This window comes from Zalophus californianus, chromosome 3 (assembly GCF_009762305.2).
Source record: "Zalophus californianus isolate mZalCal1 chromosome 3, mZalCal1.pri.v2, whole genome shotgun sequence".
NCBI classification, from domain to species: domain Eukaryota; kingdom Metazoa; phylum Chordata; class Mammalia; order Carnivora; family Otariidae; genus Zalophus; species Zalophus californianus.
The window spans coordinates 53537571-53681749 of NC_045597.1; the positions used below are offsets into that span (position 1 = coordinate 53537571).

At 39.7% G+C, this 144179-nt stretch overlaps 1 protein-coding gene, 1 long non-coding RNA gene and 1 pseudogene across 2 annotated transcripts; 1 reads left to right on the forward strand and 2 right to left on the reverse strand.

Annotated features, from left to right (window-relative positions):
• Positions 1-3129: 3129 nt before the first annotated feature.
• On the reverse strand, positions 3130-9026 carry LOC113919333. Its single transcript, XR_003518954.1, has 3 exons — positions 8954-9026; positions 5191-5430; positions 3130-3254 (listed from the first exon to the last, which is right to left on the reverse strand). It is a non-coding gene; the product is annotated as an uncharacterized LOC113919333 (long non-coding RNA).
• Positions 9027-15405: 6379 nt separating this feature from the next.
• On the forward strand, positions 15406-94452 carry DNAJC15 (DnaJ heat shock protein family (Hsp40) member C15). Its single transcript, XM_027590938.2, has 6 exons — positions 15406-15611; positions 43031-43082; positions 46066-46139; positions 55077-55153; positions 64899-64969; positions 94220-94452. Exons 1-6 carry the CDS (start codon positions 15507-15509, stop codon positions 94288-94290), a joined length of 450 nt encoding a protein of 149 aa, XP_027446739.1. The 5' UTR covers positions 15406-15506; the 3' UTR covers positions 94291-94452.
• On the reverse strand, positions 28164-28664 carry LOC113920670 (annotated as a pseudogene).
• Positions 94453-144179: the final 49727 nt, after the last annotated feature.

A 144179-nucleotide genomic window follows, 5' to 3' on the forward strand; every position in this document is an offset into this window, starting at 1 on the left:
TCTGGCTAATCTGTGTTCTAAAGAGATGACTGACAGCAGTATTTTAGGAATTTTAAATAAGGAAGTTACCCATGTTGTCTCTTCTTAAAAGCTACATAACCTTGAGTGAATTACATGACTCCTCTGAACCTGTTTCCCTCTGTAAAACCTCTCCTACCCATTGGCTTTATATGATGTCAGGGCCAAATGTGATCATGCCACACTGAAATTATAAAGGTGTTTTTTTTTTCCTAGTTGTTATTTAACAAGTTAACAATGGCAAACCTGATCATCTGGATCTGCAAATAGTAATTGTAAACATGTATTGGTGTGATAGTAACATTTTTACAGATAATGTAAATGTTCTCTGCAGGAGGGTTTAGAGGTTAAAAAGAAATTTTACATTTATTATCTCATTATTTATGCTGACATAACCTGTGAAGAATGTTAGTTTCTCGATCTTAAATTTAAAGCAAGCTACTCAGAATTATTGCATAATAATCCTCACGCACACACACACACACACACACATTTATATATACATTTACTGGATGTATGCTACTGTGTGTCAGACATTGTTAGGCATTTTTACCTGTGTCAGGTCAGTTCCAAAAGCAGGCTTCAGATCTAATTCATCTAATTCTCTACCACTCTCTCCACTGCCTCACTCTGCTTTATCATATTGGCCATTTTAAAGGAGACACTATCCAATAAGGAAATAAAAATTAAAAGATAGTATCATAGTCCATTTGAGCTGCTATAACAAAACACCATAGACTGGGTGGCTTATAAACAGAAATGTGTTGCTCACAGTTCTAGAGGTTGGAAGTCCAAGATCAGGGTGCCAGCATGGTCAAGTGAGGACCCTCTTGGGGGTGACAGACTTCTTGTTTTGTATCCTCACATGGCAAAAGGAGCTAAGGAAATTCTACCTACCTCTTTTATAAAAGCACTAATCCCATTCATGAGGATTACACCTACATGACCTAACTGCCTGTCAAAGGCCCCTACCTAATAATACCATCACTTTGGGGTGATGGTTTCGAGCCTAATGCATATATTCTGACCATGGCAGACACAGTGACATCATATGCAAGACTCCCATAGGTATGTGAATGAAAGCTATGTGCATAGAAAAATAACAAATATTTTTTATGTGTACATAGAAATACATTACTATACATTACTATATTGCTCTTTCAGTTGCTCTTTTAAAATATTCAGAAAATCATATGCATAAGATGCTGGTGTTAATAACAAGCAAGCCATTTGGTTTGTCTTAGTTTCCTAGGGCTGTCATAACAAAGTACCACAAACTGGGTGGCTTGAAGCAACAGAAAATTAATGTCTTACAGTTCTGGAGGCTGGAAGCTCAAAATCAAGGTGTCGACCAGAGTTGGTTCCTTCTGGAGGCTCTGAGGGAGAATCTGTTCCAAGCTTGTCTCCTAGCTTCTGGTGTTTGTTTGAAATCCTTAGTTTACAGCTGCATCACTCCAACCGCTGCCTCCACTATCACATGGCCTTTTTTCTTGTATCCCTGGGCCTCCCAATCTCTCTCTCCTTATAAGGTCATCAGTCATTGTATTTAGGGCCTACCCTAATCTAGTATACCCTTATTTTAACCTTGATTCCATCTGCAAAAGTCCCACTTCCAAATGAGGACACATTCACAGGGATGAGGTTAAATCTTCAACATTATCTTTTGGGGGGGCACAATTCAACATTCAACAGGGTTTTTAAAACTTATTTTTGCTGAAATATTTGAGTGTAAGTTATAGACACATAGCCCCTTTACTCCTAAATACTAAGGTGTGCATTTCCTAAAAATAGAGACACTCTTCTACATAACCATAGTATCCACATAAAAATCAAGAAATTAACATTGATACGTGCTGCCATCTAGGCCACAAATTCCATTCACATTTTGCCAATTGTGTCAAAAATTCCTTCATAACAAAAACAAACAAAGAGCAAACTTCTTCCCATTTCCCCCTTTCTTCTTGATCCAGGATCCAATCTAGAACCATTTAGTTGTCGTACCTCTGATCTCTTTCAAGCTGGAACTGTTCCCAATTTTTCCTCGTCTCTAGTGACCTTGGCATTTTTTGAAGAGTACAGCCTAGTGATTCTTCAGTATTCTTTGCAAAGGTTTGTCTGTTGTTTCCTCAAGATTCAAATAAAGCTATGCATTTCAGCAGAAATACCACCACAGGGATAGTCTGTTTTCCTCAGTACATCATATTGGGTAACATACAGTGGCAGGTTGTCCCATTATTGCTCATGCTATTATCACTTGGTGAAGATAGTACATGCTTGATTTCTCCACTGTGTGGTTAATGAATAATTAATAAACAATTGGTATGTAATTTGTGGGAAGATACTTTGAGGCTATGTAAATATCCCATTCCTCATCAGACTTTTACACACTGGCTTTAGCATCCACTGATATTTTTTGCCTGAATCATTTGTGATTGCAAGACAGTAATTTCTAACTCCATCATCTCTTCAACCTTTATTAGATGACATTCTGCTTTAAGGAAGAGCTTTCCTCTTTTCCCTTATGTATCCATTTATACAAATAAGGACTCATGGATATCTATTTGATTCGATAGGTTATAATCCTTACTATCATTATTTAAATTGTCACATTTGGCCAATGAGAATCCCTTCATGCTGGCCCCTGATCTTTTTGACATGACCTATCATTTTTTGAGCACTCCTTACTTTCTGTTACAACAAGGGCTTTCATGCTTTCCCTGCTTCAACCATAGGATTATCCAAGAAACCCTATTTCCATTTAGTGGGGAATGGTATTTAGAAACCATTTGAGTGCAAGGTGTATTCATTTTTACTGGGGTATCATTATTTCTAGGCTCTTTCCAAAGACATGTATAGGAAACACACACACACACATGCAAATATTTCTATATCTTTCTGTACAAATATTTATTAATCCATTGATAACATGGGAAAAAGAATTTAAAGATAGCTTCCCTAAGATTCTTGCCTCTCATTTATTCAATCAAACACTAACGTGGATACTGCTATGAAGAGATTTTGCAGATATAATTAAAGTTCCAAATCACTGGACCTAGAAATGAGATGGCTCAGGTAGGTGACTCCTTTAAAAGCAGAGAGTTTTCTCCAGCTGGAAGCAGAAGGGAAGTCAGAGATGGGAAGCACAAGAAGGTTTGACATGCTGTTGCTGGCTTGAAGATGAAGGGACAATATGTTGAAGAATGCAGGTGGCCCCAAGTGGCTGAGGATGACCCTGTCTGACAGTCAGAAGGAAACAGGGTCCTCAGTCTTACAACTGCAAGGAACATAACTATCAACAACCTGACTAAAACAGATTCTTTCCCAGAGCCTCCAGATAAAAGCCTAGCCTAACCCCCACCTTGATTTTGGTTTTGTCAGACCTTGAGCATAGAACCCAACTGAGCCCCCTTGGATTTCTGACCTACAGAACTCTGAGCTAATAACTGAGTATTGTTTTAAGCCACTAAATTTGTGGTAACTTTATAGCAGCAATAGAAAACTTAAACAGATGGGCAATGATATAAATATAAAACTGAATTTACACTGATTCTAACTGAACACTGCAGGGGTTTTTTCTAATTTTCCCTTTTTCATATCTGAACCTTTAAAAATTAATAACCAATTTCCCTTATCTTCAAGGTATTTACTTATTTGCCTAATAACCTTAGATATAACCAATTGCTTCACCTGTGGGCCAACCATTTCACGGGTGGGTCATCTACTCAGCCTTGACCCCACAGCACAGGGGTTGTACTGGTCGAATTCTCACCACCCGTGACCCCATTATACACACTAAACCCAGACCTTACCATCCATGGGGGCCATGCCAGCCAAGTTACGACTCTTGGCCTATGCTCAGCTCCTCCACTCTAGAGGATTTTTGTTTAAGTATATTTTATTTTTTTTAGCATCATTTTAGAGACAGTTCTTCTCTTTTAAAAAATGGTGGTTATGGTGCACCTGGGTGGTTCAGTGGATTAAGAGTCTGACTTTGGCTCAGGTCATGATCTCAGGGTCCTGGATCGAGCCCCACATAGGGTTCCCCGCTCAGCAGGAAGTCTTCTTGTCCCTCTGCCCCTCCCCCCGCTTGTGCGTTCTCTCTCTCTTTCTCAAATAAATAGATAAAAATCTTTAAAAAAAAATGGTGGTTATGTACCACTTCCTATTCTAACAACTTTATTGCTGCCATCAACATAAACAGCCTTGACTGAGTACCATAGTACTCACTGCTGTGTTAGATGTTCTGAAGCACTTCTAAACGAGGAATATGATGCCTGCTTTCAGACTACCATTTTATAATATAACTATGGAAGAATTACAACCCTGAATTGATAGCTGAACTTTTACTTTGCCTAATATTTTTTTTCCAAAAGATAGACTCTGTCATCTAATTTTGAGATTTTTTTTAAAAACAGTCCATGTGTTTATTAGTATAAAGGAAAAAACATGCCTGTGTTTCTCCTTTACTACTCACACTGAACACTTCAGACACTCCTGGTCCCCAAATGTATGTGTGTGTGTGGGTTGGGGGGGTGTTCTTCCCCTACACCAGGCAATTCTGCAACACCAGCTGGGTGTTCTATAATTCAATTTTGACGTTGCCTGGAGATAGCATTAGATCTCAGAGGTTAAGGGCTCAGACCCACAGGACTACAACCTCAGTCTCACCTCAGATGTCAATTGCAAGTCCAGGTTGTTACCCGTGCTTCTGACTGGCTAGAAATGGGGGGTTTCCAAGACTGCCTCCTTAGGTTTGATGAATTTACTAGAACAACTTACAGAACTCAAAGAAACATCTACTTAATTTATTTTTTTAAAGATTTTTGAAATTTATTTATTTGACAGAGAGAGACGCAGCAAGAGAGGGAACACAAGCAGGAGGAGTGGGAGACGGAGAAGCAGGCTTCCCGCTGAGCAGGAAGCCCGACGCCGGGCTCAATCCCGGGACCCTGGGATCCTGACCTGAGCTGAAGGCAGACGCTCAACAACTGAGCCACCCAAGCACCCAAGAAACATCTACTTTTGTTTACCACTTGACATAAAGGATATTATAGAGGATACAGGTGAACCTCTAGATAAAAATGTACATAGCATGGTGTCCAGAAGAGTGCCAAACACAGGAGTTTCTATCACCTTAGAACTGGGGTGCACCACCCTCCCGAGTTCACCAACCTGGAAGCTCATCAAATCTCATAGTTCCAGAGTTTATTTTATGGAGTTTAATGCGCAGCCCCCAGCCCCTTTCTCCTTTCCAGAAGTTGGTGGGTGGGGTTGAAAGTTCCAACTTTCTAATTACTTGGTTTTTGTGACGGGCCCCATCCTGAGGCTGTCCAGGGACCCCACCTTAAGCCACTCATCAGCGTAAACGCAGGCTGCTCCAAAGAAGCTCCGTACGAATAATAAGAGACACTCCTATTAATCAAGAAATTGCAAGGTTTTTAGGAGATTTGTGTCAGTAACCAGGGACAAAGATCAACTATATTTCTCATTATACCACAATTAGGAACGCATCTTCCACACATTTCTTCTCTTTTGGAACAGAGCGAAAAGGGATGGGCTAGATTTGGGAAAATGTACATCATAAATTTTAATTATAATAGGCAGGTAATACAAAGAACTTGTTTTGCTATCCGGTAGAAAAAGCCCTCCTCTCTCAACTCGAAATCTGGCTGAGAGACAAGGACAAAATAATTATATATTCACCTCAGTCTTTCAATAAAGGCAGAAAGAGCTTTCCATTTCAAATTTGTTTTGTTTTGTACCACATGTGGGTTAATTAGATAAAACCATGTCATGTGCCAGATTCAATCAGCCTGAAAATAATCAGAAAACCGGGTTTGGCATTGTTTATGCTGTTCTGGCTCAGAAAGACAAAAGCACAAAATGTAAATTGGCTCCAGAAAATAACATATGTGTGCTGGTGCCAGGTTTTGTTTCATGGGATTATCTCGAGCAGGCACCCGCACAGCAGACGTCACTCTGAGTTACCAGTAGACAAACCGACACGATGTAGATCCCCATTTTCCACGAGTGGACACCTCCATGAAGGGCACTTGTTTTACTGCCTTTGACATAGGCCAAAACCAGCTTTCCAGCCATTGGCAGCGAGTCAACTGAAAATGCATGTTGAAGTTAAAAAATGAAAATGCATTTTTGTGTGGCTTATTCCCTCATGACTTCCTTTAGGCTTATTTCTTTGTTTTTAAAAATCTCCTGTAAGATTAGAACTACAGTCCTGACACCACTCCTCAGCTGTATTTCTTTGCTGTAGATAGTTCAGTGAATATTAGGAAGGGGAAGAAGGCAGAACATCTCACTGTTTTCCTACTTGAGTTCCAAGGGATGAACATTTTAGCAATTATCCAATCATGGAATTGATGTGGTTTTGGAATATAGGTGAGGTTCAGTGGAGTGAGGTCCGGAGCCGACGGCCAAGAAAGAATTCTTGAGACGTCTTTGGTGCAAAATGGTGGTTTATTAAAGTACAGAGACAAGACCCCGGGGCAGAAGGAGCAGCGGCAGGGTCTTGAGGAATGATTATATACTCCGGAGGGAGTTGGGGGAAGTAAGGAAAAGGGAGATTTCAAAAGAACTTTCATATGCTAAAGAGGACCGACCTACAAGATAACCTACAAGATACCAGAGGCCTTGCCATTGTCAAGTTAAGGCTGTTTTCCCCTCTAGCAAGGTATTAACATTAAGACAGTTGGGAGATTCCTGGAAGAATATCACACAGATCCCACCCAGGAGTGGGGTGTAGGGGGAGTTTACAGGGTGTCAGTTTATGCTCTGTCTTCAGCTAGCCTTCTGCTCCCTCATCAGAATGACAGTCATTTTAAAAAACTAATCATCTGATGGATGATAGAATCCAAATTAGCTAGTTTTTCCTTCTCTTTGTGCTGTATAAACTATCTGATATCAATGCACAAGGGAATAGGATTCCACATTGCTCTCCTTATACTTTTTTTTTAAAGGATATTTTTTAGAATATTCTAGAATGTGTGATGGGTGGCGATCACTTCTCCCAGTATGGATGAAACTACATTACTCAGGTCACCAGTGAGTACCTGAGGCAGGGAAACTAAAGGGACTCCATGAAGAATTGCTTTCTTGCTCCTTTTCCTGCTTCTGTTTTTGCTAGGACCTGTGCCCCTGCCCTACACATGCCTTATATAATATATCCTCTTTGTAAGAATCAGGGAGTTAATGATTTCTTTGGAATCTTCAAGCACAGTAGGTAACATCTAAGGAGTGACCATGTGAGATTATCATGTATGTTTTCCAGATCACTGACTCCAGACACCTTGATACCAAGACAGACCCCTAGCTCCAGGGCATAAATGACTTATGGAGGAAACCTGGACACTTGTCTTTGTTTAAACCAGTTCCTGGATGCCTGAGAGGACGTGTACACCAGACCAGAATCCTCAATACAAACCCAGACCCCAAGCAAAGGAGAGACTCACCCTCCCCTCAGAGTCTTCCAGACGCCCGATCTGAATCTGCACTCTCTGTATCTTCAGTAAACTCTGCTCTCACTTCTTCTGGCTCATGTTTGTTTCTATCCTGCGTGAAGCCAAGAACTCTCTTGGCTGGTCCTGCGGGACCGCTTCTGGGTCCTCAAATCTGGCCTGCGTATGTCATACCTACTTGTTAAATTCAATGAGCACATTTTATCCTCATCTTACTTGGTTTATCTGCAGGTATCCGGCATTTTTCACTATTTCATCCTTTTTGAAATTTCCTTGTTTTCCATGACCCCATCTCTCCTGACTTCTACCTCTTTTACTTCTCTGGCTTCTTATTTGTAGTTCCCTTTTCTTCCCCCTTTCCTCCATCCACTTCTTGAGTCTCAGTGTGCACAGAGTCTAATCTTTTTGTTTGTTTGTTCTATGTGTTTTTTCCTAGTTCTGTAGTTGCCAATGGTAGAAATCTAAGCTTTCTTGGATTCTTCCCTTTCCCTTATCCCTTCTATCTGCTCAACCCCATGTCTTCTTCATCCCTTAGATTTCTCCTCTTGGATTAGTAACACTACTTTGGTTGCAAATACAGAAAATCCCACTAAATCTGGTTTAAAAATAGGGTGACGGTCTCTTCAACAAGTCACTGGGTGATGGACATTAAGGAGGGCTCATGATGTTGATGAGTGAGCAGAAGACAAAGCATAAGCTGACACTCTGTAACTTCCTTTTACCCCCCACTCCTGGGTGGGACATGTGTGACATTCTTCCAGGAATCTCCCAACTGTCTTAACTGCTAGAGGGGAAAACAACCTTAACTTCACAATGGCAAGGCCTCTGGTATCTTGTAGGTTATCTTGTAGGTATCTTGTAGGTCGGTCCTCTTTAGCATATGAAAGTTCTTTTGAAACCTCCCTTTTCCTTACTTCACCAACTCCGGAGTATATAATCACCACTCCTCAAGACCCTGGGGCAGCAGCTCTTTCTGCCCCCGGGGTTCTGTCCCCATACTTTAATAAACCACCATTTTGCACCAAAGATGTCTCAAGAATTCTTTCTTGGTCTGGACCTCACCCCACCAAACCTCACCAATATTCTAAAACCACGTCAATGTAATGAGCACTGGGTATTATATAAGACTGATGAGACCCTGAACTCTTCCTCTGAAACTAATAATACATTATATGTTAATTAACTGAATTTAAATTTTAAAAAAAGAGAAAAAAAGGTTTTTTGTAACAGAGAAATTTGGGTAAGAACTGGATATTAGATGACACTGTAGGGGACAAGGGCGGAGTGCCCCAAGATGGACCACATTGGCATGAACATTATTTTGAGTTAAAAGTAATCAAAACCCAGCAAATGCAGGAAAATCTCTCTTCCTGGTCCTCAATTGCCTAAATTTTTATTGGAAAGGAGAGCCTATACCAGGAAGAGAGCTATTAACAGAGACTTCCCTTTGCCTAAGTACTTACCTGCATAATAGGGCAAACTTTGTGCTTCAAAACATCTCCTTTCATCTTCCTGCTAATGGTCTTCTTCCCCTTTGTATCCTCAGACTGTATCCCTCTTATTAGCTCATATAAGCTTTCTGTTGCCTCATTGTCTTTGGAATTTTATGTCTCTGTGGACTTCCCATATCTAGGCCTATTAAATTTGATTTTCTCCTGTTAATCTGTCTCATGTCAATTTGATTCTAAGTCCAGCTAGAAGGACCTTGAAAGGCAGAGGATGGTCTTCCCCCTGACAACATATAAAAGCTTATCAATAATTTTTGTTAGGTTCACAATGGTGTGATGTTAGAAAATGCCTATACTGAAACACATGCTGAAATAATCAGAGTGAAATGACATGATAACTTGATTTGCTTGAAAATACTTCATCAAAAAAGGAAAATAGATGAAGAATTGTGGCAGAATCTTGACAATTGTTGAATCTGGATTTTGGAATGTGAGGGTTCATTATACCACCTTTATACTTTTTAAATACTTAAAGAGAAATTAAAACAAAGGGAATTTTTAATTCATAATGAAGTTCAGAGAGAAGGTAAACTTTAAGTGAAGCTTGATATACTAGTTAATATTATTAAGGATTCAGTTTCTTTTTAATCTCTTTGTGGCTTTCAGTGGTGTTTGCTTCATCCTAAAGTTAACATAATTATTTATAGTACTGACTTTCTTTTTTTTTAAGATATTTATTTATTTATTTATTTATTTATTTATTTATTTATTTGAGAGAGAGAGAGAGAGAGAGAGAGAAACAGCATGAGAGGGGAGAGGGTCAGAGGGAGAAGCAGGCTCCCTGCTGAGCCGGGAGCCCGATGTGGGACTCGATCCCAGGATTCTGGGACCATGACCTGAGCTGAAAGCAGTCGCTTAACCAACTGAGCCACCCAGGCACCCGATATAGCACTGACTTTCCTTTAACTGTGACCTAGTTTGAGATAAGTTAAATGGTCACCCTAGCCCATGATTGTCAAATGATTGCCAACCACAATGAGGGCTTCATGCTTCTCTATTGTCCAGCTGCCTAGAGAAAAAGCTCCTTCCCCAGAAGCACCCAGCAAACATTTTCTGTAACCCAATGTCCAAGAAGGGCTATGTGCCCATCCATGAAATGAATCACCATGGTTAGAATGATGGGATACCTTGGTTGGCTTAGTTTAACAGAGCCCATCCTGAGAGTAGGGGGCAGAGTCAATCCTTAGGTCCTTGTTGGGTGGGGCCAAGAGGGATTGAATGTGGGGAGTAAATCCATAAATGTCACTACACCCATCCTTGCCATGTCCCTGCCACTGTCCTGGTTTAGCACCCAACATTTCTTACTCAGACTATTGAAATAACTTTCTTGCTGATTTCCCTCCTTTAGTTTTGGCCCAACAGTCCCACATTACTAGCAGAATGATCTTCTTAGCATGTAGATCTGATCATGTCACTACCACATTCAACATTTTTTTGATGTCTTGGCTATAAGATCAATTCCAAATGCCTTTTCTTATTAAGTAAAGCTGTTTAATATCCAGCCCTTTTCTGGTTATCTGTCCACTTTCATCTATCTGTATTCTCTTCTCTATACTTTAAAGTTTAGCAAAGCTGAATTACTTGAAGTACTGTTCATATGCAATGTTTTCTCATACCTTGTTCCCCCAAGTCTGCCTCAACCTTATCAACCCAGCCAATCTGTATTCATCCTTCCACAGTTAGCTTGAATGCTATCTTCTCTAATTCCTTTCCTTTCTTTTCAGACCCATCCTTCTTTATGCCCACTGCACTTGCCACACAGGAGAGTCCTCTTTTCTGATCAGACCGGGATAGTGGTTGATGGGTTAACTGAAAAACTACTTAAATTGGGGATTATAACAATAATGATATATACTTTAAACATTATATTTTTAAGATTTTATTTATTTATTTGAGAGAGAGAGAGAGTGTGTGGGGATGGGCAGAGGTGAAGGGAGAAAGAATCTGAAGCAGACTCTGCACTGAATGTGAGCCCAATGCAGGGCTCAATCCTACGACTGAGATCATGACCTGAGCTGAAACCAAGAGTCAGATGCTTAACCAACTGAGACACCCAGGTGCCCCTAAACATTTTTTTTTAAACATCACTTACAAATCACTGTTTCTTAGTAAGGAGTGTTGTTTTGTTATTTATTTATTTATTTATTTATTTATTTATTTATTTATTTATTTATTTATTTATTTATTTTAAAGCAAGCTCTATAACCAATGCAAGGCTTGAACTCACAAGTCTGAGATCAAGAGTCACATGCTCTACCAATTGAGCCAGCCAAGCACCTATTACTATGCAGCTCTTTTAGACTTTTTCTAGTAACACCCTTCCTCCCATTCCCTATGAAGTTTTTTTTTTTAAAGATTTTATTTATTTATTTGAGAGAGAGAGAATGAGAGATAGAAAGCACGAGAGGGAAGAGGGTCAGAGGGAGAAGCAGACTCCCTGCTGAGCAGGGAGCCCGATGTGGGATTCGATCCCAGGACTCCAGGATCATGACCTGAGCCGAAGGCAGTCGCTTAACCAACTGAGCCACCCAGGCATCCTCTCTATGAAGTTTTAATACCACAACAGACACACACTATATCTATTCATGTTCTCTATGTATGTCTATAGGGTCAAGGCCTTGTATTTGGATGTGGGTCCTCTGCCTCAGATTTCTTCTACGTTGATAATCTATCCTATATGATTCCTAATTTAGGTTTGTTTAAAATGAAGGGGAACAAAACATTCTAAAAACAAACTGAAGGTAGAATCACACTCAATTGTTATGATTTTATTCCCATGCCTACCATTTGACAACTTTTTTTTTTAAAGATTATTTATTTATTTGACAGAGAGAGAGAGCACAGGTGGGCAGAGCAGCGGGCAGAGGGAGAGGGAGGAGCAGGCTTCCTGCGGAGCCGGGAGCCCGATGCAGGATTCGATCCCAGGACCCTGGGATCATGACCTGAGCAGAAGGCAGACGCTTAACGACTGAGCCACGCAGGCGCCCCCCCCCCCATTTGACAACTTCTTAAACTGTGTGTGTGTGTGTGTATAAAACTTGCTTTTATCAAGTCTTTCCAAAGCATTTAATTGAGTTTTCATAAAAATAACTTGTTCTCTCCCCGCAATTACACTTTGTCACTATATAATGTCTAATCGCATTTTATTATTTCAAAAAAACAAGACAACCACTTGGGGATCCAACACACCGTTGGCAGGGGGCAGCAATAAGAAAATACACAGGAAACAAATAGGTGAAAGAAGTAATATACAGAAAATAATAACAAATGTTTTCAGAGAACTTACAAGGTATCCAGCACTGTTTTAAGAGCTTTACAAAAGTCTGGGCGCCTGGGTGGCTCAGTAGTTAAGCGTCTGCCTTTGGCTCAGGTCACGATCCCAGGGTCCTGGGATGGAGCCCTGCATCGGGCTCCCTGCTCAGCGGGAAGCCTGCTTCTCCCTCTCCCACTCCCCCTGTTTGTATTCCCTCTCTTGCTATCTCTCTGTCAAATAAATAAATAAAATCTTAAAAGAAAAAGAGCTTTACAAAAGTCAACTCATTTAATCCTCACAACTAAGGTTCCATTATTATCCCCCATTTTCCTGATGAGGAGACTGAGGTACATAGAGGTCAATTATTTTTTTGACCAAAAGTCTTTTTAAACAACAAATGTTTAAAACATCTTTTACTGAGATGTTTCTGAGATATATTACCAACATCTGCCTTTCTTTCATAAAGTCTATTGAACCTAATGTAACCTCTCTAAAATGGTGTAACTAATAAAAATAGGCTAATGAAAATTTAATGTGGCTTCCCTCTTGGTTTCACAAAAGCATTCCTCTTCATTCTCAGGGAAACCAGAGAAGTGAGTTTAGCTAAATCAGAATGAGATCTGTGTGAGGAGAAAGAAGACTTAATTGCTCTTGTTTCCATCCTTTCTTAGGAGGGGAGGGTGCCTTAGCAAAGAACCAAAAGCTGAGAACTGATAGTCTTTATGGAAGGTTTTTCTTTAAAACTGGCTACTGCTGTAGGAGCAGAGGCTCCAGTCAGCAGTGGGACTGGGGCAAGGCTGCAAGCAGTCAGCAATCTGCTTTCACTAGGTTGGGGTTTGAGCTGAGGCACAATCCTGCTGAGCTCACCTTCCTGTAAGCTACCATTCTCTCCTTTGCCCCATTCTCCTTTCTCTCCTTTCCTGACTTCTGCTCTGGAAACTTTCCTCTAGTTCTGGAGCAGGGGCAGCAGCTTCCCTGAGGGGAGCTGGGGCTGACTTGGGTCTTGCTCTAATTGCTTGTTTGCTCTAGGCTAGTAGCCTGTGGTAGACTGTGAGGACCCAGCTGCTAGGGGACACCAGAACCCTCCCATTGTGTGGAATGCAAGGAATCAGTAATCTTATTTGCTTACTTGACACTGTAGGTCCAATGCTTAGAATAGTGTGTAAGACCTAAGAGATGCTCAGTACTTACTGAAGAAATAAATGGATGAATGAATGAATAACCTGTGGACCCCAATCTAATTCATTTGCTTAGTTCACCAGTGTCCTTGATAGTTGTGGATCAGTCTAATGAAATTAATTTTTGTAATAAGATTGAAGTGGGAGAGCTAGGTTCTTGTCTCACGGAGTTGAAGAATGAATTTCATGGACAAAGGAGAATGAGTAGAGTGATAGAGTTTTATTAAGCAAGGATACAGGACAAAAAGCTTTCAGGAGTGAGAGGCATCCCGACAGGGTTGCCACTGAGGGCTTTTAGGGTTGGTCTTTTATAAAAAGCTTACCATAGGAACTTAAATCTTTTTGACTTCTCTATTGGCAGCACCACGGATTAAGGACTAGTGATAACATCTTTAACGGCTATTTCTTTCTAGGGTCTGGTTTTCTGTTGACCACAGGAGACTGTCATAAATAAGACTTCCCCCTCGGACACCTAGGGCAGGGTGGTCTGGGGTGTTCCCTTATCTCTGGTTTCCTTACACCTCTCCATTTTTGGGATTTCCATGAGTCTGATCCCAGAGCCCCTTATCTATCTCTCCTCACCTAGCCCGGCCTGTCCTTTATTCAAGTTCATGTCTCTGAAGAGTCTTGGCATGCTTGTTGGGTTTTTGTTTGTTTGTTTTTTAACCCAGTTTTACATGCCACCTTCATCATTTCTTTGCATTTGTTTCCAGCTGAAATGTTCAGCCCTCCTCCTCTTCCATCTAAAAATGTCTTACCCATCCTTTACTGACCATCTCAGTGGCTAAGCCTCCACCACCCTTCTCTGAAGACTCTGATTAAAAGTGATTGGTCTCTCCCATAAATGCCAACAGCACTGTGGTGGTAACTGTACCGTGTATAGTAAGTGCATTGTACAAACTGCTTCCGTATCCTTCTCCCCTCCCCTTTTGTTCATTTTATCCTTGCAACTTGCCTGAGTCAGAATGTTAGACAAATGGTCTTCTCCTTCCACAGATAAGGAGATTGGAGAGGTAAATGGGCATTTCAGGGACACAAGCCTAGAAAATGATAGAACACACAGTATAACTCACGTCTCTTACAATAGATATAAAGGGCAAAAGAGCTGCCAAGTCAGCTCAGCAGTTGGAAAACACTTCACTGGCTTCATTTGTTGGTTAATTTTTGCTCCAAAAGTCTTTATTAAAAAAAAATAATAATAATAAAATGGGTCTTGGGGTGCCTGGGTGGCTCGGTCCTTATGCATGCCTTCAGCTCAGGTCATGATCCCAGAGTCCTGGGATGGAGCCCCGAATCGGCTCCCTGCTTGGTGGGAAGCCCGCTTCTCTCTCTCCCACTCCCCCTGCTTGTGTTCCGTCTCTTGCTGTGGCGCTCTCTGTCAAATAAATAAATAAAATCCTTAAAAAATAAAATAAAATAAAATGGGTCTTTCTACATCCAAGTCAGCACAAAACCATTTGTGGGAAGTGAGGTTTATTTACTTCCTTCTAAGTTTCTTCTTTGTAATTTCATCTTAAGTATAGCCATTCATGTGGAGAGAAGGGGTAGAATAAGCAAACTGCCACTTCTATTGCTTTCATGGGTGGGAGATTGCGGCATTAAAGAGATGTATGATCAGTAATTGGGGTGGGAAGAATTGTCTGGTGTGGGTCAGGGACCTTCAGGAACTGCAGTTGGAGTCTCTGGGTCTCCCCTTGATAGCCATTTGATGAGACCAAAATCTGCCCATAGGGCTTAAATCCTGGCCCTTGGTTCGGAAGAGGGCTGCGGAGGAGCCAGGCTCCACCGCACAAGGCCCAGGAGACCCAACATTGGCTTTGGGCCTGCGAATCTAAAACAAACAAACAAAAACCCTACACGTGCCAGGGGCCTCACCTCCGAGTCTGACCCTTGGCTTCGCGGGGACAAAGTGGCCCGAGACTGGGTGAGAACGAGATCTCCTGGAGACCTGTCTTCCCCTCGCGAGGCAGGGGCGGCGCCAGCTAAAGCCGCGAGTGAACCGCCCTAACTAGTTTGTCCCTGCGGCCGTCTCGTAGACGACGCCGCGGCGCCCCGAGTCTCCCCGCGTCGCATTGCCATGGCTGCCCGTGGTGGCGTCGCCGCTGCCGGCGAGGGTCTGCGCTACGCCGAGTACTCGCCGCCGGCGACCAAACGGCCGGACGCGGACGTGGACCAGGGACTGGTGAGTCCCGCCGGCTGCTCCCGCCCCTCTGCGGGCCGGCCTGCTAGCATCCCCGGATTCCCGTAGGCCGGACCCTCTCACCGCTGAACCGGGGTAGTCCTGGTAGTCACATGTTTGTCCCATCTCCTCCGGCGTCCCGCGGAGTCGGGCTCCGCGCCACGCGTTGACGAGTGGACGGGTGCAGAGTCTCTTTTCCCTCGAGGAGCTTACGGTCTTGTCGGGGAGACGGACCGGGAGACAGGCAGTTGCAGCTACTGTGTGTTAAGTACTACAGGTGGGATTCTCAGAGGAGGAGACCCCGGTCCACTCTTGCAGGGTAGGGAATGAGGTCAGGGGAGGCTTCTTGGAGAAACGGATGATTAAAAACGGAACTCTGGAGAATGAGTGGCAGTGAACTCGGCGAAAGGAAGAGGAAAAAGTGTTTCAGGCATCAGTGGTAGTGTTTACAAAGTCGTAGGCCGGAGGAACAGGGCCCGGTTGGAAATCGCAGGTGGTTTATTCGGGCTGAAATGCAGAGTTGGGAGAAGTTAAGTGTTCAATAGAAACATAATGCGAACCTCACATATATCTTTTAAGTTTTCTGTAGCGATAGTTAAAATGTGAAAAACGTGAATTTAATTTTAAGTGTATTTTTATTTAACCCGGTGTATCCACAATAATATTTTGACATGTAATCAGTATAAAATTACTGAGATACTTTACATTCTTTTTTTTTTTCTTTTTTATACCAAATCTCTGAAATCCAGTGCGTGTTTTACACTAACAGCCCAGCTCACTTGGGACTAGCCACATTTCAGGTGCTCAGCCACATGTAGCTAGTGGCTACATTATAAATCATTGCAGTTCCCAAAGATTAATGGGGACTAGAACATATGAAGCATCTGGTAAAGCACCTGAAGGAGTTGGGATATCCTGAGGTCAGTGGTACTATTTTGATGAGTTTTAAGCTGAGAAGTGACAGATTGGGCTGTTACCAAGCTCTCTCAGGCTTTGTGTAAGAGGAATGGATTAGTTGGAGAAGGTCTAGAAATGTGGCTGTTTTCGTTCTTTTTCACACGGCATTCCATGCTGTGCCAGCCCGCAGTGATAATATACCTGTCTTTAAATGCATAGCACTTATTGTCCATTCCAGTTGTTGACTACTCATACACTGTATTGTGACATCTTTTATGTTGACCTGTCATTTTCCAGCATTGTTCTAAGTTTCCTAAGAGCAGGGACTGAGGATTTACTTCTAGTAAGCACCCAGTTTATGAGCACTCAATTATCATTACTTGATTAACGGGTAAATTTCTGCAGCAGTCAGATGGGCTTGCCTGGGAAGGTTTCAGAAAGCAATATGCTTTCATTCAACAGACATTTCTTGAATATTGCCAGGTGCCAGGTATTATCCTAAGACCTTGGAATAGATAAGTAAACAAAACAGATAAAAGTCTGAAGTAGCAAGCTCTGAGCTCCTACTTGTCTGATTCATTCCTTACCACAACCCTGTGAGGCAAGTCCTTTTTAATTCTCACTTAAGAAATGAGGAGACTCAGGGATGCCTGAGTGGCTCAGTCAGTTAAGCATCATCTGCCTTCGGCTCAGGTCATGATCCCAGGGCCTGCTTCTCCCTCTCCTCCCCACTTGTGCTGTCTGTTGCTATCTCTGTCTCTTTCAAATAAATAAATAAAATCTTAAAAAAAGAAATGAGACTCAAAGTGGTAAGTAACTTACTCAGGATCACTCTCCTAATAAAGTGACAGACCTAGGATTCCAAATCCTATATACCCTTTCCACCAGGACTTGCTCACTTCGTAGAAATAAGGCTTTCTGAGTGGAGTGTTCAGTCTGTGATGTCGGCTGGATAAATTATTAGGTTAGGCAGAAGGAATCTCTTTATGGAGAGTTGTAAAAATCTCCATACTGGACTGATTTGCAAGGCAGTTGGGAGCTCTGTGGTAGTTTGAAGATAGAAGTAATACTGGCGATCTTTTACATCTGTAGGTACTTCATTTGGAAGAAGATAGGTGTAGAATTTAAGATCTCAGTCAGGAGACATCTTTAGTAGTCCAGTCACATGAAGGCTAAGGTGTAGGCCAGTGATTCTGAAGTGATTCCTGCCCAGCCTAGTGCCTCCTTTTTATAACTAATATTCTGTAAAGTCTCCTGTAATATCCTAAAATGATATTCATAGGCAATGAAATCTATTCATAAAAATAACTTAAAAATCAATGTAATGGTCTAATTTGAAACATAAAGGTGAAGTATTTTATTAGAAAATAACATATTTACTATTTAAGTACGTAAATGTTCAGACATAATTACATGGGAAGACATAATGAAGTAATCAGTTGCTGGCATATTGCACCAATGCAAAGAATCCCTATGAGTATAACAGCTATAAATGCAGACCTATTTCAAATGTATTATACTTATACTGGCATTTCAGATACTGTAAGGGCCATTGTCATTGACAAACTGATTTTTCCCAAATTGCTAACAATTTTTGGTAAAATTTTGAATAAAACAAAATGGAATCTTCCCTCAATTTATATAAGATTTGCGCTTCTGAAAAATTCAGTCTTCTTTAAAACAGTGGGAAAATGATACATTTTATATATACTGTATTATATAAAGTTCTAGACTAAGATGATCACAGATAGGCTTTTTACCTACTTTAATGTCCAGTAGAATCTTTTAAAACTCTGAGGGATACAGGTAGTTCTTTGTTGTACAAGGTTGTTTCATACCTTTTAGGATGTATAGTCCCCCATCCACCAAATACTTTCCCTCCTATCCAAATTATTACTGCAACCAAAGGGTCCTCACAAATTTTCAAAATGTCCCTAAGGGCCTATTCTGCTTCTGTTGGAATCATTGGTCCAGGTAATGATGAGTTAGAAGATAAGAGAACTGATGATAATAATTTTGGAGGAGCTTGGAAGTACTGAAAATGATGGAAAGCTGACAAAGGGTAAGTGTTAGGAAAAAATAAATGACCCAGGAGTGGGACATATTGGCAGTCTTACTGAAAATAGTAGAAAATAAAATGTCAAGGACTTGAAGAAAAGATTTTTCTCATTTTTTTTAAAAGATGCAATTTATTTTGAAGTTTTTGAAATATAGCATCTGCAGTTGTAGATGTTAAATAACTCTCAGGTAAACTTCCCCTTAGGAAATAAGAATTCATGTGCATTAACCAGTTTAGGAGATTAAAAAGATAAAAATGTAGGTCAAAATACTTGGGTAGTACCTTGAATAAAATAGTATCTTGCAATTAATTGTGTAATAGTCAGAGGTCATGGTCAGATTTTGCTTTAGCAAATCTGATTCTCATGAAAAGTAGAGAAGAAACTTTAATGTTAGGAAGAGAATATTATCAAATTTTAAAGCATTTTGAAAAAAACCTAGTTTGTATGAAATGATAGCCTTTAGTTTTCAGTACTTGCCCAAAAAGTGTAACTCCTAGTGTTAGTAGGATAGTGTGACATATAAGAAAATTAGTTACACATACATTTCAGTTATAGGCCAACTTGATAACATGAAAACTAAAACCTATCAAACATGTAAATTATTAAGTACTTATTTATTACCAAAACAAAAGAAAGCACTTCTATTTTTCATTTAAAATGTTTACCTTGAAGCTTCCTTTGAAGAAATCACATGGATTGCAGATTGTATATCCTTTTTTTTTTTTTTTTTTTTGAGAGCCACAGCAAACATGAGCTGGGGGGAAGAGGGGCAGGGGAGAGAATCTTAAGCAGGCCTCAAGCCCAAGGTGGGGCCATCTCATGGACCTGGAATCATGACCAGCCAAAATAGAGTTGGATGCTCAACTGACTGAGCCACCCAGGTGCCCCTGGGCAAGAACTCTTATATGCTTCTGTGATTGGCACTGTATTTGACACATGGTAGTCACTTAATTGTTCATTAAATGAACAGCTATTAACTTCTGTTACTATTGAGTGACTTAAACATGAATGTTTGATTCCAACATATTGATGAAGGTATTTTTTTCTGTAGGATTTCTCCTTTAGGTTAGCCTCTAAAGGAGAACAAGAGTCTGTGTCTTTCTTACTCATTATTCTTTCCCCAGAACTTAGCACAAGGCCTGCTGCATGCTGAATAAATATTTGTATATGTATATGGTAAATGCTAAATAAATATTAGTGGTATGAGTGAATAGTCTCCATCTTTCCTCTATTACAACTATCTTTTTGAGGCAGAATAATTTTTTTCCTTCTTAATTTCCAACTGGTACAACTATTGTCTATCTTGAACTTAAATATTACAGTCTTGAGATAGAAGTTTTGGCATTTTTATAATTCTTTCAGCCAATTTATATTTATCAGGAAGGTTATTTACTGCTTATTTACTGTTTTGGAAGAATAAAATGCCTTAGGGAATTTGTAAACAACTTTGATCCCCCGCTCCACCAAGCAGTAGCAGCTGTGATGGAGTGGGCTGTTTTCCCAGTTTTCAGAAATTCCTTGATTTGTAGTAGTGGAACATTTAATTTTTCCGTTTTTTGTTTGTTTGTTTCTTTCTTGTGGGTATTTTTTTTAAAGATTTTATTTTCTTATTTGTAGAGAGGGAGAGAGATAAGAGAGTGTACAAGGGGTGGGGAGGAACAAAGGGAGAAGGAGAAGCAGACTCCCCACTGAGCAGGGAGCCCGATGCAGGGCTGAATCCCAAGACCCTGGGATCATGACCTGAGCCGAAGGCAGGTGCTTAACTGACTGAGCCACCCAGGGGCCCTGTTTTTTTCTGGTGGATATTTGAAACTAGGTGGCAGTAACAGATGCCAGACTTGGCCCATTTGTTGATTTGCTGGTATTATTTAAATAGTGCTTCTCCTTTTTGAAATATGTCTTTTATTTATTTTTAAAGATTTATTTATTGTAGAGAGAGAGAGAGCATGAGCAGGAGGAGCAAAGGGAGAGGGAGAGAGAACCCAAAGCAGACTCTGTGCTGAATGCAGTGCCCAATGTGGGGCTCAGTCTCACAACCCTGAGATCACAACCTGAGGTGGATGCTTAAACCTTCTGCCACCCAGGTACCCCTAAAATATGTCTTTTAAACTAAAATTAGATACTCTTTATAGGCAGGGACCATGTTTTAAGGATCCTCATTCTCTCAGCTCTCAACATAGTACCAGTCACATGATTACTGCTCCATAAATTTTTGTTAAATCGTTAAATTAGCAGTTGAATGAAACAACTGGATAGGGAAAAAATAGAGGATTCGAGAAATGTTTTATGGAATTATGAACTGATAGCCCTAAGGAATAAAAAGAGTAAGATAAATGAGACTGTCTCTCTTTTTTGACTTTTTTAATGGTAAAGGCTAAAATATAAGCACCTAATACATTTTATATGCTGTCACAGTACACATCTGACTTTTGATGTGCTTTTCCAGGTTTTGGTCATTTTATTGCTTATTACCGCCAATAACACAGTCTCCAAATCTCTTTCTAAAGTTTGTCAATGCATTCAGTTTAATAAAAGAAATTTTTTTTTGAATACCAAATACGTGGAGGCTATATACTAAGTGTCTGTGGGTCAGATATGGATAAATCAGGATTGCCACCCTCAAGGACAGAGGTCAACAAATTTATTTTGTAGAGGACTAAATAGTATTTTAGGCTTTGCAGGCCATATGATCTCTGCTACACTACTGAACTCTGCCCCTGTAAAGCAAAAGCAGCCATAGATAACGCATAAATGTGGCTGTGTTCCAATAAAACTTTATTTACAAAAGTAGTTGGAGTGCCAGATTTGGCGTGTGGGGCTGTACATTTGCCAGCCACTGCTCTAGAAGGTAAATTGGATCAAATTTAAAAACCTAATTCAAGACCGCCTCTGTTAAGCACTGTCATTTATCTGTTCATTCATTCATTCAACACTTATTTATTGAGTCTCACTTTAAAACTCCTAGAAAAAACATGGGCACTAATTTCTTTGATATTGGCCTTAGCCACATTTTTTAAGATATGTCCCCTCAGGCAAAGGAAACAAAAACAAAACTTCCTAAATGTGAGATCTGGAGTCCCACTTTATTAGGTAAGGTACTGAGGCTAACTGCTGTCGTTAAAAGATGAATCAAACATAGGTTTTGTCCTCAAGGGGCTTGAAAAATACTTGATTTTTCAAGAGAAGCTAGAAAGAGAGAAAAACAAATGTAACTTATTATCAAGGGGAAAAATATGTTGGGATAAGGTTGTGGATATACCTGAATGGCAAGTTAAGGAGTGAGGACCATGTCTATAGGCAGTTGAAGTTTTGTAGGGGCTATGTGATCGATGGTGGGCTTCGTGAATATTAAGCCTAGAGAAGTGTTTAAGAAGGGTAGAGGATAGAGAAGCAGAGAGGGCAGGACCGGTTAAGATTGTATTAGAGTGGGCAGTCCTCTGAAGTCTAGAGGCTGCAATGGCAGCAGTAAAAGCAGTGATAGCCAAATGTTTTATACCAGGCATTAGGCTAATTCTTTAAATGCGTGAACTCATTTAGTCCACGTAATAACCCTGTGAGGTGTAGATACTATTATAATCCCCCACTTACAGATGACTAAATTGAGGCTTAAAGCAATGAAATAATTTGCCCAACGTCACACAGTTGATGTGTGAACCCCAAAGGTATTCTGCTTTCTTGCCTCTGCTTTTACTCAAAATATATTCTATCTTCTTTCCCCTTCAACCTTCCTAACTGTGTCTGGTCTAACCAGGAAAACAGATACATCTAAATTATGTAAAACAAAGGAAATGTAGCACAGAGAGTTGGTTTTATAGGTGAAGGAGTTGTGAAGCCAGGCCAGATTGTGAGGCAGTGAAGAGGTTGGGAAGAGTAAAAAGCCGCTGGCCTTCTCACGGCCGCGGGGTCACAGGGAAGAGGTGGTGTTTTCATAACCACTCCGTGGTAACTGGACCATGGGGGTGTGTCCAGTGGGGAGCTGCAGCCACGGAGACACAGAGAGGAAAGGGGAGAAGTACCCTGGCCTTTCCCCTTTTACCACCCTCCTGTCTCCCACTATTGCATCCCATTGATCAGACTCAGCTGGAGCCACGTGACACAGGAGCCTGCAGGACTTAGCTGTCCTCCCAACAGAGCGGAGGAGGGAGAAGCCGGGGAATGGATCAGTGAATACAAACAGGTCTGGGACCAGCACACTCACTTTGGCTGTTTTCAGCTGTGAGGTGATTTGAATTCCACAGATGTTGAGAAATTTGAAAGCATAGTCTCCTAAAAACACTGTTACAAAACACTATTTTATAAATGGTGTGTATTCCTTTAGCCTACCGAAGTCTATTTCACTCACAGTGTAAGGCACAGTATTCTTTCAGGAACTCCATTTTCACCGTCTTGTGCTCTCTGAATATTACTTAAATGCTATTAGGGATTAAATAAGCATTATTAGCTCTCATGAAAATCTAATCACCATGTGTAACATTTTTTTTCGTTTTAAAATTAAATAGATTATTTTTCAACTATAGACTTAGATTTATAGAAAAGCGAAAAGATAGCACACAGAATCCCCATGTACCTCACTCAGTTTCCCCTGTTAACATCTTGTGTTAGTTTGGTATGTTGGTTATCATTAACAAACCAGTATTGCTTGATACATTATTAACCGAAGTCCGTACTTTTCTCAGATTCTTCAGATTGTTTGGTTTTTATGTACGGTCCTTTTAATGTTCCAGGATCCCATCCAGGATACCACGTTACATTGAGTTTTCGTGTTTCTTTTGGCTCCTCTTGGCTGTGACAGTTTCTCAGACTCACCTTGTTTTTGATGACCCTGACAGATTTGAGGAATGCTGGTCAGATGTTTTGCAGAAGGTGCCTCCCCTGGAATTTGTCCATATGAAAGGCACATGCTATAAACATGATCTCTCACTATATGGGTTAACCTTGATCTAATCTGATGAAATAGTATTTGTCTGATTTCTCCACTGTAAAGCCAATTTTTCCCCCTTTCTATACTGTACTTTTTGAAAGGAAGTCACTATGTGTGGCCCACATTTAAGGAGTGGGGAGTTATGCTTCTCCTCCTTGAGGGTGGAGTTCTTTATGAAATTCTTCAGAATTTTTCTGCACAGGAGATCTGTCTCCTCTCCCCCATTTATTTATTTTCTCAATCATTTATTTGTATCGGTCAGGCTTTGAGGATATTTATACTTTGGGTTATAACTTGTTGCTCAAATTGTTCCACCTTTGGCTTTGGTATCTCTTTCAGTTGGCTCCTGTACACCTTTGACATACCCCATTGCTGTAGGGTTTTTTTTTTAACACTTCCTTACTTTTGGCACTATAAGGTGCTCTAGGCTCATTTTCTATGTTTTTTGTCCTTGTCCTAGAATCAACCATTTCAGCCATTTCAACCAACCAATCAATCAATCAATCAGCAACCAAAATTGTTGTCATAGAAGTTAATGCACAAGAAGCCTTGTGTGTAGAACATTTTATCTCAGGGGAAACTTCACTCTGGGTCACAACTCTGGACCCTAATGGTTTCGTTTTCATCCTCTTGGCCAGCTTGTCCGCGTCTCCCCGTCTTCCCCTTGTGTAGCTGCTGGTGTCTGCCAGTCAGAGACTTCCTGGTCTGGGGCGAGTGGCTGCGCTGTTAGTCTGCGAGAAAATGTAGCATTTCTCCTACAGCTTCCGCCATGCTCTTCTTTGTTTTTTTGGTTTGGCTTTATTTTTATTTTTCAATGTCTGCTGTTAGGGACTGCTAATAGCGGATGCCAGGGGACTGTGAAATCAGAGAGACGGAGAGAGAGATTCATCGGTCTTTCTGTATTTATCGTTATAGTTCAGGTTTGTTAAAGAATCTTCCTAAGTGAAGAGAAGTGCCTGTCTCCAGGTATAAAGTAAAATATTCCTCTAAATGATTTATTATGATCTTCCAGGGAATAATTTTCACTTCCTTTTGGCAGACCTGGAATTCAGCAACAACCATCACTACCACCACAACTGAAAACATAATTTTGTATAGCAGGTATATAGAACTGAAGGGTTAAGAACTAAAGCAGCCTTGAAATCCGTTGCAGATGGTACTATAAACAGCACTTTTTCCCCTTACTTTCTTTCTGCAGTGATGTTAAAGTTTTACTCACCAAGAACCTCATAACTATATAATACTTAATAACATTTCTAAGTATATTATATGGCTTTTGTGAAGAGTTTTAAATAGAAGTTTTAAAAAGTGCCATGAATTGATACCTAATTTGTATATTTCCTTTAAGTGATTTGGGGTAACCCATTGCAGCCTTTCCTTCCATTCTAGAAAACTTGTGCTATTCTACTATTTAAAAACAGAATATCATGTAGTTTAGAACAGTTAGAATATCAGGTAGGACTGTCATGATTCATTCATTCTCATTTCTAATTATCAATAGATCTGTTTCTGACACTAATGTTATTGTCTGCATGGGTATCCTAGGGCGTTTTGACTCTGAGATTTTGTAGAGTATTGCTTTAGGTCCTTGTACTATAAATTCACCTTTGGCCAGTACAAGTTCTTTCCAAGTTTTTTTGCCCTAAAACACTGCTTCTTAATCTTTTCAAATATTTTATAGAGTGAAAAATTTCATACCTGTCTCCTGCTTCCATAATATTAGTAATATTTTCTGTTTTTATTTGTTGAATATATAAAAATAAAACAGAATGATAGGCATGAATGTACTGAGTTCATGATGTGCATGCAAATAATTGAGGAAGTAAACTAGCACTTAGTCAATGTCTGCTAATTACCAGACGCTGTGATTACATTTTTCCATTTCTCATAATAACTCTGAAAAGTTAGATACTACTTTTCACCATTTCACATATAAGAAAACTGAGGACCAAAGTGGTCAAGGTCATACAGCTAGTAAGTGGCAGGACTAAGATATGAAAAGTCCTTGACTTTTCACTGAATGATATTGCTGGTCCATCATTTAGATATTGGAAACTGATGAAATCCAACTCCGAGAAATGATTTATAGTCCTGGTATTTTTGCTAATTTTCAGAGTCTTTAGATACTTGAAGATATGTTTAAAAATTCTTAAACCTTGAAGCAGAGTTAATTTTATTTCACCTTAACTCAGAAAGGAAGAAAAGAATACTGTGTAATGAAATTTAAGCTGAAGCATTACCACTCTAAGAAATTGTTGCCTAAAGTGAAATAGGTTATTGAAAGGGAGTAAAAGTAGTTTTCAGAAAATGGCATGACTTCCCAAGCAAGAAGAATAAGCAAAGCTACAGTGTTGTTGCAGGTAAGGTATACATCAGATGTAAGCCAAAAGAGTTTAGGGAGTACTTGCCGGGGACTCTAAAGTCAGCGTAATAAAAGCTTGTAGGAGTACATGATAGAGAAGAGGCTAGCTAGAGATGCAACAAGATCATTTTTATGATCAGGGTGCAAAATTAAGTGTAGCGATAAAAAGGGAGATGCCAAAGATCAGTGCATTTGTTTTTATTGAAGAGTGCCAGGAGGAATTTGTTTTCAAAGTTTATTGGAAAGTAGATAGGGCAGAGGGTTTCTGGCTTAAGAAATTAAGTTTTTAAGCCCTTCTGACCAAGTAGGATTTTTGCAAGATTTTTCTTTCTTAATAACCTTTATTTTTTCCTATGACTCTGAAAGAAACAACTGTGTAATAATGTGATACAGTAATTGCAATAGCTACCATTTATTGAATGTTTATCACATCTAAAATACTAAGTGATGTATGTGAATTTTCTAATTTATAAAAATTCATATTGACCTATAAGTATTATCCTTATTTTGCAGATGAGGAGGTTAAGTAATTTGTCAGAGGTCATGGAGCTGACAAGTAGAGATCCAAAAGTCAAACCATATTTCTTTGATTTCAAAATCTGTGATTCTAGGACTTTCTTTAAATGATAAAATTTAGGTACTAAGAATATATAACTACAGTTAAATTTTGGTTTATCTCATTCTGTTTCCTTTTTCTTCTGTGTATATGCTGTACATTCTGGTTTATAATTATTTATTATATCATCTATAACCATTCCTCAGTATATTATTTGTCAGTGCATATTTCAGACATGCCCTAATTTATTTAATTATCCCCCTATTGCTGGGTATTCAAATTGTTCCCAGTTTTTTATCTTATGAATAGTGCAGTGATGAATATTCTCGTATGTAACTTTTTATGCACCTCTCTGATTATTTTCTTAGGATAATTTTTTTAAATTATACTTACTGAGCCTAATGACTTGAATATATTTAAGGCTATTGATTCCAATGATGAAATTGCCCTCAAGACCGATTGTCCCAATTTGAATTCTCAGCATCAGTTCATGAGATTGTTCACTGAATCACTCCCTCAACAACTTGTAAGACTTGGAGTTGCTAGCTAAAATGTATGCTCTCATTAGTAATGGCCTTCATACCTGAAGACTGAGAAGATTGCCACATGTCCCTATCCAGAAGAAAAGTTGAAGGAAATATGAGTAATTCCACTTACATACTTATTAAAATGGTCAATTTAATCTACTTCTATACTTAACAAACTGAATGATTTTATATTAAATGTAGGAATATTGAAAATACAACTTCTTGGGGATGGGTGAGGGAAGATAAAATTTTGTGAAAAAGGGAATTACAAGGAGCAAGGGCATCAAGGACTGGTGCTAGGATCTAGTTTGGCATTAGATAATTAAATGATACTATGTTTTCTAGGTAATTAAAAAACAAATAGGATAAGACATGATAAGGTTTTTGTGAATGGGCATTAAAGTCAGATAGGGATGTTTCATTGAATATGAGCTCACACTGGAAAGATTGACAGATTTTTATAATTTGAAGAGTATGGGAATAATTTTAAATTGTTCCTTGAAGACATAGGGTCCAGTCTGGAATTAAAATACCTGTATTTTAGTTCAAGTGAGGACAATGATAACCACTGCTATAACTTGGATAAGGAATGTCACTTTTCAGGACTTCAGTGTCTTCCTCTGTAAAATGTGGGTTTTTCTATGCTAGTTATTTTCTGTCATTTCTTTCACCTCTATGATTATGACTTTGACTTACTGTATTGCAGTCAGAAATGCCAACAAAACATTGGACACCCTAAGGAAGCTGTTGAAAATAAAACAGAAATATATCTTTTTGTGTAAAAGTATAGTGTCTCTGTATCTAGAATAATGTGTGTATTTCTGCTTGCATCTTTTAAAACAGTCAGTAGAAACTTTCCAGAAAGACAACAAATAAATGTATTGAGGGGAGAAGTAGGTGTTAAGTGTGGAGGTGCGGGGAGGGGAAAGCTCATTTGAAGAAAGGCTAAAAGTTTAGAACTTAATTCAGGGATAGTTGAGAATTCTTAATTCAGGAAGTCACTGGACAAAGAAATAATTTAATAAAAGTACAGTAATAAAATGGTAAAGGATATCCATTGGGTAAAAAAGTCCCTTTCTTCCAAATTTTAGAAACAGAACTAAGCATACTCCTTAAACTTGAAAGAGAGAAATTTAGGGCAGTGATGAAAGTTAAAGAAACTAATTCTTAGACCTAAATGAACCTTGAAGTGCCTAAAAGAGCCAGCTTTTTTTTTTTTTTGGGTGAAAAAATTTATATTTAGATTTAGCCAGCTGGACTCAGTTTAGATGATTCCAATTTTGTTGGCAACATCCAAAGCATCATAGTCAGGAGCCAGTCGAACATATGCCTTCTTCTCTCCATCAGGCCTGATCAGGATGTTGACCTTGGCCACGTCAGTGTCGTAGAGCTTCTTCACAGCCTGTTTGACCTGGTGCTTATTGGCCTTGACATCCACAGTGAACACAAGTGTGTTGTTGTCTTGTGTTTTCTTCATGGCTGACTCAGTAGTCAGGGGGAACTTGATGATGGCGTAGTGATCAAGCTTGTTTCCCTTGGGGGCGCTCTTTCGAGGATATTTGGGCTGCCTCCGCAGACGCGGTGTCTTGGGTCGTGGGAATGTAGGTGACACGCGGATCTTTTTTTTTGTGACTGTGGACGCCTTTCAGCACCCATTTCTTGGCCTTCAAAGCCTTTGCTTTGGCTTCAGCTTTGGGAGGGGCAGGGGCTTCCTTGTTAGCCTTTGGCGCCATCTTCGTAAAAGGGATTTCCCTAAAAGAGCCAGCTTTTAAGAGCAGGTGTAGCTGAAGCTTCAGACCAAAGGACAAGTCTCAAAAGGTACGTTTATAGATTTGACATGTTTAGCATTGGAAAACACAAAGCAAAGATGCAGAGCCCACACTAGTTCTTACTTCCTAACAAATATTTTCCAAATGCGATAGTTGTTTTTCAGTATCATTCTGAGTTAATTTTCTGATTAGAAATTTGCTTTGAAGGTCTTGTCTGTTTCTGGCCTGGTTGCTTGATCTTGAGATGATTCCATATTGTTAAGTAGATGGAAGTTGACTTTATATAAGTTGTCTGGTTGAATCTGTTTAAAATATTCCACAGGTAACTAGTCTAATCTATATTTAACATTTTATAGATATTTAACATAGTCTATAGGTGATCCCTGCCCTCCTATTCACTTGTGGTGACCTAAGGTCACAATGAATTAAGGGCAACCTTAATCAGAATTCACGTTTCCCATCTTCTAACCTTTATTTGGTCCCAGTACCGTCCCATTTTCCTCCTTGACCTAACCTTGACTCTGTCCTTCAGCTTTATCTGGACTTTTCTCAGAAGCCATCTACTGCCCAGAAGCAGAGTACTCAGCCAGCTGGCCATCTGTCTGTCTAACCATCTATCCCCATATGCATCCATCCTGTCAATTAACCACTAACTTTTATTTAGCCCATACTATATTTTGGGACTACAAAGATTAATAAAAGCCTACTTCTTGCTCTCTAGAGGCTCACAGTTGAGCAGGGGAGACAAATTTTGAAGTTGTAGCCTGGGATCACAGCAGTGAAGTAAACTGGGAGGTAGAGAGGTGGTGATATTGGAATAGGAGAGATTCCAGTGGCATTGATTTCTTTCATGTTTGGGAGTTTACTTGATCTTGCTGCCTGTCTAGAGTAGTTCCATTTTTCTTCTTTGCTGTTCAGTAGTTGAAAAGCCATATATCAAACACTCTTCTGTGTTAGGGATAGGTATTGATCATGTCTTTTCACGAAGGGTGGTGGAAACAGAAGGGCAGGGACTAATAGAGTCAGTGAGGGTTGTGGGGATATGACTCAGGTACTTCCGCTCCCTTCCTCACAGCCAGAAGCTTCAGAGGAGGGAGAGTTTATTTTGAGAAAAAATGCCATGGTCCAGATACAGGGTTGGGACCGGCTCCCCGGGAAAATGTGTAAGAGTAGGTACAGGTGTCTTATTGACGGCTCCTGGCCAAGTATCTGCTGAAGTCATCTTTCAGCCTCTCAATTCCACTGCTCCCTACTACATTGACTAAACTGTAATAAAGATATAAAAGTGAAGTCTTCCCCTCTCAGGTGAAAGTGAAAGTTTTTAGAAATTTTTAAATAATTCCAATTACTATGTTATAATTTTATGTACTTAGAGTTTTTAGTTAGTGCATCCTTGTTCCAGAATTGACTGATGAACCATGTTAACACTAGCAAAGTCTGCACACTAGGTTATTCTCTGCACAGTTATCTCAGTATAATTGTATAAAGCAGTGGATCTTAACTTCAATGTTCCTGCACAGTAATATAGCAAGATGAGAAAAGGATGGCATTTACAACTATGTGCCTTTGCAGATAACCTAGAGTATGTTTTATCTGGTTTAAAATCTGAAGCCTAAGAATGGAAATGTCCTATGTGTCAACTTTTGAGAATCATTGACAAATAGTATTAGCATACTTTTATTATTCCAAGAAGTATTTCTAGCTGAAAATCTAAGTTCTAAAAGGAATTAGATACATTTATAGATAATATAAAATAATTAAAGCAAGCTAGCAAAATTTGAAGACATACGTGTTTTCTTTTAAGATTTTGAATCGGTTTATAACCTTTATGAGGTCATCTTACTGATCTCTTTCTTTACCCCTAGTGCAGTGCCTGGTCTGTAGTAGGCACCCAGATTAAATGTTTAAATGTTGGATTAATTAGTGAATAATGAATGAATCAAGGGGATATGACTGAAGGCTTTATTTTCTGGTACTGAAACACAGCAGAAGTCTGTATCAGTCAGGGTTTTTCAGAAAACAGAACCAAGTAGTATGTACTATTTATATATTTATTTTGCTGATTTGGCTTACATAATTATGTAGATTGGCAAGTCTAAAATTTGTAGGGCAGCAGCACCTGGGTGGCTCAGTGGGTTAAGCACCTGCCTTTGGCTCAGGTCATGATCCCGGGGTTCTGGGATTGAGCCCCACATCCCATCCAGCTCCCTGCTCAGCAGGAAGTTTGCTTCTCCCTCTGCCTCTGCCCTCCCTCCCATGCTCATCCCCTCTCTCTTTCTCTCTCAAATAAATAAATAAAATCTTAAAATTGTAGGGCAAGGCTGAAGGCTGGAAACTTTTTTAGACAGTAGCTTATTCTTGAGGTTGAATTTCTACTTCCTCAGGGAAACCTCAATTTTGTTCTTAGGGCCTTTCAACTGATTGTATGAGGCCCACGATATTATCAAAGATAAACTCCTTTAAAAACAACTGATAGTAGACACTAACCACATGTACAAAATAATCCACACAACAACACCTCGATCAGTGTTTCATTGACCCAACCAAATGGACATAGAAAATGAACCATCACAGTATCTTTGGGTTTAAGGACTTGGAACCAAATGTATGGCCTGGTTCGGCAAAGCTATGATGAACCCAGGAGGAATTTGTGCTGTCTGAGGCATCCAGGGCTGAGTTGATATGGGGGCAGGACTTTGACCAGCCACATTTAATGTGAACAAAGAAAGCTGCTTATTTTATTAGGAGAAAGTGGAGACAAGGTTTACATCAGTGGGTCACTGAAGAAATGCAAACAGTACTTAAAAGATTATTCTTAAGAAATCATTATGTAGGAAAAAAAAATCATTATGTAGGGGTGCTTGGGTGACTCAGTCTGTTAAGCATCTGCCTTCAGCTCTGGTCATGGTCGCAGGGTCCTAGGATTGAGCCCTGCATCGGGCTCCCCACTTGGTGGGGAGTCTGCTTCTCCCTCTCTCTCTGACCTTCCCCCCCCCCCCCCGCTTGTGCTCTCTCTCTCTCTCTCTCAAATGACTAAATTTAAAAAAAGAAAAAAAAAATTATGTATAACAAGGATTTAAGTTTGGGAAATTTTGTTAATTATTTATTAGAAGTTAGAGAAATACTCAATTGGGCTAAGCTTAAGAGTTTTGTTTTTTATTATGTTTGGCTTTTGGTTTTATTCTTTTGCTTTGTTTTTGTTTTGCCCTTTTATTTACTCTCTAGTCTTGCTGTAGAAATTAATGCTTGCCTGCAGTTAAGAATAAATCAAGTGACTTTAAAGTGGAGCAAATACAGATGTAGTTAGCTTTGCCTTTCCTTTTTACTTAATTTAAGGTTTTCAGGGGACTTAGTGTTTTGAGAGAGTTTCAAATATATTTGTTTTTGGCAATGGATGGTAAAGGCCAGGTAGATTAATGCGGATTAGTCCAATTTAGATATGAAAATCTGTGAAATTCATGCCAGCTTGAAGACTTTAGGGAAGGATAATTGTAAAAATTGTCTTCCTAGTGTCATTTTATCATGTCTGACACTTTTCCTTGAATATAAATTCTCTTCCTCTTTTTCTTTTGATCTGAATGTGCAATACCTTTCTTTCCCAAATTCTGCTGATGTGCCAACAGTCTTTCTTGTTTCCTCTCTTTTTCCTTTTCCACTTACGTTGTTTAAATTCAAAGAGCTTTCTTTGTAGAAATTGAACCAAATAATAAGGCAGCATAAAACAGTGAGCTCAGCAGAAAGTGATTTGCTTGTGATTAACCCTTGAGAATTGAGTCACTGCAAGATAACAAAGAAAGAATGTTTTTTGAGACAACCTGCTCATTCTTCTTTTCCATTCTTAGATGAGACCTTTTTTCTCCCCAGGTGTTACGAATTCACGTACTGCTTTGCTTGGGCTTTATTTATCATTTTCATGATAGCATGTTTTTAGAAAAACAAGTCCAGAAGAGAGCTGATGACCTCCCTTTCTTCTGACCCCAGTCCTCTCACAGATTTTTCTCTTAGGCAACACCATTCTTCAGCTGTTTAAGGCAATAACCTTGACATCCCTTTTTATACCCCAGCTTTATTGAGTTATAATTGACAAATAAAAATTGTATATATTGAAGGTATACAATGTAACTTGATATACATATACATTGTGAAATAATTACCACAGTCAAGCTAAATAACACATCCATCACCTCACATTGTGTGTGTGTGTGTGGTGAGAACACTTAAGACATACTCTTAGCAAATTCAAGTGTAAAACTTACTCATCTTATACTGCATGTTTGACCAACATCACCCCATTTCTCCTACCCCCAGGCCCTGGCAACCACCTTTCTACTCTCTGCTTCAATGAGTTCAGCTTTTTTAGATTCCACATAAATGTGAGATTCTATACAGTATTTGTCTTGCTGTGTCTGGGTTATTTCACTTTGCATAATGTGCTCCAGGTTCATACATGTCACAAATGCCAGAATTTGCTTCGTTTTTATGGGTGAATAGTATTCATTTTCTTTATCCATTCATCTGTCAGTGGACACTGTTTCTCCTTTCTCTCATACTTCACTTCCAATCTCTCAACAAATCTTAATGTCTTTATCTTCAGAATGTATCCAGAAGCAGACTACTTTTCCCCATCTTCATCACCAGTCCCTTTGGGCCAAGCTACTGTTATTTCTCGGATTGTTTTAATAGACTCCTAAGTCATCTCCATGCCTCTGGCTTTGACATGTCTATTTTTTTTTTTAATTTTATTTATTTATTTGACAGAGAGAGAGAGAGAGCACAAGCAGGGGGCAGGGCAGAGGCAGAGGGAGAAGCAGACTCCCCACCGAGCAGGGAGCCCGATGTAGGACTTGATCCCAGGGCCCTGGGATCATGACCTGAGCTGAAGGCAGATGCTTAACTGACTGGGCCACCCAGGCGTCCCAACATGTCTGTTCTTAACATGACATCTAGTGATCATTTTAGAATTCTGAATAAGATAATGTTAGGCTTCTTCACAAAACAGTCATGTCTCATATCAAAGTTTAAGTCCTTATGTTGACCCCTAAGGCTTGACATGATCTGTTCCCATGTTACCTTCTGACCTCATTCCATATTCCTTTCCCACTCTTTCACTTTCTGCTCTGTGCACACTGGCATTCTGGGTATACCTTAAACACACTAGGCATACCCCTGCCTTGGGGCCTTCATACTTAATCTGCCTGCCACATTTCCTTAGACATTGGCATGGCTTCTCCAGTTTCTTCAGTTTTTTTCCCCCAAAAGTCACCTTTTCAGTGAAGCTTTCCCTGCTTACTCTATCTAAATTTGACACTCTCGGTATGCAAATACACACCCACTTCTTTACCTGCTTACTATTCTCCACAGCACATAACACTTTCTATTGTATATTTTCCTGATTTATATTGTTTAATGTCTGTTTCTTGTGCTAAAATGTAGCTTCAGAAGGATAAGGATTTTGTCTGATAAATCCTCAGAACTTAGAATTGTGACTGGCATATAATATAGTAGGCGCTCACGGAGTATTTATTGAAATCAGTCAACCAGTCAAAGATGAGAGATAGCCTCCAAATAGCTACTTGAAAAATACCTAACTCTTTTATTGGAAGTTTCTGTAATTTTCTTTTTAGAACAATTCAATCTTTTCTTCATGTTTTCCTACATGGACTTGTGGATTATCTTCATTTTTGTGATGAAGTTTACCCGACACATGGCTCTTTATTTCATTTTCTTGGTCATCTGTGAGATTCTTGGATATATTTACCTGGTCTAGGATGTTTAGAGACATGATTATGTGTTAGTGTCTTGGTTAAATTTGACGACCACTGTCTGTTACATTTTCCCATTTCAAATATTCCATTCACTAGCAGACACACAGTACAATACACAAGTCATACAAACTCTAAAAGCCATCTGGATAGTGGGGAAGCTTCTTAAGGTCATTTCTATCTCATTATACAAATTTTTGAAAAGCTACTATGTACTGAGTACTTAGTTAGATTTTGGAAATCCAAAGAGATAAACAGTCCCTACTTCCAGAAAACTCACATTTTAGAAGTTTGAAATAGGTAAAACCATTATTAAATTATGTATCATGTATTATAATAGATCTGTTAAATACTGTGGGGGCACTAAAGAGGTTTGCTTGGGTGAGGAGATGGATGGGGAAAGCTTCACTGGGAGATGACCTTGAAGCTATTGGTTGAAGAATAAGTAGGAATTTTCCAGAAGGACTGAGCAGAGAGGAATAGAATGGAGTAAGAGTAAAGATGTGGGGGGTCAAGACGGACTGGCAGAGATACTCACATTTCCATTTTATAGATGAAGAAACGGGCCCAGACAAATCAGCTTAGGATAACAGAACCGGCAAATGTTGATTTGGATTTTGAGCCTGATTAACTTTGAAGCCCATACATCCAGGGGTCAAATGTGTGGATACTCAGGGTGGAAGATTGAGGGAGTTCATGCTTGCCACATGGATGAAAAACATGAAGTATTATATAAAAAAAAAAAGTACAGATTTAGAATACTAAAGGCAAAGAGGAATGGGGAATGGTAAGAATTAAGGATGAGGAGGAGGATGATATTGAGCAGATTTGAAGGCCAGCAGACATCAGAAGCCATAATTTTCTTCTGCTGCCATTTAGTGTGGACATAAGACTTTTCTTCAGCCAGACTTAGCGGTGTAAGAAAAGGAATCTCTGTGGTAACTCTCCAGCCATTTTGAAGCCAATCAATAATTTCATTGAGATTTTATCATTCATTGGTTTCTGCAGTGCTATTATGCATATGCATGGATATTTTAATATCCAAAATATTCATGCTTTGTGTATGGTCAAAGGTAATACAGTGAAAACTATGCTTTTTTGGCATTTTTCACAGATAAAACCTAAAATTGTCATGAATTTTTAAGAATTAAATACCATTGGCCAATATCACATAAATTTGTTACGTGTATACATACTGTCTTTGTTTTTCATGGTGACCATAATGAAACTGTTAAAAACTGAATTTCCAAATTTGGGGCAAATAGAATGTTTTCTGTTTTTCTTATATAGACCACTGTTCCCAAACAGCAGTCTGGACTAGTTGTGAAAGAATTAGTTGGTAGAATTTCTAACTGATGTGTAACTGATTTAGTTCTTAGCACTCTCTCCCCCGCCCCCCCCCTCTCTCTCTCTATATATATATGCACATTTTTCTCCAAGTTTTTATTATAACCAATTTCCAGTTGGTTAACATATAGTGTAATATTACTTTGAGGTGTAGAATGTAGTGATTCATCACTTAACATACAACACCAGGTGCTCATCACAAGTGCCCTCCTGAATCCCCATCACCTATTTCACCCATCCCCCACCCCCACCCCTCCAGTAACGATCAGTTTGTTCTCTGTAGTTAAGAGTCTGTTTCTTTTTTCCCCCATGTTCATTTGTTTTGTTTCTTAAATTCCTCACATGACTAAAATCATATGGTATTTGTCATTCTTCTATGTGCACATTTTTATAGAAAGATCAGCTTCTTTAAGTATGTGCTAGCCTAATGTACAGAGAAGAAAAATGTATCTAAGAATTTATTTAGATCTTCTGCAGGCCTAGATAATGTTAGCGACTTTCCAAACCCATATACATCTGAGTCTTCAAAGAAAATGTTTCAAAACTAAAACTTGCCGAAGGCAGCTTTGTGGATATTTTTAAAAACAACAATAACAAAAACCGTTGTGTGGCGCCCACATTTACCATCTTCCCTTTCCTGTGTTCGTATGACACCTGTGTCAGTTTTAGCTGGGCCACAGTACAGGTATATACCCATCTTTCTTGTTACATACCACTGCCTGATTGCTTTTATTTTCAGCACATACTGTAGTTTTCCTAAGTCAAAGAAATAACATTTCTCTAGTTTCTGTAAAATCACAGATGTACCATGGTGCTAATCCAGTTGCATGAGCAATTTTAGACATTTAACCTGCTTATTGCCTCATTGTTCGAAAATGACTTTCCCTGTGGTTACTAACACTATGCCTGATTCACCATTTTGCTTTTAAATTGTCTTTTCAGTGTCGTTTTTGTCATTCTGTTACCGGCAATTTAGTTTTAAAGAATCGTTATTTAAAAAAACATTCAAAATAAAAATTGAAGTATACCATGTGCTTGACACTGGATCAGATATGATGTTGCATATATAAAAGAAGTAAATGAGATCTGGTTAGCCTGAGGATATAGTACTGAAGTTTAAGTAAATGTGAAATAGCATAGTAATAAAGCATATGTGAAATTTTTTTCAACACTGGTAAATTAGAGAAGATGTTGATGGAATTCTCTGATATTTACACAGTTATGCTAAATGAACCATGGGCAATTTAAAAGCCCCAGTATGTTTTAGAAGTTATTTTACTTTTAAAAATTAAAGCCAAACAAAGGTATGGTTAAGAGTTTTGTGTGAACGACTTGCTGAGATTTCAGATTCGCTCTCCTGTACTTCCTGTTTTCTATATTTGCAAGTAGACAGTTTCTTTTCCCCGTTGGGGTCATTCACATATGTGGAGGGCTGGGGGAATTTATTGTTGTTTTAGAGCTCTCAATTTGTGTCTGAAAGAAAAATACCAATGAATTTTTAGTGAATGGAAAACTGTTAGGCAGTAGATAAATATGTTTTTCTGGGAAATTGATCATATTCTTATTCTGGACCAGTTAAGGTTAAAGTTTTAAAACTTAATTGCTTATATCTAATAGTTTTAGTATTTCCATTGAAAACTTTATGAGAAAGACCTTTGTTCTTATTTCAGAGTACAAAATCTGATTGTGTAAGATACATGGTATTTTTTGAAAATCTCAAGTTGAGTTCAGCTTCCAAATAATATATTTTTGTTTGTTATCAATTGTCTATGCTTAAAAAGTATAAATTATTTTAATATCAAATTAATTGCAAATACTGTTGAAGAGGTAAATAAGATATAACTCCTTCCAGTAAGGAATTTTAATTCCAATAAGGAAAATGAGTTTTTGATGAGCTGTGCTATACTTTGTCCATTCACTGTGGATAAATAAGATTTGATTGCACAGTTTTTGGTCATATATTGAATACTTTTATTTGCTCCAGTGATCTATCTAATTTGGGTTTGGTTTTGTTGTTGTTTTTAAAGGTTGCAAGGCTTTTCGTGTTTATCTTTCTGTAAAGTTAGTCTTTAGAAATAGAGGTTAACTCTGGCATCAACATTATTTTTCCCGTATTATTATTATTTTGTTATATTATTAATATTTTTCTTGTTGAATGAAAAATGAAATATATATGGCAGGTTCCTGATGTGCTCTAGGAGCACAAAGGTAACTGATATACCCTTTTTTAGTTTAGTGAGCTTCTTTATTTTTTTACAGAGATTCTCATGTTGGGACTTGTAAACTGAAGGGCTTCAGAGAAACCCTTGGATCCCTTCAAACTATATAAAAATTTTGCTGTGTGTATATATTTATGGTTTTCTGGGGAGATCCATAGATTTCATTAGATTTTTTTTTTTAAGATTGATTTATTTGACAGAGAGAGAGAGAGACAGCGAGAGAGGGAACACAAGCAGGGGGAGTGGGAGAGGGAGAAGCAGGTTCCCCACTGAGCAGGAAGCCCGATGCTGGGCTCAATCCCAGGATCCTGGGATCTTGACCCGAGCCGAAGGCAGACGCTTAACTGACTGAGCCACCCAGGCGCCCCTAGATTTTTTTTTAAGATTTTATTTATTTATTTGACAGAGAGAGACAGCGAGAGCAGGAACACAAGCAGGGGGAGTGGGAGAGGGAGAAGCAGGCTTTCCACCGAGCGGGGAACCTGACGTGGGGCTCGATCCCAGGACTCTGGGATCATGACCCAAGCAGAAGGCAGATGCTTAACGACTGAGCCACCCAGGCACCCTGATTTCATTAGATTTTTTAAAAGACACTTGGTATCTAGAAAAGCTAAAGGAAACACATTTAACTATAAATTAGTGTAATAAATGTTGTAATAAGGATAAAAATAAAGGTCTTTGGGAGATTAATGTAAACATTGGAGGCCCACCATGTTCAGTGTCCTACATAGGACTCATTTGATATAGGCCTTTGCCCTGTGCATAGTATAGTGACTGGTGTATGTAATGTTTGTATTAGTGAGGGTCAGGTAGTAATGGGTGGGTTTTTTTTGAAGATAGTTTAATGAAGGGATTATTGGCAGAGGTGGGCATGCTTTAAGGTAACCAGAAATGAATGGTGAATCACCCAGGGCCTGGCAATGGTTGGAAATTTATCCACCCAGGGAAACGGGCAAGAGGATGGGAGTTATGTTCCAGAACCCAGTAACAGTTGTAGGCATGGAAGAGGAGCCCTTTAACAGGAGCTGTGGCCAAAGAGGAAACATAGCAGGGAGTAAATTGTACCATTACTTCTATCTCTTTACACCTTTTGCTTTTCTGCTGTTGCTTCCTGTTGGGAAGGACTGTCTCTTATGCACAGTATTTCAATCCCACTTGGCCATATAAAAGTGGGGCTTGGGCTCAGAATACTTCCCTACCAAGAGAAGTGGAGCTCACATAGCCTGTGCTGGGTTTACCGCCTTTGTGGCATTATCTTTCCTGGTTTCATGCTTATTGGGTGTTTCTTTGTTCTGCTTAAGCATAGTCAATGGCTCTCACATGTGCCCTCAGATATTTCAGTATTTCAGACTCCAGGGACAGTGTGGGGCAGAGAGGGGGAAGGTCCTTCTATTGCACCACCAGCGGGGTGGGTGCTTGTAGCTCCATTTCCGTTAGTCAGCTAGCTGCTGGGGGCACCCACTAGCCATAAGGGACTGACGCATACAACTGGAACTGATCTTTATCTTCTCTAATGTGAGTAAAGCATTATCCAGTGCTTGACTTTTACAGTCTTTTCCTTCGCAAATTTGATACGAAGATGCAACAGGCAGACGTGTCTGGAGTCCTCACCTGTGATTGGTAACCTATGCTTGGTGTTCTTTTTGACACTTCCTCTCCTTGGCAAAATCCGCCCAGAAACTAAAGGGCAAGTGAGGACTTGGATAATGTGGTCTTTAGAGATAAGGGAAGGCAGAAGCACAGAGCAAGTCCTAAAGGTGAAGAATGAATCTGGAGGGACAAATGGAGAATAATCAGCAGAGTGCTTAATACTTATTTGTTGAATTAAATTGAATTTTTATTGTTAAACATAGTTTAGGTTTATGTATTAAAGTGAAAAATGATCAAATGCCTAATGCTTTAATGTTTCTGATATAAATACCTTTAAATTAAAATCTCTTTGGAATTGTAGAAGCAGCTATTTGTCTTTTGAGTAGTTGAAGTAGTAAAATGACAATAATTATTACTCTATAAAAATGTGAAATTTTGTATAGACTAACTCAATTTTTCAAGACTTTATATTTTTTAAATATGCATTTTTCGAAATGTGAAAATTTTGATTATTTAATCTAGAGAAGACCAATTCATTTTCTAGGGCCTACCTCAAAAATTACTTCTATGAATCTTCCTTTAGACAAATTTCAGGGTTTACAGAACACTGTTCATACTTCTGTCATACCTTATATTCAATAATGGCTAGTTATTTTTATTGATAATATTAAAAGCAGTTCACATTTACTGACTGTTCACTATGTGCCAAGCCACTATATTGAGTCCTTTATATACATTATTATATTTTATCCTCACAATAACCCTAGGAAGTACAGATACGATTGCTTGGTGCTTGGGATGCCTCAATGGACAGAACAAGTTCCACAAAGGCTAGTGATCTTTATATGCTGGTATTAATATTTCTGCACCATTTTGTTGTTGTTGTTAGTATCCCCTAGTTACTCTTTTCGTTGAGTACTTGTTATGTGTTTTAACCATTTAGATTTTTTTCTATGAAGCCCGTGACCTTTTGCCCATTTTTCTTTCTTTCTTTCTTTTTTAAAGATTTTATTTATTTATTAGAGAGAGAGAGAGAGGGAATACAAGCAGGGGGAGTGGGAGAGGGAGAAGCAGGCTTCCTGCTGAGCAGGGAGCCCGATGTGGGGCTGGATCCCAGGACCCTGGGATCATGACCTGAGCCGAAGGCAGACGCTTGATGACTGAGCCACCCAGGCACCCCATTGCCCATTTTTCTATTGAATTGTCCCTCTTCTTATTATTGATGTGAGGGAATTCTGTATGTGTCTTTGGATATGTGCTCATTGTCTGTTACGTGTTGCTAATGACTTCTCCCGTTCTGTGGCAGATTTAGGCTGAAGAGTTAAGAACAACTATCTGGGTAGGCAAAGGCAAATATTTCTAGTCAGATAGAAGAATAAACAAGGTTATAAGGAAGGGAAATAAATGCACACATGAAACAGTTGAGTAGTTTGTTTGGACTGAGGTTCATTAAAGTGAACCAGTGGAAGATAAGACTGGAAATTTCAAACTACATAGCCTCAGGGAAGCTCTAGAAAATGGCAAAAAAAATACTTCAACAGAATATCTTATTTTAAATCAGTACTCACTTCCCTTCTGTTCAGGACAACCTGTCTAGACGACCTGAAAGGAACTTGGGAAACTGTTTTGCCTCTCTGGATAGGTAGCTCTAGGCTTCCTCTCCTCTGCCAGGGAAAGAATCTTCTTTCCTAAAGTGCACCAGTGTTACTGCCTGGTGAAAAGGTATATCTTAGAACTAGAACTGAGAACTATAGATAAACTTCATCTTGTCCATGAACAGCTCTAGATTTCTAAGAGAAAGCTAACTGTATATTAAAGTTAAAGCACCTCATACAGGTGCTCTTTGTTTCCTGGTTTTTCTCATGATAGAGTCTTCCCTTGAAGATTTGGGGCTTTGATTTCCTAAGACTTGTATTCTTTTACGGAACTTGTAGACTGATGTCTGTAGGGCTTTTTGGTTTTATCATCCCTCTAGTCTCAGCCTCCATCTAACTACTTCTGCACCAATGTGAAATGAATCCATTCTGTTTCCTACTGAGATTATTCTAGATTTTTTTTTTTAATGGTCTTTCCTGAGTCTAGTGGATTTACCTCTTTCACCACTAATCAGACAAAAACATTTCTGTGATGTCTCTTCTTAATTTCTGTATCCATCAAAATTTGATTTGGTTACAAGTGCCTGGAAATTATAGTGGCTTATGAAGATAGAATTCTATTTTTATCTCATATAAATAAAAGCAGTCCAGGGGTGCTATGGCAGCTCCATGATCATTAAGGACACAGTCTCCTTTCACCCCATTGTTTTTCCTTCTTTATCCAAAATGGCTGCTCTAGGTAGAATGTCTACATTTCCAGCAAGCAGGAATGGAAAAGGAGAAGGACATTTCCTTCATCCCTGAAGGACTTCTCAGAAGTTGCACATACCACCACCCTGCTTATTACCTTAAAAGCCAACACTTAGTTAACATAGCCATAGTCTAAGGGAGGCTTGGAAATATGTCTGGTTAAAAATAGGAACTCTTGATCCTAGAGAAGAAAGGGAGAATAGATGTTGGGGGGAAACCATTGATCTCTGCTACATAAACCTTTTCTGTTATGATTTAAATATTTTTCTGAAATGGTAAAGGAGAAAAGCATAGAATAATATGGAATATATAACCAATTTAAAATAGATTTTTATCATAATGAGCTCATAATTTTAGATTCTGAATTCTTGGCTCTTACTTAAAAAATTTTTACATTGGTCTAGAGAGGTAGAAGTAAATTAACTTTTAAATTATTCATAATTTTTACTAATTTTTGGCAGTTTGACTTCTTTACTAAACATAGATCTAATGTTTTATCAAAATTTTAAATATAGCAAATGCCATTGAGCATTGTAAATATAAAGGGAATATGTGCTTTTTATCTTTGTAGAAGATAATTATATTTAACCCACTATTAAGAATAATTTACAGGGGCGCCTGGGTGGCTCAGTCAGTTGAGCATCCTACTCTTGGTTTCCGCTCAGGTCATGATCTTGGGGTCGTGGGATTGGGTCCCATGTTGGGTTCCGCACTCAGTGTGGAGTCTACTTGTCACTCTCCCTCTGTTCCCGCACCCCCCCCAAAAAATAAATAAAATCTCAAGAAATTTTAGTAATAGGTAACATACAAGCTCTTGGGTAGAATGAATTCAAATATATGGAAATTAAATGATACCTAGAATAATTTTGGTTTACTGAAAATTAGCTGATATAGTACGCAATAGGTAGAATCCCATAGACACTGCAGATTAAAAAAAAATTCTATCCTTCACAGCAGAGCTTAAGGGAAATGTATTTAACGTAATTATTTTCATTATTTAAAATGGCTTACTTTAAAAAAGCTAGTGTGTAAGACTGTGTAAGTGATAATCATTTTTTCCTTCATAGGCAAGAAGTTTGATAGCTGTAGGACTGGGTGTTGCAGCTCTTGCATTTGCAGGTAAGATAAATAAAGGATAAATGTTGCAGAAGAAATATTTTCAAATAGTTTCTATAGTGATTCATGAGGAGACCCTCTGTATTCTGAGGTTTGGGTTTTAAGACATACATTTTCATTTTTTTCCTCCCATTTATAGTCACTGAACATTTGTCAATGTAGCAAAAACTAGATGAACTGTGTAGTGAAGAAAATTAACAATGTATGAAGCTACTGGGGCACCTGGGTGGCTCAATTGTTAAGCGTCTGCCTTCGGCTCAGGTCATGGTCCCAGGGTCCTGGGATCGAGCCCCACATCGGGCTCCCTGCTCGGCGGGAAGCCTGCTTCTCCCTCTCCCACTCCCCCAGCTGTGTTCCCTCTCTCATTGTGTCTCTCTCTGTCAAATAAATAAATAAAAATCTTAAAAAAAAAAAAGCAAAAAACAAAAAACAATGTATGAAGCTAGGAAAACTAGCCCCAATAATAGTTGACCTTCCTGGCATTTTTTTAGTTTGAGCTATATAGTATACTTTAAAAAAATTCTTTAATATGAAGCAATGTAAGTGATATGGGGTTCCTTTATTCTACCATGTTGGATGTTTTTTCTTGCAGGGTTAGATTACACATTTCCTGAGCTGTAGCTTTTTCTGATGAGCATAGTTGTTCCCTGCAATGTATTAGTTACTTCATTTTTAACACATTGGTGTAATTTTTTTGATAAACTCAGGAGAATTTCTTTTACTGCCCAAATCACCAAAGAATAGTTATAAAAATTTAAAGCAAAATTGCTCTCTTCCAGTCATTAACTTATAGTTTTAAATTACCTAGCTATTTCCTAATCATATGTTAATCTGAGAGCATCTCCTTGTTGATAAAGCTTTACATTTTTTGTTTTAGCATTTGTATCTCAAGTTCCATGGGTTTGATTTTGTTTCTTGGATCTTCTTTTTTAAGTGAAGTTACATTCCATTGTGGTTATATGGAGTTAGTAAAATCCAGTAAAAAAATGAGACATAAAAATTTTTTGTTTTGTTTTATAAGTATGGTACTTAATTTCACACAACTCTCTTTTAAAGCACCTTAACAATAAACACTTTAAAATCAAGAAGATCAGTGGTTCAGATTCTCTTGGTCTTTGTGCCATCAGGGTCTTGTATCTTGATATTATAACTGTACTGAGGTTTCATGAAAAGACTATCACGTCCACAAAGGAATTCTGACAAACTGGCCCATAAACATGGAACAATTTTAGTGTTAACTGTTACAGTATTAACTATAATTGGCATAGTTATTTTAAAATTCAAACGTAAGATTTTTATTTGAAATTAAAGAAAGATGCTGTAGTTTTTTGCCAGGTTCTTCTTTCTCAAATGAGAAGAATTGGCGTACATGTTGTGTATATACCATGCTGTTGCCAAGTTCTTATCTTTTTTTTTTTTTAAGATTTTATTTATTTATTTGACAGAGAGACAGTGAGAGAGAGAGAGCACACAAGCCGGAGGAGTGGGAGAGGGAGAAGCAGGCTTCCTGCTGAGCAGGGAGCCCAATGTGGGGCTGGGGCTGTATGTGGGGCTCGATCCCAGGACCCTGGGACCATGACCTGAGCCGAAGGCAGATGCTTAACAACTGAGCCACCCAGGCGCCCTACCAAGTTCTTATTACTAACTAGAATATTAAATAGCAGGAACATCTCTTCCAGAGCCAAATATAACTGAACAATAGAATTTAGGAGAACGTATACTTACACTTGTTGGAACTAGGTCTTCTGGTTTATGATTCAAGTAAACCTCCAGATGTCACTTGTTGAAGGCTTTGCTTGCTGTTTTCATTGAGACTGCCTGATTATATGTGCTTTTAAAGGAATTTTGTGGTAATTTAAAAGCTATACTTTGTACCATTGTAGAATCAAATGGACGTTGACATCTCTAGGGTAAGAGATTTGGATGAATTAGGCTTTCACTTATTTAATTTCACTTATTTAATTTATTTAATTTACCTTTATTTAATGTTCTTGATCTCAAGAATTTTTTATCTTCTACTTGGATTGACTACTTCCCATTTTCCATTTCTAGCATCCTATTTTTCACTTTCACATGTTGTTTGCACAGGAATAACAGTATGTTTAGATAGTAACTTTTTCTAAAAGATGTTTGTAATTGAACTTCCCCAGTGGAAATCTTCATTTGCGAAGAAGGTTATGGCTGGAAATTGAATAAAGTCCAGAGTGTCATAATGGGTTTTCTAGCAAGACTTTTCGGGAAGAAAGACACTACAGTTGGTAGATACATATGCTGATTAGGGTACAAAAGGTAAATTGGCCAGGTAATATTTTATTCTTGTTCCATACCCTCAAAACAATTTGGAACCTGTTTTGCTATTGAAGACTCAGAGGAGTTTTAATTAGTAGGATACCTAAGAAAAGAAAACACCAAAATAAAATATGTTTTTAGAAGAATAGTCATCCTCAGTGAGAAATTGACAGTAAACATCTTTGGTGAATATTTCTTACATAACTGCTTTTTTACTTTAGAGGTAACTCCATTAAAATTATTCCTATGTTGTACAGATCATAAGTAGTTTTTGTTTTCCATATATTTCAAAGTGATTATCACTGAGAAAACCAGTACAAATAACCAGATATGTGAATATACATATGTGAGAGAACTTTATCTATAGTTTGTGGTGGAAGGAGTACTAGGATATTATTTTTTTGTTACCTAGCATATTGTATAAATGTAAGAAACATAAACATTGACATTTTCTAATTTTATAATCATGAATTAGAACTTGATAAATTTAGTAACTCTTTTAATGATGTTAAAATGAAATGCTTCCTTTTTAATAAATTAGAAATTTGAAAAAAATAGGACTTTCTGGTAAATTTTGAAATGGTTTTTGAAATAACGTATATAGAAGCAGCTATCAGTAAATATTGTGGTTAGTACCTTGTGGGTATTGTATTTGATTATAGAAAATATATTTGCTTTTATTCCTGTTATTATTTAGGTCGCTATGCATTTCAAATCTGGAAGCCTCTAGAACAAGTAATCACAGAAACAGCAAAGAAGATTTCCACTCCTGTGAGTTAAAGATGGCTTTAGTAAGAAGGCTCATTTTGACTTTTGTTTATAGGCCGTATTTGATAGTAATTCAGAAAATGTCTTGGATTTTCCAACATTTATAGTTTACTTTCTTGATTATATCCTTGGATGGTTTGTTTAATTTATTGATTTGTTTTAGTTTCTTGGCCACATTATTTTTATTTCTAACCTCATTCCTGCTTTTGACATCTAATTACTATATTCTTTTTTAAGATTTTTAATTTATTTATTTGAGAGAGAGAGAGTGAGAGAGAAAGAGAGAGGATGAGAGGGAGGAGGGTCAGAGGGAGAAGCAGGCTCCCTGCTTAGCAGGGAGCCTGATGCGGGACTCGATCCTGGGACTCCAGGATCATGACCTGAGCCGAAGGCAGACACTTAACGACTGAGCCACCCAGGTGCCCCCTAATTACTATATCCTTTTTAGTAGTATCACACCAACTTTGAGGTAATTTATCCTTTTTGTTTAGTTAATATTATTTATTCTTGCAGTGATTTTCTGTAGTAATCCCTGTGGTAGAAGCTGGGTATAGTTGATGAACAAAACAGACATGGTCCCTGCCCTGATGGAGCTTACCCAAGAATTTATTTCATCCTAAAATTTGAAACTGGTCCCCTTGTACCACCACCTGGTCATCTCAAACATAAAATGATAAGATTCCAATCCTGAAATCTGTAGGGCTTATACATTCATCTACAGGCATTGTAGTTACTCTCCTGAGCTGAATATAAGTGAAGAATGAATGATAGTAGGTATCTAAAAGACTACAGTGTAGTGAACTGGTTTGTAACCACTGGACACAATGCAGAGAAAACTCACTGAAGCATTACAGCATAAACATTGACTTCTGGGAAATAGAAACAGCTATGGGATAGATCAGCTTGGCTTGCAGCAGTTTGAGAATGAATGGCTTGTTTTAGCAAAGGCATTACAGGCTTGTGAGGCTTAGTTAGTCATGAACAATGACCACACTTTCAAAGGAGGACATACTGACAAATAATTAAACTCAGGTTCAAAAGAAGTGCAGGTGATATTGCAGACCTATAAATGTATGTCTGTGATTAGAGGGAACATTTTTTTGGAGGGTTATTTTTTCCTTCTCTTTTCCTACTTATATTTTATTTGGCTGCAGTATGAATAGGTATTTAGCATTCATTCAGTAAGTATTCATTAAACTCCTACTACATGCCAGACACTATTGTGGGGAGTGGGCTGTGGTCAGGGAACCATAAAAAGACATTGCCCTTAGGAGCGTACGTTTTAGTGGACACAGGCAATTAACAAGTAAATAAGTAAAATACATAATATGTAGAAGTGTTGGCTGCTTTCAAGAAAACTAAATCAGTGTAAGAGGTTAAAGAATAAAAGCAGTGAGGAATCTATATTAGATGGGTCAGGAAAGGCTTCTCTGAGATGAGGGAGAAGGCCAGGTAAATCTCTGAAGAAAGAGCTTTCCAGGCAGTGAGAACACTGCAAAGGTCCTGAGGTGGAAATGAGCTTTGCAGTGAGAATTAACTCCAGAGGAGTATGCACAGAGAATAGTGGTAAAGTAGGGCCTAGATCATTTCAAGCCCAATACACTGCAAATTTTACTTCCAGTATAATGGAAAGCTTTCGGAAGGTTTTTGAGCATGGGGGCAATGTGATTTGCATTTTAGATCATCACTCTGCTCACTGCATGGAGTGTCGACGGGAATGAGGCAGAGTAAAAGCTATCAATCCAGTTAAGAGGGTATTGAGATAGTGCAGGTAACAGATAATAGTGGCTTGAAATATAGGAATGGAAATAGTGATGTAGTTCTTTAATGGATTGTTATTTATGTCTTTCCATATGTTTATAAATAACGAATGGAGCAAATTTCAGAAATTATTTCTCTTCTGTTAAGGTGATCTTTGGTAGATATATTTATATTGTAAACAAAAGACAAGGTTTGTAGAACTACGTTATTTAACATTGTAAAGGAAGAGAGAGCAAGAAAATGAGAAAATTTTCACTGCTCTGTGGAGGCTCACGGATAAGGTAGAATAATTTAAGAGATTGTCACGGGTATACTGAACTTGGCACCTGCATTTCTTAAGGAGAGAAATGATGTATCCTTCTTTCCTTCTCCTTTGTGGGCCTGAGGTAAGGTACACTTTTATATAAATCTGGCCCTTTTTTCCCCCACGAAGTACTACTGCAATTTGCAGTGAAAATATTTCTTAGAACATCTTTATTATCATCATCGTCATCATAATTATACCTCTCTGAAGATTAGAATGTCTTAAAAAATTCTTTAAATATTAATAATTCTAGGGAAACTGAGAAATAAATATATACATACTTTCTCTTGGCAAACTAATGATTTCAAAGTGTCAAACTTCACAAAATAACGGCATTTACAGTATTTTGATGTTGTAAATATGATTCATTATGAAACTAAATAGAGTTGCTAAAAAATGGGAATTGTAATCATGTGCCACTAAATCTCTGTGACTCAAAAGAAGGCCTGCAAGGTTCAAGTTCCTGTGGGTTCTTTTTAAATTTTTTCTTCAAGTTTGCTTTCTCTGTGCTTTAACATCATCTTGTTCTTAAATCTCATCTTTGTTTTTTCATACCTTTTTTCCCTCCATTTTTCTGGAATACTGCCTGGAGTAATTTTTTCATATGGAATGCATGGATGGTAAATGTCTTAAGTTCTTCTCTGCCAACAGTTTGTTTCTTTTGCTCTCACTGTTAATCATCAGTTAGCTGCTGGCTCTTTGGAATGTGGTGGAGCCAGTATGAGAGGAGTACAGAAATCTCTGCTCAGGGGGCTCCTGGCTGGCTCAGTCAGTGGAGTCTGCTGCAGCTCTTGATCTTGGCGTCATGAGTTCAAGCCCCACGATGGGGGTAGAGAGTACTTTAAAAAAAAAAAAAATCTCTGCTCAGACTGAATGAACCTCAATGCCCACATACATGGTTTCTTGCATATTCATAGCCACATTTTCTGGTACACTCAGACTCTCAGCCAGAATTTCTGATGTTCCTATATTTACTCCTTTGTAAGCAGCCTGTTTTGGTTTTCTTTTGTTGTTTGTGTCTAAAACACAAACTTTAGTTTTTTGGTGATTTTTGTTTGTTTTTTAACTCTGGAAGTTTTGGGGGTTTTCTCTTTATTATTGATGTTCTGAGATTTCACAGGTATTCTTAGTGAGACTTAAGTGAAAATTGTCTATCTTTTGTCTTAGAAGATTCTCTTATACTGTTCTTTAATTATTTTTTCCTTCCACTGTCTCTCTTCTCTGTTCCTGGAACTCTTATTAGAGACACATTGGACCTCTAAGTGTATCCTTTATGTCTCTAAACATTTTCTTTCTTATTTTCCATCTTCTTATCTTTTTGTTTTACATTCCACAGTATTTCCACAGCTTATTTTCCAGATCACCAGGTTGGTTTTTAGCAGTGGCCATTCTGTTATTTAGTCCATCTGCTAAATTTTTTACATCAGTAATATTTTAATATCTGAAAATTTTCTTCTTTTTCATAGCAGCTTACCCTTTATGGTTATAAGATACTAATTCAAATTTTGTCAAATCCTCTTCTGTTTCCTGATTTATCTCCTTCTTCCAAAAGCCAGTTGTTATTTGTTCATCTTTGTTCTGCTTTTCCCCCATGATACTGGATTTGTTCAAATGTCTGATAATCCTTGGTTATTGGTTTATGTTTGTGGGAACTAAGTTGATTAATATAAGTGGACTTCCTCAGCAGTTTGGTAGACTCACTTCAATAATTTAATTGAATGAGAGGGTTGATAATGGGCTGTGAATACATAGATGGGTTATGTCAACAGCATGTCTTCCAAAGCAAGGAGTCCAGAGGCAGGCTTGGGACCTCCAGAGAGAGCTTGAGGAGAGATTGAGTACCATGTATATTTTATTCCTTGGCATAACTGTGTCCCTCCCTGACCTTCTGGGTTCTGAAATGTGATCTGCTGGTACTCTCCTTGGCTTCTCTTGGGACCTACCCCCAACAATGAGATACATCCCAGGCATGCAGTTGTCTTTCTTAGCCTGAGGGCAAAATGACAGGCAGTAGGCACCTTATGCTCTGTATTACTGGAGTTAGAAATGGTCATCTCTGCTGTTCTGGTTTAATTAATTATCCTGATGTTTTTACTGTATTTGTTGACTCGAAAGGTAGGGTTTTCTTCTTAATTTCCTGAGAAGGGTTTTCTTCTTTCCTCTGGTGTTTGAGGCTGCAGTTATTTTTCTGTATGTGCAGTCTTATCTATTTTCAAGCTTTCAGAATTTCTTTAAAGTTATTTGTATCATCTCTTGTTTTCTAGGCCTATAATGGACTTTTCCTTTTAAAAACATCTCTTCTCATTTCAAAGGCACTTTAGAAAGCAAAAGACCTTTTTTTATGCAATCTTCTGTTTTGAACCAGTACTTTTTTGCTTGATTTTTAGTATATTAACATGTTATTAACTCAGCTAATGTTTAACTGCCCCTAATTTTTTTCCTGGGGGGAAAAAACCCAAGTCGTTCATCTTCTTTTAAGGTTTTATTTTTCTGTTTATGAAAATGTCCTTTTATTTGAATATAATTTTTAAAAATTGGACTTCTGGGGCGCATGGGTGGCTCAGTCGTTAAGCGTCTGCCTTTGGCTCAGGTCATGATCCCAGCGTCCTGGGATTGAGCCCTGCGTCAGGCTCCCTGCTCAGCAGGAAGCCTGCTTCTTCCTCTCCCACTCCCCCTGCTTGTGTTCCCTCTCGCTGTATGTCTGTCAAATAAACAAAATCTTTAAAAAATAAAAAAATAAAAATTGGACTTCCTTTGTCTTATGGTTAAGTGAAATTCATGGAAAAGCACAAAATAAAATCATCCCTCTGTGGCTCTCTAAATGAAATAGATTATTGTAAATAATAGGAATTTATAGTTTATGGTAAATGTATTTCTTAAGATTATGGAATGATATAGTTCTTCTTTGGTTGTCTGGAGGGCTTTTGTATTTCCAGCTCTTGGTTGAGTAAATTTTCTAATGAAGATTTTAACTTGGTTCATTTCATATTTCCTTTGGTAATATATGGCACTATAGCATTTAAAGCTAATTTTATTTTATTTTATTCATTTATTTTTTAAAGATTTTATTTATTTATTTGAGAGAGAGAGAGAGAGAGAGCAAGTGATAGAGCAAGAGAGCATGAGCCAGGGGAGGGGTAGAGGCAGAGGGAGAAACAGACTCCCCGCTGAGCAGGGAGTCTGATGTGGGACTTGATCCCAGGACCCTGAGATCATGACCTGAGCTGAAGGCAGACGCTTAACCGACTGAGCCACCCAGGAGCCCTTAATGCTAATTTTAGATGGAAAATGATTTTGAGGTATGTTGTTTATATATATACTTTATGAATAGAATAATACAAAATAATAATTTGTAAGGTTCAGGGTATATTTCAAATAGCAGCATTAAAGTAGTGGAATCATACTCTTTCTGTTCTTAGAAATTCCATTAGAAAAGTATAACCAAAAAAAAAAAAAGAAGTTTAACCATCTACTCTATTTGATGTAGTTGTTCTATCGTTGCTCCTTATAGATATGCACAGATTCACTCACTCATAAGCAGGTCAGTGTTTCAGGATGTGAGCCTCATCCAAATGCTAGCTTTTAAGTTCTGGGTCTCCTTTTACACCTGGGCAAAACTAAAAGTAAACAATTGCTCCAGTACAATATCTGCCATTAGGGTTAATGAGCTTTGTGACTAGTGGGAGTGACACTTCATGAAACATCAATTTATCATGTTTCTTATGTTGAAATTTTGGAGCTCCCTAAGGTAAATAAATACTTAAAGAAATGTCAGGGAGAAAGGTATGCATCTAGTAAAAATTTTAGTCTGCTGAGAGAGAACTTAAAACCAGCTGTTATTCCTCTGTTAAATCCCCTAGTCCTTCATATATTCCCCTCCGTGTGTGTGTGTGTGTGTGTGTGTGTGTGTGTGTGTGTGTACATGTACATGTGTGCATGTGTATAATTTGTCCAGGTTACTATGTGTACTTAAATAATTTGATTCTCTTCCTCCACTCAGACCTTGGAGAAGGGTATTATTTTTAGTTTTCTTTCCAGATTGTTAATTACTTGAAACTTGAAATCGTCTATCATATTCCTCACAATACTGGTACATTGATAGATTAGCATCTGTGTGATGAAGGACAAAACTTGACCTGTCTCATTTGAAATGTTCCTGGCATGTACTAGGTGCTGAAGTGCTTGTTAAATGAATTAATTGCCAGGGAATTATTGCCACGTAGAAATTTATAACAAGCTGTTCAAAGACAACAGCTTATATAAATAACCAGATATGGTTCATTTTTTAAGTTCTAATAATTTCCTTGGTCTTTTATTTAGTTCTCTTTTTTAAAAATTGTACAGGTAGCCTGTGTTCATCATTGAAAATTTAGAAAGTAAAAATAAACATAAAGAAAAAAATTATTCATGATGTCACCAACCAAAAATAACATTTTAGTGTATATACTTTCTGATGTTGTTTTATGTAAACATACACTTACTTATTTTTCCTTACAAAAATAGGGGTTCATGTTTTAAAAACTTACAAGCAGTACAATCATTGATGTATTTTTTCCTTCTAAAAGTTGAGTTCATACATCCTGTTTCTCTGTTAAGAACTCCTAAAGCATTGTCTGTACTTGCTGTCTCCCATTCCTTCCCTCCTGTTCTCTCAAACCCACTCTAATCAGACTCTCGCTCCCGCTCCCTGCAGCTCTAAAAAAGAGCTTTTTTTGTTAAAGATTTTATTTATTTATTTGGCAGAGACACAGCGAGAGAGGGAACACAAGCAGGGGGAATGGGAGAGGGAGAAGCAGGCTTCCCACCGCGCAGGGAGCCCGATGCGGGGGCTTGATCCCAGGACTCTGGGATCATGACCTGAGCTGAAGGCAGCCAGCCGCTTAATGACTGAGCCACCCAGGTGCCCCTCCCTGCAGCTCTTGTCAAAGATTTTGACCTCTTTGATAAATCCAGCAGTCAGGTCTCAGCTCACATCTGACTTAACCTATCAGAAGTGTTTGAAACTGTTTTTCCCTTCCTTACTTTTGCTATCTGCTTTTCCTTCTGCCTCACTGCTGGGCCTCCTGTCTGCTTACTGATTCATCTCCATTTCTCTGCCCCTCAGACTTGCAATCTCTAGTGCTCAGTCTTTTCTCTCACTCCTCCTTAGGTGATCTCATTCAGTCTCATGGCTTTACATACTGTAAATATACTCATGACTCCCAAATGTTACCTCGAAGTCAGACTTCTCCATTTAGATATGGATATCTCCATTTAACCCAAAAGACCACCAGCATGTGAATAATAACCCAGTAGGGAGGCGGATGTGTGATCAAAGCCCTGATTGGCATGCCTTAGCAGCCAATCCACAGGCGGCCCACACTCAGGATCCTTAAGATAGTTCCACAAAAGAGCTCATAAGAACCCCTAGATTTAAATGTCAAAACGGCAACCCTCTTGGGCCCCCTCCGTCTCTGGGAGCTCTGTACTATCGCTCAATAAACTTCGCCTTGCTGCCTACCACTCTTCGTCTGGTCTCCCTCTTCATTCTTCGAAGCGGTGTGACCATGAACTGTGGGCACTAAAGGAAGAGAAATCCTACAACAGTAGTTCATTAGGGAGTGCTCTTATGATCGACAGTTCCAGAGGGAAGAGAAGGAAGAAGGACAAAGGGGCAATTTAGGCTGCAGTACAGTCGTAACAAAGGCCTCAACCAACCCCATGCCAAGCTCTGAAGCCCAGATGGCTCATGGTGGTTGTCCCAGGTTGGGGCAAGGAGCCATGAGACTAAATGATGTCACCTGATAAGTGAATTATAGATATGAAGTCTAAGGACTGAGCTCTAGAGAACTATAATGTTTATACCCCCATATCAACCAGTCATTAGAGACATCTCTGGGAAGGGGACCTGAACTTGACTTTCTTCAGCCAAGGCAATTCCTAAAGAGTCTGACGGCTCACTGCCGTCTGCGAGCAACAGCCCCAGCGCCCAAAGTGTAAGTCCCTCACTTGTGAAGGGGAAGCTGCACAGTGTCTGGTAGTGTTTACTATATCATCTTTAATCCCTCTCTTTCTCATATCCCTTATTTAATCTACCAAGAAAATGTTAGTGTTGCTTTCAGAATACATCTAGAATCTGATCACTTTTAAACTAGCTCTGCTATTACCACGTTGGCCCATACCACCATCATCTCTTGCCTAGATTATTGTTATGTCCTCTTAACGGGTCTCCTGCTTCCCTCTTGTACCACTCTTTCTAGTCTCCACATAGCATTTAGAGTAATCCTTTCAAAAGAAAGTCAAATGACATTACTCCAGTGCTCTGAGAATTGAATCCTAAATTATTTCTATTGCTTACGGCCTCTCCCCACCCCCCGGCCAGTCTGGCCCCATAGCCTCTCTAACACTGCTCTCTTCCTTGCTCCTGCCTTTCCAGCCACGTTTCAGGGACCTTGCAGTTGTTTTCTGGTCTCTCTTGGCCTGCCTTTCTGCTATCCTGATGTCCTCCCCACTTTGTCAGTTCCTCCTCTTCCTTCTCTCTCAGCCAGTCCAGGAGGTAAAAAAGATGTGTGTCATATCAACATTAATGACTTATCAAGGTTATCCAATGAGAAAATTACTGCAGAGTTTAGGAAAAGTTCAAGCCTTTTGCTTCTACTGATTTCTTTTATTCTTTTATATCTTAGTATAGAAAAATTAATGTATTTGAAGGTGAAATTTTAAGTTCATCTTGGTCATGGTTTCTTGTAAAGGATCATTATTTAGTGCTCCCCCCCTCACAGTTTCGAGTTGACTTCTAGTAAAATGCATTGCTCTTACTGCAGCTGTGATGGGCTTGAGGTCATGCCACCTCATGCATGGAACTAATTATATCATGCTCTTTCTTTCCTGTACAGAGCTTTTCATCCTACTATAAAGGAGGATTTGAACAGAAAATGAGTAGGCGAGAAGCTAGTCTTATTTTGGGTATAAGGTAGGTGTGCTGAATAAGTATTATTTTGTTTGTGGCCAAGCTCGTTTTGGAAAAAGGAGAAAATGTTACAGTAAAGTTATCCTTATATTTTAAGTTATGAATAGGAGGCAGAGGAAGAAAATACAAAATTTTTACCTTTTAAAACTTCACATCTAAGAGAATATCCTACTCCCCCTAAAAATATCAGGCATGATGTGATGTGTCTTTATTCCTTAACAAGGAACTCTTAATACTAGTTTCACAGCAATTATCAAAATATCCCTTATTGTGACACTGAATTGTTTCTGGATTTAGTTTTATAATATGCTATCTAATCATTTTTCTGTTATAATATGGGATCTGTTTCACAATTATTTTCTATTTCCATAATTTGATCTAGCATATTTTATTATAATTGTTTCACCTTAGTATCTATTGTGTGACTTTGGACAGCATAGGAGAAAGTTAATGTTGTTGTGTGATTGCTCTGTGATATTTTCCTAACTTTAGTGTTAAGTGATGTCCCCTGCTATAGATTTGCTAGTCGATATATTCATTTGTTTACCTTATGTTCCTTTAAAACTCACTCAAATTTTTGTGGGGGCTGGTTATAGTATGTCATCTACAACAGATCTTCTGATGAATCAGTCAACACAAGCAATATAGGTCATAAAGCCCTATGTTGATATAGTCTTTTAAATCTCTTGTAGATTAGCAGATTTTTAAGGCCAAAACATCTAATTACTTCTTTTGCCTTAGCAAGAAAAACAAAGGGGTGAAGAAGCAAGGGAAACAGCTCAGTTCAGCTTGGTGCTTTATTAAATAAAAGATGAAATATCTCACTGAGAATAGGTTTTAGGTAGAGGAACCAAATTAGGAAGTTGGCTATATTGCTGATTATTATTTGCTTTAATCTTATTCAGGATGGCATTGTTATTTTTCTTGAAGTTTTATTGGGTCCCCACACCATCCCATTCATAGTCTTAAAATATGAATATACAAAGGTTCTTGAGAATATCATTTAACATCATGCAAGGCACTCCTGTTATTGAGACAGATAATTAGAACTTAAGATTTATGGTTATAAATGTTTATCCTGTTGAACTAGAAACTGTAGAAAATTTCACAAGGATAATTTGCTGGTTAAGAGTGTATTCTCTAATAACAGGTGAGTCTGAGTATGAATACTGGTTTTACCATTTACTAGCTGTGTGACCTCAGTGTCATCATTTGTAAAATAAACATAATGTCAGTTTCTATTGCCTCCTAGGATTGTTGCGAAGACTAATACATAGATAATTCTTAATATAAACATGGCACTTAGTAACTACTCAACAAATACCAGCTGAGCAAAACAGATCCTTGTCCCAGTTCTATCACTAAAGCACCGCATTGTACAAGCCCGGTCAAGTAATTATTATTATTTTTTTAAAGATTTTATTTATTTGGCGGAGAGAGCACAAGCAGAGGGAGTGGCAGGCAGAGGGAGAAGGAGAAGCAGGCTCCTGCTGAGCAGGGAGCCCGATGTGGGACTCGATCCCAGGATCCTGGGATCATGACCTGAGCTGAAGGCAGATGCTTAACCAACTAAGCCACCCAGGTGCCCCCCGGTTAACTTATTTTTAGCTCTTCTGCTCTTCAGTTTCTTCAGTTTTGAATTGAATTAATACTATTTAGCCTTGTTGAAATAATATAAAATGATAGGAGGATACCTTTTTATAAAAGTACCTACCAAATAACAGGTGCTAAATAAATGTTGGCTCCTCTTTCTTCCTATCTGTATCACAAATGCAGAAACTAGATATTTGCCCTTAACACATTAAATAGAAAGGTAAGCCTTATTTGCTTTCCTCTAGCCCTTTCTTTCAATCAGGTAGTGTAGATTTTGAAAAGATTCTTTAAGAGGTGAATATATTGCCGTGGCTCCATTCTCTATGATCAGTGAATCTAAACTATATAGACTATATAACAAGTAGGTAAAGGCAAAATGGAGCTGACTGTATTGATCTATTAAAAAATATTCTGTGTGCTACTAGATGATTCTGTACATTCTTACATATTTCATGAAGCCTAATATATTTTACCGAGCTGCCCAGAAAAACTACTATTTTACTTTCTGAAATGATGCACATGTGTGATTTTCATACTTTCTGAAAACTTCTGTGGAACTGTGTTAAGCTAAATGTTATTCAAAAGACCAATAATAAAAACGATGAAACCAAAACTGCTCCATTTGCCACAGGATTAGAGAACACCACTCAGTTCCATGCACCCCACTTCCCAGTCCCAGTCAAATGGGGTACACATCCCAGGGAACACAGTGTGTATGCTTTGATCTAGGAAATTTAATATTTAAAGTTATACTTTAAATTTCATGGTGAAATTGTTTGTCCTGGAGATCCATTGCTCTTTATTTAATTTTTATACTATGTTTAAGAACTACAATTCTCCCATCTTGTTTAATCTTTAGAACAACAAATAAATTTATTAAAATGTATTAAGTTCCTAGAGACTTAATATAGCAACAAGTAAAAGGGAATAAACTCTGTAGGCACACAAGAATACTTCCCTCATCCCCAAAGTTCACCACTAAGAGTCTGATAATTATTACCTTTTTTTTTTAAGATTTTGTTTATTTATTTGAGAGAGAGAGAGAATGGGAGAGAGAGAGAGAGAGAGCATGAGAAGGGGGAGAGTCAGAGGGAGAAGCAGACTCCCTGCTGAGCAGGGAACCTAATGCGGGACTCCCATCCCGGCACTCCAGGGTCATAACCTGAGCCGAAGGCAGTCGCTTAACCAACCGAGCCACCCAGGTGCCCTGATAATTATTATCTTAAAGGCAGAATGTTTTGAATGGCCATACTTATACATATAAACTCTCCTTGCATTTCTTACTTCCTCCAATCTATCTAGTTTGGTGGTTGGCAGATCTCATTGTACATAATGCTTTATGGACTTTTATGTACAAAACCATGTGTACTGTTTTTTTATAGGCAATGTAAGTGATTATCAAGGATAATCTATCAGGTATAATTATCAAGGATAATATTCAGATTTTGCCCTGTGTGCCAAATTAAAGTTTAATATCCAGAATAAGATGCAACCTACCGTATAAACTCCCCCCAAAAACACATAGAATGGAAATTTGGATTTTACTGAACTTATATCTTCATTATGTAGTGGTCCACATTTGATTTGCTTTCTGAAATGTTTCTTAAAGCTCCTCTTTTTCTACTTTAAAATTTTCTGTAATACAGCCCTTATAGTGTTAGTATTTACTAATAGAGAGCCATTATTCTTTGAAGGAGTTTACCTTTTTATAGCCATTTTCTTTTGGAGGGCTGTATAAAATGCATTAAGCACCTATTGCATATTTAATACTAGATACTATTTTAAGATACAAATCATAGCTTCTGCTCTTTAGTATCTACCTAAGGAGACATGTCAAATATCTACAGAAGAGCTAGGAAACATAACTAATAAAGGAAAGCAGTGCTACAGAGCACCACAAAAGAGAATGAGAAATGTAGACTTACTACAGGAAACTAAACATACTGGAATTTAAAAAAAAAAAATAATGTGTTCTTCATTTCTTAATAGGCAGTTAAAGTGTTCATAGCCCTGGTGCAGAGTTTAATGACTTCTTTTTCAAAACTTAGTAGTCTTTAGAATCAGACAGTGTCTTGATTGGCTATCTGGGAAGTATCTACAAAACAAAAAGTAAGTTTGAAATGGTCCCCCAGAGGACTTTCACAAAACAGCGAAAAGGAATACCCTAATAGTCCTTACACTAAAAGACTTTTTTATTTTTAATTTTTTTATTTTAAAAATTCTCCTTTAGTTTTATTGACATATAATTGACAAAAAACATTGTATATGTAGAATGTAAAACATACTGATTTGCTATATGTATAGATTGCAAAATGACTACCACAGAAATTTTAATTAACGTCCTTCACCTCACGTAGTTACAGATTTATTTTTTCTTGTGATGAGAACTTTTAAGATCTACTCTTTTAACAACTTCCAAATATAAAACACAGCATTGTTAACTGTAGTTACCATGCTGTACATTTCACCCCCGGACTTACTTATCTTATAACTGTAAGTTGTACCCTTTGACTACCTTCACCTATTTCCCCCAACCTCCTACTCTTGCCTCTGGCAACCACCAATCTGTTCTCTGTTTCTGTGAGTTTGGCTTTTTCAGATTCCACATGTAAATGTGATCATACAGTATTTGTCTTTCTCTCTCTCTCTGACTTATTTCACTTAGCATAATGCTCTCAAGGCCCATTCATGTTGTCAACAAATAGCAAGATTCTCTTCTTTTTTATGACCTAAACGTATTCTGGGGTGTGTGTGTGTGTGTGTGTGTGTGTGTGTGTGTGTGTATCACATCTTTTGATCCATTCATCTGTTGATGGACACAGGTTGTTTCCATGTCTTGGCTATTGTGTGTGTGTGTGTGTGTGTGTGTGTGTGTGTGTATCACATCTTTTGATCCATTCATCTGTTGATGGACATAGGTTGTTTCCATGTCTTGGCTATTGTAAATAATGCTGCAGTGAACATGAGGGTACAGATATCTCTTTGAGACAGTGATTTTATTTCCTTCAGATATATATCCAGAAGTGGAATTGCTAGATCATATGGTAGTTCTATTTTTTAATTTTTTCAGAACCTACATGGTATTCCGTAGTAGCTCTACCAGTTTACATTTCCACGAACAGTTCCCTTTGCATCTTTCTAACACTTGTTTATTTCTTGTCTTTTTGATGACAGTCATTCTACAAGCTGTGAGGTGATGTCTCATTGTGGTTTTGATTTGCATTTCCCTGATGATTAGTGATGCTGGTCACCCTACGTACCTGTTTGCCATTTTATGTTTTTGGAAAAAGGTCTAGTCAGATCCTCCACTCATTTTGAAATCAGATCTACCTATCTATCAGCTATGCTATATTATTAAATTGTATGAGTTCTTTTTTTTTTTTTTTTTAATCCTGTTTATTTATTTGACAGAGAGAGACATAGCGAGAGCAGGAACACAAGCAGGGGGAGTGGGAGAGGGAGAAGCAGGCTTCCCGCAGAGCAGAGAGCCCGACGTGGGACTCCATCCCAGGACCCTGGGATCATGACCTGAGCTGAAGGCAGATGCTTAACTACTGAGCCACCCAGGTGCCCGAATTGTATGAGTTCTTTATTTTGGAAAAGACCTCTTATTAGATATATGATTTGTAAATATTTTCTCCCTATTCCATAGGTGACGTTTTTCATCTTGTTGATGGTTTTCCTTACTGTGTAGAAACTTTTTAAAGTTTGATGTAGTCCCACTTGTTTAATTTTGTTTTGTTGCCTTTGCTTTTGATTTCAAATTTAAAAAATTACTGCAAAGACTGATGTCAAGGAGCTTACCCCTTGTATTTCCTTCTAGGAGTTTTATGGTTTCAGGTCTTTAGTTCAAGGCTTTAATCCATTTTGAGTTGATTTTCATGTGTGGTGTAAGATAAGGGTCCGGTTTCATTCCTTTGCATGTGGCTGTCCAGATTTCCCAATACCATTTATTGAGGAAACTATCGTTTGTTTTCTGTTTTTGGTTCCTTTGTCATAAGTTAATTGACCATATATATATGGATTTATTTCTGGGTTCTCTATTCTGTTCCATTGATGTATGTGTCTGTTTTTAACCTTACTATACTGTTTTGATTATTATAGTTTTGTAATATAGTTTGAATTTAGGAAGTGTGATGCCTCCAGCTTTGTTCTTTCCCAAGATTGCTTTGGCTATTTGGAGTCTTTGTGGTTCCATACAAATTTTAGGATTGTTCCACTTTTGTGAAAAATGCCTTAGGAATTTTGATAGGGATTTCATTGTATCTGTAGATTGCTTTGAATAGTATGGACATTTTAACAAAATGAATTCTTCCAATCCATGAGTGTGGGATATCCTTCTATTTATTGGTGTTTTTAATTTCTTTCACCAATGTCTTAGAGTTTTCAGTGTATAGGTCTTTAACCTCCTTGGTTAAACTTATTTCTAGGTATTTTATTCTTTTTGACGCAATTTCTCTTTCTGATAGTTTGTTATTAGTGTATATAGAGGGGCAACAGATTTTTGTATATTGATTTTGTAACCCAGAACTTTACCGAATTGGTTGGTTAGTTCTAACAGTTTCAGGGTTTTCTTTATGTAATATCATGTCATCTGCAGTTTTACTTCTTTGTTTCCGATTTGGATGCCCTTCATTTCTTCTTCTTGCCTAATTGCTCTGGCCATGACTTCCAGTACTATGTTGGATAAAAGTGGTGAGAGCAGACAGCCTTGTGTTGTATCTGATCTAAGAGAAAAAACTCTGAGCTTTTCACCATTGAGTATGATAGTTGCTACGCATTTGTCGTATGGCCTTTATCATGTTGAGGTATGTTCCCTCTATACTAACTTTGTTGAGAGTTTTTGTCATGAATGGGTGTTGAATTTTGTCAAATGTTTTTCTGCATCTTTGGAAATGTCATATGATTTTTATCCTTTATTTTGTTTCACATTTATGGTGTTTCACATTGATTGATTTGTGGATATTGCACCATCCTTTCATCCCTGGAATAAGTCCTATTTGTTCATGATGTATGATCCTTTTAATGTTTTGTTGAATTTGGTTTGCTAATATTTTGCTGAAGACTGGCATCAATGTTCATCGGGCATATTGGTCTGTAATTTTCTTTTCTTCTAGTGTCCTTGTCTGCTTGTGGTATCAGGATAATGCTTCCCTCATAAAATGAGTTTGGAAAGCTTTTCCTCTTCTATTTTTTGGAAAAGTTTGAGGAGAATTGGTATTCTTTAGATGTTTGGTAGATTTCAGTGAAGGTGTCTCATCCTGGGGTTTTCTTTGTTGGGAGGTTTTTGATTAGTGATTCAATCCATAGTTAATAATTGGTCTGTTCAGATTTTCTATTTCTTCCTCATTCAGTCTTGGTAGTTTATATGTTTGTAGGATTTCTCTCTTCTACATTGTCCATTTTGTTGGTGTATAATAGTTGATAATAGTCTCTTATGATCCTTTGTATTTCTTCAGTTGTAATGTCTTCTCTTTCATTTCTGATTTTATTTGAGTTCTCTCTGCTTTTTTCTTGTGAGTCTAGCTAATGGTTTATCTTTTCAAAAACACAGCTCTTAGTTTCATTAAGACAATAAAAGACAACCTTTTATTGTCTTTTTAATCTCTGTTTCATTTATTTTTACTCTGGATCTTTGTTATTTCCTTCCTTCAACTATGGCTTTAGTTTATCCTTCTTTTTTCTACTTCCCTGAGGCATAAATAAAGTTGTTTATTTGAGCTCTTTCTTTTTTCTTAATATAGGCGTTTATTACTATAAACTGACTATAAACTTCCATCTTAGAACTGCTTTTGCTGCATCCCATAAATTTGTTATATTTCCGTTTTCATTTGCATTTGTCTCAAGATGTTTTTTTCTCTTTTGATTTTATCTTTGACTCAAGACATTTTTTTATTCATAGGAGAATATTTTATATTTAGCAATTGATAGTGTGTTTTAACATGCTTGGTGATCTGTTATTTAACCTCAAAAGATTAGAAGTATAAGTAACTGTCAAGGAATAGCTAGACTGGAACAATGGCAGAATCAAGGGTTCACAGCTGATATCAAGGGAGGCAGTGCTAAAAACAGACAGAAGAACTTAAATGGAAAGCATTCTAGGACTCTTTTAAGACAAGGGTGAACAAATCTCTGTGGATATTAAGAATTTCTTTGCACTTAATTTATACTCAGGTTAATACTTTTGAGTCATTCAAGAAACATTAAATTAGGTTACTTATATTACATTTTTAGAAGTGGGAAATATGCAATATATTTTCATAAGCATGTTTTATCTTTATAATAATAACTAAAGGCTAGTTATTTCTGAACACTTTGAACACTCACTCTGTGCTAGGTTATGCTGATCCTTTTACTTGCATTATCTAATTTATTCTTAAAATAATCCTGGGAGGTAGTTTATTTTATTTATTTATTTTTTTAATTTTATTTATTTATTTGACAGAGAGGGAGAGACAGCGAGAGAGGGAACACAAGCAGGGGGAGTGGGAGAGGGAGAAGCAGGCTTTCAGCAGAGCAGGGAGCCCAATGCGGGGCTCGATCCCAGGACCCTGGGATCATGACCTGAGCCAAAGGCAGACACTTAATGACTGAGCCACCCAGGCGCCCCGTGGGAGGTAGTTTAGTATGTCCATTTTACTTAGAGAGAATTTTCACTCAGAGTTTAAGTGAGCAAGACAGAGTTTTTCAGCTAATGAATGGTAGAATCAGGATGTTGAACCTATGTTTGAATATCTCTAAAAGTACCTGCTTTTATCCAGTACAGTGTGGTTCATCCATACAAATTAAATTGCTTTGAGCTTTACAACAACCACTCTGTACTTTAAGTCAGCTGCCATTATCCCGATTTGAGACCCAGAAGAGTTGAATAACTTAGATAAGATAGTATAGCTATTAATTAGCAATACTAGAATTTTGTTGTTGTTAACTGTTAATTTTGTTTTCTTTTTTTTTTTTTTTAAAGATTTTATTTATTTATTTGGTAGAGAGATACAGAGAGAGAGCAAGTAGGCAGAGAGGCAGGCAGAGGGAGAGGGAGCAGCAGGTTCCCCATGGAACAGGGAGCCCGATGTGGGGCTCGATCCCAGGACCCTGGGATTATGACCTGAGCCGAAGGCAGCTGCTTAACCAACTGAGCCACCCAGGCGCCCCTAATTTTGTTTTCTTGCTTGGAAAATGTGCTAGTCAGAAACTTTTCCAATACTGGATAAATTAGTTTTTACTGAAATAATTTTAAGTTTATTTAACTTTCTCAATTGTTGTTACAGCTTTTCCCATAGGTTTCTCACAAGTTAAATAAATTATGAGCTATGAAGAGTTTTGAGATGCTCTGTTGAAACATAATAATAATAATAATAAAAGCTAACTGTTTTGGAGCACTTGCTACATGCCAGGCACTGTTCTAGCACTTTGTTGGCTTTAACTAATTTAATCCCTACAGTCGCTCTATGAGGAATATGTTGTTCTTAGCCCTGTTTTACAATGAGGAAACTGAAGTACAGAGAGGTTAAAAGTTTTGACCAAGTTTACCCCATCCTAAATAGCAATGGAAATGAAATCTGGCAGTCTAGTAGCTCCGGAGTCCAGATACCTGTCTGTTACATTATGTAAACTGCCTTCTCCCCAAATTACTTGAGGCATATATTTTCAATCTCAGTATAGTCTATAGACTATGACTCTCCTACCCTGTATGTTGTGTTTTATTTATTTATTTTTTAAAGATGTATTTATTTTAGAGAGAGAGCATGAACGGGAGGGCCAGAGGGAGAGGGAGAGAGAATCTCAAGCAGATTCCACGATGAGCCTGGAGACCAACTTGGGGCTCAGTCTCACCACCCTGAGATCACAACCTGAGGTGAAACCAAGAGTGGGTTGCTTAACTGACTGTGCCACCCAGGTGCCCCTATTGTGTTTTATTTTTTAAATTGATTGAAAATAGAGACTGGCATTACAAAGGAAGAAAAATACATGCAACATTGAATCAACAGTTTATTTTGATGGTTAGTAGACTTAAGTGACAAGCTGTAATTTCATATTTATCCACAAGATGGTGAAATTCTCATTAGTTTTTAATTCCTTGAAACCCATATAAACTGTCAATTTATAATCTGCATTCGACACTATTTATTATAAGCACTTTAATTTCTTTTTACAGCCCATCTGCTGGCAAGGCCAAGATTAGAACAGCTCATAGGAGAATCATGATTTTGAATCACCCAGATAAAGGTAGGTAAAATTCCTATTTTTCATAATATGTGGATCTGAATCTGCTCTGAATTCCTTTCAGTTTACTTAAACTCATTATAAGTGATATATGTAGGTGATACTTATATATATATTGTTGAAATAGAAGTTTATGTGCCACATGTATTGTGATTTTTCTTACAAATAAATAAGCTTTTGGATTGGAGTTCAATAACCCACAGAGGTGGTGGATTCATATTATCAGCTTTCAAGAACTTAGTTACTGATTTTTATATATGTGTACCTAGCCCCTGTTTGAGGCTCCTAGCATTTTGACTGGGAAAGAGAAAACATGAGTTGTGGACTCTGTGTGAATTGATATGGGCATCATGAATTATGTTTGTTTAACCTTAAACATAAAAGCATAAGATTTAGAGGGTATCTTCTAAATCTCTGTACTATGTCATAGATAATTCTGAATTTCTTAATTTTATTCTGGATTGCTCTGAGGCTGAGCCATTTGTTTTTAACTGGCCAGGTTTTTAATGTAAATTTATCTTACAGAAAGACAATTATTATTACTTTACTACACTACAGCTGCTTGAGAGAGAAAGCCCATATGTTCATTACTGTTTCTTCTCTAAAATAACAGATGGTAGAAAGTTGCACTGTATTTCAGAAGTCAAGGGTGCGGTGGGGGAGGAGAGTGAAGGGTTTTTTGGATTCTTATTTACAGACTTTCAGTTTTCCAATTTTTTTGAAAAAATTTAAAAACAAATTTTGGATTTCTACACATCCTGACACCAAAGTAGGGCATTCTTTTTCAGTTTTCTCACTTAATTGTGTACTATAAAAATTCTTTTCACTAAACATCATCTTTGGCTTTTTTATTTGCTCTTCTTTAGTATGAATAAATAAGAGAATAAACTTTGAAAAGAGATTTTGCTTAAAATTTCTAAATAGCTTCAACAGTTACTAAAAGATCCACTCATCTAATTTACTTTGCATTGTGGGCTTTCAGAGTAATTGACTCAGAAAGAAATGTGTTTAAAGTGCCTCCTTGAAGCCCTCTGTCTCCTACTAAACATCCTTTGTCCCTTCCAGGTCAAGTGTATGCCCTTCTCTGATTGATTGCAGTAGGATCAGGCACTCATGTCTTTCAGATGATTGACAAGTTGTTGATTGTGCCTACTGGCAAAGGAAACAAGTTCTAAAATGTATCTAAGAGAAAATGCATTTTTAGATACATTTAGTAAAAAAAGAAAATGTGTGTCCTATGAGCCATAGTATTTACAGAATTACTTGATTTACTCTGAGGTCATATATTTATCAGAGGTGGGATTGTTGACTGCCTATAGTATGCTTACTGATATCCTGTCTGGCCCTGTGTAGGTAGCAGGATGTGAGGGAATGGACCTGGAAGCTGGAGGCTGGTGTTTTTCTCTGGCTTCTGCCTTCTAACTAGCAGTATGACCTTGAACACTCCCTTTACCTCTCGAAATGTCAATTTTATCTTCTACAAAATGAAGGGGTTTATTTCTAAAGTCCCTTTTGTTAAGTAATATAATATCTTTATATGCCTATTCAATTAATGAAGAAGCTGTACCCTATATTTCTATTCAGATCACATTTTTAACTCAAGAAAGATGCTTTTAATCATTTTGGATTATTGTACCCTCTAAGAATGTATTGACAACTGTGGACATTTTGTTCATATAATTGCTCAGTCACCCACAATTTTAAAAACATTTGGAGTTTCAGAGAGTTCATAGATTTCCCAACACCCATGTGTACGCTCACAGTTAAGAACTCCTGCTCTAATAAAAGTAGGGTGAATTAAGGAATATTGCCATCACTGGAGGGAAAGTATTCATGGATGATGGAGTTGGGAGATGATAACTCATAAATCCTGAAATGGTCTCTTGAGAAGGAAGGTCGTTTTTTCTTTTTAATGAGAAGAAGGTAACAGATTTTCAACAAAAATGTCTCATTGTCTTCGGAGAGAGAAAGCTAGAAGTATTTGGGGAAATATGAGAATGGGGAACTCTTAATTTTGTCTCTCTTTTTTTTTTTTAATATTTTATTTATTTATTTGACAGAGACACAGCCAGAGAGAGAACACAAGCAAGGGGAGTGGGGGAGCAGGGAGCGTGATGCAGGGCTCGATCCCAGGACTCTGGGATCATGACCCAAGCCAAAGGCAGACGCTTAACGACTGAGCCACCCAGGCGCCCCAGTTTTGTTTCCTTTTTTTCTAATTCCTTATCATATTTGCTTTGGCCAGGTCAGCACTGACCGAGTGTTATATAGGTAGTTGCAAAAACTTAAATCCTCTACTCCATGCTTCTGAAATTCATGAATGTACCCCCGCTTCATCCCCAAGTCACATTTCTGCTGGTTTTGCTGCCAGCCAGTAAAACAAAGGTAGAACTTCAAATGTGTGATCAACTATAATTTGTCACACATTTCATTATCAACTTATGCAAAGAAAGTGACACGAAAAAATCAGGTGTGGGGATGGCTGAAAATAAATTTTTTGTAACCAGTTTTAAAGGAGCATTCAGATGTGTTTTGGTACAAAGTAAATTTTGGTATTCAATTTAGTGAGATAAAAATCTCAGTTGCTCTAATACTTTCAGATTAATATCTTTTAGATTATGCTTTTTTAAATTGCTGAAGAGAGGTTAGTTGTTAGGAAATAAGCAGTTGATATTATGCTTAATGAATATAAAAAGGAAGACAGACTAGGTAAATTTGAAAAGCTGTAGAACCTCAGCAATCTCTTATAAACTCTCTAATTCAGTGCTACTCAAAAATATAGTTTGCTTGTTCATGTGGACCAGTTTGTTACCTGTATGCAATGAATTAAGAACAGAAATCGAAAGTAAGCATTTAGAAACCCTTATAGCAGTTTGACATTGTGGTAACATCCAAATGTGTGATTACAAAATTACTTTTGTAATTTGTAAATATGTTGGTCCACCAGGAACTGGAAATTTTTTTAGAAGTACTTCTTCACCGTAGTGAAGACACTAATCTGATCAATGCTGCCTGCTAAATCAAGACTGTTTCTGCTCTATCCTGGGGAAAATGTCCTGTTAGCTCTCCTTAAAGATTTTTTTTTTTTTTTTTTTTTACTGATGGAGAGCTTCCTGCTTGACAAGAAGCCCACTTGTAGGCAGCTCTAACTACTAGAAAATTCTTCCTTATATTTAACTGAAATCTGCCTGCCTGCAGCAGAGATTCTCATTCTTTTTTCATTTATGCCCCCTTTCAATAAACATTCAGTACTCTCACTCTTTTTTAATAGTATTTAAGTAGGGCTCCTGGCTGGCTCAGTCGGTTAAGCCTCTGCCTTTGGCTCAGGTCATGATCCCAGGGTCCTGGGATTGAGTCCCACGTTGGGCTCCCTGCCCAGTGGGGAGTCTGCTTCTCCCTCCCCCTGCTTATGTTCTCGCTTGCTCTCTCTCAAGTAAATACATAAAAATCTTTAAAAAATAGAATTTAAATAAAAAGTATTGGGACTAGAAACAAACTAAAGTATACCATTGAATGGATTTTCCCTAATTGCTCTCATTGTAAAAGAAGCTAAATTTGACAAAAAGTCCTGGTAATAATATATTACAATTTATTATGATATATTACACTTAAAAGATGTATTGTAAACATTACAAAAAGAAAGACATGACCACCGAGAGCCAAAATGAATTCACTAAGAAAGAGTTACGCCTAATTAGCTTGATTTCCTTTTTTGATAGATGTAACTACACTATTACTTGTTTCAAAGGTCTCATCTTTTCTTTCCCTTATTTCAACATTTTAATTAGATTTAAGGCTTTGTATTTGAGTTAATAACTTTTTTGGTAAAAGTATAATTTAGTTTTATCCACATTGATTTTCCTTGATAAATGGTGTGATCTCTGAAAGGTAAAGAACATGGCCTATTCATCTTTATAATCTCTATGGCTGACATTTAAACTCTTAATTTTTTTTCATGAGTGAATGAATAAGCAAATGGATAAAATGAAGGCATACAAGTAAAATGTATGGGTAAAATAGAATTGGGATTGATAACTAATACATAATGATCATATGAAAAATTTTAAAGATTCATTACGCTGATATGAAACTACCTATAACTAGCCTTTCATTCATTCAGAAAGTATTTATTCAACTTCTCTAAGGTGCCAGATGTGGTAAATCTTGGGGCTTTAACTGTAAAAGAGGACAACTAGAGCCTTGTCTTCGTAGAGCATGCATGCTGATGGAGGGCCAGACAAAAAATTAAGTAAACCTATTTCACGTTGTAGTAAGTGTAGAGAAGGGTGCAGCAGGCAGAGATATAGAATATGAGAAAGAGGCAGCTTTACATAAAGTGACTGGGAAGACCTCTGTGAGGAGAAACCTAAAGGTTGGAAAGAAGGTATTGTGTGAAGAATGGTTTGAAGGTCGGAGAACTAGCATATGCAAAGGCTCTAAGGGAGGAAAGAATATAATATGCTTAAGGACTTGAAAGAAAACTAGCTTGATAGGGGTGTAATATGCAAGGGGAGAGATACCCTGAAATGAGGTGGTGTTCACAGTTTGAAAACTGCAGGTATGCTTTCTGATAATGAAACACTATATGTGCTATGTAATACTTGAACTTGATTCTAAAGACTGGGAAGTTTCTGTCAGCTTTTAAGCAGTAGAGTGATGTAATTTAATTTACTTTTAAGAAACCGCTTTTCTCCTCAATCTCTCCTTATTCTTTTTATTTTTAAATATACTTCGTATTGAAGTATACAGGCAGAAAAGTGGACAAAGCATTAAGTATATATCTACATAAATTTTTACAAACACCCATGTAACCAGCCTCCAGGTCAAGAACTAGAACATCATCACATCTCTGAATCCCCTTCATGAGCCCTCCCAGTCTACTTCATCCCTAAAAGGAACCACTATCTTGATTTATAATATCATAAGTTAGTTTTGCCTCTTTTGAATGTGTGTAGTCATTTGCATCTGGTTGCTTTCAGTCAATATTTATCCTTGTGAGAATCATCCATATTGTAATGTGGAGCAATAGTGTGTTCATTCTCATTGATATATAGCAGCCTTAGCAAAGTGATCCCAGTATTTTGATTGACTCAGTATGTGATCTATTCTGTTCCATGTGCACTTAAGAAGAATGTGTATTCTGTTGCTTTAGGATGGAATGTTTTGAATATATCTGTGAAGTCCATCTGGTCCAGTGTGTCGTTCATAACTCTTATTTCTTTGTTGATCTTCTGCTTGGATGATTTGACCATTGCAGTGAGAGGGGTGTTAAAAGTCCCCTACTATTATTGTATTGTTGTCAGTGTTTTTCTTTATTTTGTTATTAATTGGCTTATATAATTAGCTGCTCCCATGTTGGGGGCATAAATATTTACAATTGTTGGATCTTCTTGTTGGATAGACCCTTTAATTATGGTAGTGTCCTTCCTCCTTTGTTACTATAGTCTTTGGTTTAAAATCTAATTTGTCTGATAAAGGATTGCCACCCCAGCTTTCTTTTGATGTCCATTAGCATAATAAATGGTTTTCCACCCCCTCACTTTAAATCTGGGGGAGTCCTTGGGTCTAAAATGAGTCTCTTGCAGACAGCATATTGATGGGTCTTACTTTTTTATCCAATCTGATACCCTGTGTCTTTTGATTAGGGCATTTAGCCCATTTACATTCAGAGTAACTATTGAGAGAAAGGAATTTAGTGCCATTGTATTACATGTAAAGTGACTGTTACTGTATATTGTCTCTGTTCCTTTCTGGTCTATGTTACTTTTGGGCTCTCTCTTTGCTTAGAGGATCCCTTTTAATATTTCTTGTAGGGCTGGTTTGGTGATCACAGATTCTTTTAGTTTCTGTTTGTCCTGAAAGATTTTTTAATCACTCCTATTTTGAATGACATCCTAGCTGGATAAAGTATTCTTGGCTGCATATTTTTCTCATTTACCACCCTGAATATGTCATGCCAGTTCTTGCTGGCCTGCCAGGTCTCTGTAGATAGGTCTGCTGCCAGTCTAATGTTTCTACCGTTGTAGGTTACAGCTTGTCCCGAGCTGCTATCAGGATTTTCTCTTTGTCTCTGAGATGTGTAAGTTTTACTATTAGAGGTTGGGGTGTTGAGCTATTTTTAGTGATTTTGAGGGGGGTTCTTTGTGCTTCCTGAATTTTGATGCCAGTTTCCTTCCCCAGATTAGGGAAATTCTCTGTTAATTTTCTCCAATATACCTTCTGCTCCTTTCTCCTCTTCTTCTGGGATTTCAGTCATTCTAGTATTGTTTCTCTTATTTCTTGAATTCTTCCCTTGTGACCCAGTAGTTGTTTATCCCTCTTTTTCTCAGCTTCTTTAGTCTACATCATTTGGTCTTCTATATCACTAATCCCTTCTTCTGCCTCATTTATCCTAGCAGTTAGAGCCTCCATTTTTTATTGCATCTCATTAATAGCCTTTTTGATTTTGACTTGGTTAGATTTTAGTTCTTTTATTTCTCCAGAAAGGGATTCTCTAGTGTCTTCTATGCTTTTTTTCAAGCCCAGCTCATCTTTATAATCATTCTGAAATCTAGTTCTGACATCTTACTTATGTCCATACTGATCAGGCCCCTGGCAGTCAATACTGCCTCTTGTTCTCTTTTTTGAGGTGAGTTTTTCCATCTTGTCATCATTCTGTCCAGAGAAGAATAGATGAACAAAAGAACAAAATACTAAAATGGCAACAACGACCCCAGAGAAATATACACCAAACAAATCAGAAGAGAGCAAAAAACGGGGGGGAGAAAAAGAGAATATAATCAGACAGGTGAGCAGAATAGAGGAGTACACTGGATTCTGTGTGTAGTTTGGTCTGTTTTTTAGAAAATTAGATCCCAAAATTGTAAAGAAAGAAAAATTTATATATGTACAAAAGTAAAATCAAATACAAGGAAAGGATAGAATGTAACTGTAAAAATGGAAATTAAAAGATAAGAAAAAAAAGAGAAAAAAAACCCTCAACAACAACAAAAAAGGAAGGACTATAAATGTACAGGTGAACAGAACAGAGCAATACACAATCTCCTGAGTGTATTTTGGTCAGTTTGTTAGAAGAAACTACATCTCAAAATTGTAAAGAAAGAAAAATTTATATATACAAAAATTAAATATATCAAAAGGATAGAATGGAACTATAATGATGAAATTTTTTATAAAAGATTTTATGTATTTATTTGTCAGAGAGAGAGAGAGAGAAAGAGCACAAGCAGGGGGAGTGTCAGGCAGAGGGAGAAGCAGGCTCCCTGCTGAGCAAAGAGCCCAATGCGGGACTTGATCCTGGGACCCTGGGATCATGACCTGAACCGAAGGCAAACACTTAACTGACTGAGCCACCCAGGTGTCCCTAAAGGTGAAAAATTAAAAAGGCTTTAACAAAACAAAAAAAAGAAAGAAGAAAAAAAAAACCCACAAAAACAACAAAAAAGAGAATATGATCAGACAGGTGAATAGAACAGCGCCATACACTAGATTTTGGATGTATTTTGGTCTGTTAGAATAAACTGCATCCCAAAATTATAAAAAAAGAAAAACTGATATACACGCACACACACATAAGATTAAATACAATGAAGGGATAGAGTGTAACTGTAAAAATGGAAGTTAAAAAAGATTTAGAAAAGGAGTTGATAAAATAAGAAATTGGTTGAAAAGGGAAAGAAAAAAATTTTAAAAAATTAAAGTTGATAGATTAAAGAATCATGGGGGAAAAGCCATGGATTCTATGTGTTGTATTCCCCTAGTGCTCGAGTTTTGCAGTTCTCATTGATCAGTAAACTTGGTATTGGATGGGTGTTCTTGCTGATCTTCGGGGGGAGGAGCCTCCGAATGTAGTGATTATCAAGTGTGTTTGCCCCATACAGAATTGTACCACCCTTGTCAGGAGGCCAGGCTAAGTAATCTGCTCCCATTTGCTCTGTTTGGCTTTTGTTCCCTGAAGGCTTTGTGCGCAGCTTTAGAGAATGAGAATGAAGATGGCAGCCTCCCGGTCTCCACCCTGGAGCTGAGAGCTCAGGTTGCCACTCCTCAGTGAGCCCTCAGAGAAAAGCAGTCAATCACTCCTGCCTCCCTGGTCTCTGGCGGCCCTCCATGCTCACCCGGCCTGTGACTGAGCATTTCTATCTTAGGCACATGACCCTGTTTCAAGCCTCCAAACCCTGCAGACTCCCAGGGGAAGAAGGGGGGGTCTCGCCGGTTCTGTTGCTTATTGGGCCCTGCTCAGGAGCAGTTGCTCGATTGATTGTGCCACAGTTTGACCAAGAATCAGTTGCTCAACTGACTGAGCCATCCAGGTGCCCCTGGGTTTTATTTTCTTAATGAAGTCTGACAGTTTTTGACTTTTAATACAACTATTTAGTTCTTTTACATTTAATGTACTTAATGATATTTGAATATATTTATACCATGTTACTGTTTGTTTTCTATTTGACTCACCTATTTTATGTTCCTTCTTTTGGCTCATTCAAATGTCTTTTTCTTTAGTGACTTCATAGATACACTTAAAAATAAAAACCTATTTCTCAAGTGATTACCCAAAGAATACAACATACCTCCTTGACTTATTACAGTTTAAAGTAAAATATTGCTGCAGTCACTCCTCAGATAATGTTAGGACCATAGAATGCTTTTAAGATTTTTCCATCTTTGATTTTCAGCAATTCTACTATGATGTGAGTTGGTATAGGTTTCTGTGCATATATCCTGCTTGTGGTTTGTAGAAATTCTTGGATCTGTGGGATAAAATCTTTCATCAGTTTTAAAAGATTTTACAATGTTGCCTCTTCTCTTTATTCTCTCCTTTTCTTCTGAAATTCCAGTTATGTGCATTTTTGGCTCCCACTTTTTTCACTGTCTCATTTGTCTTTTATACTCTCTTCTATATTTCCCTCCTTTTCTGTAGATATTTGTTAATAGTTTTTTCCAGTTTATTGTTCATCTGCCCTGTCTAATTTGCTTTTAAGCCTTTTCTTAGTTTAATTAATTAATTAATTATTTTTTAAAAGAATTTATTTATTTGACAGAGAGATAGAGAGCACAAGTAGGCAGAGAGGCAGGCAGAGGGAGAGGGAGAAGCAGGCTCCCCGTCGAGCAGGGAGCCCGATGTGGGACTTGATCCCAGGACCCTGGGATCATGACCTGAGCCGAAGGCAGCCGCTTAACCGACTGAGCCACCCAGGCACCCTTAGTTTAATTTTTTAAATTTCCAATTGTTTTTTGATGGAATCCCAATCACTTTGAAATTCTCTATGTCTTTATTTATCTTCTCCATCTTTATTTTCTTAAATATAAGACTCAAAGTTATTTTAAGATCCTTGGGCTAATCCTTCCAGTATCCAGCTCACCTCTGTTTCTTTTTCTGTTGTATTTCCCCCTTTTGGCTTTCAGGTCTTCTTTGGGGTACAAAGTAATTTTTTTCTTGAATGCCATATGTTTTATGTGAAAGCAACAGTTTTCAAACTTTTGGTCTCAGATCCAAAAAGTCTTTGAGTAAAACTGAGAAAGTTTTTAAAGGTACATATATATTAATTCATTATAAAATATTAAACTTGTTACATTTTAATATAAATAGCATAATCTTTATAAAAATTTGCATTTACCAAAACAATTTAAAAAGAAAATGAGTAGAGTGGAGAGAATGGTGACATAGAAGCTAAAAAGAGGAATGTATTTCAGGAAACCAGTGATCAGCTGTGCTGAATATTGCTGTGAGAACCATTAAGATGAGGGTAGAGAAGAGGATCCATAGTATTTTTGCAACTTTGGAAGACTTTGATGACCTTAAAAAACAGTTTAATTGGTGGTGGGTTGAGGAGTGAAAGGAAGATGAGGAAGTTGAGTTAGCTTACAACTTTCTTTAGAAGTTTTGTAAGGAAGAGGAGGAGAGAAATGGAGTAGTAGCTGGAAGACAGGGATCTGGCATTAAGGGAAAGAATTTCGTTTTCTTTGTTTTTTACTTTTAAAATATACTTTTTGGAAGCTTGTTGAGCAGTTTTGAGCAGGTTTTTTTTGTCAGTAGAAATGATCAGCTAGAGAGATCAATGATTTAGAAGAGATTAAATTTAAATTCAACAGGGATAAAGGTAATGTTCTTTTAGGTCTCCTAAATCAATTGTGTAAATACAGGACAGAGACCTGGCAGTGTTTCAGATGTAAAGGAGCCATGGGGATATATTTGATCTCAAAGCCTGTAAGATTGAACAGTGTAAAAGCCACTAAAAAAATATATCAGGGGGTTCTTCACCTGCCTTAAAGGACACACAGTATCAGTGTTATAAGGCTGAATGTGACTACAGTCTTCTGTACTTATTCATTCACCTGATACTTATTTTCCAGCTGTACTGAGCCTAGGCAGTTAGACCTTGTGTAAAATTTTGTATCCCTTTCTAGAGCCCAAATTTTGAAGGATACTGACAAACGAAGTATTCAGAGGAAAGCAAACAGGATGGTGAAGACCTGGAAGCAATGTCATATGAATGGTCATTCATTCATTCAACACAGATTTATTGATATCTAATGCAAACCAGACAGTATACTAGACACTGAACAAGAGAGCCAGTCTTGCCTTCACAGATCTTATATTCCACTGGGAGAGACAGTAGATAGGTAATTTGGTAGGTTAAAATTGTCTACAAATTCTTTACAGCACCTTACATCAAGAGATGGTCTTTTTCCTTACCCTTTATATTTAGGCCAGCCTTGTGACTTGATTTGACCAATAGGATATAGTAAAAGTACAAGTGTAAATTCTGAGCTGAAGAAGTATTGCAGCTTCAGCTGTTACCCTCTTAGAACCTGGAGACCACCATATGAAGAAAACCAGGCTCACCTCCTGAAGGTTGAAAGACTAAGAGAGAGAGTGGCCTAGCTGTCCCAGCCAAGGTCCCAGTGGGGCCATCGTGGACCATCCAGCCCTAGCAGACCTGACCCAACTCAGAAGAACCACACAGCTTAATCTATATAATAACAAGAATAAAAAAACCATTATTTTTAGCCACTAAGTTTTGGGGTAGTTTGTTATGCAGAAAAGGCTAATACGGAAAATGTCCCATGATGGTAAGTGCTTTCAAGAAAAATAAAAGTAGGGGGAATAGAGATTGGCAGTTGGAGAGAGGCAACTGTAACTACAGTATTACTTATAGCATCTTAGAAATTCTCTGTAACAAGATAATATTTGAGCAGAGACCTGAGGGAGTAAGTTATACAAAAATCTGAAGAAAGAGTATTTCAGGCAGAAAGAACATCAAGTACAAAGGTCTTGAAAAAAGAGCATACTATATGTTTATGGGATTATAAGAAGATTGGCCAGAGTATAATGAGCAAAGGGAAGAATGATAGGAAGTATGATTGGATAGGACACCCAGGGCCAAATGATGGAGTAGCTTGCAAGCTATACTAAGAATTTTGGCTTTTATTTTTAAGTGTGCTAGGAATGGTGTTACTTGATTTATAATAATTTGACTACTTTGGCAGGTATGGAGAAAATAGGGAGTCAAGAGTGGAAGCAAGGAAGTTAGTAGAGAATATTGTAACCCAAGAAAGAATGATACTGGGTTAGACTGGGGTTTTTGTAATGAAAGAGGTAAAGAGTGGGCTGCTCAAGGATATATTTTGAAGGTGAAGCCAACAAAGTTGGTGGATTGGGGGTAAGAAAAAAGTGAGGAAGAATGACTTAGGTTTTTGGCCAAAGCAGTAAAGAACAAGAAACCTTGCTATAATAAGAAATTTAGAGGGCTTCTATGCAATATCTAATTTTTAGAATGTTGCACATATATGTGAAGTCCGTCTTCTATGCCTTTGTGAGGGCAGAAGTATGTTTACTGAGAAAAAACCATGAGCAGTTTGACTATTAGACCTCCATGTGGAAGACTCTTATAGATGGAGTTATCTTAGTTCCCCTTCACAAGTTATCAGTCAGCTAGTAATTACGGAGTACCTTCTGGGAGCGAGGCCCTGTTCTAGGCACTGCAGCTGCCCCAGTGGAAGAAGTGATGTTCAGGCAGAGCAGTGAAGGTAACTTGAGATTGAGAACTGCTGGAGGACAGTTTGTTAGGGATGTCATAGGAGGTGTTCATTTATTGGGTAATTAGGTAGAACCCTTTAAGACTCTTCCAACTCTATGTTTCTGTTTATTTCTATCTGATTTAATTTTTGTTTTCTATGTCTCATGTCTTTTTTGCTCTATTAATTCTCCTTTACTACTTTCTTTTACATTGAGTGAATATTTTCTAAGTAGCTTTTTAATTTCATTAATTAGTTTTTCATGGTTTTTGAGGTTTTTTAAAAGTGATTGGGGCACCTGGGTGGCTCAGTTGGTTAAACGTCTGCCTTCGGCTCAGGTCATGATCCCAGGGTCCTGGGATTGAGCCCCGCATTGGGTTCCCTGCTCAGCGGGGAGTCTGCTTCTCCCTCTCCCTCTGCCCCCCACCCCCACTCATGTCTCTCACGCACTTTCTCTCTCTCTCTCTCAAATAAATAAATAAATAAAAATCTTTAAAAAAAAGTGATTGCTCTAGTATTTATCATATATATCTTCATTTATCAGACTCAGCTTCATATTTATACTAGATTCCAATACTACATAGAAACAGTCTTATATAGCTCTATTCCCATTTCACCCTTTTTGTGGTATTGTTATACATATTATATCTACTAATGTTATAAACCCAACAGTACATTGTTAGAATTTTTACTTTACCATCTGCTGTTATTTCCTTAGTCCATTACAGCTTTGTTCCCACACACCTCCTTTTTACTGTTATTAGCAAATATATTATGCATATATTTCTAAATGTTTTAGGTCCAGCAATACATTCTGTACATATTATTTTATATAATTGCCTTTCTAATCAATTAAGAGAAGAAAGAAAAATATGTGTTTATATTGTCTTTTGTAATTACAGTTATCTTTACCAGTGCTCTTTGTGTGTATGAATTCAGATTACCATCTGTGGTCATTTGCTTTTAGCCTAAAGAACCTCCTTTAGTATTTCTTCTAAAGTGGGTCTGCTAACCACAAATTCTTTCAGTTTTGTTTATCTGGGGTAGTGTTTGTATTGCCCTCATTTCTGAAGGAAGGCTTTGCTGAAATCACTATTCTTGGTTTACCATTTTTCTTTGAGGATTTTGATTACATTATCCCATTGCCTTCTGGCCTCCCTTGTTTCTGCTAAGTCAGCTATTAATCTTATTGGAGGGTCTTGTTATAAGTGACACATTGTTTTTTTCTTGCTACTTTTAAAAGATAAACTGAGGCATATTAAAAATTTTAAAAGTTTGGGAGACCTGGGTGACTCAGTCAGTTAAACATCTGCCTTCAGCTCAGGTCATGATCCCAGGATCCTGGGATCGAGCCCTGAGTCAGACTCCCTGCTCAGTGGGGAGTCTGCTTCACCCTCTCCCTCTGCCCCTACCTCCCCTCTTGTGCATTGTCTCTCTTTGTCTCAAATAAATAAATAAAATCTTTAAAAAAAATTTTTTAAGAGTTTATTTGAGCAAAAAATCTATTTGAATTGGGTATCGCCAAACTGAAATTGGTTAAGAGCACTCCACTGACAGAAGCTAGGGGAAATGTTTTTGTAGAGAAGAGGCAGAAGCCAAACAAAGAAATTTGATTGGCTACAGCTTAAGCATTTGCTTTATTTGGAAAAGCCTCATTGACTGTGATTAGTTGTCCTCAGGTTTCAATTTCTTTTTTTTTTTTAAGATTTTATTTATTTATTTAACAGAGAGAGACACAGTGAGAGAGGGAACACAAGCAGGGGGAATGGGAGAGGGAGAAGCAGGCTTCCTGCTAAGCAAGAAGCCCGACGCGGGGCTCGATCCCAGGACCCTGGGACCACGACCTGAGCCAAAGGCAGACGCTTAAGGACTGAGCCACCCAGGTGCCCCAGGTTTCAATTTCTTAATGTTAAGAGATTTATAGCCTTAGGTTTCGATTTGGTTATATAGACTACTAAAGCATTAAAGCCACTTCAGTCTAATGGCCTCCTTTATTTAATTAATTTAACGCTACTTTCTAGATTTTCTCCTTGTCTTTGACTTTTTGCATTTTTACTATGATTTATCTGTTTTTAGATCTCTTTTTATTTAACCTGCTTGGAGTGTGTTGAGCTCATTAGATGTGTAGGTTTTTGTTTTTCAATAAACTGTGGAAGTTTTTAACTATTATTTCTTCAAAGATTTTTTTCATTTTCTTTCCTCTTCTTCTGGTACTCCCATTACATTTATATTTGTGAGTTTAATGATGTCCCACATTTCTCTGAGGCTCTGTTCTTTTTTCTGATTTTTTTTCTTTTAGATCTTTGGCTTGCATAATCTCAATTGCTCTATCTTCAAGTTCGCTAATTCCTTCTTATGCCAGTTCAGATCTATTCTTGAGCACCTCTAGTGATTTTTAAATTTTGTTCTGTAGATGTATAATGGCTACTTTGGAATATTTTCCCATAAATGCAGCATCTGATCACTTTCACAGGTAATTTCTGTTGCTGCTTTTTTCATTATGTATGAATTGGTCATACTGTCATACTTTCCTGTTTCTTTGCATGCCTTGCAGTATTTTGTTGGAAGCTGAACATTTTAGATTATGTGTTGTACAGCTCTGGGTACTTGTCCACCCCAGGGAGGGCTTATTATTTTTATTTGTTTAGGAACTGTCTGTATTATTTTAGTGAAGTCGACACCCCCACCCCGCAACGTTCAGCTTCTTACACTGCTCCCCAAGGAGGCATAGCTTTGGGTATGCCATCAGTCACCATGGGATGACAGTGGTAATGGTAGGGCATTCTTCCTCTCTTTTCTTGATCACACCAAACTGTAAGCACCCATAATTCCTGACCAGTTACTCAGTCATTCTCAACAATGTCCTGAGATATGAGAAATTTACATATTTTTCTACAAACTAATACTATCAAATAGTTGCTCCTTTGATGGAATAGTTTCTGGGGTTAGTGTTTTATATTTGTTCTGACCCCAGGAGGGCTCCTCTCTGCTGTTTGTTCCCTGGTTCTGTCCTGTGAACTGGCCTACAGTCTAAGCTGTATGTTCACTAGATTTATGAATCTCCTCCCAATTATTTTTCAGAACCTCTGCTGTCCCTGTGCTGTCCTTGAGAGCACCCTCTATGTTCTGTTGCAAATGAAGTCAGTTCCTTTGGAAAGAAATTAGGGGCTCTCTGTTTTATGGCCTGTTTACTTCACAGGCAGAATCTCTGCCAGGACTCTGGAGCTTAGAGTGGAAACTATGGCAGTCTTCTCACCAAGTGAATCCCCCACTGTAGGAGCTAAGCATGCAATGCATGGAGCAGTAGTCTTCTTGGCTTGCCTCTGCTGTGTGGAACTACCTTGCCTTATGGACTGGGAAAAGGGCTCTTGAGGCCCAGTATTCTAAGGGAGCCACAATTAACGTAGAACGTCTTTTTTTTTCTCCTTTAAATTTTTTATTGTTAATCACCATACATTACATCATTAGTTTTTGATGTAAAAGGTAGAACTCCTCTATCACTTGCTTAAGACTTAGCCTCAGCATCAGGCAGCTAGGGGCCGGAAGAGAAATATGGAGATCCTGCTCCTCCCAGAAAGAAAGCCCTTTGTCCAGGAGCTGGGGAGAGAGGGAGCCCTGTGTTTTTGACTGCAGCTGAGTCTGCCTGGCTGAGCTGGGAGGAGAAGAGGAGGAAGCTGTTTTGGTTCAAATACCACAGTTTCCTGCCTTTCTTACTGAATTTTTCATTGATTTTCTTGAATAGATGTTTCTTTTTCATTTTTGCTTTTAAGATCATTTTCAGAGGCTTTAAGTGGTTGGTTTTTTTGTTTTGTTTTGCTTTACATAGTTTTCACCAGTTCCAGTGAGGAGCAGATCAGTGGAACTCCTCATGCCAGAAGTCAATCTATCTGCCTCCATGTGATTTTAACGTCTTTCTTTTAAGAAATGTGGGTGGCTTTTAAGAACCCTTCAGATCAGCAGATGATAATACTTTTTACTTCTGTCTTACAGATTTGGGATGTAGATATTCATAAGTTTTAATGAAAGTTAAAGAATATATAAAAATCCATGAAAATATATAAGAAAGACCCAAGGATATAAAGCAACTTGTATCTTCTTATTCCTCAGATTGGTATGCTAATTACAAAACTCACATTAGTAACAATTATTATATTTAGTTAGATGTAGTTATTATCAAATTACAACTGATACTATTAGTTATATATAATTATTAATAATTCTGCCTAACTTTGAAACACTTGTTAATTATAGAATATTTGCTTATTTTCTCTTGTGTTAGGATTTTTTACTCAGATGTCTTACAGAATTTATTTATTTATTTGTTTGTTTTTAATTGATTTATTTTTTTATTATGTTACATTAGTCACCATACAGTACATCACTAATTTTTGATGTAGTGTTCCATGATTCATTGCTTGCGTATAACATCCAGGACTCCATGCAATACGTGCCCTCCTTAATACCCATCACCTGGCTAACCCATCCCCTCAACCCCCTCCCCTCTAAAACCCTCAGTTTGTTTCTCAGAGTCCATAGTCTCTCATGGTTCGTCTCCCCCTCCAATTCCCCCCACTTCATTTTTCCCTTCCTTCCCCTAATGTCCTCCATTCTATTCCTTATGTTCCACAAATAAGTGAAACCATATAATTGACTTTCTCTGCTTGACGTATTTCACGTAGCATAATCTCCTCCAGTTCCATCCATGTTGATGCAAAAGTTGAGTACTCATCCTTTCTGATGGCTAATATTCCATTTTATATATGGAGCACATCTTCTTTATCCATTCGTCCATTGAAGGGCATCTCGGCTCTTTCCACAGTTTGGCTATTGCGGACATTGCTGCTATGAACATTGGGGTGCATATGGCCCTTCTTTTCTCTACATCTGTGTCTTTGGAGTGAATACCCAGTAGTGTAATTGCTGGGTTATAGGGTAGCTTTATTTTTAATTTTTTGAGGAAACTCCACACTGTTTTCCAAAGTGGCTGTACCAACTTGCATTCCCACCAACAGTGTAAGAGGGTTCCCCTTTCTCCACAACCTCTCCAACATTTGTTGTTTCTTGCCTTGTCCATTTTTGCCATTCTAACTGGTGTAAGGTGGTATCTCAATGTGGTTTTGATTTGAATTTCCCTGATGGCTAATGATGATGAACATTTTTTCATGTGTCTGTTTGCCATTTGTATGTCTTCTTTGGAGAAGTGTCTGTTCATGTCTTCTGCCCATTTTTTGACTTGATTATTTGTTTTTTGGGTGTTGAGTTTGAGAAGTTCTTTCTAGATCTTGGATATCAGCCCTTTGTAGTGTCATTTGCAAATATCTTCTCCCATTCTGTGGGTTGCCTCTTTGTTTTGTTGACTGTTTACTTTGCTGTGCAGAAGCTTTTTATCTTGATGAAGTCCCAAAAGTTCATTTTCACTATTGTTTCCCTTTATTTCCCTTCCCTTGAAGTTGCTGTGGCTGATGTCAAAGAGGTTACTGCCTATGTTCTCTTCTAGGATTTTGATGGGTTCCTGTCTCACATTGAGGTCTTTCATCCATTTTGAGTTTATCTTTGTATATGGTGTTAGAGAATGGTTGAGTTTCATTCTTCTGTATATAGCTGTCCAATTTTCCCAGCACCTTTTATTGAAGAGACTGTCTTTTTTCCATTGCATGTTTTTTCCTGCTTTGTCGAAGATTATTTGACGATAGAGTTGAGGGTCCATATCTGGGCTCTCTATTCTGTTCCATTGGTCTATGTGTCTGTTTTTGTGCCAGTACCATGCTGTCTTGGTGATCACAGCTTTGTAATATAGCTTGAAATCAGGCAATGTGATGCCCCCAGCTTTGTTTTTCTTTTTCAACATTTCCCTGGCGATTCAGGGTCTTTTCTGATTCCATACAAATTTTAGGATTATTTGTTCCAGCACTTTGAAAAATGCCATTGGTATTTTGATTGGGATGGCGTTGAAGGTATAGATTGCTATGGGTAGCATAGACATTTTAACAATGTTTATTCTGATCCACGAGCATGGAATGTTTTTCATCTTTTTGTGTCTTCTTCAATTTCTTTCATGAGTGTTCTGTAGTTCCTAGAGTATAGATCCTTTACCTCTTCGGTTAGGTTTATTCTAAGGTATCTTATGGTTTTTGGTGCTATTGTAAATGGAATCGATTCTCTAATTTCTCTTTCTACAGTTACATTGTTGGTGTATAAGAAAGCAACTGATTTCTGTGCATTGATTTTGTATCCTGCCACATTACTGAATTGCTGTGTGAGTTCTAGTAATTTGGGGGTGGAGTCTTTTGGGTTTTCCACATAAAGTATCATGTCATCTGCGAAAAGAGAGAGAGTTTGACTTCTTCTTTGCTAGTTTGAATACCTTTTATTTCTTTTTGTTGTCTGATTTCTGTTACCAGGACTTCTAGTACTATGTTGAACAATAGTGGCGAGAATGGGCATCCTTGTCATGTTCCTGATCTTAAGGGACAGGCTCTCAGCTTTTCCCCATTGAGAATGATATTCGTTGTGGGTTTGTCATAGATGGATTTTATGAACTTGAGGAATGTTCCCTCTATCCCTATACTGTGAAGAGTTTTAATCAGGAAAGGATGCTGTATTTTGTCAAATGCTTTTTCTGCATCAATTGAGAGGACCATGTGATCCTTCTCTTTCCTCTTATTAATGTGTTCTGTCACATTGATTGATTTGCGAATATTGAACCACCCTTGCATCCCAGGGACAAATCCCACTTGGTTGTGGTGGATGATCCTTTTAATGTACTGTTGGATCCTCTTAGCTAAGATTTTGTTGAGAATTTTGGCATCCATATTCATTAGGAGTATTTGTCTGAAATCCTCTTTTTGATGGGGTCTTTGCCTGGTTTGGGGATCAAGATAACTCTGGCCTCATAGAATGAGTTTGGAAGCTTTCCTTCTGTTTCTATTTTTTGAAACAGCTTCAGGAGAATAGGTTTTATTTCTTCTTTGAATGTTTGGTAGAATTCCCAGGGAATCCATCAAGCCCTAAACTCTTGTTTTTTGGGGGGGGGAGGTTTTTGATCACTGTTTCAATCTTGTTACTTGTTACAATGCTATTCAGGTTGTCAATTTCTTCCTGATTCAGTCTTGGCAGTTTATAGGTTTCTAGGAAGGCATCCATTTCTTCCAGTTTGCTTAATTTATTGGCATATAGTTGTTGATAATAATTTCCAATAATTGTTTCTATTTCCTTGGTGTTAGTTGTGATCTCTCCCCTTTCGTTCATAATTTTATTAGTTTGGGTCCTTTCTCTTTTCTTTTGGAAAAGTCTGGCCAGTGGCTTATCAGTCTTATTCTTTCAAAGAACCAGCTTCTAGTTTCGTTGATCTGATCTGTGTTTCTGGTTTCTAATTCATTGATCTCTGCTCTAATCTTAATTTTTTCTCTTCTAATGTGTGGCTTAGGCATCATTTGTTGTTTTTTCTCCGGTTCTTTAAGGTGTAAAGTTAGTTGGTGAATTCGGGATTTTTCTGTTTTTTGAATGAGGCTTGGATGGCTTTGTATTTCCCGCTTAGGACCCCTTTTGCAGTATCCCATAGGTTTTGGACCTATCTGTTTTCATTCTCATTGGTTTCCATGAATTGTCTTAAGTTCTTCTTTGATTTCCTGGTTGACCCAAACATTCTTGAGCAGAGTGGTCTTTAGCTTCCAAGTGTTTGAATTTCTGCCAAATTTTTTCTTGTGATTGAGTTCCAGTTTTAAAGCATTATGGTCTGAGAATATGCAGGGAATAATCTCAGTCTTTTGGTATCAGTTGAGACCTGATTTGTGATGCAGTATGTGGTCTATTTTGGAGAAAGTTCCATGTGCGCTCGAGAAGAATGAGTATTCTGTTGTTTTAGGATGGAATGTTCTATATATATATCTGTGAGGTCCATCTGGTCCAGTGTGTCAATCAAAGCTCTTGTTTCTTTGTTGATTTTCTGTTTAGATGATCTGTCTATTGCTGAGAGTGCAGTATTGAGGGTCTCCTACAATTAACATATTATTCTCAATATGTCTCTTTATTTTGGTTAACAGTTGGCTTATGTAGTTGGCTGCTCCCATGTTGGGGGCGTAGATATTTACAATTGTTAGATCTTCTTGTTGGATAGACCCTTTAAGAATGATATAGTGTCCTTCTGTGTCTCTTAACTATAGTCTTTAGCTTAAAATCTAATTTGTCTGAATCATATGAGAATTGCTACCCCAGCTCTCTTTTGAGGTCCGTTGGCAGGAAAGATGGTTCTCCATCCCTTCACTTTCAGTCTGGATGTATCTTTAGGTTCAAAATGAGTCTCTTGTAGACAGCATATGGATGGGTCCTGTCTTTTTATCCAATCTGCAAACCTGTGCCGTTTTATGGGAGCATTTAGGCTGTTCACGTTGAGAGTGATTATTGAAAGATATGATTTTATTGTCATCATGTTGCCTGTGAAGACCTTGTTTCTATAGATTGTCTCTGTAGATTTCTATTCTATATCACTCTTGGGGTCTTTCTCCTTTTTTAGAACCCCCCCTTAATATTTCTTGCAGGGCTAGCTTAGTGGTCACATATTCTTTCAGTTTCTCCCAGTCCTGGAAGCTCTGTATCTCTCCATCCATTCTTAATGACAGCCTTGCTGGATAAAGTATTCTTGGCTGCATGTTCTTCTCATTTAATACACTGAATATGTCTCGCCAGGCCTTTCTGGTTTGCCAGGTCTCTGTGGATAGCTCTGATGTTATTCTGATATTCTTCCCTCTGTAGGTAAGGAATCTCTTCCCCCTAACTGCCCTTAAGATGGTTTCCTTGTTTCTAAGATTTGCGAGTTTTACTCTTACATGCCGGGGCATTGGTCTGTTCTCCTTGATCTTGCGGCAGGTGGGGGTAGGGGGTCCTCTCTTCCTCTAGGACACAAATGCTTGTTTCATTCCCCAGATTAGGGAAGAGTTCAGCTAAAATTTGCTCAAATGTATCTTCTAGTCCTCTCTCTCTCTCCACCCCTCAGGGATCACAATAATTCTGACATTGGAATGTTTCATGGCATTACTTATTTCTCTAATTCTGTTTTCATGGATTTTAAGCTGTTTGTTCCAGGCCTCCTCCTGTTCCTTCTTTTCTATCAGTTTGTCTTCTAGATCACTAATTCGTTCTTCTGCTTTGTTTGCGCTAGCTGTTAAGAGTATCTAGATTAGATTGGATCTCATTGATAGCATTTTTAAGTTCTGTCAGAACAGCTCTCATTTCTGCCCTTAGAGACTCTATGTTGCCATTAATTGATTTCTGTATTCTAGCTGTTGTCTTCACAATTGCTACCCTGAATTCCATCTCCGACATCTTGGTTATATCTGTATCCATTTGTAAATCTGTGGCAGAAGTCACAGTCTCTGAGTCTTTCCTATTTTAGGACTTCCTCCTCCTAGTCATTCTGTTGAGGGAATGTACAGAGTCCAAATTATCGACCACAGTGCAAGCAAGATGCACCTGTTTTCTAGGGACCTTAGGGTTATCAGCCCCTTGTTCTCTCAGCCTGTCTTCTGGGGGAGGGGCCTGCTGCGCTGTTACTCAGGGAACCTATTTGGGCAGAGTTGTCCTGTCCCCTGTGGGAGGGGATGGGCTCAGTTTTTTGGGGCTTTTGTTCTCTGGGGGCTTTCCCTGGCGGCTTTCTGCATCTCTTCGGAGAGTCAGAGAAGTGACCATTTCCAAACCTCTGCCTCAAAGCAGAGAGATCACAGTCTGTTCTTTAGTGAGTTCTCCAGGCCAGACTGTCTCTGTTTCTGTCTGTGCTGCTAAAACCACAGTGACCTGGGTTGTGCGCCCCTCAGCAGTGCTCCCAGTCCTTGCCTCCAGGTCGGGGCACATTTCTGCCCTTTGTGCTTCCAGAACTGCCAGCCACCCCCAGTTCACACGTGCGTCCCTGCAGTTCCAGGTTTCAGTCCAGGAGATGCCTTAAAGTCCTTTCCCCATTGCTACCAGTCTGCGAGTCTGTGCCCAATCCCCAGCACGGGAGGCTTTCATGCTCTGGCAGTGCAGGATCCCAAAGGCTCCCTCCCCCTTCCATTTATCTTCCCACATCTGCCCACAGAATCACAGCTCCCCACTTCATGCCTCAAAACCAACTGCCAGGGATATTCTGTTTGTAGAGATCCAGATATATCTTCTTACATATCAGGCTGATTTCGTGGGTGTTCAGAGTGGTCTGGTAGATATCCAGCTCAATTCAGGGGACCGGTTGAAATAAGGTCCTCTACTCCTCTGCCATCTTTGCCCCCCCCTCTGAATTAATTAATTAATTAATTTATTTATTTATTTTTAAAGATTTTATTTATTTATTTGAGAGAGAGAGAGAGAGAAACAGCATGAGAGGGGAGAGGGTCAGAGGGAGAAGCAGGCTCCCTGCTGAGCCAGGAGCCCAATGTGGGACTTGATCCCAGGACTCCTGGATCATGACCTGAGCCGAAGGCAGTCGCTTAACCAACTGAGCCACCCAGGCGCCCCCAAATTTATTTTTTAAAGCACCTACTTGTAACACTCTTGTTTACCTGTTTTCTGTGTCTTTGGAGTGGTTTTACTTCTGTGAAGTTGGTACCTGATGCAAGAAAACAATGGAATAGTGACTCATCACTTTTCCTACTCCTCCAAAAGAGTATCTCAAGCCCTATCTGTATACTCAGAAGTGTGTTGATAATACATAGATATCTAAGGCAAGATTGCTCTTCAAGGTATTTATTATCTAATGGGTAAATAGACATATTTAAATGACAAATCACAGCCATGATTTCAATCTTCTCCAGAAGGAAGGAGACCTGGAATGAGATTATGGGCTTGAAGAAAGTAGAAAAGTAGAATAATGCCTAGTCACTGTCCTCATCATTATGGTTTTGATCATAGGTTTGTTGAGCCCTAGTGATTTTTGTACAGTATGAATTTATAGTGTCGTCAAACTGCAGGAAGTCAACATATTTCAGTAAGTTTTTCAGTAAACTTTTAAAAATTGAAGTATACTTTCATGAAAGTACACAGATCATAAGTGTACAACTCAATGAATTGTTACAAAGTGAACCCATTTATAAATGTTTAAATGTAGCTATTATCCAGATTAAGAAAACCATATAAAACCTCTCCTCAGGCATGTTTCCTGTCACTCCCCATTCCCCAAAAGTGATGACTGTCCTGGCTTTTATTGCCATAGATCAACTTTGCCTGTTTTTTGAACTTCATGTAAGTAGAATCATATAGTGTGCAGCCTTCTGTATTTGTCTTCTTTCACTTATTATTTTTGTGAGATTTTATTATGTAGCAGTGAATGCTGTAGTAATGATTCCCTCATTTTTATTGCTGTATAGTATTCCATGGTATGAATATCCTGCTTTTATTCATTTTTTTCTGTTGTGTTGTCTCTTTATTGACTTTTGAGAACACCATATGTTTTGGTGTTCTGGACGTGAGTCTTTGTATTGTAGGTATCTTCTCTCTGTGACTTGCTTTTGCCTCTTAATGGTGTCCATTCATTGTACAGAAATTTTTAATTTTAATATAGTCCAGTTTATCCAGTTTTTCCTTTATACTTAGTGTGTTTTGTTTTGTGTAGGAAATTTTTGCCTGTCTGAAGGTCATGAAGATAATTTCTGAAATCTTTATTTTAATCTTACATAATTATATTTATAATAAACTAGAATCAATTTTTATCATGTGAGATAAGGGTAAAGTTTCAGTTTTTTTAATATAGATATCCAAGTGGTCCAGCATTATTTACTGAAAAGGACATTCTTTCCCCTGGTAATCTATAGTATTACCTTGTTATAAATCAAGTAACTAGATATATATGGAGACCTTTCTGTGTTTTCTCTCTTCTTCTGGTGGTTAATTTCTTTGTGTTTGTGCCAATACCACACTGTTTTAATTTGTGTAGCTTCATAACAGATCTTTATTTTTGCAAATTTTTGTTGTTTAAGATTTTTTTACTGTGTTTGGCCCTTTGCAGTTATTATAAATTAGGAATTATCACATCGATTTGCATGTGAACAGGTGCAAGTGCACAGATACACATTCACACACAGACCTTTTGGGGTTATGAGTGGGATTGCCATGAATCTGTGGATCTATTTCAGGAGAATTGACATCTTTACAATATTGAATTTTCCAAGCCAGGAACAAGACATATCATTCCATTTATTTAGTGATCTTTAATTGGTTTTAATAAGGCTTTTCAGTGTTTGGGTTGTAGTCATATGCTTAATTTGACTAGGTATCAACTTTTTAAATGCTATTATAAATTGTGTTGTTTCAAAAGTTTATATTATATAGTTATTTTTTCTAGGACATAACAGTTGAGTTTGTATATATTGCTATTGTGTATCCAGCAACTTGTTAAATTCATTTAATTCTATAATTTTGTCTTTAGATCCTTTTGGATTTTCTACATAGTCATGTCATTTGTGAAGAACGACAATTTCTAATCGTTATTTTTTTGGGGGGGAATGAGGGGAGCATTTATTAAAATGGCTAGACCCTTGAATATAGTGTTAAATAGAAATTATAATAGTAGGTATCCATTTCTTGTTGCTGATCTCAGAGCCAAAGTTCTCAACATTTTACTGCTAAGTATGTTTGCTATATATTTTGGTAACTTCTGTTACATAAAAGAAGTTCCCTTTTGTTCCTAGTTTACTAAAGTTTTTGTTATGAATGTGCATTGCATTTTCTATATCTATTGAGATGATTATAGGATATTTATTCTTTATTCTATTAATGTGATGAATTACATTAATTAATTTTCTAATGTTAAAGCCAGTCTTGGATTCTTGGTCATGATATTTAGCCTGATTTGATAAGCTAATATTTTGTTTGTTTTTGCATCTGTGTGATGCAAAATGAAGAATCATCTTGTGATTCTTCCACCAGGGTTTGTTATCAAAGATATGCTAGCCTCATAAAAAGAGTTGAAATGTGTTTTTTTTTTTTTTCCTTCTAGTTTTTTTTTTTTTCCTTCTAGTTTTTGGAGAAATTCACTGATAAAACCATCCTGACCAGGCTTTTTTTTTGTGGGAAGATTGTAATTATAGATTCAATTTCTCAAAAAGATAGGATTCTTTTGGTATCCCATTTCTTCTTGTATCAGTTTTGATACATTACATTTTTCCTGGAGTTTATTTCATTTAAATTTCAAATGCTTCAGTATGAATTTGATCAGTTTTTTTCAGAGAACTAACCTTTGACTCTGTTAATTCTCTTGAATGCTAATTTCTGTTACGATATTTTCCTTGATGCATGGGTTACTTACAAATATAGTGATTAATTTCCAAGCATTAGGATCCCCTAGGTATGTTTATTATTGATTGCCAGCTTAATTCCACTAAAGTCAGCATACTTCATATAGTACTTTTCAAACTATCTGTGATAGAGGACTTGCTTCTTTTCCCCAATCTCTGTTGGACTAGCAACTTTTTAAAAAATATAATAAAAATGAATTTATTAGAAAATTGAAGTAAAAAGATATTTAAGAGCAAAGCCCCAGGGTTTTTTTATTATTATTATTAGATTCTACAGATACACACTACTATATCAAATGGCTATATTTTCTAAACACTTATTCTCAATATCTAAACCTATCTAGTTGTGGTCCATTAACACCTGTGAACCAGCACTAGTGCATGAAACACACTTCCAAGTTGCACTGCTTGTTGCGATTTGAGTCTTCAAAGTTTGTTGAGACTTGCTTTATAACCTAGCACGTGGTCAACTTCAGTAAATGTTCCTCATGCAGTTTAAAAGAAGGCATATTCTATACTTGCAGGGTGGAGTGTTTTATGTATGTCATTTAGATTGTTTGTTCATCATGTTTTTTAACTTAACTATATTGAGATATAATTTACATGTAATAAAATATGTCTGTTGATACGCACTGTTTGATGGATTTTGACAAATGTATACACCCATGTAACTGCTAATACAATTAAGACAGAACACTTTAAAACTCAAAAGGTTCCTTGGTGCCCCTTACCATTACCAGTTCCTAACCCCAAATGGGGCAATCACCATTCTACTTTCTGCACCATTCTACTTTCTGCCACTATGGATTACATTAGGTATGTCTTTTTTTTTTTTTTTTTTTGAGGGGGAAGGAGTCCCCAAGGGAGAGGGAGAGACAGAATCTTTTTTTTTTTAAAGATTTTATTTATTTATTTGACAGAGAGAGACACAGTGAGAGAGGGAACACAAGCAGGGGGAGTGGGAGAGGGAGAAGCAGGCTTCCCGCCAAGCAGGGAGCCCAGTGTGGGGCTCGATCCCAGGACCCTGAGATCACGACCTGAGCCAGAGGCAGACGCTTAACGACTGAGCCACCCAGGCGCCCCAAGAGACACAATCTTAAGCAGGCTCCGCTCCTATTATAGGGGCCGATGTGGGTCTTGACCTAACAAGCCCTGAGATCATGACCTGAGCTGAAATCAAGAGTCAGACGGTTAACTGACTGAGCCACCCAGGTGCCCCTAGATATGTCTTCTCTAATATTTCATATAAGTGGAACTGTGTAGTATGTACTATTTTGTGTCTGATTCCTGTGAAGGATATAAATAATGGGCTCATCACAGATGTTGGGCTCATCACAAAGCATTTTCCTTATCTCTAGGATCTTGGCTCTCAAGACCTGGCTGACTTGGTAGAACTCTAGTGCTTTCATACTAATGTGTTTGTATTTTTTTTTAAAGATTTTATTTATTTATTTGACAGAGAGAGACAGTGAGAGAGGGAACACAAGCAGTGGGGAGTGGGAGAGGGAGAAGCAGGCTTCCCATGGAACAGGGAGCCCGATGCGGAGCTCTATCCCAGGACCCTGGGATCATGACCTGAGCCAAAGGCAGACGCTTAATGACTGAGCCACCCAGGTGCCCTGGATGTGTTTGTATTTTATTCAGCTCTTCTAGTTGGTGTCAGTGGTTGATCTAAAACAATAGTTTATGGCAGCCAAAGGCAGAAGAGCTCTGGCAGTATTTAGTGAAGGTACAGTGGTATAGAGATGAAGTGTGAGGGTGAGTGTTCTAACCAGATGGAATTCAGATGACTCTCCCAAGAAATTTGAGCAGGACTGAAAGATCCAAAAGTAGATTGTGTCCATTAAATATAGGATATGTATCCTACATTGTTATTATATCAGTCAAGATTCAGTGCCAGAAACTGGATGTTCTAAACAGGAGAGCATTGAGTACAATGGATTAGTGGTTACAGATTGTTGGGAGGTCTGATGGAGTAAATTCTAGACTTGGCCTACAAAAATGACTCCCCAGATAATGATAGAGCTGCTCTGTCAGGGAGCTACTACCTCGTAGACTGTCACTAGAACGGCACAAGTGCTAGCAAGAAAGCCTTTCTATCACTTGAGCCTTCCAGATCTCACAAGACTGCCCCTCATGGATAGATCCTAATTTTAATCAAACACTACTTGAAGAGAATATAGGAGTTGTAGTTTTCCAAGTTTTAGGAAGACAGAATGAGGGTAGAATGAGAGCCAGACCAAAGTTTCTACCATGCACATAAATCGAAAGTTCAGTGTTCCTCTAACTTAAAGAGGGTGAGTGGTAATTCAACACTATTCTAAATAAATTGTCAGTTCTTTTTCTCTAACTTTGCCATCAGTAAATGTAATATTTAATACAACTTTTAATCTTAAGTGCCTTTGTTTTTTTTTTCTATCTGCTAAATGATCACATTATGGCCCATGATTTAAATATCCAGAGTGCATATAATCAATTACAGGTTATATTTGAGTTCTATTAATATTTTAATATTAATTGAGGACTTAGAAAATGCCTCGCATTACCTTGGTAGCTCTAAACATTCAAACATCTTACCAAGATTGACATTACCTAATTCTAAGATCATTTTCAAAGATAATCATGAAATCAATTTATTTCATAACCAAGGGCATATGGAAACTTTCATCCACTTCATTTGTAATTCCTACTGTATATTCAAGGTCACTCCGTGATATATTCCATAAGTGTTTATAGCAATTCAGATCTTGATATGGAAATGTCAGTAGTATCCTCAAGGGCAAAAAGCAAAAAGCTAAATATAGTTTCCTCCAGCATTGCCCTTTCTACTACAACACCATGTTTGTTGATCTGTTTTCCCTGCTTTCTTCTTCCTATATAAACTGGGTGGTATGATATTAATAAAAGGCTTGGATATAGTCTGGACAATTTACACACCAATGCTATCTAGATGTGTTTTGGTTTGTTGTAAGCTACTGAGGTCTTATGAGGTTTTCAAAAGCCATAGATGGTTTATACTCATGGGGAGAATAAAAAACTAAAAACAAACACAAAGAGACTGGTGAACCGTAATTTGATTGTTAGCTCAAGCGTTAAGCAGTGTAAGTGTTCAGGACTAGAAGTTAGAAGGCATTATAATGCTTAAATAGCTTTAATGTGACTGTTTGGGGCTAGTATTTTTGTATGTCAGATTCTCTTTGTGATTTATAATGATTCTGAATTTGAAATTCAGCTCAATTTCCTCCTTTGTTGTTTGCATTAGAAAGAATTCATTGCAAAGAATTCTAAAAAGAACTGATGTAATTTTATTTTAGGGCACATTGAATCTAAGACTACTACTTAAGTATTCTAATTAGGATCATTTCAGAGAACAGGGAGCATTTCCTTTAATATTATTTTTATTATCATTTATTCATTCACCTGTATTAATAAATATGATTTTTATAACTGGATAGTACGTAGTTGCATTTTCTAACATTTTTGTGTGTGTGTGTTTGGAAATGTAAGGTTTGATATGACTCTGAAAGGTCCCCTGGATTGCTTTACCTCCTTCAGAAGGTTACCCTCCTTCATAGTTGAATATTCTTCCCTTTACAGAAAAAAAAGTCTTGGAGTGAGACCGTTATTTTATTTACCTAAACATCCACTTAATTTCAAAAAAATTCTCTGATCAAATATTTGAATGACAACGTCTGACCAGTGAAATGTTTGAGTGTTTTTCAAATTATTCCTGATCATAGCTTTCTTTCATTATTTTTATCAGAGGTTATCTTTGATTGTTGGGTATCTGTAGTGCTTCACTAAAATTTAATTTATGCTGTTGTGATTTCTACTTAGCTTATAAAATAATTTGTCAAGAGGATGAATGTGTGGGAAAATATCAGAGAATTCTAATTAAGAGCGTTTTTCTTTATTTGAGACTTTAAAAAATGTCAATAATGAAGTGTGTTTTAATCCATTTATTTTTTCTTTGTCCTCTCAGGTGGATCTCCTTACTTAGCAACCAAAATAAATGAAGCAAAAGACTTGCTAGAAGCAACCACAAAACATTGATTGATGCTTAAGAATCATTCTGAAGGAAAAAAAGGGAGAATATAAAACAAAAAAGTCCTGCAAAGTAGTCTAAACCACGGTGTTCATAATTTTCATACATGTACTGACCACAATCATTTATTCCACTTTTAAGGTATATAATAATAAAAGATTAACAATCTATCTTTTATTATCTTTTTTTTAAAAGATTTTATTTATTTGAGAGAGAGAGAGCACAAGCAGGAGGAGCGGCAGAGGGAGAGGGAGAAGGAGGCTCCCCACTGAGCAGGGTGCCCGATGAGGGGCTCAATCCCAGGACCCTGAGATCCTGACCTGAGCTGAAGACAGATGCTTAACTAACTGAGACACCCAGACGCCCCTATCTTTTTATTATCTTTTAAAGGAACACCTTAAAATTCTATAACCGATCTTCTTTATTTTCTTTCTTTCTCTGTGATAGTCATACATTTTAAGTTTTTATTCCATTAGTCCTAAGTTCCCCCAGCTCCCCGCCCTCACTCAAGTATCATCATCAGTAATGTGGGAATTATGAGCAATAAGTAGAAATTTTCTTACTGCTGATACTTATATTCACATTGTCCCTTGTTTCCTTAGAGGACTTTAGTACTCTGCCTATGTAAGGTTTTGAGATCAAACACTGCTATCCCATAAGAAAATGATTGGAAACTTAATCAAAATTACTAAGTGGTGTTTTGTAAAATAGTGGTTAGGACTTTTTCAGGAACTGTGTTCTGTCTGAGACCCTATAACTGAAGTATGAGAACTTGGAGAGCTACTAAAATGATTAAAGATTTGCAAAATGAGCCCTCTGAGGAAAGGCTGAAAAAGAGGTAGAAGAAGTCTGAGGAATTTGTCTTTAATTATAGCCTTCCAGTACTGTATATTTATTCAATTATTCATTCTGCAAATATTTATTGACCGCCTATAATGTGTAAGGCACTGTAGTGGGTCCTTTGAGAGTTACAGGTGTGAACCAACCATGGATCATGACCCCAAAGAAGTCACATTTAGAGGAAAGGTAAATCACACTATTAGAGAAGTACAGGTGGTATGTTAAAGAAGTTTAAAAAAGAAAAGAATATTTTAAACTGAGCGCATAAAGGAGGCGGTTCATAGAATAAGTGGCATGAGAGCTGGGCTTTAAATATAATTAATAAGAGATATACCACATGATTGATGAGTGGGTGTTGTTTCCCCTGAGATCAGTCACAATTAGCAGAAATAGGATTTATTAGTGTGATTAGAGTACAGGGTTTTTCAAAAGCAATGGATGGACACATGATCTTGAAGGACCAGCCCTTTAATTTACACTGCATATTATCTCCCCAGTCGCCCCCGGTCATAATCACATTACTATCCCAAAGCTGAGAAACCAGATTCAGATACAGGGTACCAGCGTTATTTTCCAGTATTCCTTTACAAATCCTGGGTCATCCCAGGTAAACTGAACCACTTTATTTCATCTATCTTAAAATACCTTTTAAATACTGTGAAGGAGCCGCTTCATGTGGCTGCCAAGTCAGTACTGGCTTTGGCTGGGAGGTTCACCAGGGCGGTCAGCCAGGAGCCTCGATTGCTCTCCACATAGGCTTCTCCACAGGGCTGTGGAGAGAAGCATCATCGCACTATGGCGGCTGTGTTACAAGACAAAGTGAAAAGACAGGAAGTGGGAGCTGCAAACTCAAGCTGGGTCTTGGCAGTGGTTCTGATAGGCATCGAGCCTGCCTAGACTCAAAGGGAGAGGATATAGAGGATCGTGAAAAAATTGGTGGCCATTTTTAATAAGTAGCAAGGTAGAGTTTAGATTTCTTCCCCCCTTACTCAAATCAGTTAAGGCATTGCTTTAAAAGTTTTGTCAGGAGTGTAGAATTCAAGTAAACTAGAGTAGTTTCAGATGACACAAGAACTACTCTAGGTAGATATTAATTCAGTAGTCATTCTGTAAAAGGCATTGTACTTATGAAATTGGATTTTAAAAGCTACCTCAACTCCTTATTATCTGTAAAAAAGCTTATTTGAATGGTCACCTATCCTCAGTAAAGATGGCTCTTACATATTTGCTCTCATTGCATATTCTTCTTAATTAAGTTCTTTGTTGATATTGCAGTTTCTGTTTATTCTTACAACTTAGATGCAATCTGAGAGAGCAGGAAAGACCTTTTAAAAATAAAACAATTACTTCCCAGATTCCAGAGAAAGTGTAAGTCAAATGGACAGTTAATTAAAGGCAGCACAGAATGCCATTTAGACCATAGTTGATGGCACCAATCTCCAGCATAAAGTCTAAAGTGGAGAGAAGTTCAGTAAGGAAAAAACTATGGTGATTGTGGAAGACGTTGTTTTATTTAGTCTTCAAACCATTCCTTTTAGTTGGTTTGAAATGCATTGTAGTAAGTCAGCTAATACTTAAATACTATGTCAGGCAGTAAAAATATAAAATAAGTACATTCTTAAAATGTGTAATATGCTCAAACTAAATAGAAAAAAACAGATTCTTAAATATAGAGAACTTTTTTTTCTCCTGATACTTTTGAATTAAGAAATACTGAAGGGCGCCTGGGTGGCTCAGTTGGTTAAGCGACTGCCTTCGGCTCAGGTCATGACCCTGGAGTCCTGGGATAGAGTCCTGCATCGGGCTCCCTGCTCAGTGGGGAGTCTGCTTCTCCCTCTGACCCTCTTCCCTCTGGGGCACCTGGGTGGCTCAGTCGTTAAGCGTCTGCCTTCCACTCAGGTCATGATCCCAGGGTGCTGGGATCGAGCCCCACATCGGGCTCCCTGCTCCGCGGGAAGCCTGCTGCTCCCTCTCCCACTCCCCCTGCTTGTGTTCCCTCTCTCGCTGTATCTCTCTCTGTCAAATAAATAAATCTTTAAAAAAAAAAAAGAAATACTGAATTTTATTACTAGGCATGCTTGTGATTACCCAGCTTGGTTATTAGAAATAACGTATTTTATCCAAGGACAGAAATCCTTTGATTGTCATGGAGAATCTTGAATACAAAAAGAGCCTATAATGACGTATCTTCAACACATTTGGCAGCTTAAGGTAGTTTACTGACATTTGTGGGAGGAGATGAATCAGCGAGGCCCTTAATGTCAAAAATACTGAAGTTTCTCTGACTCAACTCACTTAAGATGAGCTCCAGAGGCTGCAGTGCAAAGTTAAATATCCAAGTAGGCCAGCTCACTTTGCGCACTGGGAACCATACCATCCACAGGCACTCAGCTCCTCACCCACAGTCACCTCCTTAAAGGCCTCTGGCTCCAATGAGGATTTGATGGCAGTGAGGGAATGTGTCAGCAGCGTACCTCCCTCCTAACAGAAAGGCAACCCAAAGAGCATATCCCATTAACACTAGAGCAGTATCATCTACTTGTCAAAAGAATTCCCTGAAATATGGGCTGAATTTTATTTATGGTAGAGTTAGACACATTAGAAAATTAGAATTTTAATTTATTAGCTGGAAAAGTTGAGAAGTTCTCTGGACTCATTTTTTAGGTAGAATCTAAGTGATCTGGATCATTGCCCACCAGTGAAATTGCTGGGCATGGTAGACAAAGAAAATGTCCCTTCTAATGATTTTTATGAGCTGAGTAGCTATTGTTCCCAGCTGAGTGCTCTTTTCCTTTTTTTATTGTTGCTGAGCAAAAGAATTTATAAAAAGCTTTTTTTTTTATTAAAAACCCTGCTCAATTGAAATGCAAGTTCATTAAGTACTATTCATTTCTCTTCCTGCCATAATAACCCTTTCCCCCTCTGCTCAGTTCAGTAGTGCCTAGCAGCACTGGTCAACATTTTAAGTCTGAACAGACTATAATATAGATAGAGATATGCAATCTCCAACATCAAGAGAGAGTTTTATTTCACATGGGCAGAATATGATCATTCACTCTAGATGTTAGCTGTAAATTTCACATAAGTACCTCAACTTAGAGGGGGAAGATGCCCCTGGAAAGTTAAATCAACAGTGGGAAACTTAATTCAGTTTTGACAAGATGAAAATCACATTGAAATACTAGTTCAATATTGACATCTAAGCTGTAGTGCTAAAGACTAAGAAATTGGAATCAGCTCGTTATCAGAAGTCCAAGAGATTTTATTAATAATAGCTAATACTTGTTGAGCACCTTGTGCCAAGCATCCTACCTACATTATCTTTTAATTTTCACAGTACCCCTAAGAGATAGGTACTATTTATATCCCCATTTTACAGATGAAGAAAGAAAGGTAAGGTCAGAGGAGTTTAGGAACTTTGCCAAACTATGTAATAAGTAGTGGGACTAGGATCCAAATCCAGTTTGGCTTGACCCTGAAGCACATACTGTTTACCTTTCCATTATACTGCACTAATTCTAGACATGTGGGAATCATTGTAAAATGAAGGGGCTTTCATGGCCCGGTACTCATTCTTTGATAACCCTGAACGTCGGGTTATAGATTGTAAAACGTTTCTGGAAGGGTCATGTCATTTGGCAGTATGAACAAGGACTGCCTAATGGCTTGAATTCTGCCCTAGAAGCTTATGATGCCCATCCAGCTGCACATAGCGAAAGTTCACTTGTAGAGTTTAGCAGTGTCGGTTTCTCTGCCTTGAGTGGGGATCGACAAAACTTGGAAGAGATTTTATTTGAAACTTTCACGGGCAAAAACTTCCTAGGAAAAGATCTAGAGCAAAGTTCAGAAGACGGCTCGTGAAGCTGAAGCAGCAGACCTTGGGAGAGAAATGAAGAAATGGCTCAATATAATAAAGATGAGAATAAGAAGGCTGAATTTATTGAAAGGAAGAGAGGTAGTGAAAAAGTTAAGGTTAACAAGAGAGACAACTGAACCAAGAAGAGATCACTTACAGTATTTGAAAGAGAATTGCCAGTACTCAGTAGAATTTTTCAAAATCACTTTCCAATATTCCCATCTGGACTGGGTTATTTGTTCATGCCATGCTTTTATGCCAAATTCCAGAATTACATTTTGCACAGTTAAAGGCTTGTCTAGTAGAACCCATAGATCTTTAGTCGCCCATCTAAGAATGTGTCTTAAGATTATCACTTAATTTTCTATGCTGTCAGCTGCTCTAATCAAACGGTGAAAAGGTTTCTAACTTCCAGAGATTTATACCTCCGCATAACTATAATATTCATAGCTGATTTGTGAGTTTCTTGAATGTTAGATACACCTATATTTGCAAATAAGTGCATTCCAAAGCCAACTCCATGATCTTTCCATCTATCTGCTCTTAGACTACCAGGGCCTTTGCTCTTTCCTTCTGTAAATGTGGATAATCAAGAGTTGACTTTAGAAGTGTTTACAACTTGGCTTCTATGCCTCTGGAGTGGGATGAAATTATCTAATAATCTTTGTCCTGCAGTGGTGAGATGTCAGACGACATCTGCATTGTCAGCATCTGTTAGGCTGTCCTGGAACGTTGTAGAGCGCAGTGCAGGGGAGAGAGCAGACTGCACAAGGAAATGCAGCCCTTGCTAATGAGCCCCACTCAGATCTGATTGTATGCTTTGTTCCTCAGCTTCTTGGCACTTAAGTATTCAGTCTGCATTTTATTCTACTCTATTTTACACTCAGATACTATATACTTGTTTGGGCCTTTTTTTCCCCTTGCAGACAGGTTTTTTTTAAACCAATATGTAAAAATTATATACATACATACATAGATACATATATACTATTGTGTTTGTTTTGCTTTAAAATTGTAAAGGATAAACTGTAAGTTTTGTCTGTCTCGTTTTCCCAACACAGTTAAAATTAAATCTGAATTGCTAAAATTGAATTTACACTAAATTTTTTCTGTCATACAACTCTTGAAGACACTAATCTTATATCTTATGTAACTTCATTTACACCATGAGCTCTCATGCAGGCACCTCTTCTATTTCTTTTGTACCTCTATTTCAGGAGATGCTTGGCCCAGTTGCCCCTCAGGACACAGTATTGGTTCACTTTTAAGGGCAGGTATCAGAAACCAAAATTGTAGACACGTGGATTTTCTTAGAAGCCATTGGTGAAACTTGGCTTTTTACCCCTTCATACCAAAATAAGCAAGGGGAAAAAATAGAAATCAGCCCAATCATATTTTAAAATTGATTTTTGTATTTATCTTGTAATGGAAATACCAAAGAAAGTGCCTGTTTCCTTGGTTTACTTCTTTCTTGCCTCAGGTGTATCCATAGCAGCTTTTGGCCTGAAGCACTTTTGACTGCATAAAGAACTCTAAACGTAGGCATTGGTAATCAGAATACTGACACAACCAAACTGTTATCCCTGGAAGGTATTACTGGATATGTCTGCACAAATGCCTGGATCCCAGGCTTAGTGTAAGTGAAGGATAGGCTACTGTTCGGTCTCCAACTTCTAGCAGGAGGGGAGTACGGATGGGTGTGCCCTGTTTCTCCTCTCTCGCCCTTCATCATCTGGCCGGCCCCACACAGACACCATGCCCCCTCAAGTGGTCACGTGGTAATTATCTCCCAAGGCCAGTTGGACAGTGGGGACAGTGCACGCCGCAGTCACCTGGCCTGGGAGGGTCTCAGGTCATGAGATACCATCCTGTGATCTGTTTGCAGACCAGTAGAGGAAGGAGGACTGACAGCATTGGCCTAACATAACATAAAGTGTGTGTCTGTCATAAACTATGAGCTTGAGTTTTGTTTTGTCAGGGGAGGAATGTTTTCCATAGCAGTCTGGTGAATTAAGAACCATATGCAGAGTCCTACGGTGAACGTGTTATATTTGACTCTGTTGATAGGATTTATGTATGGAACATCAATTTTCTGTACAGACATAATTGAGTACATATTACCATGATATGAAAACTGCAAGAATACATATGGTTGTGTAGGATGTTAAATTTTAAGAAATGGAATGAAGAGGAAAATCAGACAAACCTGAAAACAACGCAACTGATGAAATTATTAACTTGAAGTTTTTGCTCAAGATATATGTGAAGTACATATATTCCATGTAGAAATACAAAGACAAATAAATTAGTTTAATGTGTTACCATCTTCCGTTTTGGACTGAAGTTTTTTAACAGAGCAAGAATGCCTAACGGGCAGTTCCTCAGATCTGGTGGATGGCTCAGTGATGCCGATGGTCAAGAGCTTCTGCCCTCAGGGCTCCGAGTAGAGTGTCTGGTGTCAGGAGGTCTGAGGGCCTCTTGTCCTTACTAACAAGGAAATTGTGTGCTTTTCCCCCAAAGCCGAGCTGAAAGTTACTTCTGGGGATAGAAGAAGAACTTGGCTGACCAATCTGTCACCAGTCTGAAAGAACTATGTAGGAGCCACACACGCATACTTATGGAGATCAGCAGGAGGTCAGGCATTGTTCAGAGCCTCCTTCATGGCTGGTGGTGGAATTACCGTGGTATAATGTGACTTTAGGGACAATTTGATCAACCAAAAGAGGTTTAAAGATTTTTAGTGTTGGGGTTACAACAAGGGTTCCGACTTTCTGGATCCAATGAAGAAATGCATAGCAGTTGACTGTTTAACTTTAGGTTTTGTGTCCCCCTTCCAAACCCCAACAGCAAGCATTTCTTGTTCGTTCCTTGGCTTAGCCTGAGGCCGAGCTTTTGGTGTTTTGCTCTCTGGGAGTTAGAAGTCCACGATGTGGCAGTTGGAGTTTTTCTTTTTCCTAGTAAACAAATCTTTGTCCTCTCCTACTCTTAGCCCCTTCTGCATCAGGCTGGGAGACTCCACAGCATCAGGGCGCTGGGGCGTGATTCCTGCTGGGCCATTGGTGAGCTCCGGGTCCATAGCCCAGCACCCCAACCCACCTCACTGTGTTTGCTCCTGGGAATACCATCCACATACCTGCCCACAGAGTGAGACGGTGAGACCAATGAGAAAGGAGTGGGAAATAATGAGAACCACACCAAGTGTTCTGGACACCTTGAAGAGGTGTTTGTTCAAGGCATTATTAATATTTTCGCAAGGAATGGCAACATTGATTTTTTTCATCTGAGAACCATTCTTCATGTGTACAGAGTTGGAATGTTGAACCTTCCTCTTGTAAATGGGCGAAATGCCTCACCCACAGCCTAATAGCACAGACTTTGAAGTTGGTATTTCTTATTCCCAGCTCCACACATGAATCTCTGCTCCATTTTATAGGTGGCTGGGAGATAATACTGCATTATTTTTAAGTTTTCTACCTGGAGCTCGGTGTATGAGTTAGTCAACGTTGAGCACATATGCCATTGTGCAGAGGTTGCCCTGTATAGGCTCTTTGCTGCAAACTTAGCACACTGATGGATGTGAAATTTTCCTTTGCAACCCAGCCAATCAGGTGTCTGACTATACCTTGAAGCCAATTAGTATTTTTCACAGAGCCAGGTGCAAAGCTGCCAGGTAACATCTGTAAGTGACTTGCATTACTCTAATGGGATCTGCATATGTTTAGCCCTATATAAGATGTTTTTCACTTGACACAGAGTCATCTTTGGTCTTGTTCTCCACCCACTCCATTAAGCAGACACACCTACACATGTTACTGATTTGATTTGCTTTCAGAGGAGGATGGTGCCTAGAGTTTCTCTTCCTGATGCTAATATTTATGCAGATGCCTCTTGGAAAACTACCCATCCAAAGTGCTTTCACAGGGGAGGGGACAACAAATCTTTATGTTATTATCAAGGCATTTCCTGATAATCCTGCATGTCTAACCTAAATTATCCAATAAGGATTTATTTGAGGATCTTGTGTTTTCTTTTTTAACAATATGTTTAAAGATGACAATTTTCCTCAAAGGAAGAACACACCCGAGTTCCTGTAACCTTGGGGACTGAACACGTGGGTTTTAATCCCCTGGCTGTGCAGCTAGTAAGCTGTGTGACTCTGGGCAGGACACAGCCTTTTCTGAGCCACTTGAACTAGCTGCTTTCTAAGAGGCAAGCAATCTATTGAAGCACCTGTTCCCAAGTCACACAGACCTAAGTTTAAATTCTGATCCGCCTTTGATTAGCAGAGTGATCTTGTGGAAGTTTTGTATCCTCTTTGGGTTTCCTGACCCGTAAAATGGGCATAATAATATGTACCTCAGAGGCTTATTTCAGGTGTTTAATGATTTCATAGATAGGGATGTGCCTGCTTATCAGTGCCTGTGCATGGTAGCTTCTCCACAAATGTTTGTTTTTACTGCTTGTCTCTTTGGCTTTACTGTTTTTATTTTTTTCAAGTACTGCACAAATATAACAACAATTAAAGGATTTTTAAAAGAATGAATAACAAATTACCAGTAATTCCAACATCCTAAAATCAACAATTTTCTTTTCTCTGGGGCCCCTTCCTGTGCATCTTAATAGAGATCTTGGGAATTTATCCTACAGAAAATGCCTGTGGACAAATACACAGATGTCTAGATTGGAAATCAAACTATAATATTTTACAATGACATTGTAATAAAATTAGAATGTTTTTACTAAAATGAATAACTGATTATCAATATTAGTGACTAAATAAGAATATTTGTTCTTACTCATTTAACAGCTGAAAAATCGATCAAAGAGAATTTAGAGAAAGAACAGTCCTTTGGCCAAGCTTTACAGCAAAGCAACTGTCAATCATTAAGTGCCTGATATTTGTGCCAGACATTCTTTATATACAATGATGTCTTTACTCCTCAAAACAACCCAGTTAGCTAGGTATTTCTTTGCCCATTTCATCCACAAAGAGGGGGGTTCAAGAGCTTAAACACCTTGCTCAGAATTCCAATTAAGAAAGAGTGGAGTTGGATCTGCTCCCAGGTCCACTAACCCCGATGTCCACCCTCTTTCCCTTATCCTGCTGCCTCCCAGGGAGTGTTCTCAGCCAAGTACCTGAAAACTCCACTCCTGGCTTAGAGTGGATGCTGGGGATTTTATTAAGTCTCCTCAGGGTGGTCATTCATTCCAGCATGATCACAGTCCAAGGACCTCCCTACCTCTGAAGACATTTGTCACTCCTGTGTTCAGGATGCCAGAGGAGGCATCCAGCAAATGAACGGAGGACCTTTTGTGACAAATAGACTTAACGAAGCTCGAGTTGGAGCTGGAAAAGACCTTGCAGATCTGCAGGCCTCCTGCAGGCACTGATGGATTTCCAGATCCATGGCATTTTCTAAGCATTTGATCACAGCAAAGAGGATAAACACTTCCAGTTAAAAGGGATAGCATCAGGCCTGGGGGCAAAAGAGAATGTTACCTTTTTTATGTCCCCTCCATTGGGAAATGTCAGGCTTCCAAGAACTCAGGCTTTGGAGACAGACTAATGTGGGTTTAAATTCTGGCTCATACACTTGCTTGCTGTGTGGCTTTAGACAAGTTACTTTTTTTTTTTTAAGATGTGGGTCTATATTATTTTTTTTAAAAATATTTTATTTATTTATTTGTTAGAGCGTGGGTGAAAGAGAGTGAGCGAGCAAGGCTACAAGCAGGGGGAGCTGCAGGCAGAGGGAGAAGCAGGCTCCCTGCTGAGCAAGGAGCCTGATGCGGGACTTGATCCCAGGACCCTGGGATCATGACCTGAGCCAAAGGCAGACGTTTAACCGACTGAGCCACCCAGGCATCCCTGGGTCTATATTATTTTTAAGGAATTACTTCTTTTTAAAGTAAAAATGGGTCACAAATTACTGCTTTGCTAGATATAGTTACCATTATATCACTCTTGTTTATTGACTGGTTCTTATTATTTAAAAAATTTTAATTCCAGGATAATTAACATACAGTGTTATATTATTTTCAGGTTTACAATATATAGTGATTCAACAATTCTATACATTACTCAGTGCTCATCGTGATAAGAAGTTACTTAATTTCTGTGAGCCCTCAGTTTCCTTATCTGTAAAATGGGGATTGTATCACCACTTCACAGAGTTGCTGATGAAAAAAAATGATATGAGTCAAATATCAGACATAGTGCCTGGCGCGTAGCCAACATTCCCTAACTATGTATGTGATTGATTTCCTTTCACGAAGCCATGGCTTCTCTACTTTGGTTATTTCTTGGAATCACCTGTGTAACTTTTACAACTCTTAATGTCCAGGCAGCATCCCAGACCATCAGCTTCTGAGGTGGGAGCCAGGCAAGTTTTTCTCAAAGTCCCTCTGGTATGTCCATGTCCAGTCAAGGTTGGACATCCCGGGACTGGATATGGTGTGAGTGACCCAGCAGGTGCACAGGGCTGAGCCTGTCTGCATGGGCTCTGCGGGAGCACAGCTGGACCAGGCATTGGGGACTGAGGGCCACAGGGCCGTGTGGGAGGGACTCTCAGCTCTCCTTGGGAGCTGTGGGCAGAGCTGTTCCCAGGGCCTGGCCGAGGTTAATCACCCAGGGGCCACTCCTTCCCCTGTGGCATTGTTATCCAAGTGAAACCAGCTTAAAATGGAATTTGAGGGCATCTTGGGGAAAGAACCATGGCCAAAGCATACTGCTTAAGGGGAAATGGCACGCAAAGTGGGAGAAGAGGCAGCAGAAGGAGATGGTGAGAGCGAGCCCGTACCTGCAGGTCCTGACCACGAAGGCACTCTGACTTTCAGTGCAAGGTGCCCAGAGTTACCCTCTCTCTCCCTCCGGAGTCAAGGACCGATGGACTTACTACTTTGAATGAGGTCTCCCCAAATCATATCGGGAAGTGCAGCGTGGTCAGTTCCAGGACCAGCAGTATCACTAAGGAGCCAGTGAGAAATGCAGAATCTCAGACCCCACCCCTCTGCAAACCTCCTGAACCAGAATCCCTAGGGATGGGGCCTAGGACTATGCAAGTAACAAGGTTCCCAAGTGCGTCTGATGCTCATTAAAGATTGAGAGGCACTACTATAGTGAAAATAAAACAAGTTTTAGAGGTGAGCAGTGCTCCTGAGTTTGGACCCTGGCTCTTTCACTTACTATGTGATCTTGGAAAAGTTAACTTCTCTGAACTCTGGTTCCCTCTTCTGAAAATTGGCGATAAAAACATTTACCTTAATAACAGACTGCCAAGGGAATTGTGGATGGAATCGAAGAGGGGGAGGGTCTACAGACTTGGATGGGAACGAAAGCATTTTCATTCTCACTAATCTCTAACTGAAATTTAGCATGCTGTTTAATTATGAATGTCAGCAACAAATCACGGTAGTTTGAGCAACCTACGACTTTGTCAGTAATGGAAGTCACAGAAGTTTGCATATCACATTACAGTTGTTGCAGATCTCTACATACATTTGTATTCATCTACTTCAAAATTACAGTTTTAGACTTGCTACTAGATCGTGTTATTTAATGTATTAATAATGAGGCACTACGTTTTACTCCGTCATAAATGCTTTAATCTTTATGAAAAGTGTGTTTTAAACTAATTGGTTTTCTTTGTAATTTTATTTATTTATCTTTTAATGTATGCATTTGAAAACTTTATTCTGAAAAGGGGTTCAGTGGCTCAGGGCACAAAAAAGTTTAAGAAACCCTTCTCCTGCTTGCAAGTTGTGATGATTAAACAAGGGAATCCAATGTGTCTAACACTTAGCAGAGATGCAAATAACAGCACCCTGACTTCTCTCCTCAACATCATCATGCTTTGTCCTACACCCGACCATAGGATCCTCCAGTCTTTTCCACATGCACTGTGTCTAGTCAACATTCCCTGTAGGCATCTTTCTGATTAATTCTGGTTTTATGGAATGAAAGTTATTTCTTATTGAGTGTCTGTTCTGTGCAGGTGAAATAAGCTGTCTAGAATCACACTAGCTAGTGATGGGAAAGAAGGCATTCAACCTCCACATTGCTATGTATACTCCTACATCTAGATGTAGGGGGATAGATTAAGGGCTCCTGCATCCTCCTGGTTCAAGAAGGTAACAGGTGATATCAGCTGGCTCACTGAACACCTACAATCTCTTAGTTGTTGTATATGCAACAAACATTTATAGAAGAACATACATGGAGAAAGTTCCTTGACATTGGTCTTGGCGATGACTTTTTGGATTTGATACCAAAAGCAAAGGCAACAAAAGCAAAAATAAACAAGCGGGACTACATAAACTAAAGAGCTTTTGCACAACAAAGGAAACCATTAACAAAATGAAAAGGCAACCTACCAAACTGGAGAAAATCTTTGCAAAGCATATATCTGATAAGAGGTTAATGTCCCAAATATATAAAGAACTCGTGTAACTCAATAGCAAAAACCAAACAATTTGATTAAAAAATGGGCAGAGGATCTGAATGGAGATTCTTCCAAAAAAGACATACAGATGGCCAAGAGGTTCATCAAGGAAATGCAAATCACATCATATCAAACCCATAAAGACCACAAGATATCACCTCACACCCGTTATAGAAAGGCTATCCTCAAAAGATAAGAGTTAGCAAGTATTGATGAGGATGTGGAAAAAAAGGGAATCCTTGTGCACTGTTGGTGGGAGTGTAAATATAGCAATGAAGGGTACAATGTGGAGGCTCCTCAAAAGATTGAAAACGGAACTACCATATAATCCAGCAATCCCTTTTCTGGATATGTATCCAAAGGAAATTAAATCAGGATATTGAAGAAATATCTGCACTCCTGTGTTCGGGGCAGCGTTATTCACAATAACCAAGATATAGAAACAACCTTTGTGTCTACACCAGATGAATGATTAAGAAGATGAGATATATATATATATATATCACATTATATATATTATATATATGTAATAGAATATGATTCAACTACGAGGAAGAAGGAAATCCTGCCATTTGCAACAGCACAGATGGAACTTGAGTCATTATGGTAAGTGAACTAAGTCAGAGAAAACAAATACTGTATGATCTTACTTATATGTGGACTCTGAAAAAGCCAAACTCATAGAAACAGAGAGTAGAATGGTTGCCACGGGCTGGGGCATGGGATAAATGGGGAGATGTTGGTCAAAGTGCATAAACTTTCAGTTATAAGATGCATAAGTTCTGGGGATCCAATGCGCAGCGGTGATCATAGTTAACAATACCATATTATACACATGAAAGTTGCTGAGAGAGTAGATCTTAAATGTTCTTACCACAAAAAAAGAAAACGGTATTTATATGAGGTAATAGAAGTGTTAACTAAGCCTATTGCATTTATTTTGCAATGGTTATATATAAGAGACCAAATTATCAGCTTGTATATCTTAAATGTATACAATGTTATATGTCAAGTATATCTCAATAAAGCTGGAACAAAAATAAAACTTAAAGGAATAACAACAACAAAAAACCCCCATTAAGTCCAATTGGTTCTATCCATTTGTGATTATGTACCCATGTGCTTTACTTTTTGCTTGGTTATGTTTCATTACAGGGCTCCTGGCCTGGGGTTCTGGGGTTCTAGGCCCCTGAGAGATTTTTATTTCATTACAGACCCTTTTGCAACAATGGTATATCTAGGCTCATGTAAACTGGGCTGGTTTACTGGACACAGACCATTTAGGGAGCACTGAGAAGCCTGGTGTTAGGAGGGAAAGGAAATAACATTTATTGAGTGCTTGGCATTGTGCATTTTACATTCATTTAATCTCTAATTATTAGAGCACAAAAAGGTAATTACCAAAGAGAATTCTGCCCATTTCACAGACAAGCAAACTAAAGTCTAGAGAGGGTAAATGACTTTCCTGCATCACCCAGCTAGCAGGAAGGATCAGAGTTGGCATCCAAATTTAGTGTGTCTGCCTGACACCCAAGACAATCAAGGCCAGGCTCTTTAAAACACAGGTGTTGCTTCCCACAGAAGGTGCTTCCTCCCACCAATGGGCCCCTGCAGCCACACCAACCCCTCGTGTGAGAGATTACTCTGTACTCTGCTTAAAGAGAGCCCTCGAGTCTCGGCAGAGTCTTTGAAACATCACACTTTGATGTTGGTACAGAGCTTGGGCTCACCCTAGATCTCGGGGCCTCAGGTGTGTTGGTCATCAAGCTCCACTTGATCCTGCTCCGTATTTTGCTCTACTGCTTCTCCGCCATTTCGCTCTGCTGATGAGAAGAGTACACGGGGCAGAGCTGAAAACTCTCTTGCCGCCCTAGGAGATTGCATCTATTTCTGCTTCCTTATCTGTATGTTCTTTCATTCAATCAGATGAGGAAATTAAATAGGTTTGGCACCATTTGCTCTCCAGAAAGCTAATTTGGCTGCTAAATCTACCAAAAAGGGTGGATTTATTTGGGTGTTCCTTTCCGAAGTGAGTGAACAGGTCTTTTCAGAGCTGCCCACAATTAGCCAAAGGCCTGAGCTGGCCGTGCCAGGCCCACCTGTCAAAAGGATGGCAGCCAAATGGGGCAGGTGGGATTGGAGCAAGGCCAACAGATAGCCTCTTAATTTAGCCTCAGAGTCCTTTCCCACTCTCTTCTGCGTGCCCCCGGAAATAGGAAATCCGTGGAAGGCAAGAACATGAGTCAGAGAAAGCCATCCAGGAGGCTGTGCGTTAAAAACTCACCTCCAAACTGCAACAGTAATTCTTTGGGGCGGGGGAGGGAAGCTGAAAATCAAAATTAAATATTGGTTTTGCTCATGCTGCCTGGAAGGCTCTCCCTTGTCTTGTCCTCTTTGTGAATAAATTTCTACCTTTCCATCCTTCAAAGGTCACCCCCTCTCAGGAGCTTTCCCTGGCACTGCCTCCTCTCCCCACCTCCCCAGGCAGAGCCAGCTGGTGCTTCTTTGTGCAGCCTCAGCATATTGAAATGACCTCTTGGCATAGTTGGGGGTTCATATTATTATATATTTTTAATTTTGACATGCTCCAAGAGGGAAGTAAGGTGGATTGCAAATATAAATTAAAATGTTAAATAAGCCACATACTTTAAAGTAGGTGACAAAATCGGGGCACAGGGGAATAAAGGTTAAAAATGTAAGAAATAACAGAGATTGAGATTTATGCATAGAATCCACATTTTGGGATCTTCTATTCAGGCTTCTGGTGGGCCACGGCTTCTGCCTTAAGCTTTACAGCGGCCAACCCAACCCTTTGAGGGGTCGTGAACAATGTCCTCGGCAGCATTCTCAGAATGGACATGATACATTTCATGGGGCTGTGTTAGGAAACATACTTTACTGTCCACCTGTGCCATCACATACATCTAAGTGCCCTCCAGGGTAAGCCATTCTGCTCAGTGGCCCATTCAAGGAGATCTGGCTACACAGTCTTTGGTTGGCCTGGCTAGATTCACAGGCTTTACTGAATCAGAGGAACTGCAGGTCTTGCTGGCCTCTGTGGAGATTTGGAGAAGGGTTATGCAGTGGTTATGAAGGATAGTCACTCTCTTCATTACTGAGCATTGGAGTCCCTTCCTAGCCTTGTGGAATTTCCCGAGCTAATATAGATCCTCCCTACCATTGTAGAAGCTGAAAGTGGTAGCTACTTGCTCCGCAAGCCTCCTTTGCAACTGGGAGATGGGCAGGTGACCCGAGCCCGCCACCAACTTGCCCCAGAGTTATGATGACAACATAGGTGCTGGCAGGAGCTGCAGAAGGATGACCTTTTGAGGGTATCACTGGCACCCACCTTGACTGGTGGCACTCAGTGACTGATGTCAGCACTACCAGTAGTGGAGACTGTGACCTCCCCATTTGACCCAAGCCACTGTCCTATCCACAGGACCCTGAACCTGGGTCCCTGCCCTCCTGGTGATTCTGTGCACCTCTCAATATCCTTGTAATGAGTTTATTTTCTGCTAAAATCAGCTTGAGTTAGTTCCAGTCACTTGCAAGAAAGAGCCTGTCTGATTCATGCAGCTCTTCTACTCTGCCTCCTGCTACTTGCACACAGAGCAAAGGAAAGTCAAACGACTATAAAAATCAGGGCTGTGTAAGAACATAAGGACACAATCCAGGTCCGCCCACAGTGAGTCCCTAGAAGCATGGCTAGAAGAAGAGATGAGGGGAGACTATTCCAGCGCTGACCCAGCGCTGGAATCTCAAAGCCTAGAATTGTGATGTCCAATATGGTAGCCAGTGGCCACATGTGGCTGTTAAAATATGAATTTAGTTAAAATTAAATACAATTAGAAATTTATTTTCTCAGGTGCACTAGCCACATATCAAGTATTCAACAGCCACCTGCACCTAGTAGCTACCATTTTGCACAGCAAAGATATGGGATAGTCTCATCATTGCAGAAAGTTCCATTGGACCATGCTGACCTAGGACCTAGATTCCAGGTTGAGTGGCAGGATTACTGCCTTGTTTGGTCACTCCATCTTCTGGTGGTTGATGAGGCTAGGAGTACAAAGGCAGTTGGCCAACCGTTCTGTGCTTCAATCCCAGGGGACCTCAAATCTATACCAGCTGGCAGGACCAGGAAACACTGGGTGTGCTCTGTGAGAAATGGCGGAGATGTGGGGAACCCCGATTACCCTCCTGCATCTCTGTCTTGTTTATGTCCCGTATACTGCCTATTGTTGGCCGCCTCAGAGGGAAACAAAAGCAAAGGCAACTTTGAATCTTGTCTCCCCATCATTCTCATGGTTCTAGGACCTGGACCATGCTCTGCAACCCAGGCAGGGACAGAGGCTGCCTCATGCAGAGAGCATGTGTTGGCGGTGGGGGCTCGGTGTTTACCCAGGACCTGGCCCAGTGCTTGGCATATTGGCAGTACCCAGCAAGCATTCATTGGGTTGACAAATATCTAATGCAGACCCCCAGGGACCTGATGTAGGACAGTCAGATAATTTTCATGCCAAATTCTTTCATTCAGGGGATGAGGGAGACAGTATAATAATGATGACATGATGGTGTATAAAAAAAATGGGAGTTTAGGGTATAAGTTTATTATAATTGGAATTATGGAAAAACTAGGTTGCACGTGTGAAGATGTTTGGAGTTATGGGATTTGTTTTTCTTTTAAAATTCCTTAGATATGATATGTATCAGAATGGTTAAGAATATGTTCAGACAGTTGTGATCCCTTCTGTGAAATGAGAGCAGTAATAGTGCCTACTCATTGGGTTGTATGAAGAATAAATGAGATAATGCATGAAAAACATTTAGGACAGTCCTTGGCACAGGATAAATGCTAAGTACGAGATGGCAATTACTGTTATTTTGCTCTAGAAATCTGCAGGATAATAAAAGATCAAGGATGCTTGGCATCCCTATGTTATAGCTTTGGTCCCCTTTCTGGTGGGACAGGGCTGGGAAGGGGCTGAGCCTGGAGTTGGCTTCTGGATCCCATCAGCCCCAGCCCTTTGCCCACAGGGCAGCCCTGCTATGTCTCCATTGCCCGCTCCCTCCATGAGAATGCTGCCAACCTACCCACACCGTTTTACACTTCTTGGTTTAAGCCAGGGAGGTTTGGAGGGATTTTTTTTTTTTTAATTACTGGTCTGTCATTTTTGCAAATGATTTTGCCCTTTACAGCAGTTCCACCCCAAACGAACACACTCTACGGTTTTCTTTCCGTTGCCCTGTCTCCTCCCTTCTGTTCACATCCTGGGGCTATTAATGAGGGCTCAGTCAGCAACCTGGGAGGACCCAAAGAGCCACCTCCTCCCTCCCTCCCTCTTTATGTCTCTGTGCGTATTTGTGCTTTTTCTGTGCACCTCTTTCTGTCCCTCCTCCCTTGCCTGTCACTCTTCTGCTCTTTGTGTCCCTCGAATCTTCAAAGCCCCTCTGAGGGCGGCGGTTTGGAATGCAGGTACTACTAATAAAAACTGTGGCCCCCTCAAGCTCCACCACACCCTCAGTAGACATCTGTTGAAAGGAGGAGGAAGGGGGCTGCCCATCAGAAAATGGCTTCCTCTTTCCTAGGCAGGAGATCAAAGTGCACACACACACCACCACCCCCTTTACAGCCCTCTCTCCGAAAGAGAAATTACTGTACATGGGTTCCTGCCTGGAAAAACTTTTGGTTGAGGAAGTCCTGTCGCAAAACAAACTTTTAAATATCAAATGTATTGAAACAAAATCTTTGTGGCTGTTTAACCGGGTTAGTCTACTTGTAGGCATGCAGAATACCAAAAAATAAAATGTGTACAGCATTGTGATGTGTCTTAGCCCTTTCATAACCTATCTTTTGATATATTATCCCACTCTTTGTTTCTCAGGATAACCTTTTTATAGTAGGAGAGGTGGTCTTATTTTTTTTTAAGATTTATTTACATATTTTTGAGAGAGAGAGAGTGGAGGGAGGGCAGAGGGAGAAGGAGAGAGAGAATCTTAAGCTGAGCACAGAGCCTGCCAGCCCAATGCTGGGCTCAGTTCCACGAACCTGAGATCATGACCTGAGCTGAAACCAAGAGTCAGTTGCTTAACCAACTAAGCCACCCAGGCGCCCTGAGGTGGTATTATTATTATTGTCTCCATTTTTAAGAGTGGGAACTGAGGTTCAGAGAGACGTGATGATTTGCCCATTGTCACAAAGTTTCATTGTCCCAGGGCCCTCGTCCGCTGAGGACCTTGAGGCCCTCACTCCCCTCCATGCCCCCAGCTCTTGGACTCTATGGTTCCCACCAGACATTCCAAGCAACTCAGACCAAACTTGCCCCAGGGAGTCTGTGTGGCTTCGATGCACATGGTGTCCTCTATAAATCCTGGTCTAGGGCCTCTGGTTGGGGCTCCAGGCTGAACACTGCTCAGAGATCTAATCACGTTCTCGGTTTTAGTCACTGCAGTGAATCTTACAGCAGAGCTGCGAGAGCCAAAGCAGAAACCCTGGTGACAGAAGGAGCTCTCAGAGGGTTTGGTGGAATAAATTACTTCAACACTTGGGTTTCTCTAAAAGCGATGAAACTTAATTTCTGGTATGATATTGGGATAAACAAAATGTAATCTACAACATTGTCCTAGCTCATCCAAATCGTATCTTCTTTTTCCATGTAAGTAATTGGAAAAAAAAAATTGCAGAGACCTTCTGGAGCATTATCTTATTTGGATCCGATTTTAACCAGAACACCAAATATTTCATATTGAAGGCAAGTTCACAGTCACTATAAATGCAAAGCGAACTTCAAGGTGAAGTAGCTCCCCTGTATGATGGCAAATGCAAATGTTTAAAGCTACTCCACAATTTTCCCCTTGCAGCTGCCCATTTTATCTCTTGCAAAACTAGTAATGATACAAGCAGTTGATTATGGTTTACAATAGCAATAAACCTCTCACAATTGGTTGTTTCCACAATAAATAGCCATTCTGTTAAATGTTAAATAACAAGTCATAAACTGCTGAAAACAACCAATTTCTTGTGGATTATTGCCTGAATAAATTTCAGCAGGAATGGCAGATCATTAAGCCGTGAACACCACAGATCAAAACCATTGAAATTAAAAAAAAAAAAAACAATCAATCAACCAATCCATGAAGAAGAACTCCCATTTTACAAACCAAATCACACCACATATTGTAACATATTCTTTGGATCTTTTCCTTTGTTGGTCACGGTTAGCTCTATTCTTGTCCAAATCCTGACACACTCTTTCAGAGATGGAAGAATATCTAACCTGGTGGTTAAATTGGCCCACTCTTGAGAGCATGCAGTTTCACGCAGCTACATTCTATAGGCACCACGTGTAAAGTCTACAATATTCCAATTGATAAAACACAGACCTGTCCACTAAGTTACACATTTGAGTCAAAGCTCAGTGGCAAATATATTCAAACTGCAGCTCTAATAGAAGCTGTTCTTGCAAGAGGAGCCAACTTCATTGGGGTGATTGACAGAAGATTCCTCGCCATAGCAACTGGGGTTATCTCTCTGGAATAACAACATTAACCTCCTTCATAACCAGTTTTTCATCCTTAAGTATAAATGGCAGTTGCATGCATCTTGCATGATCCTTTATTTTTATTTTTGGGTGAACAGTTAGCACTTAGATAAAAATAGGACAAGATGCAGGGAAACCAAATTCAAATTTCTCCTGGAAAAAGCATGACAATGGATCTTGTGGGCAGAACGGTTAAAGAGCAGGAAGGGTCCCTGTCTCTTCTGAGCACAGGACGATGGCAGAGAGATTTCTATTCATCCATGGCCTCTAAAAAAGCCTACTGCATTGCATTGATTTGCTTTGTGCTGTCATGGGGCTAGGCTGGAGACTTTTTTCAGATTTTATTCCTGTCTCATTCTTTGGCCTCATGACCCCTAATACATGTGTACATGCACACACACGCCCCTACCTTAGCTGTGTTCAAGTACAAAATAATAAATGGTCTGTGGAAAATGGCAGAAAATGCATATTCTATCTGGGAAAATATGCATATTCTATCACCTTTTTGGAAGAAATTGCTAAATGGATCCAAACCACTTCTTGTCTTACATCTTGAGTTCTGTGGAAGCCTTAGACGTCAGTGTATTAAAATGTCACTGCAGCATCTCAGCAGCACCTCGCGTAGATGCCGTACCACTGCTCGGGGCCTTACTTCTAACACCAGTCTCTGCAAGTGAAAAGCGAGGCACTCAAGCCTCAGGGAACACTTGAACAGTGATGAGGAGAGACAGACCATAAACCTGGATGGGCTGCCTCTGAGTCTCATTCTTCCCATCTCATATCCCAGCTCAGAATCATTTCCCACGGGAGTCAACTTAATTGCAATTGCTACCTGACAGGTTGAGCAATCTTTCTTGAGGCTTGTGTATCATTGAAAGTCACCATCTTGCAACCTAAGTCCCCAGAGGTGATCTCGGAGAATTTCAGTCCTCTGCTGAGGAAAGGGTCTACGTGGGAAAGAAAAAAGGCATCACCTGGGCTAACGCAAGAGGAATCTGGGAATGCGGTATTGAAAAAGAGCAGAACAACGTGGGCCTAAGAGGGGAAAGGTAGCAGAATCCTTCCAGGCAAAGTTCTGACCTGATTTGGATTTAAGCAAACCAATGAGCCAAAAGGAATGACAACGGATTTCAAAAAATGTTCTGTGAACAACTTTGTTCTAAGTTTGGAAGTATGAAGAACTTTTTGGGATCCCCATTGTATTGGACACAAACGTGGAAGACCTCCTCAGATTCCCTTCATGACCACCTTACTTCTGAAGATGCTGCCCATCCCCACATCCCCACCAACAGTGTTGTTGCCTTTGCCGGTCTCTGGAGTTAACCCGAATGCCAAGCAGAGGCCCTAAGCCTCATAGCCTCACTGCTGAGCACATTCATTCCAAGTTGCTCTCCACCCCGGGAGTTAGATGGAATGTCACAGCCATGGACATGGGATCTGGTTTCCTGAGTGGCTGCTGAGGGACCAGATGACACCCAGAAGAGCAGAGGGTTGCCTCCCTGGCAGTGAACCTGGGCTCAGGTAACTGGAGATGGAGAGTCTATTCTGTCTCTACTTTGGGGTATGGTTTCTGCTGGCAAACCTACAATGGCTCCTTGGGCTGGGGGGACCCACCGCAGAGCAGCCCGTGTCTTTGGCCACCCACCAAGAAGCAGTGCCTGGGGCAGCACCATCACATCACATAGCTTCTTGTCTTCCTGCCGTTCTTCCCCTGTTCTTCTCACCCTCCCTGCTCTAGGGTTTTACTCCCAAATAAAGCAGCTGTACTATATCCTTGCCTCAGGCTCTGCAAGCAGGATGTGGCTGAGAAAATCACCTCTAAGAGTCCTACTCAAGACTGTGGCAATGTTCTCTAAACAGCTTTCAGGCAAATAAATGGGCTGTGAAAAGTATAGCCCTTCTCTTTGAGTGAGTCCGAAGACCCTCCCTTTCATTTGTTAAATGATTCGTGACTCACAGCCACCTCTGGAAGCTGCAAGTTTCCTAAAGACTGAGGCATTAGAAAGAGTTGGTTATTTGCTTTTAAGAAATAGTGTATTCATCCTTTCTGATGGCTGAGTAATATTCCATTGTATATATGGACCACATCTTCTTTATCCATTTGTTTGTTGAAGGGCATCTCAGCTCTTCCCACATGGAGCACTGGGTGTTATACGCAAGCAATGCATCATGGAACACTACATCAAGCACTAATGATGTAATGAATGGTGACTAACATAACATAATAATAAAAAAAGAATTAGCATAATGGGCCTTTCTTATTCATCAACAAATGTACTGAACTGGGAGAAAATTAAGCCTCTTTACGTCTAAGGTGTTTGCAATTAGTTTCTTTTATTTTTTATTTTTTTTTAAAGATTTTATTTATTTGACAGAGAGACACAGTGAGAGAGGGAACATAAGCAGGAGGAGCGGGAGAGGGAGAAGCAGGCTTCCCGCTGAGCAGGGAGCCCGATGCGGGGCTCCATCCCAGGACCCTGAGCCGAAGGCAGACGCTTAATGACTGAGCCACCCAGGCACCCCTGCAATTAGTTTCTTTTAAAACAGAGAAGAAATTTATTTTAATAATCCAAAGAACGACAGCAACATCAGCAAAACCCCATCACAAATTGCTGGTGTAAGCAAACTGAGGAGACTTAGGCCTACTTTAAAAATGCACAGAGGTGGCAATGCCTTTCCTGGTTGAGAGGAAAGAACACCGATGCTCCTGCTTTCCCACTCAATGCTCTCCTCACAAAGTCTTGCTAAACCCTGTGGCTCATGTAAATATTTCATTATTTACGGGTGTGTTGGTTTATTCATGTGCCTGTCCCAGCCATCCTGTGATCTCTCTGTTTTGCCGAGTCTGTGTGTGACTGGTGGGTGGCAGCTGGTGCTAATGAGGCCAAAGTCTGGGTTCAGTCCCCGCGGGGGCCAGTTAACTTCACTCTGCTCTTCTGCCAGAGGCTGCGCCCAGCCATTCTGGTTGGAGCCTGTGCGTGTGATGCTGGGCGAAGGGCATGCCGACAGAAAGGAGGGGGTGGCAGGAGATAGATGGTTCCACACACCATCTCCACCTCTCCTGGAGAAATGGTGATGCCCCATAGTGCCTTTACTCTCTGCAAAGAAAAGGGCTGACAAAGAGTTGGGCAGATAGCGGAAATCCTGGCAAGAAGTTTGGACTTGTTCTAAGGGCAATTCTCTGCTTTGGATGGCAGGGTTATAGCAGATAGAACCACGTCTGATTCCCTTATGCATGTATATATGTATGTTGTAGCCATGCCAAATATAAAATACAGGAGACCCAATTAAGTTTGGAGTTCAGATAAACAACAGATCATTTTTCAGCATAAGTATGTCCCATGAAATATTTGGGACATAAATACAAGACACCCAGGTAAATTTGTATTTCAGATAAACAATGGCCAATTTTTTTTTTTTTTTTTTTTTTTTTTTTTTTTTACTATAAGTAGGTACCTGGGACCTACTTATACTGAAAAAATATCCATGGTTTATAAGAAGTTCAAATTTAGCTGGGCATTGGGTATTTTTATATGTTAAGTTTGGCAACCCTAGTATGTGGTGCTGAAAAGTGCTGCTTTTTGACACTGTGGACTCCAGGGCAGAATCCTCTTCTGTTACTCTAACTGGCCTGGCGATCTCTGCCCCCAGGGAGCTCATTTCTCAGCCACTTGGGTGCTGGCCCAGCTCTCTGATGACTCCAGTCTGTGAATTACCATGAGAACTGCTGGACACCCAGCTGTCTCCCCAAGGGTCAGCTGCAGCTCCCCAAATCTACCTCTCTGGGGTTCCGCATAGCAATCCTGACTTTTGCCCACAGAGCAGTAACAGCACAGAGAATTGATAGGCACCCCAACATGTGGAGTGAGCTGGAATACAACCGGCTACCCTGAGCCAGTATTGATTGCACAGGCAGGCTGTCCATAAACCAAGCAGGCATGCTGAAATGGGCTGGCGTCAGCAGCCTTGACTTTCATGGGTATGACTCTTCAGATATCCCTCAAAGTCTGACAAGTTCGAAGGGAGAACCAGCAACTTCTTTTTATTCTTTAATGCAATGCCTGGGGGAGCTGCATTATATTCTCTCCCCCCCCCACTTCTTTTTTAAGTACAAAGTTGAGGGGAAAAAACGCATAACGGTCTTCTCTCCTTCAGGACTTTGTCTCTTTAAATGTGGTCCCTCAATCAGTGTAGGCACCAAAGCAAAATAGAAAAACGAATAGAGTTTGCTTTGAAAGTCTAGAATGTGCTGAGCACTGTCGTGAGCATTTTGTATGTATTATGGTGTTTTATCCCCATAGGAAATCTAGGAGATAGATAGTAATTACTCTCCCCATTTCACAGCTTCAGAAATAGAGATTCAGCAAGGCTATGTGATCTGCTCAGGGCATCCTGCTAGTACGTCAGAGTCTGGGTTCAAACTCGAGTCAATTTGACTTACCCCTACTGCCCGCTCATAGACCCAGCTATGCTGCATACACCACTGGTTTGTTAGACTAGTTTGTCCTTGACTATTCCTCCATGATAAAAAAAAAAAAAAAATCCTCTGAGAAACTATTCCTGGTTGCTTTTAAAAAGGTCAGGTACCTCTCTGCTCTTAGGTGATTTCCTTCCTACCTGTGTCGTTAAACCACCCTTCCCCGCCCCATTGTGCTATGAAGACATTCACTTTTCTGTGTCCCCATTTATCCGTGAGGTCCTCAAGGTCACCCTCAGTCTTTTTCTATCACGTGTGTCCCTTTCTACCTGCAGGGCCTAGAATCTTGCTTGGCACACAGTAGATTCTCAATAAATATCTGCTATTAGATACTATTATTTTTTTTTTTACATTTAAAAAAAATTTTTTTATAGTTATGTTAATCACCATACATTACATCATTAGTTTTGGATGTAGTGTTCCATGATTCATTGTTTGTGCATAACGCCCAATGCTCCGCATAGAACGAGCCCTCTTTAACCCATCACCAGGCTAACCAATCTCCCCACCACCCTCCCCTCTAGAACCCTCAGTTTGTTTTTCAGAGTCCATCTTCTCTCAAGGTTCGTCTCCCCCTCCGATTTATTCCCCTTCATTCTTCCCTTCCTGCTATCTTCTTCTTCTTTTTCTTTTCTTAACATATATTGCATTATTTGTTTCAGAGCTACATATCTGTGATTCAACAGTCTTGCACAATTCACAGTGCTCACCATAGCACGTACCCTCCCCAATGTCTATCGCTCAGCCACCCCATCCCTCCCACCCCCCACCACTCCAACAACCCTCAGTTTGTTTCCTGAGATTAAGAATTCCTCGTATCAGTGAGGTCATATAATATATGTCTTTCTCTGATTGACTTATTTCACTCAGCATAACACCCTCCAGTTCCATCCACGTCATAGCAAATGGCAAGATCTCATTCCTTTTGATGGCTGCATAATATTCCATTGTGTATATATACCACCTCTTCTTTATCCATTCCTCTGTCGATGGACATCTTGGCTCTTTCCACAGTTTGGCTATTGTGGATATTGCTGCCATAAACATCAGGGTGCACGTACCCCTTCGGATCCCACATTTGTATCTTTGTGGTAAATACCCAGTAGTGCAAATGCTGGATCATACGGTAGCTCTATTTTCAACTTTGTGAGGAACCCCCATACTGCTTTCCAGAGTGGCTACAGCAGCTTGCATTCCCACCAACAGTGTAGGAGGGTTCCCCTTTCTCCGCATCCCCACCAACATCTGTCATTTCCTGACTTGTTAATTTTAGCCATTCTGACTGGTGTGAGGTGGTATCTCATTGAGGTTTTGATTTGGATTTACCTGATGCCGAGCAATGTTGAGCACTTTTTCATGTGTCTGTTGGCCGTTTGGATGTCTTCTTTGGAAAAATGTCTGTTCATGTCTTCTGCCCATTTCTTGATTAGATTATTTGTTCTTTGGGTGTTAGGTTTGATAAGTTCTTTATAGATTTTGGATACTAGCCCTTTATCTGATAGGTCATTTGCAAATATCTTCTCCCATTCTGTCGGTTGTCTTTTGGTTTTGTGGACTGTTTCTTTTGCTGTGCAAAAGCTTTTTATCTTGACGAAATCCCAATAGTTCATTTTTGTCCTTGCTTCCCTTGCCTTTGGCGATGTTTCTAGGAAGAAGTTGCTGCGGCTGAGGTCGAAGAGGATGCTGCCTGTGTTCCACTTTAGGATTTTGATGGACTCCTATCTCACGTTTAGGTCTTTTAACCATTTGGAGTCTGTTTTTGTGTGTGGTGTAAGGAAATGGTCCAGTTTTATTCTTCTGCATGTGGTTGTTCAATTTTCCCAACACCATTTGTTGAAGAGACTGTCTTTTTGCCATTGGACATTCTTTCCTGCTTTGTCAAAGATGAGTTGACCATAGAGTTGAGGTTCCATTTCTGGGCTCTCTATTCTGTTCCATTGATTTATGTGTCTGTTCTTGTGCCAGTACCATACTGTCTTGATGATGACAGTTTTGTAATAGAGCTGGAAGTCTGGAATTGTGATGCCGCCAGCTTTGCTTTTCTTTTTCAAGATTCCTCTGGCTATTCGGGGTCTCTTCTGGTTCCATACAAATTTTAGGATTATTTGTTCCATTTCTTTGAAAAAAGTGGATGGTATTTTGATGGGGATTGCATTGAATGTGTAGATTGCTCTAGGTAGCATTGACATCTTCACAATGTTTGTTCTTACAATCTATGAGCATGAAATGTTTTTCCATTTCTTTGTGTCTTCCTCAATTTCTTTCATGAGTATTTTATAGTTTTCTGAGTACAGATCCTTTGCCTCTTTGGTTAAATTTATTCCTAGGTATCTTATGGTTTTGGCTGCAATTGTAAATGGGATCGATTCCTTGATTTGTCTCTCTTCTGTCTTGTTGTTGGTATATAGGAATGCCATTGATTTCTGTGCATTGATTTTATATCCTGCCACTTAACTGAATTCCTGTATGAGTTCTAGCAGTTTTGGGATGGAGTCTTTTGGGTTTTCCACATAAAGTATTATATCATCTGCAAAGAGTGAGAGTTTGACTTCCTCTTTGCCGATTTGGATGCCTTTGATTTCTTTTTGTTGTCTGATTGCTGTGGCTAGGACTTCTAATACTATGTTGAATAGCAGTGGTGATACTGGACATCCCTGCCGCGTTCCTGACCTTAGGGGGAAAGCTCTGAGCTTTCCCCCATTGAGAATGATATTTGCTGTAGGTTTTTCATAGATGGCTTTTATGATATTGAGTTATATACCCTCTATCCCTATACTCTGAAGAGTTTTAGTCAAGAGAGGATGCTGTACTTTGTCAAATGCTTTTTTTTCATCTATTGAGAGGATCATATGATTCTTGTTCTTTCTTTTGTTAATGTATTATATCACATTGATTGACTTGTGGATGTTGAACCAACCTTGCAGCCCACGGATAAATCCCACTTGGTCATGGGGAATAATCCTTTTAATGTACTGTTGGATCCTATTGGTTAGTATTTTGGTGAGAATTTTTGCATCCATGTTCATCAAGGATATGGGTCTGTAATTCTCCTTTTTGATGGGGTCTTTGTCTGGTTTGGGGATCAAGGTAATGGTGGCCTCATAAAATGAGTTTGGCAGTTTTCCTTCCATTTCTATTTTTTGGAACAGTTTCAGGAGAATAGGTATTAATTCTTCTTTAAATGTTTGGTAGAATTCCCCTGGGAAGCCATCTGGCCCTGGGCTTTTGTTTGTTGGGAGATTTTTGAAGACTGCTTCAATTTCCTTAGTGGTTATAGGTCTGTTCAGGTTTTCTATTTCTTCCTGGTTCAATTTTGGTAGTTGATACATCTCTCGGAACGCACCCATTTCTTCCAGGTTATCTAATTTGCTGGCATAGAGTTGCTCATAATATGTTCTTATAATTGTTTGTATTTCTTTGGTGTTGGTTGTGATCGCTCCTCTTTCCTTCATGATTTTGTTGATTTGGGTCATTTCTTTTTTTTCTTTTTGATAAGTCTGGCCAGGGGTTTATCAATCTTGTTAATTCTTTCAAAGAACCAGCTCCTAGTTCGTTGATCTGTTCTACTGTTCTTTTGGTTTCTATTTCATTGATTTCTGCTCTGATCCTTATTATTTCTCTTCTCCTGCTGGGTTTAGGCTTTATTTGCTTTTTTTCTCCAGCTCCTTTAGGTATAGAGTTAGGTTGTGTATTTGAGACCTTTCTTGTTTCCTGAGAAAGGCTTGTATTGCTATATATTTTCTTCTTAGGACTGCCTTTGCTGCATCCCAAACATTTTGAACAGTTGTGTTTTCATTTTCATTGGTTTCCATGAATTTTTTTATTTCTTCTTTAATTTCCCAGTTGACCCATTCATTCTTTAGTAGGATGCTCTTTAGCCCTTATGTATTTGAGTTCTTTCTGACTTTCCTCTTGTGATTGAGTTCTAGTTTCAAAGCATTGTGGTCTAAAAATACGCAGGGAATAATCCCAATCTTTTGGTAACAGTTGAGACCTGATTTGTGACCTAGGATGTGACCTATTCTGGAGAATGTTCCATGGGCACTAGAGAAGAATGTGTATTCCGTTGCTTTGGGATGGAATGTTCTGCATATGTCTGTGAAGTCCATTTGGTCCAGTGTGTCATTGAAAGTCTTTATTTCCTTGTTGATCTTTCACTTAGATGATCTGTCCCTTTCAGTGAGGAGGGTGTTAAAGTCCCCCACTATTATTGTATTGTTGTCAATGTGTTTCTTTGCTTTGTCATTAATTGCCTTATATAATTGGCTGCTCCCATGTTAGGGGCATAGATATTTACAATTGTTAGATCTTCTTGTTGGATAGACCCTTTAAGTAGGATATAGTGTCCTTCCCCATCTCTTATTACCGTCTTTGTTTTAAAATCTAATTTGTCTGATATAAAAATTGCCACCCCAGCTTTCTTTTGGTGTCCATTAGCATGGTAAATGGTTTTCCACCCCCTCATTTTCAATGTGGGGGTGTCTTTGGGTTTAAAATGAGTCTCTTGCAGACAGCATATCGATGGGTCTTGTTTTTTAATCCAATCTGATAGCCTGTGTCTTTTGATTGGGGCATTGAGCCCATTTACATTCAGGGTAACTATTGAAAGATATAAATTTAGTGCCATTGTATTGCCTGTAAGGTGACTGTTACTGTATATTGTCTGTGTTCCTTTTTGGTCTATGCTGCTTTTAGGTTTTCTCTTTGCTTAGAGGGCCCCTTTCAATATTTCTTGTAGGGCTGGTTTCGTGTTTGCAAATTCCTTTAGTTTTTGTTTGTCCTGGAAGCTTTTTATCTCCCCTTCTATTTTCAATGACAGCCTAGCTGGATATAGTATTCTTGGCTGCATATTTTTCTCGCTTAGTACTCTGAAGATATCATGCCAGTCCTTTCTGGCCTGCCAGGTCTCTGTGGATAGGTCTGTTGCCAATCTAATGTTTCTACCATTATAGGTTACATATCTCTTCTCCCGAGCTGCTTTCAAGATTTTCTCTTTGTCTCTGAGACTCGTTAGTTTTACTATTAAATGTCGGGGTGTTGACCTATTTTTATTGATTTTGAGAGGGGTTCTCTGTGCCTCCTGGATTTTGATGCCTGTTTCCTTCCACACATTAGGGAAGTTCTCTGCTATAATTTGCTCCAATATGCCTCCTGCTCCTCTCTCTCTCTTTCTTCTTCTTCTTCTGGGATCCCAAGTATTCTAATGTTGTTTCATCTTATCATATTGCTTATCTCTCGAATTCTCTCCTCATGATACAGTAGTTTTTTATCTCTCTTTTTCTCAGCTTCTTTATTTTCCATCATTTGGTCTTCTATATCGCTGATTCTCTCTTCTGCCTCATTTATCCTAGCAGTTAGTGCCCCCATTTTTTATTGCACCTCATTAACAGCCTTTTTGATTTCAAATTGGTTAGATTTTAGTTCTTTTATTTCTCCAGGAAGGGTGTCTCTAATACCTTCCATGCTTTTTTCAAGCCCAGCTAGTATCTTTAAAATCATGATTCTGAACTCTAGGTCCAACATCGTACTAATGTCCGTATTCAGTAGATCCCTGGCAAGTCGGTAATACCTCTTTTTTTTTTTTTTTTTTTTTTTGCTGAGGTGATTTTTTTCATCTTGTCATTTTGTCCAGGGGAGAATAGATGAATGAGAGAACAAAATGCTAACAGGTTAACAACGTCCCCAGCAAATATACTCTAAACAAATCAGAAAAGACAAAAGAAAGAGAAAAAAAAAAAAGAAAAAGAAAAAAATAAAAACAAACAAAAACAGAACAAAACAAAAAAACAAATATGATCAAATATGATCAGGCTAGTGCATAGATCAGTGCCACACAGTAGATTTTGGGTGTATTTTGGTCTGTTAGAAGAAAGTGCCTCCTAAAATTTTAAAGAAAGAAAGACTTATATATGTACAAAATAAGGGTTGATACAATGAAGGGATGGAATATGACTGTAAAGATGAAAATTATAAAAGATTTTATAAAATGAATTGATAAGAAGTTGTTTGAAAAAAGAAAGAAGATTAAAAAAAAAAAGAAAAAAGGGAGAGAATGTGATCAGGCAGGAGACTAGAACAAAGCCATACACTAGTGATTTAGGGTATATTTTGATCTGTTAGAAGAATCTGTATCACAAAATTTTAAAGAGAGAACAACTTATATATGTATGCCAACAATACGGGTAACTACTATGAAGGGATAGAATATGACTCTAAAAATGAAAAATAAAAATGTTTTTTTTAAAGGGATTGATAAGATGTTGGTTGAAAAAGGGAAAAAGAAAAATTCAAAAAAATAGTTAAAAAAATTAACTTTGAAAAACTAATGAATCATGGTAAAAAAAAGCCATGAATTCTATGTGCAGTATTCCCCTAGCGCTGGAGTTCTCCCGTTCTCCTTGATCGGTAAACTTGGTCTTGGCTTGCTGGCTGTTCGTGCTGATCTTCTGGGGGAGGGGTCTGTTGCCGTGGTTCCCAAATGTCTTTGCTGGAGGCTGAATTGCCCCACCCTTGTCGGTCCGGGCTAAGCTAGCTGCTCAGGTTTGCTCTCAGGAGCTTTTGTTCCCTGCAAGCTCCCGGTACAGCTTTGGAGGACCGGGGTGAAAATGGTGGCCTCCCAGTCTCCGCCCGGAGGAGCTGAGAACTCGGGGCCCCGCTCCTCAGTGCGCCCCCAGAGAAAAGCAGTCAGTCACTCCCGTCTCCCCAGTCTCCGGCCGCACTCCGTGCTCCCCCGGCCTGTGACCGAGTGTTTCTATCTCTGGCACCCAACCCCGTGTGGAGTCTCCAAACCCAGCAGATCCCTGCGGTGCGCTCCCACGCCGCTCCTCCCGGGGGAGGAAGGATAGTCTCCCCGGCTCTGCCGCTTGTTGGGTCCCTGCTGGAGGAGCAGTGGCCCAACTGGGCCGCAGATCACGGTTTATGGCCACCCTGAGCTGCGAGCCCGCTCCTCGGCTCCGTCTCTGCAGCCAGCTTCCCCGCTCCGATACCTGGGAGCTCTGCCACACTCAGGAACCCCCGGTCTTTCTGTGACCCCGAGGGTCCTGAGACCACACTGTCCTGCGAGGGTTCCACCCCCAGCTTAGCCACTGGAGCGAGTCTCTCAGCGGAGCCAACTTCTAAAAGTTCCAATTTTGTGCTCCGTGGCTCTAGCACTTGCCAGAAGCAGCCGACGGAGGCCCCCTCCCCCGCCATCTATCCTCCCGAATATCACCTCCGATTCACTTCTCCGCACGTCCTACCTTCCAGTAAGTGGTTGCCCTTCTGTTCAGAGAGTTGTTGCTACTCTCCTCTTCGATCTCCTGTTGAGTTCGTGGGTGTTCAGAATGGTTTGATCCCTATTCAGCTGAATTCCTGAGACCAGATGAAATCCAGGTCTCCTACTCCTCTGCCATCTTGCTCCGCCCCCCTCCTGGATACTATTATTTCTAATTCTCTTTTTCCATGTGTGTAGGGATCTCCAAGGATGCTGTTGTGTTGATGTGTTTCATTTGTGACTGCTGGTCTTCTGCATTCTTACCTTTTTTTTTTTTTCTTACAGTGCGTTTTATATTTGCCTGTCCTCACTGAGGACTCAACTGACTGGTCAGCACCAATACTGATAAAAGCTTCTTCTGTGGCTGAATGATTGGACAAACATGGTTGCCAAATGGCTATATTTGCAGAAGCCTAAACTAGTCTTCTCAGTTGTTCTTCTCTGCCATTTGGTTGGGGGGTTTGGAAAGAAGCAAACCCGAAGGGAAACCTAACTTCCTGGACTTAGGATCTTAAGGCCAATGTACATTCAATCACAGTGCTATAGGTAGGAATGGAATGTCAAGAGAAGGGGATAGAAGACACCAAGGAAAGAGGGTGACAGATTAGTTCTGATCCTTCCTCCTCCCAAAAGCTCCATAGGAAAAGTCACCCTAGTTTTGAAAGGAAGACGTGTTCCCACAAAAGCTTCCAGGAAGTAGATGGACAAATTTTCTCATGGTTCTGCTTCCAGAAGGAAGTATGGGTATAAAAGGAAGAATGTGATCCCATGAGTAGGATGGCCCTTCAGGGATGAACAGGCTGTGGGGCTGGTAGTTGATTTTCATGGACAGGCTGTGGCTGAGGGGGTGGCATGGATCTCGAGCCTAGCCACCAGATGATCAAGCACTAAGGAGGTCTATAAATGGAGATCGTGGCATTTAAACATTTTCCATCTTTGTGATCTTCTGCAGGTCTGAGGTCCTTCAAGGGGTTTTATGACTCACGGTGATTGCCCTGTCACATTAATTCATTTCACACCAGCTGGTTTTTTATAGATCCTATCTGGGGCGAAGATAACTGTGACAGAAATCTGCACTTGTTCTTGCTGACAGAGTTAAATTTGGCCTGTGTTTCTTCTACACAAGAAGAAAACCTGAATTGCACTGAACAACTGTCTTGAGGGCATGTCCAGAGCTGAGTTTGTCTCACTCATCTTCAACCTTTTATTGTTTTTGTTCCTGTACATATTTCAGTGATGTCAGGATTTTTTTAAGGCTCCACGTTGGGAGAAGCTCAAGAAATGGTCCGTGTTAACATTGGTAAGGCCAAGACAGTTTTATGCATATGAGCCTGGCTGTTTATTGATCCCATGGAGTGAAAAACCATTTGGAATACCCTAGCTGTGAGAAATATAACCCTTGACCAGCCAAAGCCATTTGTCTGCCTTCCCTGTCAAGACAAGCACATTTAAAATTCCTCACCTGGGAGGAACTTCTTGGAAAGAATATTTCATGCAAAACGAATACACTTCTTAGACTTGAATTGCAATTTGGATAAGAAAAAATGAGCTCGTTATGTCTGGGCATACATTTTGTCAGAGGCCATTTTGAGAGCAAGAGCATAGATTATTCAAGGGGTGTTTGTGTATCATCTATCTTAGAGTAGATTTGGGATATATTTTGCTCCCCATCCTGTGTGAGGGGTTCGAGGCTGGGACTTCTGATACTGTTGACTTAATGCTGTTTGTTGCTAGGGAGGAGGCCCCAACAAAGTTCAGAATTTTAAAATAAAGTGCTAAAATATGCTGGGAGGAAATGGAGAACATTTCTCAATTCCTATCTTGAGGGCTTTATGGATATTTATTGAGAAAAAAACCTCCAAAAATTAGTCAGATTTATATTTTGTACACATTTTGAATTTGGAAGAATGTGACATTGCCCTCCAGAGGTTCTGTTTTGTTTTTTAAACGAGTCACTCTGTGAAATACATTCTCTGATGAGTGTTGAAGAAACGGCCAATCAATATGTTCAGTTTCTACTACTTTGGGGGCATCAACCGTGCCCAGAACTTTCTTCCTTACACCCTGCCACTTCCAAATTACTAAGCTCGGAAGGCTAGCTGACTGAGTGGTATTTGAGTACTTTACTAGAGAATGGATTTCAACATTGTGAGGTAATATGGACTGTGGGCCCTGTGAGGGACTTGATTACACATCTGTTGCAGCCATGGACTTTGCCAAAGATGGATGAGGGCATGTGACTGCAGAAACCTTAGATATTTCAATTAAAAAGATACACACGCACACACACACACACACACACACACACATACATAGCAGCAGCAGCCTAATCATTATCACATGGATTTTGAGAAGTTGCTCTTCAGAGAATGACCCAGGGGGGCAAGACTCTTTTGAATGCACAGGCTCACACTCAGCATATAGGATGTAGGAAGTGGTGTCTGGCCCAGGGCTCCTCTCCTAATGTCATGGACATCATCCAGGGTATGTGTTAAAGCCAGATTTCAGCACCTTTTTGATTTTTGCTTCTCAAATGCTAATTTGCATATGAATCCCACAGGAGCTTATTAAAATGCAGATTTTGGTTCAGTAGGTTTAGGTGAGACCCAAGATTCTTCCTTCCCAGCAAGCTCCCAGGTGGTAGTCAAGCTGCACGTCAAGGATCCACCTTCTCCCTCACGCCTAGAAGGAGAAACACAACCTTTCTTTCCGGTGTCAACAGGACTGAGATGGGCATCGCCTTTAGGGTCTGGCTGAACCTTGGCTACTCAAGTTTGCAACACAAGGGAAGAAACCGAGGAGTTGAAACCCGTTTGGAGAGGAATAGGGTTTTCTAAGGTCGAATGCGGGAGGGGTGGACACTGGGGAGTTCGAAAGAGGGAGCTGTGTAGGGACAACAGGGAGAGTGAGGAGCAGGAGAGAGGAAGGAAGGCCAGGCGGAGGGCGTCCATGGGAAGTGCCCCCTCCACCAGCACCTCAGACAGGCTCAAGGCTAGTCCTTCCTTCCATGACAAGTCAGTGCTCAAATGAAATCCGCGAAGAACTTCTGTTTCTCCTTCATGGTAATCTGTGAACTGTATCTGACCCTTCAATAAAGACCTTTTTACTAGTTCGGGGCACCTGGGTGGCTCAGTTGGTGACACGTCCGACTCTTGATCTCAGCCCAAGCCTTGATCTCAGGGCCGTGCGTTCAAGCCCCCCACTGGGCTCCACACTGGGCATGGAGCCTACTTAAAAAAAAAAGACCATTTTACTAGTTCCATCATAATCCTCTTACTACCATACATGTTTCAGCTGCACACAGTGGGGTACTTCTTAATTTTTCCTTACCATTCTCTTTCAATCCCGCTCTTCCCTGCCCTTGGACAATACCTAGGGCGGAGTGCACAACTCTTCTGGTTATTTCCAGGTGATAATGTCCATTCTTATTAGCAGACATTAAAAACTCCAAAACAATCTGATATCAAAACTGTTATCTCTCATCTTATTTAAGCTGTTCTCCTCCCTCTAGCTCAAGCCAGATTCAGAAACCTGCAGGGAAGGAAGATGTAAACAATTTCCTTCCTTCCCTCCTGTTCTGTTGCTTTGGGTTCCAGCCGGACTGGGGTTGGGGAGAGGAGCAGCAAAGGGAGGTAAAGATCTTTTCCACCTGAGCCCTTGGAATCTGCCTTTAGGACCCTCTGCGTGGCCTGGGCCTAACTGAGCTGTTCCCTGACAGTAATTTCAACAGGAGCACTTACTCAGAAATGATGACGGCACTGTTTTTGATGCTGTGGGAAATGAAAATCATCAAAATAACCCACTGTTGTTGTTCAGAGTTTGCAAAGTGCCTTTCTCTTTCTTGATCTCATAAAGCTGTTCTCCCTCAAGAAAGGCTCTAGTTCCAAGTCTAAAAGTGTGCCTCACTTAGGAGACTAGTAGGCAGGGCTGAGGCATTTCCCTGGGTGACCATGTCCCGAAGGCCCTTCAATTCACAAGAAAGTTCTTTGTCTTGCAGTCTCCTAGCCAAGAAGTCTGCTCAGAACAGGCTTCTCAACATACTTTTCCTCAAAATACATAGACAATTGGCAGTGACTGGAATTGAAATGTTTCAAGCCCCCCTGGTAAGAATTGGTTGGATAATGTCTAAAAAGTATATTCTAGGATTCAGAATAATGCCAAGGGAAGAGAGAGAAGAGGGGGGCCTTATGAAGAAATAGAGTCATTACAGATATAATCAGTTCAGCTGAGGTCTGGAGTAGGGTGGGCCCCTAGCCGGAGATGATTGGGGTCCTTATAAGAAGAAGGCTATGTATACACAAAAACACTCAGGGAGAACACCCTGTGTCTACAAAGGTAGACATTGGACTGATGCACCTTACAAATGAGGAGTCCCAACGCTTGCTGACAACAAGGAGAAACTAGGAGGAGAAAAAGAAGGATTCTCCCCTAGAGTCTTCAGAGAAAGCCAGGTCCCTACTGACACCTTGATTTCAGACTTCTAGCCTCCAGCAGTGTAAGAGAAAAATTTTTCTGTTGTTGTAAGCCAGTTTGTGACACTTTGTTGTTGCAGCCCCAGCAAACCAGTACGACCTCTTACTGTCCTTAGAGCAGGATGGTAATCCCATTGACTGGTGATCTCACTGAGCAGACTAGAAGCTCGTTAAGAGTCCCTCCCGCCCACTTCCTAACATAGATCACAGTGCCTGCTAGTAAATATTGGCTGAATGAACACATATTAGGAGCTAAGATCTTAATGGTATATTTAATATGACTAAAATATAAGAATTAACAAGGGAGAGATGCCTGCCTACATCGGATTGGTGTGTATATATTATTCATAACAGCGTTACATAATCTCACTTATGATTTGCACAAGTGAATTATTATGCTGAAATTTGAAACCCCCATCAGTGGCTTCTCCCTGCCACGGGAATGAAACAAAACAGAAGTCTTCATCTCCCCTCTGGGTGTTAAAGATGACAGTTGTGTTAGTCAGATGACAGACCCTGGTCTTTACCCCTCTTAACTTCTCAGCATCTTTTTTGGTTTCTCACCGGAGCTAGAATGGCTGCTGGGGGACTCTTCCTGCCTATGAGATTTACATTATTGGAGATCTAAAGCAAACCCTATTTCAGAACTAGCAGTAACTTCAATAATTGACTGAAGTTAATGCCCCAAGGCAGAATCTCAGATCATCAATTTAACTTACCTTGTTCTTAATCGCTAGGAAATAGCTGGTATCTGGATGATTGCTGTATACCTAGGAGGCCATGACAGGAGGGACCCGCGCCTGGGAGGAGATTTGTGAGGTTTGTCTCCTTGGGTCTTTATTTCTTCATGGATTCCTTTTCTGAATAGTAACTTAGCAGATACTCAGTTGACCGGGACAATGGCACACGTGTGTGTGTGTGTGTGTGTGTGTGTTCATGCATGAACCACAGCCAGCAGAGGTAAAGGACCGCGGAGGACCCACGCTGCAATCTTACAGAGAATGTGGAAGAAAATATACGGAAGGCAAGAGAAAGAAAAATTAAACTAATTAGAGAGGTTCTCAATTCCTTTAATGATTTTGTTTCTCTTTTCACAACTGCTTGTTCTTTGTATTTAAAGATTCTACTTCCGTTTGGTGGTGTCATTTACTTCTTGTTGAAATGAGATGAGCAGTGATGTTTTGGGGGACTTCCTGTTTTGATCCTGACAGAGCCCATACCCTCCAACCTCATCCTTAAATTTATCACCTAGAGGCACATTTTCTTCAATCTGGCTTTAATTCAGTCCAATAAGTATGGGTGATTGCCAACCTTATGCCACATTCAAGGCTTGACAGTTGAATACAAAGATAAGTAAAACATAGCTGTAGATTATGAGGGGGTTATAATTTGGAGGGGGGATTAGATGCATTGCATGGGTATTGCAGGGTCCCTTCATTTTCTGTTCATAAAGGTGATTTTTACCAATCCTTGGAGGACCATCAAGAGGTTAGTCATATTTCCTCCCAAATCTGGAGTCTTATCTAGCATCTCCTGGGTCATAAGTCTCTCCTCCACAGCTGGATTTCTAGTTTATCCCAGAAGGAATACACCCAAAGGGCTGGACTGGGTCTATCTGTCCCTGGGCTGACCTATGCTTCAGCCTCTACCAGGTCTAATACTTCAGACTATAATGTAGGTACTTGAAATCCTTTACTGAATGCTTGTTGGTTTGGAGGTTCTACCTAATCCAGAAATAGTACAAGTTGCCACCTTGGGAATTAAAAGGTTGGATCCACTTTACTGTGGGCCCAGCAAGTGCTAACTGACCTTGAGAATATAGGTCTTCTGGGCAAATCTGGAACTATAGCATTGTGGGGCACCCAGAGTCAAATTGTACTTTCTTACTCCCTTCCCCAGGATTGCATTATAAGGCCTTCAGTGAAGGCCAGCTGACTTCCCCATTGAGTCACAGATGAAGGAAAAGGAACTAAAGGGCACACACCTGGCCCAGCCTCCCAACAGCAGACCCGTCTCGTTTGTGACCTCCTCCCCATGCAGCCTGGGAATACAAGGGACCCCTCAGCCTGAGCACAGATGGGCCAGGATAGCAAGAGAGGGGCCCAGCCTGTTCCCCACCTTTAAGGTTAAGTACCCCTACTCACTGGTATAGGGGATGTGATCCCACAACTTTGTTCCTCTGTCAACTCATCCATCAGACCAATCCCTCCTCCTTTGGGAAGAGTGAAGAGAGGGTGAGAAAGAGGACCAAAATATGCATTCCAATACTTCTTTCTGATCTTGGGGTAGAAATCCCTTTCCTCCTTGAAAATGTGTATGTGCATTGGGTGGAAGAGGTGGAATGTTCCCAGCAATGAGACAAGATGAAAAACTGCCAGGCGAAATCTCTGAAGAGTACTTGCAAATAAGTAGGGAGAATTAGAATTGAAATTGGTCTTAGATTTCTACCCTCTGGTCATCCACCCTACAGTTACCTCCCCAGTTCTCAGTGCAGGGACCCCCCCCCAACCTACACTGGGAAAATACTATGCCTTTCTAAAGGGATCCTGCAAGAATCCTCTAACCTAGAGCTTTGCCTCCATGTGCCATGATGTTTCCCGCTCGGTCATCACAGCTGCCGGACAGGGTGGGCTGAGGACTGCTGACTGGCCCAGGGGAATCTGTGGGTGAGCTGACTGCCTTACTGGGTCATCTGTGACGTTGCACCTCGCAAGACTAGCACAGACTGTCCTTAGAGACCACACAGCCTAATGCCAGAATGTACATGGAGAAAGGGGCATGTTTCCAATTTGCTAGCTTTTGGTCTTGTCTCTTAGGAACAGTGGGTGCCTCCCTGCCCACCCCCCCAGGTCCTGGGCCTTCCTCAGGCTCATTGGTGCAGAGGGACCCGGGGCACCAGGCCGGGTGCACTGCCTCGGATGAAATTGCCTTGATCCAGGTCTTCTTCTGATAAAGGCAGCCTGGAAGCAGGGTCTCTAGTTCACCCCCAAACAGACATGTAGATAAATGAGCTTACTCAGGTAAGAGAGGGCAAGGACTCCATGGGAAATGCTGAGAAACTTCTGAAGGTTTCAAAGATTAAAGAGCTTAAATGCAGGCAGGCAGCAGAGGATGCACCCTGGAGGCCGCTAGGGGAGGGAAGTGCAAGCAGAGGAAACTGTGAGAGCAGAGGCCTGGAGGGGAGGAAACAGGTCCATCGTGTGTTCAGAAAAAATGAGGCTTACCGCTGTGGTGGGGGAAGTGAAGTAGGGAGGTAGGAAGATGGGCAGGTGCAGTGGGCTGAAAACCAGGCTGTGGAGTTCAGACGTCATACGAGAGGCTTCTGCAGCTATTGAAGGTGTCTGAAGAGAGTGATCAGATCAGAGCAGGCTTCAGGAAGTGAATCCCCTGGTGGTGTCATCGGGGCCGGGGGAGAGAGAGAGGGTCGGGAAGAAGGGGGAGCAGCTGGGACGGTCAGCATGAGAATGAGGACGGTGAGGAGGAAGACGATGATTACAGGCAAGCCTTATACTGGCATCCACTGCTTCAAGCACATTTCCTCTCTCACGCCATCCCCACACAACCACTGTGAGGGAGGCTACTGCTTTCACTGTTTCACAGATAACCAAACGAAGGGACAGGGGGGTTAAGTCACTTGTCCAGGATCACCCAGCTCAAAGGTGAAAGACCCAGGGTACAGCCAGGTGCGCTAATCTGTTTATTCAGGCAAAACACAATGAGGGCCTGAGCAAAAGTGGAGGCAGTGGAGGCAGGCTGCAATTATCATGGAATCGGAGGCCTCCTGGTCATGTGTGATGGCAGGAGGGGTAAGGGGTGGGCTTGGGAGAAGAAAAGGTGAAAAGGATCGCCCAACTTCTTGCCATAGGTCTCCGGGAAATAGCGGTACCATCACGGGAATGGGGGCGCCCTGAGGAGAAGCTGGTTTGCAGAGCAAGACGGAGCAATGGTGTCAGGTACCAACACGTCTGTTCTGAGCTGCCACAACCCTGCAATAGCCTTTTGACTACTTCCCTCCTTTCTGCTGTCCTACAACCCCTCTTTACACGGTGAGCTCTATCTAACGTAAAGCAGATCGCATTATGCCCTGGTGAAACCCTGCAGTGTCTTCTCGGCTCACAAACAGGAAGTCCAGGTCCCTGACTCTGGCCGACAAGCCCTCCCGTCGTGGCTCCAGCTGGTCTGTCTGACACCATCTCGCAGCCGTCCCCCACCACGCACGGAGCCTCCCTGCCCCACCTGCCCACCGCCCAGCGCCGGCTCTTCGGGCCCTGCCTGGCTCCAGGCCCCCGGCTCCCGCAGACGTGCTCATGGGCTGAGAGGCCCGCCTGGGCTGTGTCGCCCGAGGTGGCGCCTCTAGTCACCATCTGTCGCATCCCCAGGCTTACCAATCCCCAGCAGTGTACTTGTGTTAACCTGTGCATGTATGTAGCAGTTCCCTGTGGCTTCGGAAACCGATCACCACACAGCTGCTGGCTTGAAACTACAGAAGGGTATCCTCCCACAGTTATGCAGGCCGGAAGTCTGAAATCCGCATCCCAGGGGCCAAAATCAAGGTGTCAGTCAGGAGGGCCACTCTCCCTCCGGAGGCTCTAGAGGAGAATCCATTCTTGCCTCTTCCAGCAGCATTCCTTGGCTTGTGGCTGTGATACTCCAGCCTCCAAGGCCGGCATCTTCTCTCAGCTCCGTGTTCACATCACCTTCTCTGTACAACTCTGTCAAAACCTCCCTCTGCTTCCCTCTTAGAAGAATACATGTCATTGCCCTGGAGACCCGCTCTGATCATCAAGGATCAGCTCCCATACCAAGACCCTTCCCTTAATCATATCTACAAAGCACCTCTTTCCATGCAAGGTGGTATTTCCGTGCAAGGTGGCATTTACAGGTTCCAGGATTAGGGCCTGATATCTTTGGGGGGCCATTATCCTGTCTCCTGCAATGTCTGTCTCCTTCGACTGCTCAGTGGAGGAAATCTGCTACACCCCAGGCACCTAGAACTGTGCCCACAACAGAGCAGATGCTCAGCTGCTATTTACCAAGTGACTACATAAATTAATATAGCCAAGTGTATTTTATTCTAGAAAGTATTTTTCATTATATGTTCATAATTTAATAACAATGCGCCATACTGTTCTAACTTCTATAACAATAAAATGCTTTGATATGACAGTCATCTTACATAAATGAAAACATGATTTAACGAAATGGCATTTTATGAGCTTTAGGCAAAGCAAATGTTTGAATTATCTTGTTTAAATTAAATGGCTCCTTTGTGTTCAGTAGTAAGCATCACTAAGTGTGTCTATCTTGCTAATACAGTGGCATCATTATGTTCTAAATTATACAATTTAATTACATGTAACTTGAAATTTAAACTGAAGTATTGTTGAGGTACAAGCATGACCTTTTACATCCGCTCCTTACTATTTTTTTTTTCAAATGACATGACACTCAGAAAAATTAACAAAGTCTAATGTTTTCAACCAGCTAAATAAGCTGTAAGAAATGGACAAACCCAATTCTAACCCTTGCTTTGCCATTTATTGGCTGCGTCGCCCCGGGCAGGATATTTGAGTACTCTAGGACTCACAGCAACCCCACTCCATAAAATGGACTTCTCGAGAGGAGCAAGATGAGTTCGGATAAGCACCTAACGTGTGCCTCTCGGCGGTCAGCCCATATTCGCTCCCCACTTCATCCTTCTTTTCTCACAAACAAGCCAGCGGGGGTGGGGGGTGGGGAGAATCCATTTTAGATCTGTTAACTCCACAAACCCACAGATACTGTACATAAACACACTGGCATAAAATCTGCGGCACCAAGCACTAGCCCTTCTGGTGGGAACCCTGCTTCTTTCTTTCCCGTTGCTCAGCGCAGTGAGAAACCACCCCAGCTGCATGCGGATTGATGCCTCAGCCAAAGGGATGAGGGACAAGGCATGGGAAGGACTGAAGTTGAGCCCTTTGCAGAGAGGATGCCCTCCTGTGGGCACCTGGTGGTTAACAGAAGCTTCCCATCACGGTCCAGGCCGTGCTGGCTGGTGGAGGGAAAGAAGGGTTGTTAACAGAACTGTCTGAGGGAAAGAGAGAGAGAAGCGGACTAAAGCATGGGGATCCCTAGGCTTCCTTCAAGGGGAAACAGACCCCTATGGGGTGAGTTTTTTGGGAACATGAAACAAGGGCCAGGCTACTAATCTAAGGCTGAGCAGGGAGCCGTGCCAGAAATCACAGAAGATATGTCAAAGCAGAGTGGGGTGTTTCCTCTTTTTTTTCCCCTGTACTTCCTTTTATGATGGGCTCACTATTTGTTCTATAGACTTTGAGATTCAGAGGAGTCTTAAGAGATAATTTGGCTCAACCTCCTTCCCCATGCAGAAATCTTCTTTATGACATTCTCAGCAGATGGCCATCCTTTGTGGTGTTGCTTTTGTTATAATTTATTTTCTTTAGTAATTGGTTTTACAGAACATCATTAACTTAAAGAGTTTATTTTTCAAGTTGCCATTGAAATGGCTGTCTATTTACTGTGTGTGTGTGTGTGTGTGTGTGTGTGTGTGTGTCCCATATCAGATTAGACACTGGGACTTTCCGCTCCCTGGTGGCTCCAGCTATTAGTAGGTGTAGTAAAGGGGACAGGAGGTCTCAATGTCTCAGGCAAGACTCCTGGGTAGGATTCAAGCCAGGGAATAAGAAGAGAAGGTCAGGGATAATAATAATAAAAAAAAAATCCCTAGTTTGAGAAAGGTTTTTCTGACCTTCACTGCCATTGTTGTTGTTTCAAATAATGCCAATTGGGATTTTCTCCTTATACAAATACCATCCAAAGAAAAATTTTAGAGATACATAAAAAGCACCACACACACAAAAATAATAAACATTTGAGGATCTTGCGATTCTGTGGTTTCTTCCAGTTACATATTCTTCTCTTTTCATATTATATTGTGGAATTTCCCATGTTGTTCTATGTTCTTCTGCAATGTAATTCCTAATTATGCAGCATATTCTATTGTATGGCGGTGGAATTATTGACTTAACCAGCCCTAGCTCCTCTCACCTCTTGCCTCTTCCTGCTGGTCAGGGAAGCTGCTTCTGGCATAAGCGCTTCTTAATCTGCCTTGACTTTCATCCAGACACAAAATGCTTGTCCCAGTGTATTTGGAAGGGATGATACAATTACAGTGTGTTTCCTGGGAGTAATCACAGTGGTGCTATGGAGTCCATCTTTGGGCTTTGTGTAGATGATGTGTTAATTATATTCTGTCAAGCCACAAACTTCTATTCCCCAAGCCTCGCTCTGTAAGCACAATCATTTGTGTTTCACGCCGCAAGTGAGAATCAGTCTAAATGGTACCTTTAAATCAGCCTTGGCTGCTAAGCCTGACTCCATTGACTTGTCTACTGTCAAGGCTCAGGCAGTCTTGGCCTGTATTGGACCACAATGGGCTGCAGCAGAACTACCAGCCTCACATCCTGTGGCCACCGACCCAGGCCCCAGGTCGTGTCAGGGCTCCCACTCCAGGAGTAGGTGGTAATGCTCACAAATCTCTACTTCCACCCCATCTGGCTCTCTGCTGTCCCTAATCCAAATGGGGCATTGCACTGTGCTGTGGTTACTGAGAGGAGGCAACGGGGCCTGAAAGCAGAAGGCGAACCCTTGCAATGGGAATCCAGGAGAGCCCCCACGACCTGATGTTTGGAGAAAGACATAGGCAGGGGTGCTAAAGTTACTGAATCTTGGACCTGTCTAGGACAACTGGTTTTTTCACTTGGGTTATTTGGCCCTATAAGGATGGATACACAAACGCATGCACGCACACACCTTTCAAAGAACCCCCCGGGCCAGTAAGTCTCCACCTGCTGGTTTGATCTCTGAGTTCCCAAATCTCTATCTCATTTGGTGCTCACTGAACAGCTGTCCAGAAAGCCAGCCCTGGTACACTGATCTTGATTCTAAAACTTTCACCTCCTCTTCTTGTAGATTCACACCCTGGTTATTGTCACCATCTTATTTCATCTTACTTCCTCCCTCCTCCTATGCCAGATATAATTGCTGATTTTACTGGGGGATCTTGGGTACAGACTATGAGTTTTCACATGAAAGAATGCCCTTCTTCTCTTCTTGCTGATGCAGCTTGTTGTTTGGGCCTTAAATAGTGTTGCTTGTGTTCTGGGTCTCATGATGGCATTGGCAGTGATGAGGTCTTCCCGTGAGGCTTCAGAAGCAGTAGACACAGACATGCAGGAATGGATGACAAAGGAAGATACATATCTAGTGGCCTGGGGTAGCCTTTGATTTTGTCTGACACTCTCTTTCTCCTAGTAACAGACTTTGTCCCCTAGCTGCAGAAATGGGCAAGTGACCTGGGCCTCAGTAATTGTCGCCTCCCTTTTCCTGGACACAGTGATGAGTCCAGGCAAGGGCATGAGAGCCATATAGAGTTCATCAGAGTCTGTCCCTGGGATTGATTCACATCAATGTCATGGTCTATGCCATGTGGGTAAGGACAGAAAATGAAGCCGATACATAAAGAAGAGCAAAGACAGCAGAAATGAGAAACAGGAGGAAAGAGAAGTATTGTGGAGGCACTGAGCACTGGTTCTGGTCCCAGGGCCCTGGTCCCCTCCATTGCTACTTCAATTACATGAAAATCTTCAGCCTTTTTCTTAACAATGGGAGCCAATTATCCTCTTGTCTTGCATAAGCTAGTTAGTGATGGCCTCGGACACACATGGCAAAATGGCCCTGCCCAATGCACTTTCTAATGCCAGCAGGTGCCAGTTTGATTTGTGAATACAGATGAGACATCCCTCTAGGGACTTCTGGAAATAACATGGAGACACTTTGAGGAAGACTTGTTTCCTGCAGGCAAGCAGGATGAGGTCTCCTGCCATAATAATTTGGATTATGAAAGGGAAGTATGACCTTGTTTTGTAATCACAGGCCAGCAAAGCCAGGAAATATGTAGGTTATACTCTCATAAATTCACGCAAATCTCTTACCCAAAATGACTCCTGGCTGGATCTCCCCCACCTGCCCGGTGCCCAAATGCTGACTGAATGCCCAGTGCAATGCCCAAATGCGTCAGAAAAGCTCAGACCCATGTCTGAAACCTAGCCCTGGAGATCACCTGGACTCTGGCTGGACACACCATCTATATTTCATAAAAGTTTCTAAGGGAGAATTATGAGGTTTCAATGGTCAGATAAATGTAGAAGGAGGAGGAAGAGGAGAAGGAGGGAAAATAATCAAGGGTGACATCAAGATTTAAGGTTGAAGAGGCAGGTGTTTGGTGATGCCACTAGCCTAGATGAAAAATTATTGAAGGGAGAGCAGGTATGTAAAAGATACATTCAGAGTAGGACTTACTGCATAGACAGTACATGAAAGGCACGGGGGTCCACTGTTCCTGCTGTTATAGCAGATCTTAGAAACACAGATCTAGAACTTAGGAAAGAGCTAGATGTCACAGGCATTTAGATGGAACTGAGACCATGAAGACTGAATAAAATATTTAAGTATTAGTTTCTTAGGGCTGCTGGAACAAATTATCACAAGCAGGCATAAAGTAGCAGAAATGTGTTCTCTTCTTACAGTTCAGGAAGCTAGATGCCTGCAATCAGGTTGTCACCAGGGCCACGCCTTCCCTGAAGGCTCTAGAGAAGAATCCTTCCTTGACTCTTCCTACCTTCTGAGAGCACCCGGCAATTGTTGGTGTTCCTTGGCTTGCAACTGCATCAATCCAATCTCTGCCTCTGTTGTCACGTGGCCTTCCCTCTGCATCTGTCTCTCTTTGTGGGTCCTGTTCTTTTCTTATAAGAACATCAGTCATGCTGGATTTAGGACCCAGCCTAATCCCAGTATGACTTCAACTTAGCTAACTGCATCTGCCAAGACCCTAGTTCCAAATAAGCTCACATTCTGAAGTTCTGAGTGAACATGAATTTGAGGGGGTCACTATTCAATGCAGTACAAAGGTGAAGAAAAAAGGAAAGAAATCTAAGGGAAGAATCTTGAGAGGCACTAACATTCTGGAGGTTAGAAGGGAAGTGTCGGCAGAGAAATGGGAGGAGAGATAGAGGAAGTAAAAGTGAGAGAGGGAGGAGGCAAGGAAGCCAGGGGAATAAAGAGTCTTCTCAAAGCACAAGGATGAACCCACATCCACAGCTGTTGAGAGGTCAAGTGTGAGGGGTGCAAACAGGTCACTTCATGTGTCCATTGCAGAGTACGGGGAACCTCAGTAGGGTGACCCACCAGCCCCGGCTGCCCATGGCTGCGGGGGCTAGGGGCTGCCTTCGATGCAGGGCATTCAACACAGTGCCAGGCCCTGATGGTCGGTCTCCCTCCCTCAGCATAAGCAGTTACTTGGCACTGAGGGTGGAGAGAAGACAGGGATCAAGTTTAACAGGTTGGGGAGTGAGTGGGAGTTAAGAAATGTACTTGCCAGGGGTATGATGGTGGCTCTCATGGTTGTGTTGTGTTTTTCTGACAATTTCACTACTTCGGGAATTTCATTGGTTAGGATGTGGGCTTAGGTTTTTAATCCAAAGTGAAGTCTTCGGGTGAATTCAGCTCAGTCTCTAACCACCTGACATCATGGAACAACCAAATTGCTGGAGATCAAAATGTTCCTCCAAAGTGAGATCTACTCTGACCTTTCTTGTCTGGCAGGATCCTCCAGGGCATGCTATTTAAATGAACCGAATTTTGAAAGTTTGCCCATCTCTCCTGAAATGATAGCTATCTTGCTCTGCCTTCAGAGCACTTATCTTCAAAGCATTCAACACTAGGCAAAAATCCTGATTTTTTCCTTAAAAAAATCATCAGGATGTCTGACTCCATCCAGACCTTTGGATGTATGATTTCATTATTCATGTCTAGCTCTCCTCTTCTGGCTTTTGATCTGTAGTTTACAGAATATGTGCATAAGGAGGCTCTCCTTTCCATAAACTGATCTCTTTACCCTCTCAGCCCAGAATAACTTTCCATTTATTCCTCAGATAAAGCGTTGATGCCGTGAGCCAGCATATATTAAATCTATCATTATACAAACACAGCACTAGACTTTTCTCCAGCCCAGATCAGCAACCAGATCACTATCAGTGCTCCTTAAGTGTTTGCTGATGATGAATAGCAAAGGGGACCTGAGGTTTTTCACAACCATCAAATCTGGAGAAGGAATCTCATCTGAGAACAGTTTGCAAAGTCTATCACCAGTATCCCAGTGCTATTGCTAGCTTGCCAAGGTAGTGAAATAATCTCAGGCTTAACTCACCAATATGCATTTTAAAATACACATCAAAACACCACTTAATTAAAATTCTTCAATGGCTTTCTGCCTCTCTTCTCATGAAGATCAATCATTAACATGGCTTACGAGGACCCTGCCTTCTCTTGGAAACTCACAAATACATATATTATCTTCTATGGTTCTATACAGCTCTTGTAACACAATGATTTGTTAGGTATAGACATCAATGTCTTATCCATATTTCTAGATTAAAAACTCTTTGAGATTAGGAAGACATTGTATCTGTTTCACCCTTGAGTACCCCACAATGCCTAATCATGCACTTACAGATAGTAGGTGCTCTATAAAGTTTATTGAATTAGGTCATATTCAAATGATTTTTGAAAGCATTTTCTTTTCTCCTGTATTTCTGAGAAATGTAAGACTTCATCTTCACCCATCAACAATATTTTTAGTAAACTTAATTTCCAATGTCTCTGTTAATAATGCAATTCAAAAGCAAAGAAATTTATCTAAATATGTATGTCTGTGCTACTTTTGACCTCATAAAGAATCGATTCCGTTCCTTCTGTTCAGTTGAGTGTTAATGAAGTGCCTATGATGTCCAAGGCCCAATGGTGTGGGAGTACAATGTTTCATTTCAGCAGGATTATTTGGGATTAAAAAAAAAAAGTATCTCCGAACAATTTTGGGCTCCCAAGTCCTACTTGAGCAGTCATGCATGAAGCAATTCTCCCGCGTTTCCATTGTAGCCCTTCTCCCTCCCTCCCCTCTTTCCTTCCTTCCACAAGATTTTTCTTGAACATCTATTAGATAAGGCCGTAACAGCTCTGGATTAGATATTTCAGAAGGAGTGAGACAAAAGAAGAGATCATGCTTGTCCTTGCCCATTTGGAAAGAAAAGTTCAGTAGATAAGGCACCTGAGAGAGAGCAAGAGACCTGTGGTTAATTCCAACCCCTGTGCTGTCACTAAGAAGCAAAGGGAACTGGGAAAACATCACAAGGCTTGGCATACTATCTTAAATCTACAGCCTAAGACTGGAAATATATTTTATTGGCATTTTCAACTGAACCAGCGATTTGGAGTTGGATGAGAGTGATGATATATTTCTTAACTAGTAATTATGAAGCATTAAGGAAATAAAGCTCACAATCTTATAAATTTTATTTACTTTCTAATATATAATCTATATGAAGGTATAGATTTAATTTTTTTTTTAAAATTTTAGAGGGATGAACATAGATACCAAACCACTGGGGACACTGAAGATGCTTCTTTCAAAGAATTCTGAGAGTAGATCAGTTACACACCATCAGTTCCAGGTAACTGAAAACCCAATGACTGAAATCACGAGAACATTTGTTGTTTACCCAACAGGGTGTCTGGAAGTGGGTGATGCCAGGTGTCAGGGCCTGGATTTCTATCTGTGCCATTTTCTTGCTTTCTCGATTGTAAAATGGCAACCATAGCTCCAGATATCGACTCCCCCCATGACTGTAACCACAAGAAGGAAGCAGGGAAGCAGAATAGACCTTGCCCTGTGTACCTCTCCCCATTTATTAGAAAGAAAATCACCTTCCCAGAAGCCTTCCCTGCAGACTTCCCTTTTATTTCAGCAGCAAAGGAAGCTGACAAAGAAAATATCCATTGTTGTTTTCAGCTTCTACTTTGGAAGGTATACAAGGGAAAGGAAGATTGGGCATGTCGGTGGATGGCCTGCCAGAGTGTTTACCAGAATCCATCTCCTTGGCCACTCACCATCTCTAGACAT

Excerpts from the sequence above, each read along its gene's own strand:
- DNAJC15 (XM_027590938.2), top strand. The coding sequence starts at position 15,507 with ATGGCTGCCCGTGGTGGCGTCGCCGCTGCCGGCGAGGGTCTGCGCTAC. Across the intron at positions 43,083-46,065 it reads TGCAGCTCTTGCATTTGCAG|GTCGCTATGCATTTCAAATC; the intron begins GTAAGATAAATA and ends GTTATTATTTAG. Across the intron at positions 64,970-94,219 it reads TTTGAATCACCCAGATAAAG|GTGGATCTCCTTACTTAGCA; the intron begins GTAGGTAAAATT and ends TTGTCCTCTCAG.